Source organism: Chlorocebus sabaeus, chromosome 20 (genome assembly GCF_047675955.1).
Source record: "Chlorocebus sabaeus isolate Y175 chromosome 20, mChlSab1.0.hap1, whole genome shotgun sequence".
In the NCBI taxonomy this organism is placed as follows: domain Eukaryota; kingdom Metazoa; phylum Chordata; class Mammalia; order Primates; family Cercopithecidae; genus Chlorocebus; species Chlorocebus sabaeus.
Genome location: NC_132923.1, coordinates 114961922 through 115066510, shown reverse-complemented (window position 1 = coordinate 115066510; position 104589 = coordinate 114961922). Strand labels below are relative to the sequence as shown.

Here is a 104589-nt window from a genome sequence, read left to right as displayed (position 1 = left end):
CTCATGTTAGAGATGAGAAAACTGAGACTCAGAGAGGTTAAGCCATGTGCCCAAAGTCGCAGAGCTTGGAGATGGCAGAACCAGGATTTAACCCTCTTCTTTCGGAAAGAGGAAGTCTTGTCCTGACATGAGTTTTTCTTCCCGAACCCCTGTTATCAGTTGGCCACTCCACGCCACCTGTGCAGCCACCTGTTGGAGGGAACACTAGGTCCTTCCTTTGGCTGTCACTCCTCCATCTGCAGTGGGTGAGGACTGTGGCCTTGGACCATGGGAGACCTGGAGTTCCACCACCTGTTCTGGGAGTAGGGCCCAAGCAGCCCCCCTGCTCACCTTCTGCCCTATATTAGAGCCCCAGGCTCTGTGTCCTTTTCTTATCATCGCAAAACTCACGATGCTTCGGCTTCTCAGTTCCCTCTTCCTTGTGGCCTTTGGTAAGACCCCAACCTGTGTGTGTGCTCTCTGGGCTGCCCTAGACTAGGAATCCTTGAAATCTACCACTCGCTTTGAGTCCCATGACACCCTACGCCTGGTTCCACAGAAGGGGGTCTCAGCTTGTACCCGGGGGTATGACTACGGGGGCTTTCAGCTTATGATGGAGCAGGAGAGTGGAGGGAGCCGTGGATGGAGAAAGACCATGAAGGGCTGTAGTGGAAGTCCTTGATGGGGGCAGTAAACAAGGTCAAACAGTTAAGAGTTTGGGCTCTGCGGTTGGACGTCTTGGGTTGAATTTCCATTGTTCTACTTACCACTCCAACGCCTCTCACACTCCCACTACCTGGCTCCATATACTATGCTCTGACATTTTCCTCATCTCTCTGCCATATTACATTCCAGCTGAGGGCCACCTCTTCCAAGCAGCCTCCCTTGACTGACAATAATGGTAACAGATAACATGATTGAGTGCTTACTATGCGCCAGGCAGAATGTTTAGGGTTTTTCTTACATTTTCTCATGTAATTTTCACAACAGCCTCATGAGATCAGTATTATCATTATCCCCATTTTACCGACCCTCAGGGAAGTAAAGTAGCTTATCATAGAACAAAAGGCAGAGTTGCACTTAATGTTTTTATTTTTGCTTTTTTTTGTAGAGATGGGGTCTTGCTTTGTTGCCCAGACTGGTCTCAAAATCCTGGCCTCAAGCAATCCTACCACCTTAGCCTCCTGAGTAGCTGAGATTACAGGCAGATGCCACCATACCTGACTACTTTATTTTATTTTACTTTATTTTTCTAGAGATGAGGTCTTGCTATGTTGCCCAGGCTGGTCTCAAATTCCTGGGCTCAAGTGATCCTCCTGCCTCACCCTCTCAAAGCACTAGGATTACAGGTGTGAGCCACCACACACTGCCCAGAGCTGCACTTTGACCCCAGGAAGTCCTTCTTTAAAGCCTCCACTCTGTATGACAATAGCTGTCACTTTTTGAGGGCTCATCGAGGGCCAGGCATTGTTCTAAGTGTATCAACCTCTTCAATCCTCCCTATGAAGGAGGCCACATTTTAATCTCTATCCCTGGACTCCTGGGATTCTGTAAAGCCCTGCTCTAGTTTAAATGTTCACTGTTCATGTGTAGTTACTGAGGTCCAGAGGGCAAAAGAGGCTTGCATGGGGCCACACAGCCCGTTGAAGGCACAACTTGGACTGGGACCCTGACTGGCCTCCTCTTTGCTTTCTGGGACCCTTCAGATGATTGACAGCTCTCCTCTCCCCTCTAGTCTCAGGCTATGGCCAACCCTCCTCTCACCCTTCCAGCCGCGTTGTCAATGGTGAGGATGCGGTCCCCTACAGCTGGCCCTGGCAGGTAAGAGCAATACCAGCTGTCCTCATTCCCACCATGGGCTCTGGACCCTAAGCTCTAATGGTGTGGCATCCAGCCTTGACACCATTGCTCCCTTTGCAATGTCCACTTCAGCTTCCAAAAACCAGGCAGCCCTTGGACCATCTACTTCACAGGGAGGTTTTGCCCACTCCATCTGTAACCCTCACTGGGCTATTTGCAACTCAAAAGTGGAATCGCGGGTGAAGGTAATGCTTAACTCAAGGAGTTGGCACACCGATGGTGGAATTTCAGGCACTGTGTTGAAGAACTGAAATTTTGAGAGACTCATTTCTAGATTCCTAGGATGATACAACAGGGCTATGAGGTCTGAAAGCAATAAGGGAGTAAGGGGTCTTGTAAGGTCAGTGGAGGGAAGCTCAGAAGGCTGGACTTGATGTGCTGCGGTTGTTTAAATTTAATTAAATTAGGCCAGGCACAGTGGCTCACGCCTGTAATCCCAGCTACTCGGGAGGCTGAGGCAGAGGAACTGCTTGAAACCGGGAGGCGGAGGTTGCAGTGAGACGAGATCGTGCCACTGTACTCCAGCCCCAGGCGACAGAGTGAGACTGTCTCAAAAAAATTTTTTTTAAATTAAATTATTATTATTATTGAGACAGAGTTTCACTCTTGTTGCCCAGGCTGAAGTGCAATGGCACGATCTTAGCTCACTGCAACCTCTGCCACCTGGGTTCAAGCAATTCTCCTACCTCAGCCTCCCAAGTAGCTGGCATTACAGGCACGCGCCACCAAGCCAGGCTAATTTTGTATTTTTAGTAGAAACAGGGTTTCAGTATGTTAGCCAGGCCAGTCTGGAACTCCTGACCTCAGGTGATCCACCTGCCTCAGCCTCTCAAAGTGCTGGGATTACAGGTGTGAGTCACTGCACCCAGCTGAAATTTACTTAAATAATGTTAACAATTCAGTTCCTCGGTGCTTGCCATATTTCTTTTCTTTTCTTTTCTTTTTTTTTTTTTTTTTTGAGACAGGATCTTGCTCTGTTGCCCAGGCTGGAGTGCAGTGGTGTGATCTCAGCTCACAGCAGCCTTGATCCCCTAGGTCCAAGCAATCATCCCACCTCAGCCTCCTGTGTAGAGAGGACTACAGGCATGCGCCACCATGTGCAGCTAATTTTTATATATTTTTGTAGAGATGGGGTCTCGCTATGTTGCCCAGGCTTGCCTCGAACTTCTGAGCTCCAGTGATCCTCCCGTCTTGACCTCTCGAAGTGCTGGGATTATAGGCATGAGCCACCATGCTTGTCCTGCTTGCCACATTTCAAATGTTTGATAGTCACATGTGGGCTAGTGGCTACCATATTGGACAGCAAAGATATAGAACATTCCCATGATCGCGGGAAGTTTTATTGGAGAGGGTCAGCAGGCTTGTTCTGCGAAGGGCCAGAGAGTGAATATTTTAGGTTACTTGGATGTTAATGACTTGACTGTGCCATGGTAGCATGAAAGCAGACACAAACAATACAGAAATGAATGTGACTATTTCCAGGACATCTTTATTACAAAAACAGACCAGGAGGCTGATGTGGCCCACGGTCCACAGTTTGCTAACCCTGGTCTAGAGGGAGCTTTTGAAAATCAGAATGTGTAGGAAATGAGAAGAGAGGCAAAGAACTCATCAGGGTGAGCTGTGCTTCAGAAAGCTCAAGAAGCCTTGAAAGATCTGAGGTTCAAAAGAGTCAGGGGGGCTGGGCGTGGTGGCTCCTGCCTGTAATCCCAGCACTTCGGAAAGCTGAGGTGGGCAGATCACCTGAAGTGAGGAACACGAGACCAGCCTGGCCAACATGGTGAAACTCCATGTCTACTAAAAATACAAAATTAGCCGGGCATGATGGCAGGTGCCTGTAATCCCAGCTACTCTGGAGGCTGAGGCAGGAGAATCGCTTGAACCCGGGAGGTGGAGGTTGAAATGAGCTGAGATCGCCACCATTGCACTCTAGACTGGGCAACAAGAGCAAAGCTCAAAAAAAAAAAAAAAAAAAAATGATGGGGTAAGGGGTGTGTGATAGAACAGAGGGCCATCGAGGGCTCTCAGGAGACAGAAGGTAGAGAACGTTGGGGTCCCCAGGGAGGTCATAGTCCTGGTGGAGGGAGGCTTTGGAGAATCAGAATGTGACTCCCACGGAAAAATGATGGGGCCGCCACAGGCAGCTGTGCAGGTCGTGCGCTGCACATTTCAGGTGTGCTCTTGTTTTCTGTGCGAATGGCGCCCTCTAGAGTTGCACAGTGCACAACCTATACAGCCACTGGTGGCAACTCTCGTGGTGGGGACCAGCCCACTCAGGCCCTCTTCCTGGGCCACCAGGTTTCCCTGCAGTATGAGAAAAGTGGAAGCTTCTACCACACCTGCGGTGGCAGCCTCATCGCCCCCGACTGGGTTGTGACTGCGGCCCACTGCATCTCGTGAGTTCTCTACCCTGTCCCTGCCTGTGGCCCAGGCAGCTGGAGAGAGTGGGTGATGATGGGGAAGGAGGGAGGTGAGCCAGTCAGGCCCAGACTGACCTCACCTCCTCCCGCAGGAGCTCCCTGACCTACCAGGTGGTGTTGGGCGACTACAACCTTGCTGTGAAGGAGGGCCCCGAGCAGGTGATCCCCATCAACTCTGAGGACCTCTTTGTGCATCCACTCTGGAACCGCTTGTGTGCGGCCTGTGGGTGAGTGAATGCTCCAGTCTGGAACCCAGAGGCTCCTCTACTCGTCCCTCCATGACCCACAGCCAAGTCTGAGTAGGCTCCAACTCTGAGTAGGGATGCAGGGAGGGGGTGCTGAGTCCAGCAGCCTGTGTCCAGGTCTCACACACTGAGGGTTGAAGCCAGCAGAGTCTTTAAGGACCATCTCTACTAAAAATAATAAACAAAAATTAGCCAGACATGGTGGCGTGCACCTGTAATCCCAGCTACTCAGGAGGCTGAGGCAGGAAAATCACTTGAACCCAGGAGGTGGAGGTTGCAGTGAGCCAAGATCATGCCACTGCACTCCAGTTTGGGCAACAGAGTGAGACTCTGACTCAAAAAATAAAAAATAAAAAAAATTGCTCAGCCTTAAGAACCATTTGGGCCATGTGTAGTGGCTCATGCCTGTAATTCCAGCACTTCAGGCAGTGATAGCGGGAGGATCCCTTGGTCCAGGAGGCTGCAATGAGCTATGATTGTGACACTGCACTCCAGCCTGGGCAACACACCGAGACTGTGTCTCAATAATAATAATGATGATGATGATGATGAAAGAGTGGATTTGGAGGGTAAAGGAGCTGGGGCATCTCAGAGGTAGAATAGCCTGGAGCAACAGCTGGAAGGTAGGACTTGGGCCTGCTGGAGGACCAGGCCCTGTGACTCTTCCCTCTTCCCCAGCAATGACATCGCCCTCATCAAGCTCTCACGCAGCGCCCAGCTGGGAGACGCCGTCCAGCTTGCCTCACTCCCTCCCGCTGGTGACATCCTTCCCAACGAGACACCCTGCTACATCACCGGCTGGGGCCGTCTCTATAGTACGTGCTGACTTCTCTAGCTGGTCACAGGGACGGTGTCAGAAAGACAGGGCTTGGGGGCTGCAGGTTGAAGGTAACACCAAGACCGGACCTTGTACTTTTCTCCCGTTTCTCTCCAGCTGCAGCCTTCTCCTACCAACCTCCAAAACATGAATGTGGTCAGTTGCACATGTTTTGGTGCCTCCTGTGTGCCAGGTGCTGGGGATGTAATTGTGCACAAAGCATGCAGGACCATTTAGCGGGTGGGAGGAGAGTCTTCATCAGGGCGGAAGAGCTGTGCGCCTTGAATGCCCCCTTCCTCTGGGGCTCCTAGCCCTGTGCCCCCAGGCCCCTGACTCGGTGCTTTTTATCCCTGTAGCCAACGGACCACTCCCAGACAAGCTGCAGCAGGCCCTGCTGCCCGTGGTGGACTATGAGCACTGCTCCAAGTGGAACTGGTGGGGTTCCACCGTGAAGAAGACCATGGTGTGTGCTGGTGGGGACATCCGCTCCGGCTGCAACGTGAGTCAGCTCTTACCTGCACGGGGTGGTGCTGCGTGTGCAGGACCTTGGAATGGGGCCAACTGCCTGGAAGGTGGAGGAGGGATCTTGCCTGCTTGCCCCATTCAGCCTCCAGGCCAGGCAGGACTTGGAGGAAGTCAGCGCAGTCCAGACACAGAGCCCAGGCCTGGGAGTCAGGACCCCTGGGTTGCAGTCTCAGCTCACACACTGACACGACTTGTGACAAGTCATTGTCTCTCCCTGGTCCTCAGGCTTCCGCGTCAGCACAGGAGGAGATACTGGTACCATAACCTCTAATGCCAGGTCAACTCTGTGGTTCTGAAGTTATAATTAAACATTAAGAATTCTATCATTGTTCTGGGCACAGTCGCTCATGCCTATCATCCAAGTGCTTTGGGAGGCTGAGGTTGGAGGATTGCTTGAGGCCAGGAGTTTGAGACCAGCCTAGGTAACATAGTGAGATGCCCATCTACAAAAAAGCTTTTTTTATTTTTTTAATTTATTTTTATTTTATTTTATTTTTATTTATTTATTTATTTATTTTTGAGATGGAGTCTCGCTCTGTCGCCCAGGCTGGAGTGCAGTGGCTGGATCTCAGCTCACTGCAAGCTCCGCCTCCCAGGTTTACGCCATTCTCCTGCCTCAGCCTCCCGAGTAGCTGGGACTACAGGCGCCGCCACCTCGCCCGGCTAGTTTTTTGTATTTTTTTTTTAGTAGAGACGGGGTTTCACCGTGTTCGCCAGGATGGTCTTGATCTCCTGACCTTGTGATCCACCCGTCTCGGCCTCCCAAAGTGCTGGGATTACAGGCTTGAGCCACTGCGCCCGGCCCAAAAAAGCTTTTTTTAATTAGTCAGGCATGGTGGCACTTGTCTGTAGTCCCAAATACTTGAGAGGCTAAGGTGGGAGAATTGTTTGAGCCTGGGAGTTCAAGCTTACAGTGGGCTAAGATTTTTGCCACTGCACTCAAGCCTGGGTGACAGAGCAAGACATTGTCTTTTTTTTTTTTTGAGACAGGATCTTGCTCTGTTGCCCAGGCTGGAGTGCAGTGACGCCATCACAGCTCACTTTAGCCTTGCCCTCCTGGGCTCAAGCAATCCTCCCACGTCAGCCTCCCAAGTAGCCAGGAGTACAAATGCACGCCACAATGCCTAGTTAATTTTTAAATTTTTTGTAGAGATGAGGTCTCACCGTGTTGCCCAGGCTGGTCTCTAACTCTTGGGCTCAAGTGATCCTCCTGCCTTGGCCTTCCAAACTGTTGTGTTTACAGACATGAGCCACTGTGCCTGGTCAAGACCTTGTCTGTTAAAGAAAAAAAAAATACTATCAAATACCTTCATTGTATTTTTTTTTTTTTTTTTTTTTTTGAGACGGAGTCTCGCTGTGTCGCCCAGGCTGGAGTGCAGTGGCAGGATCTCAGCTCACTGCAAGCTCCGCCTCCCAGGTTCACGCCATTCTCCTGCCTTAGCCTCCCAAGTAGCTGGGACTACAGGCACCCGCCACCTCACCTGGCTAGTTTTTGTATTTTTTTTTAGTAGAGATGGGGTTTCACCGTGTTTGCCAGGATGGTCTCGATCTCCTGACCTCGTGATCCGCCAGTCTTGGCCTCCCAAAGTGCTGGGATTACAGGCTTGAGCACCGTGCCCAGCCCCCTCATTGTATTATAATTGAGTATGAATTAATAATTAACTATAGTACTGCCAACAAGAACTACGTTTATCGAGTGCTTCTTCTCTACTGGATATCGTGCTAAGATCATGCATCATCTCATGTAACTCCCTAGGCTCTTGGATAGATACTACTATTCCCTATCACAAATGAGTCGGCTGGCTGGGCGCGGTGGCTCACACCCATAATTCCTTTGGGAGGCCAAGGTGGGTGGATCACCTGAAGTCAGGACTTCGAGACCAGCCTGGCCAACATGGTGAAACCCCATCTCTATTAAATATACAAAAATTAGCTGGGTGTGGTGGCAGGTGCCTGTAATCCCAGCTACCTGGGAGGCAGAAGAATCACTTGAACCTGGGAGCCAGGAGATGGAGGTTGCAGTGAGCCAAGATCGCACCACTGCACTCTAGCCTGGACAAAGTGAGACTCCGCCTAAAAAAATAATAAGAAAAAAATGAGCGAGCTGAGGTTTAGAGGGGTCAAGTAATGTCGGAATTTCTTGAAATCCCTAGAGTTCAGAACCAGTTCCATAAACCTCAGACATGACTCAGCCACTCACCCCTCTCTGATGGTTCCAGGGTGACTCTGGAGGACCCCTCAACTGCCCCACAGACGATGGTGGCTGGCAGGTCCACGGTGTGACCAGCTTTGTTTCTTCCTTTGGCTGCAACACCCAAAGGAAGCCCACGGTGTTCACTCGAGTCTCGGCCTTCATCGACTGGATCGAGGAGGTGAGGAGGGCAGGGCGGCCGGGAGGGCTCCGGGGTGGTGGCTCTTCTGAGAGGTGATGGGTGAGAAACGTTGGATCCTGGGGAGGGCCTGAAAGGATCCTAGAAGCTCAGTGGGGAAGGGCCCTTGGGGACATTCCAGAAGAGCTTGGGGATGTTTTCTGATATAGTGTGTCTCCGGGAACTTGATGGCTTCTGAGTGGCGCTTGGAACTACAGCTGAACTTCCTTATTTCAACAAGTATTTATAAAGTATCTCCTCTGGTCTTGTCCTCTCTTGTCAGGGAGGATAGAGAGACAGGCCAGACCAGAGGCTGCCTGCTGGGGGACAGGTGATTACATAAACGATAATGACAAAGTCTGATGAGAGCCAAGAGCGGGGAGTCCAGGCCCCAGGCTTCATCTGAGGATGGGTGATCAGAGAGGATTAATAATGCTTGTGATAACAGTAATAGCTTTAAAAAAAAAAAAAAAAGAAAAGAAAAAAAAAGAGAGTAATAGCTGGGCTCGGTGTACTCATGCCTGTAATCCCAGCACTTTGGGAGGCTGAGGCAGGTGGATCACAAGGTCAGGAGTTCAAGACCAGCCTGGCCAAGATGGTGAAACCCCGTCTCTACTAAAAACATAAAACTTAGGCGGGTGTGGTGGCGGGTGCCTGTAATCCCAGCTGCTTGGGAGGCTGAGGCAGAGAATTTCTTCAACTTGGGAGGCGCAGGTTGCAGTCAGTCGAGATCATACCACTGCACTGCAGCCTGGGTGACAGAGCAAGACTCCGTCTCCAAAACAACAAAAAGTAATAGCTAGCTGGGTGCAGTGATGCCCACCTGTAGTCCCAGCTACTCAGGAGGATCGCTTGAGCCCTGGAGTTCTGGGCTGTAGTATGCTATACCCATTGGGTTCTGCACCAAGTTTGGCATCAATGTGGTGATCTCCTGGGAGTGGGGACCACCAGGTGGCCTAAGGGGGGTGAACTGTCCCAGGTCAGAAACGGAGCAGGTCAAAATTTCCATGCTGATAAGTAGTAGGATCACACCTGTGAATAGCCACTGTACTTCAACCCAAGAGGCGGAGGTTACAGTGAGTTGAGATCGTGCCACTGCACTCCAGCCTGGGCAACACAGCAAGACCCTGTCTCTTAAAAAAAAAAAAAAAAAAAAGTAATGCTTGCTTTGGGAGCACATAAACCAAAATTGGAACAATACAGAGATTAGCATGGCCCCTGCACAAGGATGATATGCAAACTCATGAAGCCTTCCATTAAAAAAACATTTCTGGCCTAGTGCAGTGGTTCATGCTTGTAATCCCAGCACTTTGGGAGGCCGAGGCAGGTGGATCACCTGAGGTCAGGAGTTCAAGACCAGCCTGGCCAACATGGTGAAACCCTGTCTCTACTAAGAATACAAAAAATTAGATGGGTGTGGTGGTGCATGCACGTGGTCCCAGATGCTGAGGAGGCTGAGGCAGGAGAATTGCTTCAACCTGGGAGGCGGAGGTTGCAGTGAGCTGAGATTGTGCCACTGCACTCCAGCCTGGGTGACAGAGCAAGACTCCATCTCAAAAAAAAAGAAAAAAAAAAAGAAAAGAAAAAGAAAAAAAAAATGGTAATAGTGATGATTTATAGACCATAATATCTTGGTTCCCAGACCCATGTTAAAAAAAAAAAATATATATATATATATATATATATATATATATATAAGGCCAGGCACGGCAGCTCACTCCTGTAATCCCAGCACTTTGGTAGGCTGAGGCAGGTGGATCACAAGGTCAGGATTTTGAGACCAGCCTGGCCAATATGGTGAAACCCTGTCTCTACAAAAATACTAAAAAATTGGCCGGGTGTGGTGGTGCATGGCTGTAATCCCAGCTACTAGGGAGGCTGAGGTAGGAGAATTGCTTGAACATGGGAGGCAGAGGTTGCAGTGAGCCGAGACTGCGCCATTGCACTCCAGCCTGGGTGACAAAGCAAGACTCTGTCTCAAAAAAAAAAAAAAAAAAAAAAAAAAAGGCCGGGCACGTTGGCTCATACCTGTAATCCCTCCACTTTGGGAGGCTGAGGTGGGCAGATCATGAGGTCAGGAGATTGAGACCATCCTGGCTAACACGGTGAAACCCTGTCTCTACTAAAAATACAAAAATTAGCCAGGCATGGTGGCGTATGCCTGTAGTCTCAGCTACTTGGGAGGCTGAGGCAGGAGAATGGCATGAACCCAAGAGGTGGAGGTTGCAGTGAGTTGAGATCGTGCCACTGCACTCCAGCCTGGGCAACAGAGTGAGACTCTGTTAAAAAAAAAAAAAAAACCCAAAGTATATATTTTCTGTTTGTATAGATACACACACACACACACACACACACACACACATATATATATATGCACACATACCATCTAAATTTGTGCCAGGCATTGTAGAGAGAACCTTAGTTAACAATTTAATCAAGAACCCCCCCCCATGAGGTAAGTTCTATCATTATCTCTACTACATAGAGGAGGAAACTGAGGCTCAGAGAGGTCAATCCCTCTCCCAGGGTCACACAGCAGGGCTGGAAGTTGAACCTAGTTTCATCTGGCTCCAGAACCTGTGCTCCTAAATTGACTATTCTGTCCATCCCCCCAACTTTTCCAGACCATAGCAAGCCACTAGAACCAAGGCCCAGCTGGCAGTGCTGATCGATCCCACATCCTGAATAAAGAATAAAGATCTCTCAGAACATTCCAAGTTGAATCTTTCTTTGTTGACTCACCTCTTCCCCTCTGGCCTGTTCCTAAAATCTTAGATCTCATATGCAGAGATAGGACCAGGTCCAACCCTTTCAGATGAAGATGAGGAAAAAATGATGCTGGGAGAGAAGGGAGTTGCTTTCCGGTGACCTGACCATCCTGGTTTGCCTGGAACTTCAGGAATTCTTAAGACACTGGACACTTAATGCTAAGACTGGGAAAGTCCCAGGAACACTGGGACAAGTTGGTCGCCTTAGTATATAGTCACACATAAGTCAGTAGCTTTACAATGCAGGCATATAAATGTGGTAAAAATCTGCAGATAGGCTGGGCGCGGTGGCTCAAGCCTGTAATCCCAGCACTTTGGGAGGCTGAGGCGGGCGGATCACGAGGTCAGGAGATGGAGACCATCCTGGCTAACACAGTGAAACCCCGTCTCTACTAAAAATACAAAAAAAAAAAAAAAAAAAAAAAAAATTAGCCGGGCGTGGGCGTGGTGGTGGGAGCCTGCAGTCGCAGCTACTCAGGAGGCTGAGGCAGGAAAATGGCGTGAACCTAGGAGACGGAGCTTGCAGTGAGCCGAGATTGCACCACTGCACTCCAGCCTGGGTGACAGAGCAAGACTCCGTCTCGAAAAAAAAAAAAAAAAAAAAATCTGCAGATAAACAGACCCTGCCAGCCCCTCAGGAGGCTCATGGTAGAGTGGGAAGGACAGTATGTGTTCAGCTTCCATTGATGGGCTGGGGGCTTTGGTTATCCATTCATTCAACAAACACTTATTCCTTGTTTTAGAGGAGGGCTCAGAGGGGTAAGGAGACATGGTTCCTGCCCTGAAGTGGCTCATTATTTAAAGATAACTGAGCTGCATTACTCTGTGTTGATACTGCTATAAAGAACTGCCCGAGACTAGGTAATTTATAAAGGAAAGAAGTTTAATTGACTGACAGTTCAGCATGGCTGGGGAGGCCTCAGGAAACTTACAATCATGGCGGAAGGTGAAGGGAAAGCAAGGGACCTTCTTTACAAAGTGGCAGGAAGGAAATGTGCGGAGCGCAAAGGGGGAAGAGTCCCTTATAAAACCATCAGATCTGGTGAGAACTCACTCACTATCATGTGAATAGCATGGGGGAAACCGCCCTATGATTCAATTACCTTCTCCCTTGACACATGGCAATTATGGGGATTACAATTCAAGATGAGATTTGGGTGGGGACACAAAGCCTAACCATGTCATGAGCATACCAGGGTCATTCATTAAACATGTGGCAAGTTCCGGGCTGGAAAAATAGAGACAAGTCAGGCAACCCTAGGGAGAGCCCTTGCTGCAGCGGGGAGAAGACACACATACAGATACACAGGTACACACAGGTATACACACACAGGTACACACACAGGTACACACAATGCTGCACACGAGCCCAGAGGCCAGCAAACAGTGGAGTTTTGAAAGAAAGAACGCTGGCCAGGTGCAGTAGCTCATGTTTGTAATCCTAGCACTTTGGGAGGCTGAGGCAGGTGGATCACCTGAGGTCACGAGTTTGAAACTCCATCTTAAAAAAGAAAAAAAGAATGCCGTTACACAGACAAAAGCAACATAAAACAAGGGAGTCTGGCTGGCCCTGGTGGTTCATACCTGTAATCCCAGAACTTTGGGAGGCCAGGATGAGTGGATCACTTGAGCCCAGGAGTTTGAGACCAGCCTGGGAAATATGGTAAAACCCCATCTCTACAAAAAATATAAAAATTAGCCAGGTGTGGTGGTGCGTACCTGTAGTCCCAGCTTCTCAGAAGACTGAGGTGGAAGAATCCCTTGAGTCCAAGAGGCAGAGGCTGCAGTGAGCTGAGATTGTGACACTGCACTCCAGCCTGGGCACAGAGTAAGACTCTGTCTCAAAAAAGAAAACACACAAACAAACAAAAAAAGGAATCTCTTTACTCATATTTCTCTTTGAACACCATGAAAGGAAAGATTGTCCCAGCAAGGACACACACAAATGACTTTAATATTAATGGCCCATTTGTAGCCTCCCTTTATACTTTCAGCTATAACTGAAAAAGATGCAACATAGAGAATGATATAACAGAGAATACATATATATTATTTTAATATAGATAATATGGAGAATAATATATACCTATACTCAGGTATCCTCCCTTCAGAATTAACAAATTTCACATTTTGCTTCATATTCTAAAAAATGTATATTACAATCATCCACTAGAAAAAGAGATCTATAATATTTTAGATCCAGCCTGTCGCCCAGGCTGGAGTGCAGTGGCGCAATCTTGGCTCACTGCAATGTCCACCTCCCAGGTTCAAGGAATTCTCCTGCCTCAGCCTTCCGAGTAGCTAGGACTACAGGCACCCACCACCATGCGTGGCTGATTTTTTTTTTTTTTTTTGAGACGGAATCTCGCTCTGTTGCCCAGGCTGGAGTGCAGTGGCATAATCTCAGCTCACTGCAACCTCTGCCTCCTGGGTTCAAGCAATTCTCCTGCCTCAGCCTCCCAAGCAGCTGGGACTACAGGCGCAAGCCACCATGCTCAGCTAATTTTTGTATTTTTAGTAGAGACGGGGTTTCACCATATTGACCAGGCTGGTCTTGAACTCCTGATCTTGTGATCCACCCACCTCAGTCTCCCAAAGTGCTGGGACTACAGGCATGAGCCACTGTGCCCGGCCTGATTTTTGTATTTTAGTAGAGATGAAGTTTCACCATGTTGCTCAGGCTGGTCTCAAACTCCTGACCTCAAGTGATCCACCTGCCTCGGCCTCCCAAAGTGCTGGGATTACAGGTGTGAGCCACTGTGCCTGGCCAAGATCTATAAATTTGGAGAGGAGATTTAATATCTTATAAAGGGTTACAGCCTATACGGTGGCCATGCTGACAGGCTGGGAAGTGTAGCCTCCCGCAGAGACCAGAAACAGGCACTCCAAAGGAGGATGGATTGGAATGGGAGCCTTAAGCTGAAAGAGTTGGCTAAACATACATATTCAACAGGTTATAGAAGGAGCTGTGGGCTGGGTGCGGTGGCTCGTGCCTGTCATCCCAGCATTTTGGGAGGCCGAGGTGGGTGCATCACTTAAGGTCAGGAGTTTGTGACCAGCCTGGCCAACATGGTGAAACCCCATCTCTACTAAAAAATACAAAAATTAGCCGGGTATGGTGGCAGGTGCCTGTAATCCCAGCTACTCAGGAGGCTGAGGCAGAATTGCTTGAACCCAGGAGGCGGATGTTGCAATGAGCTGAGATTGTGCCATTACACTCCAGCCTGGGCGACAAGAGCAAAACTCCATTTCAAAAAAAAAGAAGGAGCTGTAAATATTCACAAAGGGGGTCCTGACACATGTGTACTGAACAAACATGCATGTTACATGTGTCCCATGTTCACTGTGGGGTGGAGACTTAACATTTAAATGCATTACTGCCGGGCATGGTGGCATGTGCCTGTAGTCCCTGCTACTCGGGAGGTGGAGACAGGAGGATAGCTTGAAGCTAGGAGTTCAAGGCTGCAATGCACTATGATCACATCTGTGAATAGCCATTGCACTCCAGCCTGGACAACATAGTGAGACCCCATCTCTTCTTTTAAAGCATGAAAACAAGGCCCTGTACATCAAAAGGTGAAGCAGAAACAGGAAGGCACTCAAGTGCAGCTTCTGTAAGCAAGACAGAACCAGTCCATGGTCCCTGGTCTTCTTATCAGGAGAAAGTTAATGAAATCTGTGTCTTGACCAATCAAAGCTGTAGTTATGGCTGTGAAGCAGGAGCAGGGGGGCTGTTAGTGTCTGGTGGTGGATGAGCTGCAGTTGTTTTAATATTACTTATCTTAAGGCCACTGCTTGTTGAGCTGCTAGAGAAAAGGAAAAATCTCAGGTAGCTGGGAGCGGTGGCTCATGCCTATAATCCCAGCACTTTGGAAGGCCAGAGTAGGATCCCAGCACTTTGGAAGGCCAGGGTAGGAAGAATGCTTGAACCCAGAGGTTTGAGACCAGCTTGGGCAACATGGCAAAACCCCATCTTAGCTGGGGGTGGTGGCACATGCCTGTAGTCCCAGCTACTTGGGAGGTAGAGGTGGGAGGATCACTTGAGCCCGAGAGGTTGAGGCTGCAGTGAGCTGTGACTGCACCACTGTACCACTCCAGCTTGGGTGACAGATTGAGACCTTGTCTCCAAAAAAAAAAAAAAGAAAAAAAAGAGAGAAAGAAAAATCTTGTGGCAGTTAGAACATAGTTTATTTTTTAAGTGTAGGAGTCTTAACCCTTATCTGGCATGACCTCAGATCTTGTTATAATTTGGTATCTTACTGCCACCAAGAGTCTGTTCTGTCAGTTGTATGATCTCTATTTAACATTAGTTTTTTTTGGGGGGGTGGTGGTGGGGGACGGAGTCTCACTCTGTTACCCAGGCTGGAGTGCAATGCTGCGATCTCGGCTCACTGCAACTTCTTCCTCCTGGGTTCAAGTGATTCCCCTGCCTCAGCCTCCGGTGTACCTGGGATTACAGGCATGCGCCACCACAGCTGGCTAATTTCTTATATTTTTAGTAGAGACTGGGTTTTGCCATGTTGTCCAGGCTGGTCTCAAACTGCTGACCTCAGGTATCTGCCCACCTTGGCCTCCCAAAGTGCTGGAATTACAGGCATAAGCCACCACTCCCGGCCTAATTTTTTAACATGAATGCTGGTCAGTTGTGTCTACACCACCAAAAGGAAGTCTAATGAGGTGTGTCTGACATCCCACCCTGTTATGGCTGGGAACTCAAATTTTAAGGTTTCTCTGGGGTCCCCTTGGCGAAGAGGAGGCCCATTCAGTGGTTGAGAGGGCTTAGGGTTTTATTTTCAGTTTCCACAGTTAAGGTGGAAGCCCTTTTTACTCTTCCCAAAAGTCATCACCATGATGAACAGAGGGTTTTTATCCATCAATTACTGCTTTTGCTTTTGGGCACATAATAGGATACCTCTTTCTTGCCCCCCTAAAGTTGGGTTTGGGCCAGGGACAGTGGCTCATACCTATAACCCCAGCACTCTGGGACGCCATGGTGGGAGGATCACTTGAGCCTGGGAGTTCAAGACCAACCTGGGCAACATAGTGAGACCCCGTCCCTACAAAAAGTAAGAAATTAGCCAGGCATGGTGGCACATGCCTGTAGTCCTAGCTACTTGTGAGGCTGGGGTAGGAGGATCGCTTGAACCAAGGACATTGAGGATTGAGTGAGCCATGATAATGCCACTGCACTCCAGCCTGAGTGACAGAGGAAGACTCTGTCTTAAAGAAAATAATAATAATAATACATTTATCAATTTGGCTGGATGTGGTGGCTCATGCCTGTAGTCCCAACACTTTGGGAGGCCAAGGCAGGAGGATCATTTGAGCCCAGGAGTTTGAAACCAGCTTGGGCAACATAATGAGACTTTGTCTCTATTAAAAATACAATAAAATAATTAGCTGGGCATGGTGGCATCTGCCTGTAGTCCCAGCTACCCAGGAGGCTACAGTGGGAGAATTGTTTCAGCCTGGGAAGTTGAGGCTTCAGTGAGGCGTGCTCACACTCTGTACTCCAACCTCGGTGACAGAGTGAGACCCTGTCTGTCTGGGGAAAAAAAAAAAAAGGTTGGATCTGGCCATTAGGCTTGCCAAGGCGAAGTGTTGAGAGACAAAGCAATTTGTCAGGCTCTCGTTTCCTCTGCCATGACATCTGGTTGTTGCTGGTCAGCCTGGTCCCAGAGTGAGATGTGAACTGGAGCCTCTGCTAACCCCTGATGGACATGTAGCCCAACCATGAAATAAACTCTGTTATAAGCCACCAAGACTGGGTGTTGTTTGTCACAGAGGTATGGACCTAACCTATCCTGACTGATAATACGAGTTTAGTGTTTGTCCTTCTACTCTGTGCTATTTTTATCATATATATAAATATCCTAAACCAATATATTGCATTGTTTTGGTTTTAAAAATACATGCACAGCTTCATGCTGTATGGACTGTCCTGCAAATTGCTTCTTTCACTCAATGTTGTGGGGTTTTTTTTTTTTTTTTTGAGATGGAGTCTCATTCTGTCACCCAGGCTGGAATGCAGTGGTGCCATCTGGGCTCACTGCAACCTCCATCTCCCAGGTTGAAGTGATTCTCCTTGCTCAGCCTCCTGAGTAGCTGGTACTAAAGGTGCCCACCACCGTGCCCAGCTTTTATATATATATATATATATATATATATATATATATATACACACACACACACATTTTTTTTTTTTAGTAGAGACAGGGTTTTGCCATGTTGGCCAGACTGGTCTCGAACTCCTGACCTCAAGTGATCTGCCTACTTCAGCCTCCCAAAGTGCTGAGATTACAGGCATGAGCCACCCCGCCTGGTCTTAATGTGTTTTTGAGATCTATCCATGCTGTTTTATATATCTCTAGTTCATTGCCGCTGTTTGTAGCATATCTCATTGCCTAAATTTTTATTATTCTTTATTCCTTGCACATGGATATTTAAAGCAGAGCTATTTTTTTTTGTGATTGCAAACAGTGCTTCAATGGATGTCCTTGGACATGTCTCCTGGTGCACATGTGGGAGAGTTTCCCTAGGGTATATTCCAAGAAATGGACGTGCTGTGCTGACTGGGAGGACATGCTCATTTTCAACTTTACCAATTGCCAAATTGCTCTCCAAAGTGATTGTATCAACAATACTCCTTCAAATGCTCTCTTTTTTTTTCTTTTCCCGTCCACTGCCCCCACACATTACAAACTGGCCCCATTTTTCTCCTAAACCACTTCTGGCATCTCAGCCCTCTACAACTCTCTTCCAACCTTTACCCTCCAGCTCTTTTTGTTTGTTTGTTTGTTTGTTTGTCTGTTTGTTTTTTGAGATGGAGTCTTACTCTGTCTCCTAGGCTAGAGTGCAGTGGTGTGATCACGGCTCACTGCATCCTCCGCCTCCTGGGTTCAAGTGATTCTCCTGCCTCAGCTTCCTGAGTAGCTGGGATTACAGGAGCACGCCACTGTGCCTGGCTAATTTTTTTGTATTTTTAGTAGAGACGGGATTTCATCATATTAGCCAGGCTGGTCTTGAACTCCTGACCTCAGGTGATCTGCCTGCACACTCCAGCTCTTGCAAAGCCTGAGAACTGGTATGGCAAGGACAGAGTGAGAGCAGGGAAGAAATAGAGTCAAGCTGAGCAGAGACTTCTGCATCATGGGGGTGCTGGGAGGTGGGGAGGAAGTTCTGAAACCACACACATTAATCATTGTTATTGAGTCAGACAGTGCCTGGTGACATGTAACTGTCAGGTGTTGCCAAGGCACAGTAGGGTTGCAAAGGCTGAGTGTCCACTTCCTCCCAATAAGTCAGGAAGAACCCTTGGATAATTCTCCAAAATAGTTTCAGAGTAAAGGGCAGTGGGATATGTGTAATTCCATAATGTGGCTGGCCATCGGGCCCCCAAGGGACCTCTACTCATCCTCAGAGGGAGGCTGGGAGCTGTGATGACCCAGTTCTCTCCACACATGGGCAGCAGAGAGTCAGGGAATCTTGCCTAAAACTGCCAACAGTTCAATTTTCCTTTGTTCAAATCTCCAAGTCTTAACAATTCAAGTCTTTTAAAACCCATATAGTCAATAACTTAATTCTTTAAATAATGATTAGAATGTCAAGGCCAATAATTTTTTGCTTTTGATTTCTAAATCACGAAAAGCCAGCAATCCATTTTTCAAGAAGGCACAATGTCAATGCTTCAATTCCCTTTTTTTTTTGAGATGGAGTCTCACTCTGTCACCCAGGCTGGAGTGCAGTGGTGCAATCTCGGTTCACTGCAACCTCCACCTCCCGGGTTCAAGTGATTCTCCTGCCTCAGCTTCCTGAGTAGCTGGGATTACAGGTGCCTGCCACCACGCCTGGCTAATTTTTGTGTTTTTAGTAGAGATGGGGTTTCACCATGTTGGCCAGGCTGGTCTCAAATGCCTGACCTCGTGATCTGCCTGCCTCGGCCTCCCAAAGTGTTGGGATTACAGGCGTGAGCCACTGTGCCCTGCCTTCAATTTCCTCTTTAAAAATGAAAGAGGCTGGGCATTGGGGTTCACACCTGTAATCCCAGTACTTTGGGAGGCTGAGGCAGAAGGATCACTTGAGCTCAGGAGTTTGAGACCATCCTGGGCAACACAGCAAGAACCCATCTTCACTAAAAATTGAAAAATTAGGTGGGTATGGTGGCACATGCCTGTGGTCCAAGCTACTTGGGAGGCTGAGGTGGGAGAATGGCTTGAGCCTGGAAGGCAGAGGTTGCAGTGAGTCTAGATCACTCCACTGCACTCCAGCCTGGGTGACAGAGCCATACTTTGTCCCCGCCCCACTCCCAAGAAAGAAAAAGGATCAAAGCTGGGCGTGGTGGTGAGGACCTATAGTTCCAGCTACTCAGGGGGCTGAAGTGGGAGGATTTCTGGATCCCAGGAATTCAAGTACAGCCCACAGAGCAAGACCCTGCCTCTTTAAAGAAAGAGAAAAGCTGGGGCGGGGGCTCACTGTGGGAGGCCGAGGTGGGCGGATCACGAGGTCAGGAGATGGAAACCATCCTGGCTAACACGGTGAAACCCCGTCTCTACTAAAAATTTAAAAAACTAGCGAAGCGTGGTGGCGGGCGCCGGTAGTCCCAGCTACTTGGGAGGCTGAGGCAGGAGAATGGCATGAACTCGGGAGGCGGAGCTTGCAGTGAGCCGAGATCGTGCCACTGCACTCCAGCCTGGGCGACAAACCGAGACTCCGCCTCAAAAAAAAAGAGAAAGAGGAAAAAAAGGGATCAATTGCAATTCTTGCTTTTTAATTACATACCAACAATTTCATTCTCCCTTTAAAATCATTAAAACGTCAATAATTACATATCAACAATTTCATTCTCATTTTAAAATTATTAAAACGTCAATAATTTATTATTTTAATCTTAAAAGAGTCAGCAATACCATTTTATTTTCCTTTTTCAGAATGTCACTAATGGCCACATTTTAGAAATTTCCACTTTGGGAAATAGATTTTTCAAAAATCACTCACATTCCCACTTACCTTACATAGTGGACCTCATTTCCATGATTCCTTCCACTTCGTTTTCTTTGCATTTAGAAAACCCATCAGCAGTTAGATTCAATGGATGTGGCCCAAGCACCTACTGGTATCCTATGTTGGGTGTAGGGCAGAAGCAGATGACCCTAATTCAGCCAAGCCCACAGTCCAACTAGGAAGCTGCGTCCCTCTGTGTGGGGATCATGACTCGGTTTGGTAGTTTTATAATGGAGGCCAGGCTGATGTGGGGCCCAGGGAGCTGGGGTCACACTGGGATGGAAAGATTGGCACTCTTGAGGCCCTTCACATTCAGATGATTGAGGCACGAAGGAATTCCTATCAAATGTGAATCTGCGCCAGGTACAGAGGCTTGCGCCTATAATCCTAGCAATTTGGGAGGCCGAGGCAGGTGGATCACTTGAGGTCAGGAGTTCGAGACCAGCCTGGCCAACAGGGTGAAACCCTGTCTCTACTAAAAATATAAAAATTATCTGGGTGTAGTGGCACGCACCTGTAGTCTCAGCTACTCAGGAGACTGAGGCAGGAGAATCACTTGAACCCGGGAGGTGGAGGTTGCAGTGTGCCGAGATCATGCCACTGCACTCTAGCCTGGGACACAGAACAAGACTCTGTGTCAAAAAAAAAAAAAAAAAAAAAAGTGAATCTGTCAAACTTTCTTTTGTTAATTAACATCAAAGACATAGTGCTATCCCAGTATTTTGGGAGGCTAACTTAGCTGGGCATGGTGGTGGGTGCCTAAAATCCTAGCTGCTCTGGAGGCTGAGGCAGGAGAATTGCTTGAACCAGGCAGGTGGAGGTTGCAGTGAGCCAAGATGGTGCCACTGCACTCCAACCTGGGCAACAAGAGTGAAACTCTGTCTCAAAGGAAAAAAAAAAAAAAAAAAGACAGTGCTGAGAAATCTCGTTCTCTGTCTGGCCAACATGGTGAAACCCCATCTCTACTAAAATATAAAAATTTGCTGGGCGTGGTGGGCGCCTGTAATCCCAGCTACTCGGGAGGCTGAGGCAGGATAGTTGCTTGAACCCAGGAGGCGGAGGTTGCAGTGAGCCGAGATTGCACCATTGCACTCCAGCCTGGGTGACAAGAGTGAAACTCCACCTAAAAAAAAAAAAAAAAAGAAAAAGAAAAAAGAAATCTCGTTCTCTAAAATCAGAGACTGTCAGAAACTTCGCTGTTTGAAATCACATCAGTGAGAGCAGAACATCCCACGCTGCTTTAGTGGGTCAGAAGAGCCAGGTTTGATACAGAGACACAGCCTGGATTTTCTACCCAGATGCAGAGCTTCAGATAAAGGGTTTTTGGATACAATAGTCTATATTTGTCTTACCTTTGTGGTGTCCAAGGAAACAAGACTCTGAATCTGATTCTCAGCCCACGCCAGATGTTAACCCCTTTACACATTGCCAGCTTTGCTTTAGGCCTATCAACATGGCTTCATTTCAATTTCACCTGAACTCCAGCCTCCCCCAAATCCTATGATAATCCCATTTCTTCCTTTGATGAGACCCTCCACAGTTTCTCTGGTGTGTTGTCTCTCTTGCTACATCAAGCTAATAAGCCTAATTTTGTTAAACTACAACTATATCCCTAGTGGTTTTTATCAGATTGGATTTGTCATAAAATTCAAGCCTTCTCTTTTTTTTTATCTTTTGAGATGGAGTCTCACTCTGTTGCCCAGGGTGGAGTGCAGTGGTATGATCTTGGCTCACTGCAACCTCTGACTCCTGGGTTCAAGTGATTCTTCTGCTTCAGCCTCCCAAGTGGCTGGGGTCACAGGCATGCACCACCACACCCAGCTAATTTTGAACTCTTAGTAGAGATGGGGTTTCACCATATTGCTTAGGCTGATCTCGAACTTCTGACCTCAGGTGATCTACCCATCTCAGCCTTCCAAAGTACTGGGATTACAAGTGTGAGCCACCATGCCCAGACCATTGTTTTTTTTTTTTTTTAATTTTAAATTTTAAATTTTTGTTTTTTTTTAAGACTGAGTTTTGCTCTGTCCTCCCAGGCTGGAGTGCAGTGGCTCAATCACAGTTCACTGCAGCCTCAATCTCCTGGGCTAAAGCGATCCTCCCATTTCAGCCTACCAAGTAGCTGGGACCACAGATGTGCACCATCACACCAGGCTGATTTTTTAAAAATGTCTGTAGAGATGGGTCTCACTATGTTGCCTTGGTTGGTCTCAAACTCCTGGGCCCAAGGGATCCTCCTGCTTTAGCCTCCAAAAGTGTTGGGATTACAGGTGTGAGCCACCACACCCAGCTGCTCTGTTCCTTTACTCACTCATTGATTCATTCTTTCAGGGTTTGTCCAGCCTATGCTCAGCTTTTTTTGTTGTTGTTGTTTGTTTGTTTGAGATGGAGTTTCACTCTTGTTTCCCAGACTGGAGTGCAATGGCGTGGTCTCAGCTCACTGCAACCTCTGCCTCCTGGGTTCAAGCAATTCTCCTGCCTCAGCCTCCTGAGTAGCTGGGATTACAGGTGCCTGCCACCATGCCCAGCTAATTTTTGTATTTTTAGTAGAGACGGGGTTTCGCCATGTTGGCCAGGCTGGTCTCGAACTCCTGACCTCAGGTGATCCGCCTGCCTCAGCCTCCCAAAGTGCTGGGATCATAGGTGTGAGCCACTGCGCGTGGCCCCTATGCTCAGTTTTAAGTACTGGGGACATGGTGGTGACAGGGCAGACAAGGTCCTTGGCTTTGTGGACCCTGCCTCTAGTGGATGAGATAGATAATAAATAGGTAATCACAAAAGCAAAGTAGCAGGCCGGGCGCGGTGGCTCACGCCTGTAATCCCAACACTTTGGGAGGCCAAGACGGGTGGATCACAAGGTCAGGAGATCGAGACCTTCCTGGCTAACACGTTGAAACCCTATTTCTACTAAAAATACAAAAAATTAGCTGGGCGTGGCGGTGGGCGCCTGTAGTACCAGCTACTTGGGAGGCTGAGGCAGGAGAATGGCGTGAACCTGGGAGGTGGAGCTTGCAGTGAGCCGAGATCGCACCACTGCACTCCAGCCTGGGCGACAGAGCGAGACTCCGTCTCAAAAAAAAAAAAAAAAAGCAAAGTAACAGATTATAAAGGGATTGGAAGGGTGCCCAGGGTCGGGGGGATAGAGGAGGTGGGCAGAAAAGGAGACACTACAATTGAACTGGAACCCAGGTGAACAGATCTCAGGAAAGAGCACTGCAAGCAGAGATCAGCAAAAGAGGTGAAGATGAGGCTGGGTGCAGTGGCTCACGCCTGTAATTACAGCACTTTGGGAAGCCGAGGTGGGTGGATGGCTTGGGGTCAGGAGTTGGAGACCAGCCTGGCCAACATGGCAAAACCCTGTCTCTACTAAAAATACAAAAATTAGCTGGACATGGTGGTGCAAGCCTGTAATCTCAGCTACTCAGGAGGCTGAGGCAAGAGAGTCACTTCAACCCAAGAGGTGGAAGTTGCAGTGAGCCTAGATCATGCCACTGCATTCCACCCTGGGTGACAGAATGAGACTCTGTCTCCAAAAAAAAAAAAAAAAAAAAAAAAAAGGCCAGGTGTGGTGGCTCCTGCCTGTAATCCCAGCACTTTGGGAGGCCAAGGCGGGCGGATCACCTGAGGTCAGGAGTTTGAGACCAGCCTGGCCAATATGGCAAAATCCCGTCTCTACTAAAAGTACAAAAAATTAGACGGGCATGGTGGTGGGCGCCTGTAAACCCAGTTACTCCAGAGGCTGAGGCAGGAGAATCGCTTGAATCCGGGAGGTGGAGGTTGCAGTGAGCTGAGATCACACCACTGCACTCCAGCTTGGACAACAAGAGCGAAACTCTGTCTCCAAAAAAAAAAAAAAAAAAAAAAAGATGAGCTTGTCAGATTTGCAAAATAACCAGAAGGCCAGTATTCTTGGAGCAAACTGAGTGAGCGGGAGGGTGGGGAAAGATGAAGCACAAAGGCCGAATTTTACCTGGGATGATAATCTTACACAAGCCTAAATGTATATATTTTCCCATAAATTAATGTACCTATAAAGTTGGAGTTGCTCTGGGACTCAAGTGGCATCCTTCTCCCAACCCCTGCTGTTTTCTGAAGGATTCCTAAGGAACCTTAGAGGTTGGGAGAAAGAGCTGGAAGTCCTTAATCTAGTCCAACCCTCTTATTTTACAGTTAGGGAAACCTAAGCTGAGAGAGGAGGTGGAAACCTGGTTGTAGGAGTGAGTGGGGAAGGGTTCACGGTCATTCTGGTAGGTAGGAGTAGGGCCAGAGCAAGGAGTCCTGGTTTGTGAACCACCAGCCCGCCGTCTAGGAGTTTACAGACCAGCAGTGGCAGTGTAGACAAAGGGCATATCTTCCTTTCCCCAAGGACATTGGCTCTGGAGCAATAACCCAGCAATGGGGGCTTTGGGGTGTCCCTCTTAATTCCGTAGCTCAGCCCATTCGGATATGCCAGCTGGAAAGAAAGAGGGATAAGACAACAGAGTACCTCTCTCTAACAGCTCAATCCCTCCACCGCAGGGTTAAGATCGAGGCTGCAGTGGTTAGCATCTCTGCTTCCTCTAGCCGGCTATGTCATTGAACCTGTGTGATCAGATGCAAACTAGATCAGTATGACTTCAAAGCTTCAGTTCTTTTTCTTTTTTCTCTCTTTTTTTTTTAGATGGAGTCTCGATCCCTCGCCCGGGCTGGAGCACAGTGGCGCAATCTCGGCTCACTGCAACCTCCACCTCCCCGGTTCAAGCAATTCTTCTGTCTGTCTCCCGAGTAGCTGGGACTACAGACGCCTGCCAGCACGCCCGGCTACTTTTTGTATTTTTAGTAAAGACTGGGTTTCACCTTGTTGGTCAGGCTGGTCTCGAACTCCTGACCTCAGGTGATCCACCCTCCTCTGCCTCCCAAAGTGCTGGGATTACAGGCGTGAGCCACTGCGCACGGCTAAAGCTTCAATCTTTTGTTTTGTTTTGTTTTTTGTTTTTGAGACAGAGTCTCGCTCTGCCGCCCAGGCTGGAGTGCAGTGGCGCGATCTCGGCTCACTGTAAAGCTTCAGTTCTTAACCATCAGGCGACAGTGCGTAGTCTGGTAGCAACTGGAAAAGTCCTGCTGAGATTTAGCCTCCCATACACACAGAGTCCCACCCCGGACAGGCTGTATTAACCTCCAACGGCCACATGCCCACTGCTGTTTGCGTACACTGAGGCAGGACCTATAGACTCTATCCACTGACTCATCTGGAATGATTCCGCGGGGCGCCCATGCAAGAACCACTGTCTCCAAACAGCAGCCAGCCACTTCTTTCTCTTGGTTTCCTTCCTTTGAGTGGTGCAAAGGCCCAAGGGTGTAACCTCAGAATGGGGCCCTGACTCAGCTGTGGGCGAGCTCCTAGAGTATCTTAATTTCTGCTTCATTTCTTTCCATTTTGCAGTTGGGCAAACTGCGGCTCAAAAGGACAAAGAACGTCTCCGGAGCAAAAAAGCTGCTTAGAATGTAGCCAAAACTCCACACGGTAAGGACTGAGGACTGTCAATAGACCACCAGGAGTTAAAATCATGAAGCTGCGGAGCACCCCGGAGGCTAGAGAGACCCGGCCCCGCTTCCAACCTATGCTCCTCCTTTTAACTTCCGGGCGGGGGACGATTTCCGGTTCCCGCGCGGCGCTCCAAAGCTCGGGGAGTGGTGGTCTCCTTTTCCCGGAGTTAGTTGTGGGAGTTAGGGTCTTATTCTGATCTTCCCTCGTACCCCGCTCCCCCGTCCTCCGAGGTGGCACTTGCGCAGGTGAACGTTCCCTCTGTCCCCTTCCTTCTCCTTCCTACCCCGCGCACGCTCGCTCGCGGCCACAGTGGCTGCCTGCCCCAGGAGCTGGGAGTCCCTGCCTGTGGGGTAGAAAAATGATTGAAATGTGGGACCTGCGGGCCCCTCGGGCTGACTTGGACCTCACCTCAGCTCTGGAGGTGGACCTCGTCCTGGGGCCCTAGAAGCCCATTTCCGGACCCGGGCTAGGCCTTCGGAGCCCCGGCCGCGTAGTGGGAGGAGTCGGGCTCAGCTCCCCCTACCACAGCCGGGATTATTTTTATCGGTTGAATCATCGCACTCCCTTTTATCCTTGTGGCCTTGGGCAAGTCCCCTCCCTCCGAGCTTCACTTTGCTTATCTGTGAATGGAAATAACAGTGTCTACCCCGTGGGCTATCGGGAGAATCAGTTGTGAGGGAATGCAGTGTGGGGTGTCTGGCCGGCGAATTCCACAAATGGTAGTAGCAGTTGATGTCAGTGGAGGCTCCTGGGGCAGTAATTTATCAGGAATTTAACCTGAACTAAGGATCATACGGAGGAGGATCTATGTGTAACGTTCGGCGCAATGTCAGGAAATAAGGGCGCAGTACACTGGAGTTATTTTATCTTTTTTTGAGCCGGAGTCTCGCTCTGTCGCCCAGGCCAGAGTGCAGTGGCGCGATGTCGTCTCACTGCAACTTCCTCTGCCACATGGGTTCAAGCGATTCTCCTGCCTCAGCCTCCCGAGTAACTGGGATTACAGTTGCTCTTCACCACGCCTGGCTAATTTTTTCCATTTTTAGTAGAGTCGGTTTCACCATGTTGGCCAGGCTGGTCTTGAACTCCTGGCCTCAAGTGACCCACCCGCCTCGGGCTTCCAAAGTGCTGGAATTACAGGCATGAACCACTGCACCTGGCTTGGAGTTATTTTTTCTCACTGGGTTTTTGAGAAAAGAAAATGAGTTTTTAACTGGTGAGGATAAGTGTGTTTGGCAAGTCCTCTTCTGAAGCTGATAGGATTTATAAGCCGGGTAAATGGTGGTGCTGGTTCATCCTTGAGAGCTAGCTTTAAGAATTGGCCCACTGACTGCCAGGCGTGGTGACTCACGCTTGTAATCCCAGCACTTTGGGAGGCCGAGGCCGGTGGATCACCGGAAGTCAGGGGTTCGAGACCATCCTGGCCAACATGGTGAAACCCCATCTCTTCTAAAAACATAAAGATTAGCCTGGTGTGGTGACGGGCTCCTGTAATCCCAGCTACTTGGGAGGCTGAGGCAGAGAATTGGTTGAACCCAGAAGGCGGAAAGGTTGCAGTGAACCGAGACCGTGCCACTGCACTCCAGCCTGGGCCACAGAGCAAGATACTGTCTCAACAAAAATAAAAATAAAAAAGGCCCACTGACAGACTGTTCCTAGAAACCTGAGTTGTAAAGACGTTTGGTGCTAGGAGCTAGAAGAAGTGATAAAAGGGTGTTTTCCTAAGTGGGTTAGGGGTTTTCACTCAGAAAGGTTTTTGGGCAGGAGGGGAAAACCTAAAAAGTTTTCTTCCTCTTGAGTTGTTATAAAAGTAATACATGTGTGTAGTTAGAAACCAATACAGAAAGATATAAAATGAAAAGTGTTCCCCCTTCTACTGTATCTGCCCTTCAGAAGTAAATACAATTGATTTCTTTGATAACCTTCCATGTATTATTTGGATATATCAGGTTTTATTTGCTTGTATGTATGTTTAATTTCCTCAGATGGGGGGGTCATACTACACATCGATCAGGACCTTAGTCATGTTGTAATATTGACAGCTTTAATTGCCAGTACTCATAAAGCCTGCTTCATTTTTTACATGGCGGCGCCACTGAATGGTTGACTGTACGTCAGTCGTTTCCCTGTTGATGGTCACTTAGGTTATTCCCAAGATTTTGCTTTCCCACGGTGTTTCACCTATAACCTTTCTTGTATGAAATATTTTAGTCCCAAGTCACCCCTAAGTGATTCTACTTTTCCCTACTCACCACCCTAGGTTAGTAACAGCTTACTTTGGGGGATGAGCACACCCTATTAACTGAACAAAAACCAAGATAATATGAGAAGAATTGGTGTACTCCCAAGAATATCCAAGCTGCTGGGTCCAGAATCAATTAAAGTCTCCTAAGAAATGGGTCAGGGAACCTTTAGAGAAGGGTGACTAGGTGCTGGGTGCATGGCAGCTAGTCAGCGTTAGTGATTGCTGGCTTCTAGGCAATTGTTGCCCAGGAAACAGATTTGAGAGATTCTCTGAGGTGGGCGGGATTTTAAATGTCAACTCTCCTGCTATGTATTATATGTCAGGAAAGGATTAGTTCTTTGAGGGAACAGAGTATTAAAGGAAATGATGGGCCGGGCACGGTGGCTCACGCCTGTAATCCCAGCACTTTGGGAGGCCGAGGCAGGCGGATCACGAGGTCAGGAGATCGAGACCATCCTGGCTAACATGTTGAAACCTCGTTTCTACTGAAAATACAGAAAAAATTAGCCGGGCGTGGTGGCACGCGTCTGTAGTCCCAGTTAGGAGGCTGAGGCAGGAGAATTCCTTGAACCTGGGAGTCAAGTTGCAGTGAGCCAAGATCGTGCCACTGCACTCCAGCCTGGGCAACAGAGCAAGACTCTGTCTCAAAAAAAAACAACAAAAAAAAGATAACCCTTGAAAAGTGACTGCATCATGGGGCTGTACCCTAATGTGAGAATTAATTTAGTCATTTCTATTATTTGAACTGTCTCTTATTTTAAAGTTAATTAACATAGGATGTGTTTTCCTGTAAATAACTCCTTTTTTGAACTGGGGCCCTAGCCCAAATGAAGCAAAGGCTTTTTTTTCTGGCATTTTACAGGTATTTAATTTGGCCACCCCCTCCCCCTGCTTACTGTAGCTGGTTTGATAATCCTGGAGCGCTCAAATATCCAAAGGGTTGGAATTGTACTCTATTAGCATTTTGACAAGTCCCATACACTGATCAGAGGTGCTTCATTCTTGATCTTAACCTGGGTTCTTTTTTTTGCGGGGGGGTGGGGGGGGCGGTAAGGACTCTGTTGCATAGGCTGGAGCACAGTGGCGTGATCATGGCTCACTGCAGCCTCTACCTCCCAGGCTCAGGTGGTTCTCCCACCTCAGCCTCCCTAGTAGCTGGGACTACAGGCTTGTGCCACCACACCCAGATAATTTTTTTGTTTTTGTATTTTTTGTAGAGACAAGGTTTTGTCATGTTACCCAGGCTGGTCTCGAATTCCTGGGCTCAAGTGATCCACCTTTTTTTTTTTTTTTTTCCTCCCCCGAGGTGGAGTTTTGCTCTTGTTGTCCAGGCTGGAGTGCAGTGGCACGATCTCGGTTCACAGTAACCTCCGCCTCCTGAGTTGAAGCGATTCTCCTGCCTCAGCCTCCCAAGTAGCTGGGATTACAGGGCATGCACCACCATGCTCGGCTAATTTTTGTAATTTTAGTAGAGACAGGGTTTCTCCATGTTGGTCAGGCTGGTCTTGAACTCCTGACCTCAGGTGATCCACCCACCTTAGCCTCCCAAAGTGCTGGGATTATGGGTGTGAGCTACCTCGCCTGGCTTTCTTTTTCTTTTTCTTTCTTTCTTTCTTTTTTTTTTTTTTTAAAGAGATCTCGCTATGTTGCTCAGGCTGGAGTGCAGTGGCTATTCACAGGTGCAATCATACATAGTACACTGCTCCTTTGAAGTACTTTTTAATGTTTGCTATTCTTTAATCATGATGAAAGAGATAGACTAGGGAGGTAGAAAGTCAGTAGATTAGATATTAATGAACTGACCTTATTCTCCTCTTTTGGCACCTCTTCATAAATTGCTTTGTAGACATAGCAAATGGTATATAAAATGGTTGGAAGGGCCGGGCGTGGTGGCTCACGCCTGTAATCCCAGCACTTTGGGAGTCCGAGGCAGGCGGATCACGAGGTCAGGAGTTTGAGACCAGCCTGACCAACCTGTTGAAAGCCTCTCTCTACTAAAAATACAAAATTTAGCCAGGCGTGGTGGCACGTGCCCGTAATCCCAGCCACTCAGGAGGTTGACGCAGGAGAATTGCTTGAACCTGGGAGGTGGAGGTTGCAGTAAGCCGAGATCGTGCCATTGCACTCCAGCCTGAATGACAGGGCAAGACACTGTCTGCAAAAAAGAAAAAAAAACAAAATGGTTGGAAGAAGCAAACACCCATGATTGTAAGCCGTCTCTCAAGCAAATCATGTGCATATGCAATTCTTGTTTCAACATAATGTAAAATACTTCATAGTGAGGGGCAAAATGAATGCACGATTCTCTAGCAAGGCCAGTATTCTTCAGTCGGCTTTGAGAACCTACATTTCTTATTTTGTTAAACCACTGTCATGTTTTCTCAATTGTGTTAATTGATCTACCAAGAAGAAGACAAAAATAGAGTTTCTAGTAGCTTTATTAAGAAACCCTGTTAAGATTGGAAGGCTGATGGAACCTGGGTCTGGACCAGATCCATGAGATCCGAGTGGTTTAACAGCTGTTGTGGTCTGTTTTTGCTGATTCTTACTTTTCTCTTTGTGCCTAGAAGTCTGAAACGTTTTTTTTCTTGGTGTTCCAGAATGGAGACTGAAGTGTACCCAGAGACACAAAGAAATGCAGACGCCCAGAATGATCAAATGAGATCACTACCCAGTGAAACGATGGGCCGAGGAGCCAGAAGTTGTCCTACTACCTGCTTTCCAGGTCCAGATTCCACGGGAGCCTTCTGGGCTCCCACCAGAGAGCCTCAGTGAAGACTCTGTTGAAGACTTTTAAGACCATGCTAGAAAGCCTCCAGAGGTTCAGGAAGTTTGGCGGCTGTGAGGATGCAGCTGGCCCCAGGGATGTCCTCAGGCATCTCCGGGACCTTTCTGGTCGGTGTTTGAGACCTGATATTCACATAAAGAAGCAGATTGTGGGAATGCTGGTGCAGGAGCAATTCCAGGCTGTCCTGCCGGAGGAGCTCAGAGCTGAAGCACAGAGATGTCAGCCTGAAATCAGAATCACTGGCTAAGTCTTGCTGCTTGCTTCTTGCTCAGCCTACATATGAGACGTCAACCTAAGCGTTCTCTTGGATGCAAGATTCAACTCACCTGTGGGAAATCTGAACTTCCACTTTCTTTGAGCTTGTCTTTGACTGGTTGTAATAAGAATCCATCAAAACCCATGTTTGGATCTCTTTTTGGCTGAGGCAGCTTTATTTCCTATGGAGTTTCTCTGTCCTTGTTAGGACAATCAGCCTGCTGCTTTGGGCTTTTCCAAGAGCCTATTTTTCATCTGCTAGATGCCTCTTTTTTTGCACTTTGTGACATGCTTTAATATATTTTTTTTATGTATCCAAAGAGGCAATCAGCTTTAACTTTCAGAATTCGTGAATCTTGGTTTGGTGGCATGAATGAAAGCTTATGTAACCCCACCAGTAACTTATTTGGGGTGCCCTTGAAATATTAAAGTTTGGTCCTCAATAAATATGTCCTGTGGTGATTAATCAGTTAGCGCTTAGTAGTCAGCAATTGGAGACAGGTGAGATAATTATCAGGCGTAGATGAGAGCTAGCGATAAGAACTATGGCTGTGGTGGTGGTTGTGCTGGGAAATAGGAACAGTCCTGGCCTTTGTTTTCAAAGTCAAGATTTAGATTGGACAGAACTGAGAAAGGGGTCAAACAGGGTCATAAGAGGTGAGTAACCTGTACACAGAGCTGTTTGATTGGCTGTTTCACCACGTCCATCACCTTTGTCCTACAGCTTGCCTTTCTGCAAGAAAACTTACCGTAAAGCTCCCTGACACTACTGTGTTTTGCTTTTTCCGCAACAGAGGTCATCATTGTTTTCCTGTGTGTGGAGACCTGTTCTGTGACTGACAGCTGAGATAGAGCAGTAGCTGTGTCTGTGACAGGGAGGGTAAACAGCAGCTGCCTCCCCAGCACAACCGAGTTCAGAGGAAACTGTCTGCCTCTGTGGCCTGGCTCTGGGACTTGTAACTCTGTTCATCTTCTAGCAAACTTGGTGCCACTTCAGAAACAGCTTTTGGTGTAGGGAGTGGTCAGCTGCATGCTGGAACTCTTGTTGATTCTGCTGGGGTTTGTTGAGTACTTCCTGTGCCTCTGCGACTGCTACAGAATGGAAATGTAAAACCCACTTTTAAGGAAGTGTATCATTTTTGAAGAGAGGAAAAAGTATTAAAAATACATTGTTAGAAGTGTTGGAGTCAAACTAGCCTTGCTTTTGGTATCTCGTTTTGAAACAGCACCAAGATAAAAGATTTTGTTTTTAAAAAAATTACAGGGCTGGGTGGGGTGGCTCAAGCCTGTAATCCCAGCACTTTGGGAGGCCGAGACGGGCGGATCACGAGGTCAGGAGATCGAGACCATCCTGGCTAACACGGTGAAACCCCGTCTCTACTAAAAAACACAAAAAACTAGCCAGGCGAGGTGGCGGGCGTCTGTAGTCTCAGCTACTTGGGAAGCTGAGGCAGGAGAATGGCGTGAACCCGGGAGGCGGAGCTTGCAGTGAGCTGAGATCCGGCCACTGCACTCCAGCCTGGGCGACAGAGGGAGACTCTGTCTCAAAAAAAAAAAAAAATTACAGGCTGGATGCGGTGGCTCATGCCTGTAATCCCAGCACTTTGGGAGGCCGAGGCGGGCGGATCACGAGGTCAGGAGATGGAGACCATCCTGGCTAACGTGATGAAACTCCGCCTCTACTAAAATTACAAAACAAATTAGCCCTACTCAGGAGGCTGAGGCAGGAGAATGGCGTGAACCCAGGAGGCGGAGCTTGCAGTGAGCTGAGAACGTACCACAGCATTCTAGCCTGGGCGACAGAGTGAGACTGTCTCAAAAAAAAAAAAATTACAAGCAGAGGAAAGAGGACAGTCAAGGTGTAGAAGTGACATTTTAATGAAATTTTGAAAGAGAAGTATCAGCTCATTACAAGCTCTGCCTCCCAGGTTCATGCCATTCTCCTGCCTCAGCCTCCTGAGTAGCTCACAGGTGCCCACCACCATGCCCGGCTAATTTTTTGTATTTTTAGTAGAGACGGGGTTTCACAGTGTTAGCCAGGAAGGTCTCGATCTCCTGACCTCGTGATCCACCCGCCTCGACCTCCCAAAGTGCTGGGATTACAGCTATGAGCCACCGTGCCTGGCCTAATTTTTGTATTTTTAGTAGAGATGGGATTTCACTATATTGGCCAGGCTAGTCTCGAACTCCTGACCTTGTGATCCACCTGCTTTGGTCTCCCAAAGTACTGGAATTACAGGCGTGAACTACCGTGCCTGGCCCTTCTTTTGCTTTTTAAAAATCTCTATTTTACAATGTAAAATAACTATTTCTTAGATTCATTTGATACAGAAAAAGTGTGAAAAAAAATGGTTCATAATCTCACTGCACAGGTAATTTCTATTGACTTTTTTCTAGGAGCCTGGGTCTCTTAGCTGGGACTACAAGTGTGAGCCATCACACCTGTCCTGCAAGTATTTCTTTTAGCTTTAAAAAATGTCAGTAGAGGCCAGGCACGGTGGCTCATGCCTGTAATACCAGCACTTCGGGGGGCCAAGGCGGGCGGATCAAGAGGTCAGGAGATCGAGACCTTCCTGGCTAACACTGTGAAACCCCGTCTCTACTAAAAATACAAAAAAAATTAGCCAGGCGTGGTGGTGGGCGCCTGTAGTTCGAGCTACTCGGGAGGCTGAGGCAGGAGAATGGTGTGCATCTGGGAGGCGGAGCTTGCAGTGAGCTGAGATCACACCACTGCACTCCAGCCTGGATGACAGAGTGACTCTGTCTCAAAACAAAACAAAATGTCAGTAGAGGCCATGCCTGTAATCCCAGCAATTTGGGAGGCCAGGATGGGATAATCACTTGAGGCCAGGAGTGCAAGACCGGCCTGGGCAACATAGCAAGACCTGTCTCTACAAAAAAAATTTAAAAATTAGCCAGGTGTGGTGGTGTATGCCTGTAGTTCCCAGCTTCTCAGGAGGCTGAGGCGGGAGGATCCTTTGAGCCCAGGAGGTCAAGGCTGCAGTGAGTTGCGATTGTGCCATTGCACTCCAACTCAGGTGGCTGAGTGAGACTCTGTCTCAAAAACAGAATATACATACATAGATTTACATGTTTATATATAAATTGAAATATTTATATATTTTATATAAATTTGTATATTTATATGTGATATATATAAAAATATATATTTGCATATGGATAGAAAAGCCCAGGAGAATAGAAGGGTATAAAAGGAAAACTTAAAGGCCCTCTTCTCATTATTAACAGTTTCTTATGTATCCTTCTAGAAAATACAAATTATATATATGTAAGCAGAAAAGAGATTATGTGAGCAGATACACATATATATTCCTTTAGAATTTACATAAACATATATTATGCATGTTTAGTACATATTTTTTCATTACTCAGTAAGTCTTAGAGGCCTTTTGCTATCAACATTCAGAGATTTACTTTATTGAAAAAATTGGTTGGATGTGGCGGCTCACGCCTGTAATCTCAGCACTTTGGGAGGCCAAGGCAGGCAGATCACTTGAGGCCAGGAGTTTGAGACCAGCCTGGCCAACAAGGTGAAATCCCATCTCCTGAAAATATAAAGATTAGCTGGGCGTGGTTTCGGATGCACGTAATCCCAGCCACTTGGGTGGCAGAGACCCAAGAATCCCTTGAACCTGGGAAGCAGAGGTTGCAGTGAGCTGAGATCACACCACTACACTCCAGCCTGGGCAACAAAGCAAGACTCTGTCTCAGAAAAAAAAAAAAAAAAAAAGGTAAAAAATTTTTTGGCAGCCGTTTGGCTGTACTTAGCCTTTTACTTTCCAGCAATAGGTGTAAGGTAGAGGATTTAGGTATGGACTCAAACCACTGAGGCACAAATGAGGTTTAGAAGTACGTGACAGAGCCAGGTCTCAACTTTCAAGTTCTGAAACCAGCATTGTGTCCCAACAACCCCGTGGTACAGTTCTTTGTTATGGAAGTGAATTTACAGATGAGATTCCTTGTGCCAAAGAAACCCAGTAAGTGGAGAAGCTACAGTTCATCTCTTGTTTCATCTGGCCCTAGCCACATGCCCTTGCCACAGGGTCACACTACCTGAATGTCAAAGAATAGAGCAGCTCTACTGTTTCAAGGGCTCTGTGAGGATTCGGGAATAGAGGAATCCCCCATTTCTATTGCCACACCTCTGAGATGGTGCCTGTGCTTTCTCTAAGCAGCTAGTCCGCACTACCCACAGTTACCACCTGTGTCTGTCATTGTTTCTTGAATCAATCTAGACCTCACTTCTAAAGAACCCTAAAAACTCTGTCCGTGAGTCTCGGGGGAAGGAGGAGGGCAATGTAGAAATACTTCCATATTGTATTTCTAAGATATCTATTTCTCCTTTGTGATTATTTTGACTGCAAGTTTTACAAGATAGTAATTTCATCTAGCTATTGAAAAGTGCTCCTGCGAGATGGCTGCTGGGAAAAAGCAGTGTTAGGACCACAAGGTAATACGAGATCCTTAGCAACTGGCTTGTGCCATGGAAAAACATGTCAGCTGTTGGGCAGCTACTCCCTGAGCAGTGAGTGGGTGCCAGGCCCTGGCTGCCAGAGAGGAGGCCAGCTCCAGCGGGTGTGGGGGCCATGAGGAGTTGACTGTGGTAGTGATGGTGGTGGCTGCAGAATTCAAATGCAGCTGGCCCTCCCAGGAGTGTCGTGTGGTCAGTTTCCCTAGACAGTTTAGTACAACACGCTTGACAATGACTTGACTCTTTCTCTAAGCATTCTCTTTCCACCCACTGCCACGCATGTATTAGACAATTGGACATTTTCCCTTGGCCTGGAATACCCTTCCCTGAATCTTTGCCAGCCTACTTGTATTTGTTCGTTTTCTTTTTTTGAGACAAGATCTCATTCGCGTTACCCAAGCTTGAGTGCAATGGCCTCGACTTCCCAGGTTCAGGTGATCCTCCCACCTCAGCCTCCCAAGTAGCTGGGATTACAGATGTGTGCCATCATGCCCAGCAAATTTTTTGTATTTTTCGTAGAGAAGGAGTTTCAGGCTGTTCTCAGGTTGGTCTGCCATGTTGCCCAGGCTGTTCTCAGACCCCTAGGCTCAAGTGATCTGCCTACCTCGGCCTCCCAAACTGTTCATTCTTTATGATGCAGATTGACACGGTCACCTTCATGAAGCCGCCTTTGATTTCTGCCTTGAACTAGCACTTGAAGCCCTCCTGTGAGCTCCTACAACACTTTAGTTTAGCTTTAGTTCTTGGTACTTGCTCATGCAGCAAACAGATGTTATGTGCGATGCCCCGTTCTAAGCATCACACTGCAGTGCAGCATCTAGTTTGTGTTCCCAGGCAGATTGTGAGCCCCATGAAGAGGGAGACTCTCTCTGTTCTTTGCATTGAACACAGGGCCTGCACCTGGGGGATCCTCAAGGAGCACTTTGACTTTTGTGGGAGACATGGTTGCTCCTTCTTTTTTGTTTTTGAGATGGAATCTCTCTCTGTCACCAAGCTGGAGTGCAATGGCACGATCTCGGCTCACCGCAACCTCTGTCTCCCAGGTTCAAGCGATTCTCCTGCATCAGCCTCCCAAGTAGCTGGGACTACAAGTACGTGCCACCATACCCAGCTAATTTTTAATTTTTGTATTTTTAGTAGAGATGGGGTTTCACCATATTGGCCAGGATGGTCTTGATCTCTTGACCTCGTGATCCACCCGCCTCTGCCCCTCAAAGTGCTGGGATTACAGGCGTGAGCTACTGCGCCCGGCCACGGTTGCTGCTTCTTAAGGTATTTCCTTTTAGCGAACGCAAATACCTACAGTTCATCAGTGACCCCTAGGTGCTATGTTGTGGAGGGAACAAGGAATGAGACTACTAATTCCTGTGGAAGGAGCAGGGATGGAGATAAGAACAAAACAAAACAAAAACTAAAACTACAAAGGGAAGGCTTCACTTCTCTGTTCTGCATCTGACCTTGCAGGAGATGAGGTTAGCTGCCCTTAGTTGGCTCTGCAAAGCTCAGGGGCCTCTTTGGGTGCCTAGCAACAACTTGACTACCCAGAATGGTGATTTTGAAGCTGGGTGTGGTCTCCTGGGCAGGAAGCCACCAACACCGCCAGAGCAGCCAGGGCCTCCCCTTCACTTCCTCTGAGCCAAAACTCCACCTCCAACTGGGGCCAATACTTATTGTTTTGAGCCCTGTCTTAGAAACGCAAATGGACGGTTTCTAGCCACAATAACTTCCACCACTTAGATGTGTGATGTCAGACAAGTCATGCCACCTTTCTGAGCTTCAGCTCCTATACTTGTCTTGGTCCTGGCTTATTCTCAGGCAGGGTTACCCTAGCACAGCACCCCAGGTCTGTAAATACTCAGTAAATGCTACTGTGTCTGAATCTGAATCTGCTTAATTAGGGGAAGATTCAGTGAGTGACCTTTCCTCAGCTATCCCTTGGATCTTGTTCTTTTGACCCTCTCTCTGCAGGTAGCTCCATCTTCTCATGTCAAATTTCTATACATCAAATCCTGTTCTTGGCCAGGCATGGTGATTCACACCTGTAATCCCAACAGTTTGGGAGGCCAAGGCAAGAGGATCGCTTGAGCCCAGGAGTTCGAGGCTAGCTTGGGCAACATAGCGAGATTCCGTTTCTACAAAAAATAATAAAACTAGGTAGGCATGGTGGTGCACACCTGTAGTCCCAGCTACTCAGCAGGGTGAGGTGGGCGGATTCGGTCAGCCCAGGAGGTCGAGGCTTCAGTGAGCCGAGATCGTGCCACTGCACTCCAGCCTGGGTGACAGAGTGAGACGCTGAGTCAAAAGAAAATAAACATAGAAAGGTTGGGCACAGTGGCTCACGCCTGTAATCCCAGCACTTTGGGAGGCCGAGGGGAGTGGATCACCTGAGGTAAGGAGTTTGAGAACAGCCTGGCCAACGTGATGAAACCCTGCCTTTATTAAAAATACAAAAATTAGCTGGGCATGTTGGCGCATGCCTGTAATCCCAACTTCCCTTGAACCCGGGAAGCAGAGATTGCAGTGAGCCCAGATCGCTCACTCGGGAGGCTGAGACAGGAGAATTGCTTGAACCTGGGAGACGGAGGTTGCAGTGAGTTGAGATTGCGCCACTGCACTCCAGCCTGGGTGACAGAATGAGACTCTGTCTCCAAAAAAATAAAAAATAGGCTGGGTACAGTGGCTTACGCCTGTAATCCCAGCACTTTGGGAGGCTGAGATGGTCAGATCATGAGGTCAGGAGTTCAAGACCAGCCTGGCCAACATGGTGAAACCCCATCTCTACTAAAAATACAAAAATTAGTTGGGCATGGTGGCGCGTGCCTGTAATCCCAGCTACTCAGGAGGCTAAGGCAGGAGGATTGCTTGACTGGGACCCAGAAGGCAGAGGTTGCAGTGAACTGAGATCGTGCCACTGCACTCCAGCCTGGGCTACAGAGCGAGACTCCAAATCAAAAAATAAAAAAATAGAAACATAACATAAGAATGTATAATAAATTTCACATATATATAAAACATGCATCCTATAAAGTGTACAAATCTTAATTGTATGGCTTAATGAATTTGTACAAAGTGGGCATACCCTTATTACCACCTTCCAGGTCAAAATGCAGAATATTACAAGCACCTCAGAAGCCTTCCTCATGCCCTCTCCCAATTGTTAACCTCCTGAAATATTATTGCCCTAGTGTTGTCTGTTTCTGAACCAAAGGGAGTCATTAGTGTCTGTCTGCTTGTGTTGAACACTATGTCTATGAGATCATCCATCCCCTGAGCATCCTGCTTTTCCATGCCTGTGTACCTGAACACGCCTGTTCATTCTGCCAGGACACAGCATGCTCTATCCTGGCCCGGCCAGTCTGGGCAGCTCCACCAGACACAAGATCAGACCTTGCTCCTTTGGGAAAACTTCCGTGATCAGCTCTGAGTTTGAATCCCAGCCCTTCCACCTACCAGCTGTATGAATTTGGACAAATATTACTAACCTCTCCATGCCTGACTTTTGCTGATAATTTATATATTTCAGAGCTGTTGTGAATTTTAAGTGAGATAATAACACACTAAATATTTAGAGCAGTGCCTGGAGTGTAGGAAGTGCTTAACAAATGTTAGCTAGAACTATTGTGAATACTCTGCTTTTCCAATTCCTCTACACCTTATATATACCCTGTCCTAGTGATTGTTTTAATTACTACTATTATTATTTTGTGATGGAGTCTCGCTCTGTCGCCCAGGCTGGAGTGCAGTGGCGCAATCTCTGCTCACTGCAACCTCTGCCTCCCAGGTTCAAGTGATTTTCCTGCCTCAGCCTCCTGAGTAGCTGGGACTACAGACGCATGCCACCACACCTGGCTAAATTTTTTTGTATTTTTAGTAGAAATGGGGTTTCACTATGTTGGCCAAGGTGGTCTCGAACCCCTTACCTCAGGTGATCTGCCTGCCTCAGCCTCCCAAAGTGCCGAGATCACAGGCATGAGCCAGCGCACCCACCCAGCCTCGTTTTAATTACTGTTTGTCCCACTGGGAGTCCTTAATTCCTTGAGTAGGGATTGTGTCTTATTGTATTTCTTTAACAGATTTCTATTGAGTATGCACTATATTCTAGCACTGAGGGTACAGTGATGAAGCAAGCCCTCAGATTTACTGGGCTTTACTTGACTTTAATGGGAGGAGACAGATAGTAAGAAAAATAAAAGAGTTGAGACCATTTCAGATAGAGATAAGCACTATGAGGGAAGCAAAACTGTGTGTGATAGTAGGTGGGGGGTACTACTTAAGCTGAGAAGGGGGAGGTCTTCTTGAAGAGGGGGTATTGGAGCAAATTCTTATGGGATGGAAAGGAGCAGGTGTGTACAGATAACCAGGGGGAACAGCAAGAGCAAAGGCTCTGAGCTAGGCAGAATAAACCCAGTGTGTCCGAGGAACAGCAACCAGGGCAGCATGGCTGGGGCCCAGTGAGTGAGTACGTGGTCTTGATGAGATTGGAGAGATGGACAAGGGCCTACAGGATGCGGACGGAGTTGCTCAGTTATTTCTAGACTTTCCTCTTTCCCCTATCCTTTCTCATCCACCCTTGTTCGGTGACCCAGATTATCTTCACCAGAGATGTGTAAGCAAGATGAAGGAGGCAAGCCTGGGCCAGTTAGAGAAAAGGCAAGAAGGAAACAGGTTTGGTGAGTTCCTTCCCTTTCTCTGCCTCCAGGAAGGGTCCAAGTCCCTAGACAAGCGTAATAATATGGGCATAAGTGGAGGAGGGAGGCTGAACAGCTGGAGGGGCTGCAGAGGGAGCAGATAGATCCCTTAGTGGAGGCAGCCCCAGCAGCTGTTCAGCCTCTTGTGATGCAGCAGGTAAACCAGGAACACAGCTGGAGTCCTGGCAGTAGGGTTGGGAGGCTCCTGGAGAGGTCTGGGCCATGACCAGCCAGGGGAATCAGGAAAGCAGGGGTGGGCTGCAGTCTCAGTGATAGGAATTATACAACAACATCAACCTTTCGGCAACAACAGAGACACTTTAATATAATTATTTTTAACTTTAATTAATTTTTATTTATTTTTTTGAGATGGTGGTCTCACTCTGTTGCCCAGGCTCGAGTGCAGTGGTGTGATCTTGGCTCACTGCAGCCTTGACCTCCTGGCTCAAATGATCCTCCCAGCTCAGCCTCCTGAGTAATTGACACTACAGACGCACACCACCGTGCCCGGCTAATTTTTGTATTTTTTTGTAGAGACGAGGGTCTTGCTGTGTTGCCTAGGCTTTAACTTTTTTTTTTTTTTTTTTTTTTTTTGAGACAGTCTCACTCTGTTGCCCAAGCTGGAGTGTGGTGGCATGATCTTGTCTCACGGCAACCTCCATCTCCTGGGTTCAAGTGATTCTCCTGCCTCAATCTCTCAAGTAGCTGAGGTTACAGGCCACACACCACTACACCTGCTAGTTTTTGTATTTTTAGTAGAGATGGGATTTTACCATGTTGGCCAGGCTGGTCTCGAACTCCTGACCTCAAGTGATCTGCCTGCCTCAACCTCCCAAAGTGCTAGGATTATAGGCGTGAGCCACTGCGTCTGGCCCTAACTTTTATTATTTATTTATTTATTTGTTTATTTATTTTGAGACAGAGTCTTGCTCTGTCACCCAGGCTGGAGTGCAATGGCATCATCTAGGCTCACTGTGACCTCCGCCTCCTGGGTTCAAGCCATTCTCCTGCCTCAGCCTTCCAAGTAGCTGGGACTACAGGCATGCATCACCATGCCTGGCTAATTTTTGTATTTTTAGTAGAGATGGGCCATGTTGGCCAGGCTGGTCTTGAACTCCTGATCTCAAGTGATCCACCCGCCTCAGCCTCCCAGAGTGCTATGATTACGGGCGTAAACCACTGTGCCTGGCCTTTTATTTTTTAATGAGCTATTACACATAAGAAAAGCAAATAAAACATGTACCATACAATAAATAATGATAAGGCAAACATCCATGTAATCATCACCCAGGTCATGAAATAGAACACTGCCAACACTGCCCCCCAATACCCCCATCCCTTCCGGATTCTAACCCCCTTTAGAGGCAGCCACTAGCTGGATTTGTATGGTAATCACTTCCTCGGTTTTCTTCGTAGTTTTCGCCTATGAATCACACAGAAAGTCTTAAATTAGAATTTTCTCACACAAATCCCAAGCCTGAAGACCTTGGAGGACAGCCTCTTTAATATAGATCTTCTTTAGTAAATCTTGGCAAGCCCTTGGGGAGATGGTGGTGGATTTGCAGTCTTTTGCGTTTGGCAGAGAATGCAGTATGAGGCTTTTCTCATTCAGCCAAAGTGTTCTAGGGATCTGAAGAGGACTGTGAGGGGCACAGCAATGCATCCAAAACCAAGCCTATCCCTGGGAGCTTGCAGTAGGGTGGAAAAAGCGTGGGTAAACATGATCGCCCAGACAGAGGGCCTGGAGAGGGGCTCGGATAAGTGCTCTGGGGGTTTAGAAGAGCCAGCAATCCCTTTTGGCAGTGGGAGGCAGAGCTGGCTTTGTGTAAGAGGTGGTGTTGTATTCATTCATGCATCATTTATCAAACAATTTTGAGGGAAGGCAGTGTGCCAGGAAATTAGGTAAAAGAATACAAAAAATGGGCCGGGCGCGGTGGCTCAAGCCTGTAATCCCAGCACTTTGGGAGGCCGAGGCGGGCGGATCATGAGGTCAGGAGATTGAGACCATTCTGGCTAACACGATGAAACCCCGTCTCTACTAAAAATGCAGAAAGAAATTAGCCGGGTGTGGTGGCGGGTGCCTGTAGTCCCAGCTACTCCGGAGGCTGAGGCAGGAGAATGGCAAGAACCTGGGAGGCAGAGCTTGCAGTGAGCCGAGATCACGCCACTGCACTCCAGCCTGGGTGACACAGCGAGACTCCGTCCCAAAAAAAAAAAAAGAATACAAAAAATGGATAAGATCTCTGCCTGTTCATGGCCTAATAGTTTAGCATAAATAGATACAAATAATTCCAATATGAGATGCTTTAAATACAAAGTGATACAAGATTGATTGGTTGCCTGGCGTTGTCGGGAGATTTCAAAACTGAGGCCTAGGCTAGTCCTTGAAGGAGAGAAGAGTGGAGTTTGGCAGACAGAGAAGGGAGCCACTGAATCCACAGAGGCACAGAGGTGGGAAAGGACACAAGGTGGTTGGCAAAATGTACGGTTCATGGTGGGAAGGAGAGTGGACTTGACATGTAGGATGGATAAGCAGGAAAGGTGTTTTAGGGAAGGGGATCAGCATGAGCAGTCGCAGAGAAGTAGAAGTCGTGGTTCCTGACTGTATGATACTAAGTATTATACCATCTAGCTGTAGCATAGGTGTGTAGTGGAAGGTGTGATGATTAATTTTATATGTCAACTTGACTGGGCCATGGGGTGGGAAGCAATATTTGGTCAAACATTATTTTCGATGTGTCTGCAAACTTGTTTCTGGATGAGATTAAGATCCGAATCAGGAGACTGAGTAAAACAAATTGCCCTCTCATCCAATCAGTTGAAGGCCAACATAAAACAAAAAGGCTGACCCTCCCATGACTAAGGGAGAATTTTTCTTGCCTTCAGACCTCAGAGAGAAAAATTGGCTCTTCCTTAGTGTTGAGCCTGCTGGCCTTTGGACTGGAACTGAAACATCAGCTCTCCTGGTTCTCAGGCCTTTAGGCTTGGACTGGAGCTACACCATTGGCTCTCCTGGGTCTCCCGCTCAGTGACTCACCCTGCGTATCTTGGGACTTGTCCTCCGTAGTCATGTGAGTGAGCCAATTATAATACATCTCTCATAATAAATCTCTTTCTCTATATATGTATATTATATATAGAGATTATATATTATATATAATATATGATTATATAATTCTATATATAATTTATATATTATACATAGACCATTCTATATATAATTTATATATTATACATAAACCATTCTATATGTATATATAACCATTCTCTATAATATATAGAGAATGGTTTTATTTTTATTATTATTTTGAGATGGAGTCTCCCTCTGCCTCCCAGGCTGGAGTGCAGTGGTTCGATCTCGGCTCCCTGCAACCTCTGCCTCCTGGGTTCAAATGATTCTCCTGCCTCAGCCTCCCAAGTAGCTGAGATTACAAGCATGCATCACAACACCCAGCTAATTTTGTATTTTTAGTAGATACGAGGTTTCACCATGTTGGCCAGGCTGGTCTCAAACTCCTGACCTCAAGTGATCCACCCACCTCGTCCTCCCAAAGTGCTGGGATTACAGGTGTGAGGCACTGCGTGCAACCAGAATGGGTTTTATATGTAATATATAAATAATATATATTACCATTCCATTGGTTCTGTTTCTCTGGAGAACTCTGACTAATACAAAAAGAAAGGGAAATCACTTTGGAAAAGCAAAGATCATAGAGGACACAGAATGTCTGGGTAAAGGTTTAAAATTTTTTTTTTTTTTTGAGATGGAATCTCTCTCTGTCACCCAGGCACTGCAGCCTCTGCCTCCCAAATTCAAGCGATTCTCCTGCCTCAGCCTCCTGAGTAGCTGGGATTACAGGTGTGCACCACCATGCCCAGCTAATTTTTGTATTTTTAGTAGAGATGGTGTTTCACCATGGTGGTCAGGCTGGTCTCAAATTCCTGACCTTGGCCGGGCGCGGTGGCTCAAGCCTGTAATCCCAGCACTTTGGGAGGCCGAGACGGGCGGATCACGAGGTCAGAAGATCGAGACCATCCTGGCTAACACAGTGAAACCCCGTCTCTAATAAAACTACAAAAAAAATAGCCGGGCGAGGTGGCGGGCGCCTGTAGTCCCAGCTACTCGGGAGGCTGAGGCAGGAGAATGGCATGAACCCGGGAGGCGGAGCTTGCAGTGAGCTGAGATCCGGCCACTGCACTCCAGCCTGGGCGACAGAGCAAGACTCCATCTCAAAAAAAAAAAAAAAAAAAAAAAAAAAAAAAATTCCTGACCTTGTGATCCGCCCACCTCAGCCTCCCAAAGTGCTGGGATTACAGGTGTGAGTCACTGCACCCGGCCAAGGTCTTAAATTTTATTCTGAAGACAAAAGAGAAAACACCGAAGGTTTCTGAGTAAGGGAGTGACCTAATCAGAGCCATGATCTGGGAAGATAAATGCTGTGCTTTGTCAAATGAATTAAAGCAGAGATTCTTTTTTTTTGAGATGGAGTCTTGCTCTGTGGCCAGGCTGGAGTGCAATGGCGCCATCTCTACTCACTGAAACCTCCGCCTTCCAGGTTCAAGCAATTTCCCTGCCTCAGCCTCCGGAGTAGCTAGGACTAAAGGCGCATGCCACTACACCTGGCTAATTTTCTGTATTTTAGTAGAGGGGGGGTTTCACCATGTTGGCCACAATGGTCTTCATCTCCTGACCTTGTGTGATCCTACCGCCTTGGCCTCCCAAAGTGCTGGGATTAAGGCATGAGCCACCATGCCCAGCCGAGATTATTTTTATTTATTTATTTATTTGAGACAGGGTCTTGCTTTGTCACCCAGGCTGGAGTGCAGTGTAGTGCAGTGGCATGATCATGGCTCACTGCAGCCTTGATGTCACACGCTCAAGCGACCCTCCCATTTCAGCCTCCCCAAGTAGCTGGGACTACAGGTGCTTGCCACCACACCGTTAATTTTTATATTTCTTGTAGAGACGAGGTCTCAATATGTTGCCGAGGCTGGTCTCAAACTCCTCAGCTCAAGTGATCCTCCCGCTTCAGCCTCCCAAAGTGTTGGGATTATAGGCATGAGCCACCATGCCTGGCCTAAAGCAGATAGCTTGAAGGGAGCCTCTAGAAATTAGATATGAATTTTGTGGGTATAGGATCTGTGATGCAGAAAAGGTTGGGAACTCCTGGATATACAAGGCTGTAGGGGCCAAGAGCAGACATGGGTGCTTAGACTCTGGAGTAGGTGGGAGCTGGTAGATTATTTTGATGGTGCTGAGTAGCTGGAAATTTGAAAATGGAGGTGGGATGCCGGGTGCAGTGGCTCACGCCTGTAATCTCAGCACTTTGGGAGGTTGAGGTGGGTGGATCACCTGAGGTCAGGAGTTTGAGACCAGCCTGGCCACCATGGTGAAACCTCATCTCTACTAAAAATACAAAAATTAGCTGGGCATGGTGGCAGGTGCCTGCAATTCCAGCTACTTGGGAGGCTGAGGCAGGAGAATCACTCAAACCTGGGAGGTGGAGGTTGAAGTGAGCCGAGATTGTGCCATTGCACTCCAGCCTGGGTGACAGAGCGAGACTCTGTCTTAAAAAAAAAAAGAAAAAAGAAAAAGAAAATGGGGGTGGGAATAGGGGTTGGAAGAGGTATAGATTTGGGAGTTATTACCTACAGGGTAGGGACAAGTACCTCATGGGCAGACAAGCAGGGCAGGGGTGGCAGTGATTCATCAAGAGTTTGGCAGTCATAAGTGACAGAAACCTATTCAACCTGGTTCGGGCAGTAGAGGCAATTTATTGCCAATGTTACTGAAGATTGAAGCAAGACTGGATCTGATGGCTCACGCAATGCCACTGAGACTTGGTTTCATGTCTTCATCTCTCAGTTGTTTCCCACTCTGTCTTGGTCTCATTCTCAGGCAGCATCTCTGCTTGCAGTGGGAAGCTGGCTGCCAGCAGTGCCACGATTACATCCTACCCTCAGCAAATAGAGAGATTCACTGAACTGAATAGTTCTGACCAAAGTTCCAGAATTAAATCTCATTGAGTCACATGCCTATTGCTGAAATGACGTGGCAACAGGGCTCTCTATAATGCTGTGATTGGCCAAGCCCGGGTCACGTGTCCGTTCCCACAACTAGAGAGAGTGCCATCTCTAGAGCCACATGGATTGAGAGTTGGGGCAGGGGCTGCTCTAGGAGAAATGGAAGTGCTGTTACCAGAAGGAAGAAGGGACACCGGAATGGTAGCCACCGGGAAGGAGCCGGAGCCCCACAAGCTGTCCTTCCTGTTAATGCGAGGCAGCTATAGCAGTGAGGCAGTTTCAGGGAGGCACTAGGAGGCTGGGGGCTGGGCCGTCAGTGAGGGACATGGTAGATTGGGGTCAAGTAATAGTAACACCATTGTCACTGCTGTTTGGGGCTGTGAAAAGGTCTGGGAGGGTTCTTCTGACAAAAAACCTGACAACATAAAAGACACAGTGCTAAGTAAGTCCTTGTCCTCAGAATAAAGGCAGGAAAAGCTGAACAGTTGGGTGACACCCCATCAAGATATTGCTGCTACTGGAAAGGGCAGACATTGTCTGGGGACATTCATGGGATTGTGAGACAGGATGAAGGAAAGGGCACTGCCAGCTGGACTTATGAAGGGAAGAAACAACCATTTTCCCCTCAAGTTTAAAAAATGAAGCTTATGCGTTTTTACAATAGTGATAAATTTACAATAGCCCAAAACAACCCAAATTCCAACAGTAGCAGTCTGCGTAAATATTGTAATGCCCGGAGAGTAAAATGCAGCCTTTACAAATAATGCTTTATTTGACATGGAAAGATGTTCACAATGTAGTTTTTTTGTTTTGTTTTTGTATTTTTTGTAGAGATGGGTGGGGGCGGGTCTTGCTCTGTTGCCCAGACTGGTCTTGAACTCCTGGGCTCAAGTGATCCACCGGCCTTGGCCCCCCAAAGTGCTGGGATTACAGGTGTGAGCCACGTTAGAGGTAGGACTACAGCTGAAGCTTATCTTCTTTTTTTTTTTGAGATGGAGTCTCACTCTGTCGCCCAGGCTGTGAGTATTAAATTAGCTACTACTACCTGCAAAGCTATTAGCCATACCTGCAGTAAATACTAAAGAATGTAGTTCTTATTCTTGTGTAATTAAAAAGTCTAAAAGAGGGCTGGGTGTGGTGGCTCACACCTGTAATTGCAGCACTTTGGGAGGCCGATGCAGGTGGATCACAAGGTCATGAGTTTGAGACCAGGTTGACCAATATGGTGAAACCCCGTCTCTACTAAAAATACAAAAATTAGCCAGGCATGGTGGCAAGCACCTATAGTTCCAGCCACTTGGGAGGCTGAGGCAGGAGAATCACTTGAATCCCGGAGGCGGAGGTTGCAGTGAGCCGAGATCGAACCACCGCACTTCAGCCTGGGCAACAGAGCGAGACTCCGTCTCAAAAAAAAAAAAAAATCCAAAAGAAAATATGACTGTAAGTCAATACACTGGAATTAAGTGTCTTTGTTGGCCAAATAACTGTGGCAGTAGACAATAAATGAGCTGTTATTAAGATAAGTAATTTAAGCAATTTTTCTCTAACATAGGGAAACATCTAAGAATAAGAGAGGGAAGTTCTCTATTTTCCTGAAGCTTTCATACTAACAGAGAAGACAAATAATAGATACTGCAAAGATAGGATGATTGGAGAATGCAGTGATATGAATTTAGGGGAAGAGGAGGGAGGCAGAGCAAAGAAAGTCCAAGGCCTTGGCCAGACGTAATGGCTCACACCTTGTAATCCAAGCAGTTTGGGAGGCAGAGGCAGGCTGATAGCTTGTGTCCAGGAGTTTGAGACCAGCCTGGGCAATCCAGCAAAACCCTGTGTCTACAAAAAAATACAAAAATTAGCCGGGCATGGTGGCATGTGCCTGTGGTCCCAGCTACTTGGGAGGCTGAGGAGGGAGAATTGCCGGGAGGTCGAGGTTGCAGTGAGCTGAGATCATGCCATTGCACTCCAGCCTGGGTGACAGCAAAAATGTCAAAACAACAACAACAACAACAAAAAAACCCCCAAAAAAACACAAGGCCTGTGGTTGAGGGGAAGGTTGTAACTCTAAAGAAGACCCATGTGGCTACAGCGAGGGACACTGGGTGTAGGTAGAGATAAGAAAAGTGATATTCAGTTCTCACATCACTGCGGACTGAATACAGGCCCAGGGGAAGTGAGAGACCATCCACCCCTGTGATCTGGGGCAAATCACCAGCCCTTTCAGAGAAGCTTCCGTCTTCTCTGCAAAATGGGACGATAATACCTTGCTTCACAAGGCTGCAAGGATCAAAAGAACTGGTAGTGGGCCGGGCATGGTCGTTCACGCTGGTAATCCTAGCACTTTGGGAGGCCGAGGCAGGTAGATCACTTACTTGAGGTCAGGAGTTTGAGACCAGCCTGGGCAAAATGGCGAAACCCTGTGTCAGCTAAACATACAAAAATTAGCCTGGCATGGTGGCAGGTGCCAGTGATCCCAGCTACTCGGGAGGCAGAGGCAGGAGGATCGCTTGAACACAAGAGGTGGAGGTTGCAGTGAGCTGAGATCGTGCACTGCACTCCAGCCTAGGCAGCAGAGTGAGACTCTGTCTCAGAAAAACAAACAAACAAACAAACAACTAAACAAAGAACTGGTAGAGGAAGCGCTTTGCATACTACTGTTCACAGTATTATTACAAATACAACCATTGGGAAAAGATGCGGAGCCTAGCCTCGAACTCAGAGCTACGTTGGCCCGCGCCTGCGCGACAGGCGGGCGGAGCCAGGGCAGTCCAGGCACCGCCTTGATCCGCCCCAGCCTCTTCCCCTTCCCAGTTCCTCCCACTTCCGCGGGCACCCAACTGTGCGTCTCCTGCGCGCTGACGTCAGGTGCGTGCCCCTGTCCGGCAGCCGAGGAGACCCCGCGCAGTGCTGCCAACGCCCCGGTGGAGAAGCTGAGGTGAGTACGGGGCCTGAGGTTCCCCGCGGGAGCGGCCACCCTGCCGTCCCGTCCCCGCCGTCCCCATCCTCTCCCAGTTCTCGGGGATACCCCATCTGCGGGATCTCGGGGGGTTCGGGAGCACCGGTCCTGGGGGAGTGCCAGGCTCGCGCTGCGTCCTTCGGGCGGGCGCGGGTCCGCGTTCTGTGGGGGAGCCGGGGCGGGGTTCGCGGCCGGGGAGGCTGGGGGCGCCCGGCCGCTGAGGGGCGCGTGGCCGGGACTCGGGGCGCGAGCGGCGCCGGGCTGTCACCGGCAGCGGCGGAAGGAACGGGTCACACCCATCCCGGGCGCCCGGGCTCCCTTCCCCCCAGCCCGGCCCCGCGGGCTCCTAAGGGCGGCCGGCGCCTGGGTGCCGGGGGCCTCGGAGCGACTCGCGGGCGCCTGGGCCGGGCCGGGCGCCGGTCCCCGGGGCTCACAGGCTGGGTTCTGTGCCCTGCGCTCCGGCCTGGACTTCCTGCTTCGCCGGGCGCCGTCGCGGACATTTTGCGGCGCGGGGGGAGGGGAGCAGCGTTGCGGCCGCGGCAGGGCGGCGGCGGGAGGGCAACTCGCGGGCTGCCCGCGGCGGTGCCTGTGCGCGCTCCCCTCCGCGCCGGCCGCGTCCTCCTGGCGTGGTGGCCCCGAACCCCGGGCTCCAGGCTGCTCTTCCTGGCGGAGGTCGAGTTCCTAGCATTTCCGTCCGCTTCTCCAGCCCGCTCCCTGCCGATTCAGCTGAAGCTTCCCTTTTGGGGAGTTACCTAACCACCTCCCGAAACCGTCGTTCTGCTGCTTGGTTAATTCCTCTTATGGGGGGAAATTTTCTTTGTTCGTTTGTTTTTCCTCCCCTTTAAGTCCAAGAGAAATGCAGTGTGGAAGATTACGTCATCGCGGTATAAGGAGTGAGGCTTAACTCCTGCAAGTCAGGGACTTAACAAATTCAGACAGCATTTTGCAGCCTTGGTCACCCAGTGGCTTGTCCTGCCTACTTCCCAACGCGTCGTATTCACAGATGATGTTTTGAAGCCTTGTTACTTGTGTTCATGACCGCCTTCAGTGCACCTAAAAGCCAGGAATGTTTAAAATCCCAGCATTAGTTTGTGTAAGGGAATAAAGTGTAAGACAGCACCGTCCACGGCCCCTTGCGTGGACATTAACTTTAAATAGAGGCCCCTTTGACTATACTAGAATAAAGTGGGTTTATTTGTGGGAACACTTTTTCGGTCCAAAATGACTTTCCCAGACTGTTTGACTTCTCCTTTATGAATTATGGCCTGCTGGGAACCTCCCTAAGTTGATTCAGGGGTACTTTTTGTGGCGAAGCTGTGTTGAAAGGAGAATCAGTTTATGCCAGATCTATGCTAGACATTTTAGTTTTGTTATTGAAAACGAGACTTGGATCTTTAAGCAAAAAATTTAATATTTTCATTTTGAGATTACAGTTTTTATTTTTTTTGAGACAAGGTCTCAAAGACGTTACTAAATATAATGGATATTGCACTCCCAGGCTGGAGTGCAATGGCGCGATCTTGGCCCACCACAGCCTCCGCCTCCCGGGGTCAAGTGATCCTCCCACCTCAGCCTCCTGAGTAGCTGGTACTGCAGGCATGTACCCCCATGCCCGGCTAATTTTTGTATTTTTTGTACAGACAGGGTTTCACCATATTGCCCGGGCTGGTCTCGAACTCCTGGGGTCAAGCAGAGATCACAATTTTTGTTCCGTAGAGTGTTTACATCCTAAATTTTATATCCTTCCGCGACTGCAATAGTAACATAGAAAAATGTTAACACTGCAAAGCAAATGAGATCCAATTATGTAATGCATTGTTGTAAAGATAATTCATGTCCGAACAAGTGCTTTCCCGCTGTTTCTCATTTCTGTAGAGAACAGATTGGTAAACACTTAAAAGGAATGTAGGTTCAAGGCAGCTTTCTATAGTGTGTAGGCATTACAGAACATTGGATAAGTGTGGAACTTGGATCTTCTGAAATACATTTGTTAGCCTTGATGTAATATTTTAGGCATATAAAATTGGAACACATCTGCCTTATTATCTTGAACTTTCTGTGTTTAATAACTTTAAATATCAATTTGTATCTTTCCTTTTAGAAAATAACAGTAGTTTGAATTTATAGTTTATACTGAGATGGAGACACGAGATTGGTAATCTACTAAGTATTAAATGAGCTCGTTTTCAGTAATTTCTTCAAGACCAGAAAGGTATCACATCCTCTGTTTACTCTTAAAATGTTTTCATGTTACAACCATTACCTGTTCTTACTAAGCTTAATTTTTTGGGAATCTAAGGCAGATGTTATAGCCTAGAGTAGTATGGGGACTTAAATTAAAAAAAAAAAATTTTTTTTGAGACAGGGTTTTACCCTGTCACCCAGGCTGGAGTGCAGTGGTGTGATCACAGCTCACTGCAGCCTCGGCCTTCCAGCCTCAACTGATCCTCCCACCTCAGCCTCTGCAGTAGCTGGGACTACCGCTGCATGCAACCAGACGCGGCTGATACTTGTATCTTTCGTAGACATGGGGTTTGGTCATATTGTCCAGGCTGATCTGGAATGCCTGAACTCAAGCTGTCTGCCCCTGTTGGCCTCTGAAAGTGCTGGGATATAGGCATGAGCTGCTGTGCCGCTGGCAGACTTTCTTGGAAGTAAAAGACAAGTTGTACTTTTATTTATAGATGTATTTTAAATGCACTTCTCTATTGTTTCAGAGTTTTTTTTTTTTTTTTTTTTTGAGAGGGTGAGGAACACTTAATGAGCACCTTAGGCTACAGGGCTTCCTTTGAAGGGGAGAGAGGGTTAAATATTGCATTAACATATCTTCCATAAACATATCCGTCTATATTAAAATGCTTCATTTGGGAATTTTATGGTAATGCCTTATTCAGTGTTCTTTTCCACATAAATTTCATCATTAGATTGTAAGTTCTGTGAGGGCAGGGCTTTGGCCTGACATGGTCACCCCATTGCTAATGCCTAGAATACTGCCATACAAATAGTAGGTTTTAAGAAATATTTTTCAAGTGAATGAATTTGATGATGTCTGAGGGTTAACGTTTTCCCTAATATTCCATGGGTCTTTGTGCTGTGTTTCCTGAGACAACTTTTGTGCTTGGTCAGCCCATATCTTTATTTGGGCTCATTGAAGTAGTGATTACTAATGTACTTTTGCTTGACTTTTTCCATCTGTTTAGTTCAGTATCTTCTGCAGCTGCACTGTCTGGACAACTTACTGTCACTTAGAAAATCTATGATGACGAGTTCCCTTACTCTCCTAAAAATTATTCACTTAATGTTTGTTTCCTTATCTTCCTTTATTTCTTTGTTTGCAAATAACTTTCGCCACTTGTTCACTACTGTATCAGATTCCTTGTCATGTTATGCTTTGTGTCTTACTAGTTTCTACTTTTAGTTTCTCATCCCTCCAGTCCAAAATATTTTTACTAAAGCAGTTTTCATTACTTGCCATTTCAGCTACCTCTGCTGCTGCTGCTATTTTAAGTCCTGAATATCAAAACTCTTCTGGGACATTGATCTCAAACTGCTTATTCCATGAAGTGAAACCAGGCTTTCTGCCACCAGTATGGTGTCCCTCGCAATTTTAGAAAAATATTTTTTAAATCAAAGATTTGGCATTGGCCATTATACTAAAGTCCAGAACAGTTTCTAATAGAGCAGAAAACTATATTGTTAAGTCATGGTATTCACTAAGCATTGGTGCTCTGTCACCTGAAGAGAAACTCTGATTTAGGCTCTGTTACTTACTGTTCTGTAACGCTTTACCCTTTAACCTTGCATCCTTTTCTGTAAAATTAAGTCATTGCCATTTGCCATTTCAATTCTGCTGTGTGTTCTTAATTGATATATTGCTACTATAGTGATTAAAAGCATAGACCCTGGAACCAGACTGCCTGGGTTCATATCCTGGTTCTGCCACTTATTAGCCATGTGCAGTCTTAGTAACGTCTTTGTGACTCAAGTTTACTTCCTCTAAAATAGGGGTAGCAATAATGCTTACCTCACAGTGCTGCAGTGTTAGGAAGATTGAATTAGTTTATATATGTGAAGTGTTGAGGACTATTCACTGGCACATAGTGAGTGCCGTATAGATTTTTGCTCTTGGCACAACTCTGAGGACCCTTCCCCGCCATCTTTGAGAAGCTGTGTTTCCCTCAAACATAAACATTTTAATAACCATCCTTCTCCCAGACTAATCTGATGAATCCAAAAACATTTCTTTTTTCTTTTTTGAGACGGAGTTTTGCCCTTGTTGCCCAGACTGGAGTGCAATGGTGCGATCTCAGTTTTGCCCTTGTTGCCCAGACTGGAGTGCAATGGTGCGATCTCAGCTCACCGCAACCTCTGCCTCCCAGGTTCAAGCGATTCTCCCTCAGCCTTCTGAGTTTGCAGGCATGCGTCACCACACCCGGCTAATTTTGTATTTTTATAGTAGAGATGGTGTTTGTCCATGTTGGTCAGGCTGGTCTTGAACTCCTGACATCAGGTGATCTGCCCTCCTCGGCCTCCCAAAGTGCTGGGATTACAGGCATGTGCTACCACATCTGGCCCCAAAACATTTCTAAATGAAGTGGGCATTGCTTTACTTTTTTTTTCTTTGAGACAGAGTCTTGATCTGTCACCTGGGCTGGAGTGCAGTGGCGTGATCTTGGCTGACTGTAACCTCTGCCTCCCGGGTTCAAGTGATTCTCCTGCTTCAGCCTGCTGAGTAGCTGGGATTACAGGTGTCCGCCTCCATGCCTGGGTAATTTTTGTATTTTTAGTAGAGGTGGGGGTTTCACCATGTTAGTCAGGCTAGGCTGGTCTTGAACTCCTGACCTCAGATGATCTGCCTGCCTCAGCCTCCCAAAGTGCTGGAATTACAGGCGTGAGCCACTGCACCCGGCCTCCTTTACCTTTTTATCCATTATCTTTACCATTATCGTAGAAGCAAGCGTGTAAGGCCTCAGGTATGCAGTCTAGTCCATGGACCCAGCAGCGTAAGCATCACCTGGGAGCTCATTTGAACTATGAGGATTCATCCCAGTCTTACTGACTCAGAATCATATTTTAATAAGATCCCCACATGATTTTTATGTGTGTATTAAGGCTTGAAGCACCCTCTTCAGGACTGCTAGAGTGATGTCTCAAATTTCAGAAACAATGTGAATGCTTTATTTCATTTTATTTTCCTACGGAAGCATAACCTGGTTTATTTTAGGCAGTGTACCAGAATTTATTGCAAGGATCATAATCTGAAAATGAATCTGAAGCCTATTTAGTTTTTAAAGGAATTGTAGTTTCCTGCCTATTATGTAGATTTGCCTCATGTCTGCTCGTTATCGGGAACTAATACATTGTTTAAAGTTTTTTTTTTGTTTTTTTTTTTTTGAGATGGAGTTTTGCCCTTGTTGCCCAGGTTGGAGTGCAATGGTGCGATCTCCGCTCACCGCAACTTCTGCCTCCCGGGTTCACGCCATTCTCCTGCCTCAGCCTCCCGAGTAGCTGGGATTACAGGCATGTGCCAGCATGCCTGGCTGGTCTTGTATTTTTAGTAGAGCTGGGGTTTCTCCATGTTGGGGGGGTTGCTCCATGCTGGTCAGGCTGGTCTCGAACTCCCGACCTCAGGTGATCCATCCACCTCGGCCTCAGCCTGGGATTACAGGCGTGAGCCACCGTACCCGGCTGAATTATGTATTTTTTAATTTAAAAAATATCTCTTTTTTAGAGATAGAGTCTTGCTCTGTCACCGAGGCTGCAGTGTGTGGTGTGATTATAGCTCACTGTAACCTTGAACTCCTGGGCTCAAAGGATCCTCCAACCTCAGCCTCCCAAGTAGCTGGGATTACAGGCACACACCACCGCACTTGGCTAATTGTAAATATATATATATATATATTTTTTGTGGAGATGGGGACTTCTTATCTTGCCCAGGTTGTTCTTGAACTCCTGGCCTCAAGTGACCTCCCACTTTGGCCTCCCAGAGCTGTGGGATTATAGTTGTGAGCCACGGCACCGGGCCTTAATTTTTTTTTTTTTTTGGAGACAGAATTTTGCTCTTGTTGCCGAGGCTGGAGTGCAATGGCGTAATCTCGGCTCATCGCAACCTCCGCCTCACAGGTTCAAGTGATTCGCCTGCGTCAGCCTCCCTAGTAGCTGGGATTATGGGCGTGTGCCACCACAGCACCAGGCCTTAATTACACGTTTGAACTTAAGCGACATTTTATTGAAAAGTAATTGTTGTGAAGAGTGGTCTAAGCATATGATTAGGATAATTCATATTATGAAAATTTAGGTGAAATACAGACTTGGCATTCAGCTTGTTGAATGTAAAAATGTTTTCTGCTTTCTTTGCTGACATATTTCCAATTTCAAGGGAAAATGTGAAGAACCAAAATCTTTTTCAGCTACCCGCCTGAAAAAATTATTGCTATTTTTCTGTTCTTTTTTATTTGAGACGGAGTCTAAAAATTGCTCTGTTGCCCAGGCTGGAGTGCAGTGGTGGGATCTCGGCTCACCGCAGCCTCGCCTCCCAGGTTCAAGCGATTCTCTTGCCTCAGCCTCCCAAGTAGCTGGGATTACAGGCACACACCACGATGCCTGGCTAATGTTTGTATTTTTAGTAGAGACGGGGTTTCACTATGTTGGACTGGATGATCTTGAATTCCTGACCTCGGGTGATCCGCCTGCCTTGGCCTCCCAAAGTGCTGGGATTACAGACGTGAGCCACCGCTCCCAGCGTGTTGTTACTTTTCAAGGACCAGATTGAATTAATTTTTTGATGTTTCCTTTTTCCTTCTTTAACTATTTGGTGTAGGAGAAATTGACTAGGACTGTCCCTGAGAGCTGGGGGATCAGTGTGTCAGGAACACCTGTGTTTATTACCTGTGTCCATTCTCTGTGTCTTCAGTGGCCATTTGAAACAGTCTACATCCTTTTCAGTTAAAAGATTACCAGTAGGCTGGGTGCGGTGACTCATGCTTGTAATCCCAGCACTTTGGGTGGGTCACCTGAGGTCTGGAGTTCAAGACCAACCTGGCCAACATGGTGAAACCCCGTCTTTACTAAAAATACAAAAAATTAGCTGTTGTGGCATGCGCCTGTAATCCCAGCTACTTGGGAGGCCGAGGCACGAGAATCGCTTGAGCCCAGGAGGCAGAAGCTGCAGTGAGCGGAGATGCACCACTGTTCTCCAGCCTGGACGACAGCTGAGACTCCGTTTCAAAAAATTAAAAAAACAAAAAAACAAAAAAAACAGATTATCGCAATTCGTTACTCCTTTGTGGAAGGAGGAGAGGTGTCTGAAAACAGATCAAATGAGGAACAGATGATGAAACCGGAGGGGGATGGAGGTGGAGTAAACGAATATTGTGTTAATTAGTGTTAAGGAGTATGAGAAAAGAGGATAAATTTAGTAAAGAAAACATAAACAAGATTTCAGCTATGATTCATTTGCTTTGCTGGAAGACAGTTTAGGAGTATTTAATATTTTTAGTTTGTTTTTAAATCTGTATGAAAGCAGATGAAGAGGAGTGGGAAGTGAAAGAATAATGTTACTTGAATAACACTTATCTCTGGTTTCAGGGATTTTCATTACAACTTTACTAGTATTTGTTTCATTAGCTGAATAATATTGGAGAAGAACTCAGTTTTAGATAAATTCTGAAATGGAATTAATACATTCATATTACTTACTTGCCTAAAAAACCTTTTTTTTTTTTTTTTGAGACGGAATCTCGCTCTGTTGCCCGGGCTGGAGTGCAGTGGCCAGATCTCAGCTCACGGCAAGCTCCGCCTCCCGGGTTTATGCCATTCTCCTGCCTCAGCCTCTCGAGTAGCTGGGACTACAGGCATCCGCCACCTCGCCCGGCTAGTTTTTTGTACTTTTTTAGTAGAGATGGGGTTTCACCGTGTTAGCCAGGATGGTCTTGATCTCCTGACCTCGTGATCCGCCCGTCTCAGCCTCCCAAAAAAACCATTTTTATTATAGGGTTTAAGATTAACGAGATTTTAAAATGAGTGATTAGAATTTAAAGTGTGTAAAGTTTGGTTTATCAGATGACTTGAAAGGATAGTTTTATGAATATCAGTGTTTTTTTATTTTGCTATTTTATTTGTGCTGCTTATTTGCTCTATTCATCATAGGGGCAAAGGGAATGTTAGAGATCATCCTAATAGTTGATAAGCTAGTAAAGATGAGGGTAGGGGATAATTTTAGAGTAAGGCCTGTGTGGCTTAGTGTGTTTCAGAATATCTGAAAGATGTTTCCATGGGCTGGGGTGTCAGATAAATTAGGAACCTAGCTGGGCAGAGTGGCTCACGCCTGTAATCCCAACACTTTGGGAGGCCAAGGCAGGCGGATCACCTGAGGTCAGGAATTTGAGACCAGCCTGGCCAACATGATGAAACCCGTCTCTACTAAAAATACAAAAAATTAGCTGGGTGTGGTGGCAGGTGCCTGTAATCCCAGCTACTTGGGAGGCTGAGGCAGGAGAATAGCTTGAACCTGGGAGGTGGAGGTTGCAGTGAGCCGAGATCGCACCACTGTACTTCAGTCTGTGCAACAAGAGCAAAACTCTGTCTCAGGAAAAAAAAAAAAAAAAAAGAAAGAAACCCTTTATTATATCTTCATTGTGGAAATCATAATGTATATAAGTTTATTTTAAAGGGTTAGAGAAGTTAGACTGTCAATCATTTTAACTTGATGTTTCCTTTTTTTTTTTTTTTTTTTTTGAGCTGGAGTCTTGCTCTATTGCCTAGGCTGTAGTGCAGTGGTGTGATCTCGGCTCACTGCAACCTCTGCCTCCCGGGTTCAAGCAATCCTCCTGCCTCAGCCTCCTGAGTAGCTGGGATTACAGGTGCCTGCCACCATGCCTGGCTAAATTTTTGTATTTTTAGTGGAGATGGGATTTTACCATGCTGACCAGGCTGGTCTCAAACTCCTGACCTCAAGTGATCCACCCACTTCGGCCTCCCAAAGTGCTGGAATTGCAGGTGTGAGCCACTGTGCCTGGCCTAACTTGATGTTTCTTAAACTTGTTTGATGGAGTTGCATCCTCCCCATCACCCCCATGGAACACCCTTTTTTTTTTTTTTTTTTTGAGAACGGATTCTTACTCTATCACCCAGGCTGGAGTGCAGTGGCATGATCTCAGCTCACTGCAACCTCTGCCTCCTGGGTTCAAGCGATTCTCCTGCCTCAGCCTCCTGAGTAGCTGGGACTACAGGCATGTGCCACCATACCCAGCTAATTTTTGTATTTTTGGTAGAGACGAGGTTTTACCACGTTGGTCAGGCTGGTCTCAAACTCCTGGCCTCAAGTGATAATGCCTGCCTTGGCCTCCCAAAGTGCTGGGATTACAGGCATGAGCCTCCATGCCCCGCTGTTTGACCCATTTAAAAAATGACTTGTGGTTTGTAAGACAAATTGTCTGAGAATCTGAATGTAGGTACTTCTGCCTCATCAGCTAGAGCAAAGAAAGTCTAAATAATCATTGTTTTGTAGTTGGCATCTCATCTCATAACTTTTAAAAGAAAGGTTCTCAATTTGTCAATGTTTGCTGCCTAGGTAATGTAGTGACTTATGCTGCAAATGTATGCTTGTTTAGAATTTCTGAAATAGGCTGGCATGATTTCATTCTTGTAGACTTACGACTAAATTACTCTGTACTGATTCTGAAAAGATTTGTCTTTTTTTTTGGTGCATGTATTAAGAACATAAGTTGCCTGGTCTTAAGAGTTTTTTTCTGGTTGGGTGTGGTGGCTCATGCCTGTAATCCCAGCACTTTGGGAGGCCGAGGTGGGAGGATTGCTTGAGGCCAGCAGTTTGAGACTAGCCTGGTCAACATAGTGAGACCGTGGCTCTTAAAAAAAAAAAGAGGATTTTTTTCCGAATGTGTCCATTTGTCTGTGGTACGAACCTATCCTTTAATTTTTCAAACCGAAAAACTTCTTTGTAACTTTCTCCTTAAACCCTCCACCTTCAATCTGATGACCTATTCTCTATTTCTATGCTACTACCCCGGCACAGATCCTCCATTTCACTCTTAGATTATTACCCTAGTTTCTTAGCTGAGTTCCTTGACTATCTGTTTGTCTTTGGTAGTCCACCTTGGAATACAGGTACAATATTGATACTCCTAAAACACTGTTCATGGATATGAAAGAAGTGACTGTTCTGCCTAGCTTTTAGAGTCTATATGACTTGGACTCATGGTTTTTTTTGTTTCTTTCTTCCACTTTGCATGCTTCGTTGTGCCTTTTCTCCTGATACTCCCATCTAACTAGAGATTTATTCTCACATTATTCTAGATTACTCTCCCATGTTTACTCTGAAAATCTGTGGCACTTGTAGTTTATAGTGTAGAGTTGTAGCAATCTGAGACTACTACAGTTGTTAGTCTGTTCTGCTTATAACCAGTAAAGTATGCTAGATGATGTATGATGAACTTTCTAGCATAGTATTTGGCACGGAGTAGGCATTTAGTAAATTATTGAAATGTTTTAAAGGCCTTTGAAGGCAAGATTTCTCTTACCCAGGGTAATGCTGTAATAGGCATTTAGATATCTTACTTCGATAACTTTTGTAATAAGTTAATAGAGTTGGTTCTTGGAAGAACAAAATCCTATTTTAACAGATATTTTAGGTCCTAATTTGTGTCTTAATTAGAGAGGGTCTGATAGGTGCTTGGGATCTTGTTTAACTGCACACATACCGGCACAACTACTGTTAAATTTCTTTTGTGCTTTTTCCCCCTTTAGAACAAAAAAGGGTTTAACAGTTGTGTGCTTTTAATAACATTGTACTACCTTGTTGGTAGCCTCCACAACGTTTTTTTTTTTTGAGACAGAGTCTTGCTCTTGTCACCTAGACTGGAATGCAGTGATGCCATCATGGCTCACTGGAACCTCCGCCTCCCGGGTTCAAGTGATTCTCGTGCCTCAGCCTCCCAAGTAGCTGGGATTACAGGTGCGAACCACCACACCGGCTAATTTTTGTATTTTTAGTAGAGATGGGGTTTTGCCATGTTGATCAGGCTGGTCTCGAACTCCTGACCTCGTATGATCTTCCTGCCTCGGCCTCCCAAAGTGCTGGGATTATAGGCTAGAGCCACTGCGCCAGGCCTTGACAATCATTTTTAATATGTTTAACGTTTCATCCTGTGGTGTATTACTACTTAATTTTCTTTTTTTTGTTACATTAACTGTTTTAATGGTATAGCATGTCATTGTTTCTTGATAAAGTATTTTCTTCTTTTTGGATAAATTACCTGAAGTGGAAATACATATGTAGGGCATTAAAAAAAAAACAAAAACAAAAACAAAAAAAAAACCTTGTGTTTTCCTAATATTTTGAGGGAAAATCTTACTGTAATCTTTCTTCCCTTCTAATCAAATACTCTGTGAATGCTCTTTTTTTTAAACTTTTTGAGACAGCATCTCGCTCTGTCACTCAAGCTGGAGTATAATGACGTGATCTTGACTCACCACAGCCTCTGCTTCCTGGGTTCAAGCAGTTCTCCTGTCTCAGCCTCCTGTGTAGCTGGGAGTACAGGTGTGTGTCATCGTGCCTGCTAATTTTTGTATTTTTAGTCAAGTTGGGTTTTGTCATGTTGGCCAGGCTGGTCTGGAACTCCTGACCTCAGGTGATCCGTCCGCCTTGGCTTCCCAAAGTGCTGGGATCACAGGTGTGAGCCACTGTGCCTGGCCTTGTGAGTGCTCTTACTTTGTTTTCAGGGGTGTATGATTGACTTTCACTTGGATGGAGTTTAGAACACAGACTGCTATAGAAGATTGCCTAGAGAAGATTTTTTTTTTTTCTTTTTTTTTTTCTTGAGAGTCTTCGCTCTGTTGCCCAGGCTGGAGTGCAGTGGCGCAAGCTCGGCCTACTGCATCCTCCGCCTCCCGGGTTCAAGCGATTCTCTGGCTTCAGCCTTCTGAGTAGCTGGGATTACAGGCACTTGCCACCACACTTGGCTAATTTTTGTATTTTTAGTAGAGATGGGGTTTCACCATGTTGGTCAGGCTGGTCTCGAAATCCTGACCTCAGGTGATCCACCCACCTAGGCACTCTGGGATTACAGGCGTGGTAGAGAAGATTCTAAATTGCCTGCATGTTTGGATTATTGATAGAGTTCATAGTTGAGTATTAAGTGCTTTTTGCAGAGTGACTGACAACCTGTGATGGTGATACTATTGTCTATTTTACAAAAGAAGAAAGGCTTAAAGAGTTTTAAGTAGCTTGCCCAGATTCACACAAGAATGGGCATCTGAGCTTTAGGGCTGCTTGATTGAAGGTATATCCTCTTCACTGCAACTCTGTAACGAACGGTCTTCCTTGGGCATGTTAGAGACTTGAGAAATACTAGCTGTGTGATTAGGGTATTTTGTCTCTTAAAATAGGGCGAGGTGGGTTACACCCCTTTCTGTGATACTTTGAATCTCTTGGCTACAAATGTGACACTTATTAAATTAAATTGCTCTTTGAGATTGGAGTGAAGGGATTTCTGAAAGGATTGATCAAATTAGCAAATAACCCTGTATAGTAGAAGCAAGGATTTTTCTGAATTCCCTCTTATTCATAGTATTTAGATGCTTTTACTTAACTCTTCTAATCTTTTTAGGGCTGTTTCTGCAAGTTTTAATTTTTAATAAGAATAAGGTGCCATAGTAGGTATTTACTCTCTGTTACTAGTTGCTTTATATACATTACCTCATTTCTCTGTCTTGTGAATTAGATGTCAATTTGTAGACGAGAAAGTTAAGGCATAGAAGTGAAGTAACTTGCCAGGATCGTACACATTGAGGTGGAGTTAAGATTGGAACCCATATTTGCTTGTCTTTAAAAATCTTTTTTTTTTTTCTTTTGGTCAGAGTCTCTGTCAACCAGGCTGGAGTGCAGTGGCATGATCTCAAGTCACTGCCACCTCCTCTTGGGTTCAAGTGATTCTCAAGCTTTAGCCTCCTGAGTAGCTGGGATTGTAGGCATGTGCTACCATGCCTGGCTAATTTTTTGTAGTTTTAGCAGAAACGGGATTTCACCGTGTTGGCCAGGCTTGTCTTGAACTGCTGACCTCAAGTAATTGACCCGCCTTGGCCTCCCAAAGTGCTGGGATTACAGGCCACTGTGCCTGGGCGTGTTTTTCGTATTACTACTTTAGTCAACAAAGTTTTAAAAGACATTTAAGAATTTTATTTTTTCCTGCTTTTAATATATTGTTCAGTATTGTATTGGCTGCATTGGGAGGGGGAATAAAGAAGTATAAGCCTAGGACGGGCGCGGTGGCTCAAGCCTGTAATCCCAGCACTTTGGGAGGCCGAGATGGGCGGATCACGAGGTCAGGAGATCGAGACCATCCTGGCTAACACGGTGAAACCCTGTCTCTACTAAAAAATACAAAAAAAAAAAATAAACTAGCCGGGCGAGGTGGCGGGCGCCTGTAGTCCCAGCTACTCGGGAGGCTGAGGCAGAAGAATGGCGTAAACCCAGGAGGCGGAGCTTGCAGTGAGCTGAGATCCAGCCACTGCACTCCAGCCTGGGCGACAGAGCGAGACTCCATCTCAAAAAAAAAAAAAAAAAAAAAAAGAAGTATAAGCCTAGTCGTTCCCTCAGAGAGCTTAAAATCTGTTAGAGGGGCTGGGTACAGTGAGGTGGTGCATGCTTGTAGTTTCAGCTACTTGGGAGGCTGAGGTGGGAGAATCGCTTGAGCGTAGGAGGCAGAGGTTGTAGTAAGCACAAATTGCACCACTGTCTCCAAAAAAAAAAAAAAAAAATCTGTTAGAATAAACATTAAGCATATGTGACTAAAAATAACATGATTAATTACCTCTGTGATTCATTTATTCAGTGTGTCCTGTGTGACTGGTATTGAGCTGTTTTGTGGGCATACAGCAGTTACTGCCTTTATGGAGATTTCCTTATTTTTAAAAGTCTGTTTCTACTGCCATATAACAGATAAATGAGATAATTATAGATTATGACCTTACAATAAAGGAAATAAGGTAATATGATAAGAGTGTAAGGAGAGAGGGCACTATTGCCCTGGATAATGTGGTCAGGGGAGGGCTTTGGGAGGAGGTGATGATTTGAGCTGAGATCTGGAGAGTGAGAAGCCAAAAGCTTTAAGAGCAGGGGCAGGAGTATTGTTGGTAAAGACTTGAAGGCATGGCCGGGTGCAGTGGCTCACGCCTGTAATTCCAGCACTTTGGGAGGCCGAGGGGGGCAGATCACCTGAGGTTGGGAGTTTGAGACGAGCTTGACCAACATGGAGAAATCCCTTCTCTACTAAAAATACAAAATTAGCCAGGTATGGTGGCACATGCCTTATAATCCCAGCTAGTTGTGAGGCTGAGGCTGGAAAATCGCTTGGACCTGGGAGGCAGAGCTTGTGGTGAGCAGAGATTGGGCCAAAAAAGACCTGAAGGCAGGACAGAGCCTGGCACGTTTGGGGAGGTAAAGAGACCTGTGTATAGAGCATGGAGAGTACAGGGGAACGGAGCATGAGAAGGTTTGAGAGCTAAGAAGGGCCTTGTGGTGGGTTCTGTTTAGTCCGTTTAGGCTTCTTTAACAGTACCATAGACTGAGTAGCTTGTAAATGACAGAATCTTATCACAGTTCAGGATCCTGGGAAGGATGATACTGGGGTGCTGGCGTATTTGATGTTTGGTGAGGTCCTGCTTTGTGGTTCACAGATGGTTGGTTTTTTCTTTTTCTTTTTCTTTTTTTTTTGACAGAGTCTCACTGTGTTGCCCAGGCTGGAGTGCAGTGGTGCTCTCAGCTCACCGCAACCTCCACCTCCCAAGCAAGCGATTCTCCTGCCTCAGCCTCCAGAGTAGCTGGGGTTACAGGCGTACGCCACCGGCTGGTTTTTGTATTTTTAGTAGAGGCAGGGTTTTACCATGTGGGCCAGGCTGGTCTTGAACTCCTGACCTCAGATGATCCGCCCGCCTCGGCCTTTCAAAGTGCTGGGATTACAGGTCTGAGCCACTGCGCCCAGACCAGTTTGTTCCTTTTTGCTGTGTCCTCTTGCATGGTGCAAGGGGTGGGGGAGCTCTCTGAGGTCTCTCATAAGGCCCCTAATCCCATTTGGGGATGAAGGGACTCTGCCCTCTTGACCTAATCACCTCCCAACAGTCTCACCTTCTGACAACATCACACTGATGATCAGGTGTCAGCTTATGAATTTTGGGACACAGACATTCTGATCATAGCAGGAAGTCAGGTGGTTGGGGCAGTTTTGATACCTGGACTAGTTAGGAAAGGTCTCAGAGAAGGAGGGGTTTTGTAGTGGAAGGGTAGCTTGAAAATAGGGTAAGTTGTAAGGCCAGGCACCCAAGATTTGGCTGAGATGAGCGGATCCCTTGAGCCCAGGAAGGTTGAAGCTGCAGTGAGCCATGATTGAGCCACTCCACTCTGGCCTAGGTGACAGAGTGAGACCCTGTCTCAAAAAAAAAAAAAAAAAAAAAAAAAAAAAAAAAAAAAAAAAAAAAAATTCTTTAGGAAACCTGTATATTTGAAGATCAAGGGCTAAAAATTCACTCAGTACCATTTAGCAGAGGATGTATAACATCCATTACACATCCGTTTTAAAAACAGCATGTTTCTAAAATTATACATGTCTTTACAAATAAACGTTACAGTATTAATAACTATAGAGGCACCATTAGGACTAGTTACAAAACATGCTGCTAACTTTCTCAAGGCGTCTCTGAGCCATCTCTTAAGGTGTCTATTTTGATCCTGGGACTTTTAAGAACATTTTCTTTGCTTTAATTAGTTGTAGGTCTCCATTTTCATTGTCTTCATCATTGGCTTGACCTCCCTTTTTGGCAAACATTTTTCCTGTTGTCCCCACCAAGGTCTCATTTTCTAGCCATTTCTTCTAGCCACTTCTTCTTCTGACACATAAAATTCCACTGTTCCATCTTCAATATCTGCTTTGTTCTTAGTATTCATCTGAAGCATTAATTTCTCAACCTCAGGAGTAAATCTGATGAATGACATTCCTTCCATAGAAATGATCTTCACATAACAAGAGATGCTCCTCTTCTGTTAGGAAATTCTTTACTTTTATTAAGCTCTAGCAAATCTGAGTACCAGTGCTCTTAACTAATTTTATTTTCTTCCTCTTCTAGTCATTTCTTAGTTTTTGAGTCCAGTCCTCTTTGCATGAACTTCATGTGCAGCAGGTTCTTGGAGAACTTGGTCTTGTGCTCTGGTGCCATGCTGGCTTCAGCTTGTGCTGTGTTCTGGCTACCTGCTGTTTCTTAGTTAAGAGACTAGAATGAGAAAGTTACATGTAAGGATGTCAGTTGATAGTGTTATTGAAGGACCATGATGCTTGTTTATTGTTTGTGTACCCCACTGGAATTGTTGCTCCACGAGGGCGTGAACTTCGTTATGCGAATTGTGGGGTATGCCTACATATAGGACAAAGCTTGGCACATGGTAGGTGCTTAGTAAAGGCTTGTTGAATGAATGAGTAAATCTACAAGTCTTGAATATTTTGAGGAAAAATTTTATTGTAATCTCTATTTTATTTTATTTTTTTTTGAGACGAAGTCTCACTCTGTCCCCAGGCTGGAGTGCAGTGACACTATCACGGCTCACTGCAACCTCTGCCTTCTGGGTTCAAGCATTTCTGCCTCACCCTCCCAAATAGCTGGGACTACAGGTGAGCACCTTCACACCTGGAAAATTTTTGTATTTGTGGTAGAGACCAGGTTTCGCCATGTTGGCCAGGTTGGTATTGAACGCCTCACCTGATCCGCCCGCCTCAGCCTCCCAAAGTGCTGGGATTACGGGTGTGAGCCACCACTTCTGGCCGAGACAGGGTCTTCCTCTCTTACCCAGGCTGGAGTGCAGTAGTATGACTAGAGCTCACTGTAGCCTTGACCTTCCCGGCTCAGTTATCTCTCACCTCAGCCTCCCCAGTAGCTGGGACTGCAGGCACATGCCACCACTATTTTTGTTGTTGTTGTTGTTGTATTTTTTGTAGAGATGGGGTTTTGCCATGTTGCCCAAACTGGTGACTTCCTGGGCTCAAGTGATCCTCCTGCCTTGGCCTCCCAAAATGTTGGGATTACAGGCGTGAGCTGCCACACCTAGCCTTGGTAGAACTTTTTTTTTATTTTTTTATTTTGAGATAACGTCTCTCTGTGTTGCCCAGGCTGGAGTGCAGTGGCATAATCTTGCCTTACTTGAAACCTCCATCTCCTGGGCTCAGGTGATCCTCAACCTCCCAAGTAGCTGGGACCAGAGGCGCATGCCACCGTGCCCAGCTAATTTTTGTATTTTTGGTAGAGATGCAGTTTTGCCATGTTGCCTAGGTTGGTCTCAAACTCCTGGCCTCAAGCAATCCACGTGCCTTGGCCCCTCTAAAAGTGCTGGGTTATAGGCGTGAGCCTTGTGCCCAGCCTCTGGGTAGGATTGTCTAAGCAATGTTGTATTCTTAGTTGAACATGTAAGAGGTAAAGTAGAGATTCCTCTTCAAAGACTCCCCCCCCCCGATCTAATTCAAAATAAACAGTAACTTCTCTTAAAAGCAAAATTTATTCAAAGACCTGTGCTAACATTCTTAAATATCTGCTAGCCGTAATAAATAAGTCAGTGTACTTTATGTTCTTAGCTCCCATAATTTAGCCTAAATATTTGCCCTGGCATGCTTATACTGGTCCAAGCAAGCATCAGGTCATAGCCTGTTCCTCTTCCTTATTGGAAGGTGTTTTTGCCTTTCTCAGCATTCCACAAGTTACTTCCTCCTTCCTTTGTTCTCCTCTGCCTCTTTTTTTTTTTTTTTTTTTTTGGGATGAGTCTCCATCTGTCACCCAGGCTGGAGTGCAGTGGCACGATCTTGGCTCACTACAAGCTCCACCTCCCAGTTTCACGCCATTCTCCTGCCTCAGGCCCCTGGGTAGCTGGGACTACAGGCGCCCGCCACCATGCCCGGCTAATTTTTTTGTATTTTTAGTAGAGACGGGGTTTCACCATGTTAGCCAGGGTGGTCTTGATCTCCTGACCTCATGATCCGCCTGCCTCAGCCTCCCAAAGTGCTGGGATTACAGGCGTGAGCCACTGTGCCTGGCTGCCTTTGCCTCTTTTTAAAAGTTGTAAGTTGCTAGCCTGTCAGGACAAATACAAAATGTGAGGTCCCGTTCCAGCCAATAAAAACCGGACACAGCAGTAGGATAGATGCATCAGGTTATAAATGACCCTATCTCCTTTGCTTGGTATACCTTCATGGCAAAACTGCTGGCAAGTGTACCCTTTCTGCAGAAGATATAAATGGCCTTGCTGAGAAAATTAAATTTATGTTCAAATGCTATGTCTTTACGGCACCGAGGAATAAGCATTTCTATTTTTTTTTTTTTTTGAGATGGAGTCTCTCTCTGTCTCCCAGGCTGCAGTACAGTGAAGCGATCTCGGTTCACTGCAAGCTCTGCCTCCCGGGTTCACCCTCTTCTTCTGCCTCAGCCTCCCAAGTAGCTGGGACTACAGGCACCCGCTACCATGCCTGGCTAATTTTTTGTATTTTTAGTAGAGATGGGGCTTCACCGTGTTAGCCAGGATGGTCTCGATCTCCTGACCTTGTGCTCCACCCGCCTCGGCCTCCCAAAGTGCTGGGATTACAGGTGTGAGCCATCGCGCCTGGCCGGAACAAGCATTTCTAACAAACATATAAGGCCAGCTGTATGCTTTTTGTTACATATCTTCTGTGATATAGAAGCAAACAAGAAAGTTTTGAAAACAAGACAGTTGTTAGCACACCTGCATACATGTGAATGCATGGAATACATTCCTGTGGTTTGAGTACTTTTGGTTGCCTAAAAATCACATGCATGGGCAGATGTTTAAAAAATTGTACATTAAATATGCTACTATAACTTACAACAGAAGATTATATAAGCTGCATTTTCCAAAGTGGCTGAATTTGACAGGAGAGACAACTAGTTCTGATTTTATTCTGTTTAATCCCACAACCAGACTAGTCCTTCTGTTGAACTGATAAGGAAGATTGTGAAATTGAGTCATTCTCTTGATTTCTGTAGTGCCTCTTCTTTTTTGTATCCTAAGTATGAAAATGGGTTACTTCAGGGGCAAATGTATTTCACATGAAGACAACTTTACTTTTAGTGTGCTTTGGATTAGAGTGAATGTGGTGTCAGAAAAAGAAAATTCAGTTCTGATACTAACAGTTTACTAACAGTTTTATTCTGATACTCCCACCCCACAGTTTAAGGGCTCAGTCTTGCAAGACCGCCCTCACTTCAGGCAGCAGCTACTATGCAGTGCCTAGGCTACCTACACCTCTGCCCGGTAGACTACGAATTTTGGGATTCCCATGGCCCTCCTTAGGTTTGATTATTAGGTAGAATGACTCACAGAACTCAGGAAGACATTTTGCTTACCTTTATGCCTTTGTCGTAAAGGATACAACTCACGAACAGCCAAATGGAAGAGATATATAGGGCATGGTTGTGGGTGGGGAGGGCTTCAAGTGTTGCCCTCCCAGGACCTGTTTTCCCCTCACCTTGAAATGTTCACAGACCTGGAAGCGCTCCAAATCTCCTGTTCTGGAGTTTTCATAGAGCTCAGTTTCCAGCCCTCCTCCCCTCTCTGGAGGTTGTGCATGGGGCTGAAAGTTACATCCCTCTAGTCACTTTGTCTTTCTGGTGACCAGCCCCATCCTGAGGATTCCTCGCATGCCTTCCACTGCCACCGTCACTTTGTTAACATAAATTCAGGTGTGAATTTGTTATGAAAAACAAAAGTCACTCATCACTCAGGAAATTCCTAGGGATTTTAGGAGCTCTCTGCTAGGAACTGGGGACAGATACTAAATATTGCCACAGTGTATTACCAAAAATCTGGCTTGCCTTTTATTCACAGTTAGTATTAATCTTGACATAGTTTTATAAGGGGTGTAATCTGATTGAGAACATAAGTTTTTTGTAAAACTTATTAGCAAGTATTTAATCTCAGATCTTAAGATTGCTGTATGTGCCTAGAATGAACGGGCACGGGAAAATAGGGCATTTGTAGCTGGGAGTCTCCCCTTCCTCCATAAAGATCGTTTGCTCGGGGATTGTCTGGTGGAGTTTAGATGGCAGCCAGCCAATCATAATGATACCATAGAGAGGGTTCCATAGCCTTTTAAAAGCTATAGCGCATGGACTTAAAATTTCAGGCACTGTAGCTCTGAGGTTCTCAAAGGATATTAGGATTCCCCTAGTGTTAAGAACCTAGAAGAGGGCCAGTTGTGGTGGCTCGCGCCTATAATCCCAGCACTTGGGAGGCCAAGGCGGGTGGATCACCTGAGGTCAGGATTTCGAGACCAGCCTGGCCAACATGGCGAAACCCAGTCTCTACTAAAAAAAAGTACAAAAATTAGCCACACGTGGTGGCGCATGCCTGTAGTCCCAGCTACTTGGGAGGCTAAGGCAGTAGAATTGCTTGAACCCAGGAGGCGGAGGTTGCAGTGAGCTGAGATCGCGCCATTGCACTCCAGCCTGGGTGACAGAGCAAGACTCTTGTCTCCAAAAGAAAAAAAGAAAAGAGAAAAATAAAAAACCTGGAAGATACGGGTATTGGAGGAGTAGATGACAGGAAGGAAAGAAGGAAGATATACCTTATTTCACAATTTTATTTCCTTATGATTGGCAGAATCATTTTAAAAAAGATTTGAGACAGGGTCTTGCTCTGTCACCCAGGCTGGAGGGCAGTGGCACAGTCATAGCCAACTGCAGCCTTGGACTCAAGCAATCCTCCCACCTCAGCTTCCCTGATAACTGGGACTACAGGTGTGTGCCACTTCACCCAGCTAATTTTTTATTTTTGTAGAGATGGGGTCTCACTCTGTTTCCCAGGCTGGTCCCACACTCCTGGGTTCAAGCAGTCTCCCCACCTTGTCTTCCCAAAGTGCTGGGATTAGAGGTGTGAGCCACCATACCTGACCCTACAAAATCATTTTTTATGCTGTAAGTTGCCCAACTCCAATTCTAAGTTGTGGTACATATGAACTTCACTGTTAAAAAGAGGTAGGATTCAGTTATTGGTGCAAAATAACTTTTCTTTCTTTGTTTTTTTCTTTGTTTTTGTTTTTGGTTTTTTTTTTTTTTTTTTTTTTTTTTTTTTTTTTTTTTTTTTGAGACCATTCTGTCGCCCAGGCTGGAGTGCAATGGCGCTATCTTGGCTCACTGCAGTGCACCTCCACCTGCCGAGTTGAAGCGATTCTCCTGCCTCAGGCTTCTGAGTAGCCGGGACTACAGGCGTGTGCCACCACGCCCAGCTAGTTTTTTGTATTTTTAGTAGAGATGGGGTTTCACGGTGTTGGCTGGAATGGTCTCCATCTCCTGACTTTGTGATCTGCCTGCCTCGGCCTCCCAGAGTGCTGGGATTACAGGTGTGAGGCACTGCGCTCGGCGCAGAATAAATTTTCTGGTTAGCAGAATGGTAATTGTTTCTATGTGGCCTCTTTTCTGCCATAGAGGTTTGACATTATTTCAATAGGAAATTAACGTAGGGTATATGAACATGTCTGGCCTATATATATTGCAAAACCCAAAGTCTCTCCCATGATTGCTCCCTTTACCCACCCCAATTTGTGGAGTATCTGGTGACATTTAAAAAAAAAAAAAAATAAATAAATAAATAGAGGCCAGGTCTTACTATGTTGCCCAGGCTGGTCTTGAGCTCCTGAGCTCAAGTGATCTTCCCACTTTGGCCTCCGAAAGTGCAAAGATTATAGGTGAGCCACTGTGCTGTTTAATATGTGTGTTAAAGGGCAAAACTACAACAAATTTAAATCTCCCTTGGCTTTATTACGATTTTAGAATTCGGCAATGCTTCATTCCACAAAACAGAGTAAGTGTTCGAAGGAACTGAGCACAAGAGGTTGGCTTAATAGACAGAAGAGCTGAGAAAAGGGGAAGCAAAGAACAAAGGGCCTATTAGTTGTTTCAAAGCTACCTTTCTTGTAAGGCAGGGACAGGGAGAAGATAGAACAATAGAAAAATAACTGATTAGTTAATATCAGGTTACTTCAGGCTGCTTTTTTTGTGTAAGGATTAAAGCAGAGGGAACTTCATTATCATTCCAATTGAAGATTGAAAGTGGCCTGTTTGGAAAACTGGCTGTCATCTCTCCTGTTTCTCAGAAGGCCAGGTAACAACTAAATTTAAGTTTAGTGATGTGAAACTTTAGCATGAGTGACTCCATTTTGATTTTTAGTCTGGTCACTTGGGGCCTAGTGCAGGAGATTAGTCTACTACGGTAGCCTCCTATAGTTTTATTTAACACATGAAACAATTATTAATACATGCCAAATGCTTTGCAGAATAGTCTTAATTAGAACTTGACTCTGAAATGACCATCTTTGTAATGGTAACTCTACATTTGACTACATTTGTACTGAGAACAATTAGTATAATTGTCCCTTGATATCACAGGGGATTGATTCCAGAGCTCTCCAAGGATACAGCAATCCTGGAACGCTCAAGTTTCTTATATAAAATGTCATAGTACAGTTAGCCGTCTGTATCTTTGGGTTCTGCATCTGTGTAGATGGAAGGCTGACTGTACTGTAATTATCTTGGAGATAAAAGGTGTTACGAGTTTCTAAGAAGTTTGCGAATTGTTGCTGTTTTAAAATTCCTTATATTGACTTAAAGGTACCATTAGTTGTTGAAGACTAATAATTAACATTTACTAAGCATGTACTGTATGCCAAGCACTGTTGCAAGTTCTTTACATGTATTATCTTAGTTTACCTTATGAGAAAGGTAGTACTGTTTTCATTTTTAGAGAAGGGGAAACCAAGCTACACAGAGGATGAATAACACAGAGGTTGAATAGCTAGAGTGTGGTTGGTAGAGCCACTTTGACTCCAGAACCCAGGCTTAACAGGGGACTCACAACCAACCAGTTTGTAACAAATTGCTGAGCAGTCAGGTTGAGAAGTCTAAGAAGTGGAAGATTTGTAGATAAATAGAAAGGGGAAGAGAAAGGCTTATCTTACTCCCTTCTCCCAATGAAATTCAGTAGTTATGTGCAGGGTGAAAAACAGGAAATGAGCTTGGCCCCTGTTTTTTGCTTCCTCTTTATTTTTGCTTTCCTCTTTGCATTGCTGGTAACTCATGGATATATACTCATCACTCCAGTAGCACTGATTATATTGGTTTTGATTAATGTCACTTCTCAGTGTAGTGTAATGTAATGTTTAGTAAGAGCAGGGACTTGAGGTTGGGCACTGTGGCTCACACCTATAATCCTAGCACTTTGGAGGGCCCAGGCAGTTGGATTAGTTGAGGTCAGGAGTTCAAGACCAGCCTGGCCAACATGGTGAAACCCTGTCTCTATTAAAAATACAAAAATTATCCAGTTGTGGTGGCGGGCGCCTGTAATCCCAGCTGCCCTGGAGGCTGAGGCAGGAGAATCGCTTGAACCAGGGAGGCAGAGATTCCAGTGAGCAGAGATCACGCCACTGCACTCCAGCCTGGGCCATAGAGTGAGACTCTTGTCTCTCTCTCTCTCTCACTGCCCTCCAGCTTGGGCCATAAAATGAGAGTCTCTCTCTCTCTGTCACTCTCACACACACACACACACACACACACACACACACACACACGCGCGCACGCGCAAAAACAAAACAAAAAAACAAGCAGGGACTTGAGAGTCAGACTGCTTGGGTTTAAATTACAGTTCTACCACTTACTGGCTGAATAGCCTTGGCTTGCTTACTTGCTGAGCTTCACTCTTCTTGCTTGTAAAATAGGGATAATATAGCACATCATAGGCTTTTTGGGAGGATGAAATGTGTGAATATGTGTAACATGTTTTGAACAGTACATGGCACTTAGTAAATGCTGTGTAAGTGTTTGCTGCTTACTATTATTTGAGAGTGCTTTTAGAGTTAACCAGTAGTTGATCTTAGGGATCAGGGTTGTTAACCTTTAATGCTGTATTAGTATGGGTGCTTCTTAGTGCATAAAAAGGAAAGGAGAAGGAAAAAAGAGATATAAAAGGAGGTTGAATAAAGAAAGATAAATATGGCTGGCTGCAGTGGCTCATGCATGTAATCCCAGCACTTTGGGACTTTGGGAGGCCAAGGTGAGTGGATTGCTTGAGCCAAGGAATTCAAGACCAGCCTGGGTAACAGTGAGACCCCATCTCTTAAAAAAACCCAAACCAAAACCAGTACAAAACAAAAACCCAGCCAGGCATGGTGGCATGTGTCTGTGGTTCCAGCTACTTGGGAGGCCAAGGTGGGAGGATTGCTTGAGTCTGGGAGGTGGAGGTTGCAGTGAGCTGAGGTTGTGCCATTGCACTCCAGCTTAGGGTATGGGAGTAAAACCCTGTTTAAAAAAAGAAAAATATACTGCAGATAATTTTGATGAGGAATGGGAGAGTGTGTATTTCCTGTAGGTTACTCACACTAGTGTAATTTCGTGTTCTTCTGTTTCGTGATTTTTGCATCCTTTCAACAACTTGCAGTGTGCCAGTCTAGAAGTGCTCAGTGCTAGAAGTATAGTGGTGCTTGAGGTACTATAGGTTCATTTACAGAGATGTTAATAGGCATTTATAAATTGTCATGATTAATTGTTGTGAATGGTGCTATAGGAGCATGGTGGCATCTGACCAAGAGTTAGGTGGTTCTGTATTTTTATGTTTAATTAAACCCTTTTAGGATTATAATTTAAATTAATTTACATATAAATCTTAAAATTTAGGTATATATAGGTATATATTAGGTATATATTGGTATTTCTTTTTATTCTTTCAGAAAACTGTTAAAGTATTTCATTGAATCTAAGATTCCAATTTCATAGAAGTCAAAATGTGGGGGAAAAATGGCTGACAATGATTGTAAGAGACTCAATAAAGATACATTCTGACTTTAGAGATGTTTAAATGAAAAAAAGCTTCTCAAATTAATGACTCTTTGGTACTTGTAATTGATAGCTTCTTAAAATTGAGGAGGACTCGAATAAGAGAAGCTGTAGTATCTGTTTATAAGTCAGTATGCTTTAGAGCAATCTGACTTTTCATTATAAAAATGTAGGTTTTGGACTAGGCATTCTGGTGCTAAAACAGCTGCTGAGGCCAGCAATCACCCTGTTCTTCGTTCAGTTCCTCACGTTACTCATATAATTCGTGTGAGGCTCTGCTGCTTGTTGGTCAGAGCCTGAGTAAGGCTGAGTAAGGCTGGATGATGAACCATTCTTTAAAGCGGTGGCCTTTGTATTGCAGTCTAGTTCACATACATGCATACATACAGGTGTGTGTGCATGTGTAACCGAAGAAAAGCTTTCACAAAATAATATTTAGTACAGTATGTGGAATTTTCTCTGATACAGCCTCTTCTTTTTCATTATAAAAATAAATTTGCTGTTTATCACACCAGTTGGGACCTTCTAAAATAACACAGGAAGTTGAAACAGCCAGGGATCAGAAACTTAGAAATGAACCTTATTATTGTAACTTATAGCAAGTCATTGTTTCTCTTACTGGGTTCTTTTAGCCATAATAATTGTGCTAGTTCTTTTCTTGATCTGAGTGCCTTAACCTGTTGCTAAGTGAGGAAAAAAAAAATAAATATATAAGCATAAATAAACAAATGTCTTTAATCTTTTTGCAGGTCAACGTCAGATTTGAAATATTTAAGGTGGATACAAAACTATTTCAGCAATGCAGACAATTAAGTGTGTTGTTGTGGGCGATGGTGCTGTTGGTAAAACATGTCTCCTGATATCCTACACAACAAACAAATTTCCATCGGAATATGTACCAACTGTAAGTATAAAGGCTTCTTTCTGTTAGTAAAATGTAAAATTTGATACCCTTTTGAAAATTCTTTCTCTGTGTGTACTGAATTTTTTTCTGTTTTCTGCCTTTGTTTCCTGTTTTTAAAGATCTTGACTTCTCATGGGTAAATTATATACACTTTAAAATTAAACAGCTGAAAAATCAGTGGAAAGTCAGAAGGGGTGACACAAGGGTTTACAAGAAGTGCTGGGAGGCAAAACTCCAGTAGACAAGATTCTAACGAGTGGTGATCTCAATTTGGTGAAGTATGCCCTACATCTTGGAATGAGGTGACTTTTTTTTTTTTGGATATTTTGGCCAGTTATTGAACAGTACTTGGAGGTCTCCTGGGATACCATTTGGGGTCCTGTAACTTGAGAGAAAGTTGTATGTGTCTCCACTTTTCTTGTGGAACTATTCTCTTAGCAGTAATGGAGCTCCAAACTGGTTGTTAGGGGCAGAGAAGAGAAGACCTGTTATGTTATGAGAATACCAACAGAAACCTTTGGGGGTCACCCCCCACAACCGTTTGTTTTTTTTTTTTTTTTTGGTTTTTTTTTTTTTTTTGGAGACGGAGTCTCTGTCGCCCCTTCTATCTGGAGTGCAGTAGTGCGATCTTGGCTTGCTGCACCCTCCGCTTCCTGGGTTCAGGCGATTCTCCTGCCTCAGCCTTCTGAGTAGCTGGGATTACAGGTGCCCACCACCACGCCCAGCTAATTTTTGTATTTTTAGTAGAAACAGGGTTTCACCATGTTGGCCAGGCTGGTCTAGAACTCCTGACCTCAAATGATCCACCCGCCTCGACCTCCCAAAGTGCTGGGATTACAGGCGTGAACCACCATGCCCCACCCCACAGCTGTTTTTTAAATCAACTCTTTGGAATGGGAGAAGGAAGGTGGGAATAACAAAAATATTGAAGTGAGAGAGAGAGAGACAAGAGTTCGAGTAACACTCATTTGTGAAAGGTAGTGAGACGCTGTCTCAAAAATAAGTAAAGTTGTTTATTTTGAAGGGGGGAGAATTTGAAGGTATTATTAAACACTAAAATCACATTGATATTTTGAATTGACCCATTTGGAGACAAGATAAATGGAAGACGTTGTGAGGTTCAGTGGACTTACAGGGGACGTTTAGAGGTACATGAATCTTGTTTCAGAGTGAGGACAGCTATCAGAGTTTTTCTGTTTTAGTTTCCATTGAAGTTATTTAACTTGTAAACATAATTTCTGAGTCTTTTATGACTTTGATCTTCTGGTGGTGTATTTTAAGTGGGCTTGTGGGTTTTTTATATGTATGTTTGTGTGTACATCTCTGGAAAAGTGATAGGGTGGAAGGAAGAGTAGTAGAATAAAATTTTAAATGAGCCGATTTAGGTAAATGAATGGACCATGAGGCACAAATAATGTTCTCATGGTACCTGTTGAAGTTAATATGGAAATGGATTTGGTGTAAAATGCATTTTAGTTCCCATCTATAAATTGGAGCTTGCCGTTTCTAGAGTAATAGAAATTCAGAGTTGGATGGGACAATACATATTGTCTTATCCATCTCTTACGGATGAGAGTACTCAGGCCCAATTTAGGGATGAGACTTAGAAGTCTGACTTTAATTACTTAGTGTAATTATACTAGGGAAAGTAGACTTTGGAATGGAAGCCAGCTTTTCTGATTCTTAGTCTGGTTTTGGATATGAACAATCCAGTAAAGGAGGGTTGTTTTTGAGTCTCTTAAGTGCGATTTAAGAAAGTTATGTGTTTGGTTTGAGAGCTTAATCACGTTCATTCGATTACTTTGTTCTTGTTTTTAAGAACGGACTTTCCTTTGTCATCTCCCTCAGGCCCTTGCTTCTCTTCTTCTTTACATTTAAATAAGCTCTTGAGCAATCTGTTAAAACATAAATCAGAACATCAGAGTAGGTACCCAAAGGTTAAGTAGGGCTGGTCTTAAAATGTGGCATTCTTCTCCTAGTTGGAAAGCTTTGCTTTTCTTTTTATATATATCATTTAATTTTTGAATTTTTATTGTAAATTGACAGATTATAGTTGTATATGAAAGCATTGCTTTTCTATTGTAAGTTAATTCTAAAGACTCCAGAATTTGTGTTGGGTCTTTTCCCATTTAGCGTTGTTAAACCTCCCATTTTCACAAATAACTTAGTACAGCCAATATTAGCGTATGCTGTACTGAATTTGATAAGGGTTTTATGGTCTATTTACATACTAAGCATCTTGTTACAGAAGATGTCTCACGTCATGCAGTTTGTGCCCAATAACGTGAATTCTACTCATAAAATTCCCAGCTGGCCAGTCGCAGTGGCTCACACCTGTAATGCCAGGACTTTGGGAGGCTGAGGCAGGTGGATCATGAGGTCAGGAATTTGAGACCAGCCTGGCCAACATAGTGAAACCCCGTCTCTAAAATTTTCTCTAAAAATACAAAAATTAGCTGGGTGTGGTGGCATGCACCTGTAGTCCCAGCTACTCAGGAGGCTTAGATGGAGAATCGCTTGATCCCGGGAGGCAGAGGTTGCAGTGAGCTGAGACCATGCCATTGCACTCCAGCCTGGGTGACTCAGTGAGACTCTGTCTCAAAAAAAAAAAAAAAAAAAAAAAAATTCCCAGCAAATAATCTGTCAGCCTTTTCTTGGACACTTTGAGTACTTTGAGGGAACCGTTATTTCTCTCAAATGGGCTTGTTTGTAACAAGGCTTATCTTTTCTAGGACTCTGAAAGGAAGAAAGGTCATGGATCTAGGAGATTTTATTTCTAGGTGAAAAGAAAATGGTCTATGAAGAAATAATTTCTTAGGAATCAGATTGAATGTTGAGGTAGACCACTGTCTCAAAAGTTTCAGACTTGAATAGGTTCATTTTGTGTAGCTAGAGGACTCTGCTCCTGTGACACCTCTAAGCCTTCTCTGGCTCTTTATCCAGGCTGCTGTGGTAGAGCAGAAATCTCAGAACACATCCTTTGTCTTTTTCCAGGAACCATTTAGCTCACACAGGGTACTTGGTTGGCAAGATTGGTTATATAAGGATGATGAATGGACTAAGGGACGATTAAGTCTTAGCAAGGAAACACTGCCTTAGCTTAAGAGTTGTTCTGTCCCGTTTTAGCTCTCTCCTTGCACACTAACAGTGTTGTATTTTTTTGTTTTTAGGTTTTTGACAACTATGCAGTCACAGTTATGATTGGTGGAGAACCATATACTCTTGGACTTTTTGATACTGCAGGTGAAAACTTAATGTCTTTTATACTGTTTTGATTTTTAACAGTTGCTAGTTGTCTGTCTCTTGTGGACATTTTGAGAAACTAGCACATGAGCAGAGTACGTGCCTTTTGTTATTAGTTAGCAGGATTGAATATAATGATCGTCGATGCTTGACCAAGAAGCAGTCCCAGACCTGGATTGGCAAATAGGAGTTTGGAGTACCCTGGGTGAACAGTGTAGTAGATGAAGTAGAGTGAGACTAGAGTGCATTATACAAGCTCCAAACTGAACTAAAATCCTGATGTGTGCACCTTGCAGAGAATTGGGGACTGTATTAGTGGTTGGGGAGGGACTAAGGGAATGAATTCATAGGAATCATGCCCACTGATTCTCTCCCTTCACCCCTACCTGCTCCGTTTTAAAGCCTAGAGTTTACTAAATATGCCTAAGGTTGTAAGGTCGTAAGCCATTTATAGTATTATCACTCTCTGATATCTGAAGGCGTATTCAATTTATGTGTCTAATAACATGTTTAGTTTCTTACGATAGCTTATTTATTTTAAACTGTATCTGAAAATAATTTGAGAGTGAACTGTTACCTGCTCACAGTATTGACATTTGTCAACTATCCAAATTGTAAGAACAAATTACTTTCTTCCTCAAATGTACCTAATTCCTCAGTGCTATTTCTTGTTTTCAAGAGTGGCTGCACATCTTAATTTCTGACTTTTCTCTATGTGCCGTCTTATTATCAGCTCAGTTTGCCAGAGGAAAGTCTCAGAAAGATGTTCTTTAGAATATCTTTAGAATGTAGGCATTCTAAACTTTCTGCTTTGTTTGAGTTACTCTTTGTTACTGTTTCCAAGCTAACTTGTTGCTCTCATGGAATCTGTTGTACTGTGTACCATGAGGAACTATTTGGATTTAATTGAGAACATGAAATGGAGAGACAATAAAGTTTAGAGAAAATTTTAATACATTAAAATTATAAAAGTAATTGTATATTAAACTTGGAAAATAGAGAAAACAGTGACCCATAATCTCTTGATAAATGAGGAATTTTCTTCTGTGTTCATTTGTGTCCAAAGGCACAGAGAAAAGTTTTTTTTGTTGTTGTTGAGACCGAGTTTTGCTCTTGTTGCCCAGGCTGGAGTGCAGTGGTGTAATCTCGGCTCACCGCAACCTCAACCTCCTGTGATTCTTCTGCCTCACCCTCCCGAGTAGCTGGGATTACAGGCGTGCGCCACCACACCCGGCTAATTTTTTTGTATTTTAGGAGAGATGGGGTTTCTCCATGTTGGTCAGGCTGGTCTCGAACTTCTGACCTCAGGTGATCCGCCCGCCTCAGTCTCCCAAAGTGCTGGGATTACAGGTGTGAATCACCATGCCTGGTGAGAAAATATAATTTATGGCTACTTGTGGTTGAAAATTAATATTTTCAGATTTCAAAGTTTATTTTTTGTAAGCCTTTACATTTTCTGGTGAGTACTTTTTAAAGCTTTATTGATGTGTAGCACAATAAAAATCAATTTAAGGCCAAGTATGGTAGCTGACACCTGTAATCACAGCACTTTGGGAGGCTGAGACAGGCAGTTCACCTGAGGTCAGGAGTTTGAGACCAGCCTGGCCAGTATGGTGTAACCCCATCTCTACTAAAAATACAAAAATTAGCCGAATGTAGTGGTGTATGCCTGTTAAGTCCCAGCTACTTGGGAAGCTGAGACAGGAGAATTGCTTGAACCCAAGGGGGCGGAGGTTGCAGTGAGCCGAGATTCTGCCACTGCCCTCCAGCCTGGGTGACAGAGTGAGACTCCATCTTTAAAAAAAAAAAGAAAATCGTTTTAAGTGTTTGGTGTGATGCATTTTGCTGACCCTGTACCATAATAACATGTGTAACATTTTTATCACCCCTCAAATTTTCCATGGTGAGTCCTTTTACCATTGAATGGTCTTGGCACCCTTATCAAAAATTATTTGACCAGATATGTGAGTGTTTATTTCTGGGTTCCCTTTTGCCGTCAGCCCTGTCCCTTGACCTGGTTCCGGGCAACCACTGATCTGCTTTCTTTGTTTCCACTGTTTTGCTTTTCTAGGGTTTCATATAAATGGAACCATACAATATGTAGTCTTTTGTGTTTGACTGTTTTTACTTAGCATAATGTTTGTGAGAGTTGTCCGTGTTGTGTGTATTGGTAGTTGTTTATTTTGATTGCTGAGTGATACTCTGTTCTACGAATATATCACAATTTTGTTTATCCATTAACAAGTTGATGGATGTTTGGGTTTCGGTTTTAATACTGGTGCTATGAATTGCTTCCATGTCTGAGCTCTTTTGAATAATGTTGCTATCAACATGGGTATACAAATACCTTGTTGAGATATACAAGTACCTTGTTGAGACCCTGCTTGCAGTTCTTTAGGGGTATATACCCAGAAGTGGAATTGTTGGATCATGTGGTAATTCTGTTTTTAATTTTTTTGAGGAACCTCTATATTGTTTTCCACACTGGCTGTCCTATTTTATATTCCTACCAGTAGTACGTGGGGGCTTGATATAGTCACATTCTTCTCTTTGATACTTATTTTCTGTTTTTTTTTTTTTTTTTGTAGCCATCCTAATTAGTGTGAGGTGGTATCTATTTGTGGTTTTGATTTGCATTTCCTTAATGATTAGTGATATTGAACATCTTATGGCCATATATCTTCTTTGGAGAAAGGTCTGTTTAATCAAATTTTTTGCCCATTTTTGAATTGGGATTTTTTTTTTTTTTTTTTTTTTGGTTAAGTTTTAGGAGTTCTCTGTAGATTCTAGGTATTAATCTCCTATCACATATACGATTTGCAAATATTTTTTCCTATTTTGTGGGTTGCGTTTTTATTCTGTTGATACTATCTTCTGATGTGTAAAATTTTTACAATTTCACGAAGTTTTTCTATTTTTTGGTTGGTTTGGTGTGATATCCAAACAGATTATTGCCAAGTCCAGCTGAATCTTTTGCCCTGTGTTTTCTGGGAGTTTTAAAGTTTTAGGTCTAACATTTAGACCTTTTATCCATTTTGAGTTAATTTTTGTATACAGTGTTAGGTAAGATTCCATCTTTGTCTTTTGCATGTGAATATGTCATTTTCTCAGCACCATCAGAGTCCTTTTACCACTGAATGGTCTTGGCACCCTTATCAAAAATTATTTGACCTAGGCTAGGCATGGTGGCTCACACCTGTAATCCTAGCACTTTGGGAGGCAGAGGTGGGCAGATCACCTGAGGTCAGAAGTTTAAGACCAGCCTGGCCAACATGGTGAAACCCCATCTCTACTAAGAATACAAAAATTGGCCTGGCGTAGTGGTGTGTGCCTGTAGTCCCAGCTACTCAGGAGGCAGAGACAGGAGAATCTCTTGAACTGGGGAGGCGGAGGTTGTAGTGAGCCGAGATTGTGCCACTGCACTCCAGCATGGGTGATAAGAGAGAGTGAGACTCTGTCTAAAAAAGAAAAAAAAAATTATTTGCCCATATATGTAAGGGTTTATTTCTGGGTTCTCTAGTCTATTCCACTGTCTTATATATCTCCCTATGCCAATACCACACTGTTTTGATTGTTGTAGCCTTGTACTAAGTTTTGAGATCAGGATGTGGGAGTCCTTCAGCTTTATTCTTCTTTTTCAAGATTGTTTTGGCTATTTGGGATCCCTTGCTGGGATTTTGATAGGGATTGCATTGAATCTGTAGGTTGCTTTGGATAATGTTGACATGTCAACAATATTAAGTCTTCCAATTCATGAACGTGGGATGTGTTTCCATTTATTTGTCTTCTTTAATTTCTTTCAGCAGTTTTGAAATTTTTGTTGTCCAAGTCTTTTGCCTCTGATTAAGTTAATTCCAAGTATTTTTATTTTTTTGAGTATCCATTAATTCTTGCTAAATTCTTGCTAAATTTTTTTTCTAGGCTTTATCAGTTTCAGATACTGGTCTTACATACACGCATTAACTAAATATGTGAACCTGTGTTTGTAGTCACGATGGGCAGTGGGTTTTGTCATCTGGGTTTCACTGAGATGACACAGTGAAATTTAGATGATTTCACTGTAATTGTTTCTTTACCGTATCTGAGATGGAGTCTCGCTCTGTTGCCCAGACTGGAGTACCGTGACGCCATCTTGGCTCACTGCAACCTCCGCCTTCTGGATTCACGCAATTCTTCTGCCTCAGCCTCCCAAGTAGCTGGGATTACAGACGTGCAGCATCACACCCAGCTAATTTTTATATTTTTAGTAGAGATGGGGCTTCACCCTGTTGGCCAGGCTGGTCTCGAACTCCTGACCTAGGGTGATCAGCCTGTCTTGGCCTCCCAGAGTGCTGGGATTACAAGGATTGATTTTTAACCATTTCTGTAGCAAGAGTTTATTATTACATTTATTACTGGGTTTCTAATGGACCCCAAGATTGAACACTGCAAACTAGTAGTAAAAGCAAATAACATAATAGTAAATTCATTGCTGTTCTGAGTGCTTGAAGTTTGTAGAATTAGCTGATTGAGAATATTGCTTACATATTATATTATAAAGCCATACATTTTATTAGATAAGTAAGTTGCTTTTTGAGTAATGACTAGCATACTTGTAACGCTTTGAGGACATCAAGATTCAGTTGCTGAATTCTCTCCAATATTTTTCCTTTTTCTAGGGCAAGAGGATTATGACAGATTACGACCGCTGAGTTATCCACAAACAGATGTATTTCTAGTCTGTTTTTCAGTGGTCTCTCCATCTTCATTTGAAAATGTGAAAGAAAAGGTAAGCTGATCAGGTATTCTTGCCCTAAGAAGGTCATCTCAGAATTTCTACTGACCTGTTATAAATAGCATTAGAGGCTTGTTGAATAACAAAGGTGTATTTTAAAATACCTTTTTGTAGTGGGTGCCTGAGATAACTCACCACTGTCCAAAGACTCCTTTCTTGCTTGTTGGGACTCAAATTGATCTCAGAGATGACCCCTCTACTATTGAGAAACTTGCCAAGAACAAACAGAAGCCTATCACTCCAGAGACTGCTGAAAAGCTGGCCCGTGACCTGAAGGCTGTCAAGTATGTGGAGTGTTCTGCACTTACACAGGTAAGGATGACATGAAACCGCTTGCATATTTATGGTCAAGTCATTTATTAGAGCATTAGGATATAGGAGTTTAACAGTGATCAGCAGTGCTCAAAGATGCCCAGCAAGAATATGAACAGCTTCATATTGTATATTCTTTTGTTGAAGGCCTCTGCGTTTTTTGGAGAACATTATTACTAAACTCCTTGTGTTGGTAAGGTCTCGTGTTGTACTGAATGATTTGTAGTGGTCAGGGTTGTGTGAAAACAAAAATCTTACAGGAAAGGTTCAGATAAGCACAGACTTGCAAGAGTGGATATGAATGATTTTTTTTTTTCTAGGCACTTAAATTTTCATCTAAATATGTCTGATCTTTTCTTGCCAATTCAGACAATTGATATTATACTGTTTCTTGGGCAGTTCAACCAGGATAGGGAATTAGTCATAATAATTGAGACTTTCATGTCAAAGAAGGCAGCCATGGCTGTTTCTGCCACAGTTCTCAAGTATGCTTTATATAGTGTCTGTATTCCTAGGTTTTTGGAAGTATTCCTTCCTCATGCATTCTGACCATTTTTGAGTGATGTAATTGGAACTCCTTTTGTAGTTTGATGGGAAACTCAGATTTTGAAGATAGGGAGCAGTGTTAGGGTATTTGGAAGGGACTTGTAACTGATGCGTATGGTTTAAACTTTTTCACCTTCATGATATCGCTGATTCCGTCCTTTGAGTACTGTTCTGGAGGCAAAGGAAAAAATTATGGAAATAATTAGCACAAAAGTCTTACATTCTACTGGTACTGGTGCTTTGAACTTTGAACGGTGAGCAGATATGCCTAATAGGGCAAGATTGAAGGGTGGAGATTTCTAATAATTATATTAAACTCATTATATTTATGGTTACGTTTTCAGGTGATTGTTCATTTTTATTGTGTTTCTAAAAAACACTTGGATTCTTAACTACACGTATACTAGGGTAAATGGCATATATGATTACTTATTACATATGCACTAGGTATTTAGTTTATAGGGCCTAGTGCATAATTTAATAATCAGTTTAGTACTTGGTTGGATATTTAAAGACAAAACTTTTATGCTTAACTGGGATATTCCCAGAATAACTTCGAGGCCTAATATCAGATGATTTAAATGTAATCTTCTAATCCTAGTTTTTAAAGGCAGTTTAGTGCTATTATAAAAGCAGTTATTTAGAAGTTTAGAAGATTTTATATCTTCCCATGCACAGCGCTGTTTTGAGAGTTTAAAGAAATGCCTGGTGCTTCTCTCTGTGTTTTAGTAACATTCCCAGAAAAGTATGCCTGTGTGTGTATATTGGGGGAGACAGGGAAGGTCATGTGTGAAACACTGATGTCCATGTTAGACACTCATTCTGTGTGCTTCTGATGCATACCTCTGTTCTCTAGATATGGGTTGCTTTGAGGGAAGACACATAGGCCCTCTGGATTCACTTTTAGGTTACTCGTGATGCTTTAGATAATTGGATGCTTTTAATGTAAGATTTTTACAGTATCAGCAGATGTATACAGTAAATCAGTTTGTAGAGAGTATGAAGTTTAAAAGGTCTTAGCAGGTACATTTTTCTTACCAGAGTTTGAAGTATGGAGAAGTCAAAAGAGGGGAAGTTAGAAAATGGGGTCTGTGGTTGTGTTTGGGAGCTAGAACTTTTAGGCTTACAGATTCTGTTTGTTGATTCCTCTAAAACTAAAATCGTAATATAAACAGATGGTGGTCAAGCAAAGATTAGTTTTGTTTCATAGAGCATTTGTTGATCTTTGTCTACTGTAAGCAAGAAAGGAATTCCTTCTTGTTAAGGGATACACTCCAGTTTCTAATGGTCCTCCTCTTTTTTTTTTTTCTTATAAAGTATATTTCCCTTTCTTTTTTTTTTTTTTTTTTTTTTTTTTTTGTATATTTCCCTTTCTGTACTCCTTCCTTCCTTTTATATTTGACTGCCAGAGTTGGTTCCTAGATGTGTAGAAAGAATTGCAGAGGAATTTAAGTTTTTATATGGCATTTCTACTTTGTAAATGATGTAGAAAGAAGAAAGCTTTTTAACTTTTGCTGCTTTTAAAGAATTTACTGCTGTTTTTGATTTATTTTGTATCTAACGTGATGTGTGGGTATCAGTCCTGTGGGATGTCATGGATGGGGACGGGGTGGAGGTGGGCACACTTGGGGTGGTCTGGGGTTGGCACTTACAGTTGGAGCTGTGTTCTGGGACTTCTAGGACATACTTACTTGGGATCAAACTGATCAAACTAAAGAACATGTGAAACAACCTTGGGTGGTAAACTTGTGGCTTCAGATTTAGGTGAGTTTAGGTGAGTCTGTAGACCTGGGTCCTAAGTACCACCACTGCTGAGTCACACTGTCATGTTGGAGTTTCTGGCTGAGGTGTAAGTGTATTTCTGTATCTTAATCCCATAAGATCTGAGAATATTCTTTGTTTTCACTCCATGCTTTATGCTCTGATACCTATGCAGACATCTTAAAGCACTGGACTGCTTGCTAAAACTCATTCTAGGATCCCATTCTTTGTTTTCTTATGACTTGGGTGGTGGTTACTTGCTCTAATAACATTGCTGAATAACTGAAGTGTATGCTGTTTCTAGAGTCTGTTCTAGTTGGTACTGTTGCACAATTAACACTTTTAAAATGTCTGAACCTTTCTGTTCTGGAAAACCAGTTTACTCTGAAATCTTGATTAATCCCATTCAGATACGTCATTGAACCTAGAAACACGTAGCATGCCTGTTAGTCTGCTATTTGTGTCCTTCAGTTATTCAGGGGCTGAATTCACATAAGCCTGAAAGTGTAATAGATTTATTTCCAAAATGTGTTAGAAGTCAACATGTTGCATTTTAATAAAAATTGCTTTCCTGCTCAGTTAACCTTGCTTGAGTTGAAGTTTTTGGTCATTTGTCTACTCTCCCAATAATGGGCTTAAGATCAACATTCTAGCATTTTTCTTAAGGCACATTGCTTCTGTGAATTCAGCTCATTTAATCCGGACTGCTGTTGTACCTGCTAGTCTTTCTAATCCTCTAACCTGGCTGCTATTCTCTCTCCTCCCCTCTGTCTTGTAGAGAGGTCTGAAGAATGTGTTTGATGAGGCTATCCTAGCTGCCCTCGAGCCTCCGGAAACTCAACCCAAAAGGAAGTGCTGTATATTCTAAACTGTTTTCTCCTTCCCTTCTTTGCTGCTGCTTCCTGTCCCACTACTGTAGAAAGATCGTTTAAAAACAAAGGAATAAAACCATCCTGTTTGAAAGCCTCTGCGTCTTTTTACTCACCACCTTAGAGCAACCTCTGTATTAGTTTTTGATCAAGAATGCAATATCTTATAGAAATTTTTTGTGATCAGTAGTCAAGTTGGACTTGTTTTAACTTTCTGCTGCTTGAGTTGCCTGATGCTCAGAGCTTTTTGGTTTGGATTACCATTGCAAAAGGGAACTTGGTCTGGCATTAAGAGTGTCCTCTTGGAGAAAATAACAAGAGTTTAACACTTCTAGATCTTAGTTCTAGATGGAGAAAGGAACACAAACATCATTTTACTCTTATGATCAATTGTTAATTGTAATTGCATGACAAACCTTATGGAAAAAGGGTGACCTTCTAGTAGAGTGTAACGGGGAAGGGAGGATTCTTTTCTGGTTTTCCTTTGTGCAGTGAAACTTTGTGTTGCTGTTGCTTTGGCTGTCTGTGCTGTAGTGGAGTATTTGTCAGTCTGGGGTGGGGAAGATATTGATGTATCTGCTACTGCTTTATGAGTTCATTTGTTACGTTATCTTTTAAGAATAGCATCCATTTAAACAGTTGACTTACAGTTTGTTAATGTTGAGATGTAAAGCTGCCACCTTTATATTTTCCTGCTTCTGATTTTATTGTGAGGGAAATATACAATTGTGGTTACCTTCAAATTTTGAAATTAAAAATATACAACTGTTTGTATAAATGCCTGATGAAGCTTTATTCCTGTTGCACTGACTGGCTCTAATTTTACGTATGTATCAGGTACCCACATTTTTGCTCCCTTGAATCTCCTTGACTCTTAACTGGTGGGATAAAGGGAGTTCAAAGTGACTATCTTTGCAGCTACCATAATCTCTCTCTCTTTGCCTGTGCCTTCCATAGAATAAGGATGCCACTGACCCGTGCCCGTCCTCTCAGTCCTGTTTCATATCCAGCTGTTTCATTTGAATGCAGAGCTGCTTCCCTTGTTTTTATGTAAAATGTTTTAGCAGCACATTACAAAACTCATATTGAATGAGCAAATGACACATGTGCTTGTTTGCTTCTTGTGACATACATTGGTCTGCACAAAGTTTTCTCAAAGGACCACTGTCTCACTCATGAATATCTGCTCCTCTGCTCCTGAATTGCTGAGTCCTTCCAGTGCCTTGGACAAGTCTTGGTGAAGTGAGATTATTGTGTTGAGATTCAGGGTTGTTTTTAATGTTTCTTTCTTTGCCAACTCTTGGGGGTTTGAATGTTTTAAATTTGAACTCCAACTTTATTATACTGAAAATCAGACCGCCCATTTTTTCTTTCTACCCCTTTTCAGAAAGGCCTAAAGAATGTATTTGACGAAGCAATATTGGCTGCCCTGGAGCCTCCAGAACCGAAGAAGAGCCGCAGGTGTGTGCTGCTATGAACATCTCTCCAGAGCCCTTTCTGCACAGCTGGTGTCGGCATCATACTAAAAGCAATGTTTAAATCAAACTAAAGATTAAAAATTAAAATTCGTTTTTGCAATAATGACAAATGCCCTGCACCTACCCACATGCACTCGTGTGAGACAAGGCCCATAGGTATGGCCCCCCCTTTCCCCTCCCAATACTAGTTAATTTTGAGTAATTGTGTATTGTCAGAAAAGTGATTAGTACTAGTTTTTGTTTTGTTGTTTCAAAAAAAAAAAAAAAAAGTTTTTTTTTGTTTTTTTGTTTTTTTTTTTTTGGTTTAAAAGCAAGGCATGCTTGTGGATGACTGTAACAGACTAATTGGAATTGTTGAAGCTGCTCCCTGGTTCCACTCTGGAGACATCTGGGACATCTTAGTGTTTTTTTTTTTTTTTTTTTTCCTCCTCTTTTTTTTGGGGGGAGTGTGTGTGGGGTTTGTTTTTTAGTCTTGTTTTTTTAATTCATTAACCAGTGGATAGCCCTTAAGGGGAGGAGGACGGATTGATTCCACATTCCACTTCCTAGATCTAGTTTAGAAAACATGTTCCCCATCTGGTGCTCTTAGGAAGGAGTATAGTAAATGCCTCATTTAATAACATACTCCTTTTTGAAAGTTGCCTTTTCTCTCCACCCTTGAGTAGATCCAGTATTTGATGAAACTCATGAAAGTGGGTGGAGCCTGTCTTGCCCCTCCTCTTTTCTAGGACGCACTATATGTGACTGTGACTTTCAAGGACATTTGTTTGCCATTCACTGTTTTTTTTGGGAAGTTGATTTCTAACTTCTTTCACTGATAAATGAAGAAAAGTATTGCACCTTTGAAATGCACCAAATGAATTGAGTTTGTAATTAAAAAAATTTTTTTCCCTCTCAGTCATTGTCTTATATGCTTAGCGTAGATTTGCAGCTCAGTAGTATATGGTGTTCCTAGAATGCAGCTGAAGACCTGGTATGTAGAGGAAATACGAGGGGTGGTGCTAGAAGACAGACATCTGTGGAATGATTCACATCCTCTCAAGTTAGGAGGATGGAGGCCTGCTTCATTAAGAAGCTGGGGGTAGGGTGGGGGTGGGGAGAACACTTAACAACATGGGGACCAGTCAGGGGAATCCCCTTATTTCTGTTTTGCATATGAGGAACCCTAGAGCAGCCAGGTGAGGCTCTCTAGTTTAATAAAAATCATGGAAAGAGTCTTAATAAAGACTCTTAATAAGTGCTAATAGGGATTTTATCAGCTTATTTTGGTTGCAGTTTCCAATTTTTAAAAATGTTGAGGTAATCTTTCCCACCTTCCCAATCCTAATTCTTGTAGATTCATTAGTGTTGAACCAATGCTTTCTCATGTCTCAATTCTTTGTATATGCATTCTTTTCAGATGTATTAAACAAACAAAAACCCTTCACAAGCCAGCCTGAGGGTTGTTATTTTCCCTCCGTCTCTTACTTTTCAGATACATAGGAGTGGGAACTTGACTCTTAATAACATCAATTTCTAACAAACTTTGAGATAAAATTTTAAAGCTTTATTATTTTTATTTTATTTTCTGGCATTTAGTTTGAGATAATATTTGGCCCTCTATATGTTCAGGTTTGTGCTTTCTCCCCTACGTTTGACACTTCCCTTAAATACCAAGTAGGTCCATAGTAATTCTTAGTGAAGCAGTGTTCAGGAAGCTCACTGCTCATGGTGGAAGGAAATGTTAGTGTACCTTTAATCCATAGATCATTGGAAAGCAGCTCATTTCCCAAGTTTTCTGTATCATTGGTTCTCAAACTTGGCTGCTTACTGGAGTGCGCTTGAACAATGTGATTTTTAAGTTTTCCAGGCTTTCTAAAATGTAGCCAAGTTTGGGAACCAGCACACCTAGGTGGTTATCTCAAACTACTTCTATCAGAATACAGATTGTGTGCTGTGAATCTGAATATGGGATACATTTTCTTTAGGTAGCAAGAAAGGTTTATTTACCTTTAGGACATTATACTGATCTGCTTGAGAATCTTAGAAACTAAGAACCCTTAAAATCAGTTAAGGTTGATACACTGTGGTGTCATTTTGATAGTTCTCTGCATGGAGTCATGTTTGGCATGATTTGCATACTGTGCTAGAATTAAGCTGGGTTGGTTGAGAATGGGTTAGGAGGAGACAGATGTAGCTTTAACAGTTCTAACCAACAAATGCATCTTATTTATTCCTTGTTGACCATACTAGGGAGAGATACCTGGATCATGTGATAACTCTGGAAAGCAGAGACATATGTATCCTTAGTGTAGTCAGGGACATATAGGTCCTTAACTATTGCTATATCTTTGTCCTAAAGCAATGCTTGACATGATATGGCTCTAGAAATAGTCATTGGATGGGTGTATTATTTTATAAATTAGTAAGTGAAATAAAGCAGGTCGAACAGTTGTGTCAGTGAATTACCCATGTATCAGAAGAACAAGGATGACAAGGGGATTGATTGAAGCTAATGTTTTCTTAAATATTTTCAAATTGATTTCTGCATGTCAGAAGAACTTGGGTAGCAAATGGATGCATTAGGTTTTCCATTTAAATATTGTTTTCTATTTGACTTAACAAACTTGTTTATAGTCGTGACTTAGAAGGTGAGTGATATTCTTCAGGGAGTATGATTTAGAGGCTGGAAAGGGTTATAGGAAAGTCCTTACAGGCTTAGTTTGTGTCCGAATTTACAGCATTTAATACAATGTTAATATATTATTGCTATTTGTAAGTGTTTTACTGAACATCTTAGAAATAGGTCTTATAGTTTGTTAAAGTGATGTTCTTCAAGCTGGACTTCATGCCACAAGGGGAGTGTATTCTAAGGGGGAAGAAAAGGATTGTGGTTTGAAAGAACAATTGTAATATTTCCTTCATTCTGAGGTGTATTTTTCTCACATTTTCGTATTGTAATCAGGATACCTCTTAACATTGGTGTACATTTAATGTAGTAGTACTTTTTCTCCTTTTGTCCTACAAGTTGTCACTAAATTTGTGCTATCATAATTGTTACCTTCATAGAATGCATAAAATAGTGGTACTTCTTTTACGTCATTGTTAGGTTTGGACTATTTTCCTTTTTCCATTTGTGAGGTTAATTAGTGGTTATTTTGGTGCTGGGTGCTAAGAAACTCAGAATACAAGGGCCCTGCTCAAGAAGGATTGAAACTTAGTCCCTGCTGGGTACAAATTTAGAAATTTGTTATATAACTGCGGGGGGAAGGGACAACATTTCACCAGGAAGTAGCAACTCCATTATCTTTCAGGAAGGGCTCATGGTTAGGGCATCTCTGAATGATTATTGGAGGGAAGTGGCTTTATATCACACTTGTTTTCTGTAAGTCTTACTCTGTATCCACCCAAGTTCAGAGCATGGAGATTTAATTACATGGCCCAATCATGTTTTCTTTCCAGGGCTGCTGGAATACTTTATTTTTATTTTTTAAGTGAGACGGAGTCTCGCTCTGTCGCCCAGGCTGGAGTGCAGTGGCGTGATCTTGGCTCACTGCAAGCTCTGCCCGCTGGATTCATGCCGTTCTCCTGCCTCAGCCTCCCCAGTAGCTGGGACTACAGGTGCGTGACACCATGCCTGGCTAATTTTTTGTATTTTTAGTAGAGACGGAGTTTCATCATGTTAGCCACGATGGTCTCAATCTCCTGGCCTTGTGATCTGCCCGCCGGCCTCCCAAAGTCCTGGGATTACAGGTGTGAATCACTGTGCCTGACCAGAATGAATACTTTTAATTACTACTTCGAGTCTTTTTTCTAAGTGCCTCAAACAGTTAAAAAAAAAAAAAAATTCCTTATTTTATTCACTTGCCAGAATAATGTTGCATTTAACCATGCCAACAGTAGCTTATTAAAACAGCATTTATTTTTCTCATTCAAGAGTCAGCTGAACTTGTCTCTAGCCTTCAGATTGGGCTCAGGTGGGCTTTGTGTTTGTCATTCTGGAGCCTAGTTCCAGAGAGCAGTGGCTGCTTGAGTGTGGACTTGCTTGTGGTGGGCCAAAGAGGGGCAAGGGAAAGCGCATGTACACTTACTCGTATTCCATTGCCCAGAGATGGCATATAGCCAGTCAGTCCTAAGTCAGTTCTATTTGTTTATCTTTTTTTAATTTTAATTTTTTTTTTTTTTTTTTTTTTGAGACAAGAGTCTTGCTCTGTCGCCCGGGCTGGAGTGCAGTGGCGCCATCTCAGTTCACTGTTCACACCAGTTCAAGCTATGCCTCCTGGGTTCACGCCATTCTCCTGCCTCAGCCTCCCAAGTAGCTGGGACTACAGGTGCCCGCCACAATGCCCTGGCTAATTTTTTGTATTTTTAATAGAGACTGGGTTTCAAGACAGGTCTCAAAACTCCTGACCTCCTGATCCGCTCTCCTAGGCCTCCCAAAGTGCTGGGATTATAGGCATGAGCCACTGCGCCCGGCCTATTCATTCATTCTTATAGTCAAGTAGTAAATTCAACAAATAGGTTTTTTAAAGCAATTAAGGCACTGAGGATATACAGAGAGTAAAATAGATGTCTCCTAACTTCTACTTGGAATTTTCTTTCCCTTACAATTTTGATAGCTGCTTTCTCTTGAATAACTATGTCATCTCTTTCTACTTTGCATTGCTCTCAAGAGAGTAATGTAAAAGTTTTATCTGTGCATGCATATCCATGACGCACATTCATTTGTCATTATTTATCAAAAACCTGTTCCCTTCCCTGGCACTGGAGACATTGGAGAATGACAGTCTCAAGCAGTGCAGAGATGTAAGCAGGCAGAGGTAAGGACTTTGGTCTCAATGGCCTACATGGTGCTCCATCCACTGACTGTATTCTGTGTGCCTGCGTTGTGGTGTGGGTGGTCAGTTGGAACCCTGATGGGTATCTGGGCCACTGCCCAGGCCACATACAACCTTTGTGCAAAGGCCCTTCCAAAGACACTTTGTGAATGACTTGTAATAATTTAGTGATTTTATTTTTTGAAGAACAAGGCATTTGGTTGCTACCTGCTAAAACTGTTAGAGTAAATACACAGATTTATTTTTGCAGTGCACAACTTGGACAGTTCATACACCATGTTGTATTGACATGATTGTTATTCTACGTTGTATTTATTTAGATAGTGGGATTTAAAATAGGCTAAGATGGACAACTGGGTGGGGAACAATTTTGTAATCCTTTTTAGTTCATAGTTCTTATGTCACAATCACATAATTGAGACTAGCTAATTTAAATCCCTGCATCTTGCACATGGTGAGGAAAGGTGAGGACATTTAAATGACTTTTTCCTGTCACTACACAGCTGTATGGTAGCAGAGCTGGATGTGAAACCTGCATTCCTGGCCTTTCGTTTTGTGGTACTTACAGTGCTGTGTTAGGTCCAGTTTACCTCTTAAATCTGTATTCTTTTTTTTTTTTTGAGACTGGATCTTACTCTGTTGCCCAGGACTGCAATCTCTGCCTCCTGATTTCAGGCAGTTCTCATGCCTCAGCCTCCCAAATAGCTGGGACTACAGGCATGAGCTACCATGCCTGGCTAATTTTTGTATTTTTAGTAGAGATGGGGTTTCACCGTGTTGGCCAGGCTGGTCTTGAACTCCTGACCTCAAGTAATCCGCCCGCCTCGGCCTCCCGAAGTGCTGGGATTACAGATGTGAGCCACCGCGCCCGCCCTGAAATGTGTATTCTTAAGTCCCCCTGTCAAAGTCAAGTACTGCCTTCTTGCGGCTCTACCTAGTTTCTCTTAGAATCTCTGTATACGTCTTGTTTTGCTGCCATCAGGTAATTTGTGCATTAGAACTAACTTGTGACAGAACAGTTACACTTCTGTGAAGTTAGACACTTGCCTCTTAGAAGCATATCCAATGAGTCATTAAAGCCCTGCGTTGTAGAAAAATGTGAAGTATATCTATATAAAGGAGTACAGTGGGAGGTTTAAAAGCACATTGCTGATTAGTGGGGTCAAGATGGGAGGAAAGCCCTGATTTTAATGTAGTGTCATAGTCTCATAGGTGATTTCCCCAAAAGCAAATAAATGCTCGATGGATTTTGGGTTCACCATGCATTCTTTCTCTGAAGTAGAAGTGACAGATTTTTGGCTGGGCGCGGTGGCTCAAGCCTGTAATCCCAGCACTTTGGGAGGCCGAGATGGGTGGATCACAAGGTCAGGAGATGGAGACCATCCTGGCTAACACAGTGAAACCCCGTCTCTACTAAAAAATACAAAAAACTAGCCAGGCGAGGTGGCGGGCGCCTGTAGTCCCAGCTACTCAGGAGGCTGAGGCAGGAGAATGGCTTAAACCCGGAAGGTGGAGCTTGCAGTGTGCTGAGATCGGCCACTGCACTCCAGTCTGGGTGACAGAGCGAGACTCCGTCTCAAAAAAAAAAAAAGAAGTGACAGATTTTCAAGGCAAAGATAAGCATAGCATTTTCTTAACGCTATTAAAATAGAGCACAGCATCATAACCGTTCTGTTTGCTCTGATGTATCCCGCAGAGCAGTACTTTTCTTGGTGTGAACTGTGGGCCATTTATCTCAAGTCATCAGGATTCCTGGACCCTGTAGGATTTACTCTCAATCTTTAGGGGTAGAGACTAGGCGCCTACATTTTGAACAAGCATCTTTTTATTTTGATGAAGTTTGCATTATTGCTCCTAACAACGTGCCCTTTGGCAGGTAGCTTCCACGTTTCTGGCCTCTATCTGTAAAATTGCATACTTATTGTTGAGGTTTTAAATGCAGTTCAGGTTCCTGGTTGGTCAACAATTAGATGGGAAGGCTAAAAAAAAATGCTCCTGAGATTCTGAATCTGTAAGTTTGTGATGGGACCTGAGAATCAATCTAATTTCTAAAAGAGTCCCAGATAGAACTTTGATTAGCTATGTTTAGGGACCAGTGCACACCTTGGTGATAGAACCTTTTTGAAACTTTCAAAAGTTAAAAGGGTTCTGTGTAATGTTACCTAAGAAGCTTATTTTTAAAAAAGGAAAACAGTGCTTAGGGCCATATTGTTTTGAAATAGGATCTGAGCACTATTTAAATTTTCATAAAAAATTATTTTTTGGAGGCATCATTTCTTTAAAGCCCATCAGACTAATGCGCTAGTGGTTTGAAACCCATGACATGAGATGATTTCTTGAGGATTTATGTCAAACATGAATTTTAGAGTATTTCTGGGCTATAGGTCATTACAACTTATTTATTTTTTGGAGACAGGGTCTTACTCTGTCACCCAGGCTGAGTGCAGCGTTGTGGTCTTGGGTCACTGCATCCTTGACCTCCCCAGCTCAAACGATCCTCCCACCTCAGCCTCCCAAGTAGAAGGTACTACAGGTGTGTGATGCCATGCCTGGCTACTTTTTGTGTTTTTTTGTAGAGATGGGGTTTTGCCATGTTACCCAGGCTGGTCTCGAACTCCTGAGCTGGTCCACCCACCTCGGCCTCCCAAAGTGCTGGATTACATGAGCCACCGTGCCCGGCCAGGTGTGGATTTCTGAGTGGAGGGAATGTGAACAAAGGAGGGCCCAGGCATGTTTGCAGAGTGGCTGGGGGCTCTGTTTCACCACCGTATAGGGACAGGTGCAGTAGGAAGAACGGTAGCCTCAAGGCCCCCGTAAGTAAATTAGTGCATTAAGGAAGGAATATTAATCACATCCAGGAGGGCTCTGCCCTAACTGCTAAGGATCACAAAAGAAATGGGGACATACTCTGGCGAAATAACAGCTTTGTTAATTGAACTCTTACTGTGTGCTTTGCACTGTGTTAAGCACATGGTGTTATCACACTTGGTACTCAACAACAGCTCTGAGGTTGATAGTACAGGTATCTTCTTTTTATGGAGTAGGACTCTGAGACATCATCATTGCTTGGTGTCTGTAGCCAGAGTTGGAGATCGTATCTGTCTGATTTTGGAACCTGTGTGCTTATTCATTACATATCTTATGTGGAAATAAAATGTATGTGACTAATTACAAAGCTGGAAATTGTAGTTCAAGCATCATATAGTGCATAGGGCAAGCAAAGCAGCATAAAAGGCTTCATCTGTAAGGGTAGGTTTGTTGGGTAGGAACTTTTTGCAGGAGGTGACTTTAGGATTGGTTGTAGCATGAGAGAATGACATCTTCCTTTAGAGGATCTAAAGGTGTAACTTTAGAGGATTGTAGGGTTCCTTTGCCCATTGTGTCATTTGGTCCTTTTAAAAATTTGAGTGTTTATTCTGTACATGACTCTCTTTCAAGCCCTTGTGTGAATTAACTCGGTCTTCTCAGCAATCCCCCGTTTTTTCATATGTGGAAACTGAGGCATGTTATGATACAAAACTTGTCCAAGAATTCAGAGCTAGTAAGTGAGGGAGCTGGGATTTGAATTTAAGTAGTCTGTCTCTAGAGTCTGCTCAGTTGACCTTTTTTTTTTTTTTTTTTTTTTTAAAATTATAGTAGGCCTGTGAGTTGGGAAGAGCAGGGTTTGTTTGGTGAGAAAGTTCCTCCTTAGTGAATACCCAAGGTCTGAGGAGGGCTAGGAGCCAGCTCTGCAACCTGGCTCTCTTCTTTCATTAGCTTGACCCAAGCATAGGGAGATGACTGGGGCTCTGGCTACGTCTTCGCAAATGGTCAGGGATCCTCATGCAGCTTTTGAGTTTAAGTAGTAAACTCCTAAACTTCAAATCATGTTTGTGTTAGTGATTTCACTTGACCTCAGTTACAACTCTGTAAAAGAGGCAGGGATGGATGATGTCATTTGTCAAATGGCAAAACTGAGGCGAAACCACTTGGCATTGTTGGTGTTGTGCAAAGTACATGCATAGGCTTTGGATTTGAGTTTGGCTCTGCCACTAACTTGATCTGTGTCTTCAGGCAAGTAACTTAAATGCTCTGAGTGTTGCATTCTCTGTGAATGGAAATAGCTGTACTTTGCCCAAGAGTTGTGAGAACTACATGAATTGCTATATGTGGGGCTCTTACCACAGTGCCTGGCAAGTAGAAGGTACTCATCTGTGAATGGGGTAGATAGCAGCTGTCATCATCACTGTCATCATTTTGGCTCACATCAAATCAGAACCAGAAAACCCTGTTGACTTCTGGGTCTGAGGCTGCTGTATCAGTGAGGGACTTCCTCCTCATACTCATTGCCAGGAGTAGGGTAAGGCTTTTAATTTCACCTCTGACCAACTCTGATAGGGCTGGAAACGTGTATGGAGTTCCAGACCCACTATGGGGCCCCAGTGCCAACTTCTTAGCCCTCCTTTGTAAGGTTTGCATTAGTCTGATGGGAGAGGAATTTTTTTGTCTTGATTCTGAAGCTATTAAAGAAATGCTCCTTTTTCTCCGTAACTTGAGGATTTCACAGTTGTATTGGAATTATTGGTGTTAAGCAGTTAGATCCATCCCTTGGCAGCTTGTGAAGGGTGGGCGGGCACCTGTGAATTCTTCACTGGCTTCGTGTAAGAATGACTTTAGTGGAGGGTGCTGAGTTTGTGATTATCTCCTCTGCTGCTAGAAAACTCTGTGAACCCTGGTACATACAGCATGATGAATCAAGTCACGTTTTTGCTCCTAGCTTGCATTATGGTGTTTGATATTATGTCTTCATTTCTCCCATGGTAGTAATAACACTGTTGGAAAGAGCTCTCATTTGGGAGTTGAAGACCTAGGTTCTAATTGAGGTATCAGAGTTTCCTTGGGCAAGTTGCTATACCTTTTTGGGCCTTGGTTTCTTCATCTCAATAAAATGAGTTTCTGTTCCTTTTTGGTTTGTGTCTTTTTTTCAGTAGTCTTTTTGGTTTGTGTCGTCTTTTTCCTAAACAAAAGCTTATATAGAGCCCCACTATAGAAACGGAAAAGGTGTATGAAACAGAGTTGCTGTAGTCAAGGCAGGCCCAGCAGTTTTGCTCTTCCCATTGCCTCCTTGTCACAGAGATAAACTTTGTGCAGCCCTTAGTAACCTCTAAGGTATTGCCAAGGGATTTGAACACTACCAGTGCAGGATCGTTTCTATAGCCTCTTATGTTTCAGGATTTTTTGCTAGCAGGTAGTTAACAAAAATCTATAAAACCTGTATACTAAATATACAAGTAGACGAGTGAGTCTTTAAGAATTTTGATTATGGCCGGGCGCAGTGGCTCAAGCCTGTAATCCCAGCACTTTGGGAGGCCAAGATGGGCGGATCACGAGGTCAGGAGATAGAGACCATCCTGGCTAACATGGTGAAACCCCGTCTCTACTAAAAAATACAAAAAACTAGCCGGGCGAGGTGGCAGGCGCCTGTAGTCCCAGCTACTCGGGAGGCTGAGGCAGGAGAATGGTGTAAACCTGGGAGGCGGAGCTTGCAGTGAGCTGAGATCCGGCCACTGCACTCTAGCCTGGGCGACAGAGCGAGACTCCGTCTCAAAAAAAAAAAAAAAAAAAAAAAAAAAATTTGTGATTATTATCCATATAGGGCTCATCTTTGATGAGTCTAGATTTTTACTGATATAGTTGAGAGATTCTAAGTTTGGTTCAGTCTGTAGTGTTTTTAAAAAATATGTATAGCAGTAACCAGTAAAGACTGAGTTGGTTTTTGTTTATAGGATAAATATGGCTACTGCTGCTTTTTTTTTTTTTTTTTTGAGATGAAGTTATACTCTTGTTGCCCAGGCTGGAGTGTAATGGCATGATCTCGGCTCACCGCAACCTCCACCTCCCGGGTTCAAGCAGTTCTCCTGCCTCAGCCTCCTGAGTAGCTGGGATTACAGGCATGTGCCACCACGCCCATCTAATTTCTTGGTATTTTTGGTAGAGATGGGGGCTTCTCCATGTTGGTCAGGCTGGTCTCGAACTCCCAACCTCAGATGATCCTCCTGCCTTGACCTCACAAAGTGCTGGGATTACAGGCGTGAGCCACTGGGCCTGGCCAAATATGGCTTCTTAAACAGCCACAGACAGCATATTTTTCTACCTTATGGATCACTTCCTTTTGGGAGTACCAGTAGGATCCAAGCATAAATATAGCTCAGTGGTAAAATTAGCTTCCTTTATACAGACTTAACTGTCTCCCTTCTTGTAAGTATCCTGGCATTCTTCATTACAGTTTATGTAAAATAGCATATTTCCTGTTGTTCTTGTTTCAGGAATCATTCTAGTGCCAGTTCTATGTAGAACCTTTTGATTTTAAAGAGAAAAGCAGTATTAAATAGTAGGAAAAGCACATATATTTTGGAGTAGAAGGACTTAACTTTGAATCTGGCTCTGTTAATGACCAGCTGTGTTTGGGCAAACTGCTTTAGTGTTTGAGTCTTGATTTACACATCTGTAAAATCGAGCCAATTATGCCTGCTTACCTTTTGCAGAATTGTCATTAGGATTTAGGGATAAGGTACTCTCCTCCAATAAGCACTCAGGCAAAAGGATAGACAAAGCTTTGTATGATAGGGAGTTCTCATAGAAGAACAGCCAATTTTATAATGTTAGTGGGTACAAAATGGTAATTCGTCACTGTGATTTACTTTTGTTTAGGCATTTATTCATTTCAGGAATGCTTGTCTATATCTTGTCTGTTTTGTAGGAGGCAGTATAGAGTAGTATTAAAAACGTGGACTCTAGAGCCAGACTGCCTGGTTTTGAATCTTGGGTTCACTGTTTACTGACTGTGTGATACTGGGTGAGATATTTAACTTGGATGTTTTTCTTGTGAGGATAGTAGCAATACCACCTCACGGGGTTTCGTGAGGATTAGACAAGTTCATGTGCGTAAATTGCTTAGTACAGTGTTTGGTTATTTTTGTTAGCTGTTGTATGATTATCTTGAGGGAAGCTTGCTGCTTAGAGATCTTGAGACTTACAGAGCTAGCGCACATTGCACATATGTTTGAATTGAGCATTTCATGTAGTCTGTGTTGAATAGTTCAGATGGGTAGGAATGTAGTTCAAATAACCTGTCAAGCAATCCCAGCAGTATTTTCTTTCTGGGTAAGACCCCAGCTAGTGTTGAAATGTGGTGAGACCTGTGTTTCCTCCCTGAAAATAACGACCAAGATTTTACATTTGCATAGTGTGTCACATTCTTTCAGTTTATCCCCACAGTCTGTGAGGTGAGTAGGCCAAGGGTGGTAATTAATTACATTTTAAAATAAGGGTATGGTTGCTGGGAAGGAAAACAATTTGCTTAGAGTTGCACAGCTGTTTGGTGACTAAACTCCAGGCCTCTGTTTTTAGGCCGGTGTTCTTTTATGCCAGCCTGATCCTGCTTTCTTCTGATAGAGGTTCTAAGGAATTGTTACCACGTAGTAAGCAGTGATCTATGAATCATGACCTTGGGGTTGAGAGTTGTAACCAGTGCCTTTTTAGCTCATAGAGCTCTTGGAGGAGCTAATGGTGCTTCCCCATGGGGTCAGTGGTGGGGTCTGATGCACCTTTGGGAATAATAGTAATAAAAGGAAGAAACAAAGTGTGATTTGCCTGATTGAGGGTGACTAGAAGTGACTTTGGGAACACATCTAATTGTCAGTAGACTTATTTTGCCACATTCAGTCACTGCCTATAGTGATTTACAGCCATATTTCTTAACAAGCAACATTTTTCTTTGGTATGCCTTAGTGGTATACCTGGTATAGATCTAAAGGAACTGTACCTTTCCCTACATAACACTAGCAATGCAGTTCATTCATTTGTCCATAAATTCGTTTATTTAACAAACATCTGCTTAGTACCTGTATTAGTGTGTTCTCAACGCTCCTTATAAAGACATACCAAAGACTGGGTAATTTATAAAGGAAAAGAGGTTTAATTGATTCACAGTTCAGCATGGCTGGGGAGGCCTCAGGAAACTTACAGTCATGGCGGAAGGGGAAGCAAACACGTCCTTCTTCACGTGGCGGCAGGAGAGAGAAGTGCAGAGCAAAGTTGGGGGTGGGATGGAGGAAACCCCTTATAAAACCATCAGATCTTGTGAGAACTCATTATCACAAGAACAGCTTGGAGGTAACCACCCTCGTGATTCAGTTACCTCCCTCCAAGTCCCTCCCATGAGACGTGGGGATATGGGGATTATGGGAGCTATAATTCAAGATGAGATTTGGGTGGGGACACAGCCAAACCAAATCAGTAACACTCATGATGCAGCAGGATGACTAAGACAAAATTCTTACACTGGTGGAACTTACATTCTCGTAGGGGGAGGCAGACAGATGATTAAAATGTGTATGTCAGAGATGGTGTTAAGTGCTGTAGAGAAAAAGTAGGGGACTCCACAGTCCCGTCAGGTCTGATTACTTACACTTCTGGGATTTAAAAAATGAGATCCTTGAAAGTCTTAAAAGACTATAAGGAAATAAAACTCCTTCTCAAAATCTGGGTTTTGTATATATCATAGAACCGTAAGTATTTTAAAGAACTAGAAGATTCAGATTATGTTTGTTTATTCTCTGATTTTAGTTGCTTTGAGGATATTATAGTCTTACTTGGTTCAAGTTAATTGAACTTGGTTCAGGCCAAGTTATCAGCGATGGGAATGATAATGATAGGTGAGTCTCTCAGCTTTAAAAAGACTGTGGGAAGGACTTTTAGAGGTTACTTAGACCAGCCCTCTCAGTTTTGGCAGGGTGAGGTGAGTGTAACAGCGTTATTGAGATATAATTCCTGTACCAAACAATTCACTTATTTAAAGTGTACAAGTCAGTGGTTTTTAGTTTATTCACAAAGTTGTGCAACTGTCACCTGACAAATTTTAGAACTTTCTCTTTCCTTCAAAAACTCTGTACCCTTTAGCTATCATCCCCTGAAACTTTCTGTCCCATCTGCCCAGCCCTAAACAACTGCTGAACCACTTCCTGTCACTGTAGATTTGCCCATTATGGATAGTTCGTATAATTATAATATGTAGTCTTTTTTAACCAACTGTTTCACTTAGCATGTTTCAAGGTTCATCCGTATGGTAGCATGTGTCATTACTTCATTCCTTTTTATGGCTGAATAGTATTCCATTGTATGGAGATACCACATTTGGCTTATTCATTCCATCAAATGATGGACACGTGAGTTATTTCCACCTTAGGTTACAATGAACATTGTGTACACATTTTTACATGGTCTCTTAGTTTTCAGATGAAGCAAATGGAGTGGGGTGATTTGCCCAGTTCCCAGTGTAGTGTCCAATGCATTGTGGGGCTAGAGGAGGCAGTGGTGCCATCTACTTGACCAAGATCGTAGCTAGCCGTGAGGAGCTTGGAGCATGTAGGGATTTCTGGAAGAATTGAAATTATGTTTATTTTCGGGGCCTTCTGTTCCTTCAGGAGGAGTGATACAACAGCATGAGGATGGACTTTGTTGTCATATTTTCTACTGAGCCTCTGTAACCCTGGACAAGTGACTTCTATAAGCCTTGGCTTTCTCGTTTGAAAAATGGAATTAATAACGTACCTTGCACTGTTGTGAAGACTAGCAATAATATAGGTAAAGCACTCACCAGTATACCTAGCTGTCTAAGTGGTATCATCATTTAGGAAGTTACTGGAAGGACCAAGGAAAATGACTGTGAGGTGGGCCTGTAATGATCCAGAGCAGCCACTAGATGGCAGAGAAACAGCAAGAAAAGAGCCGCTGGTTGTGCACCTGGAACTTAGCAAGGTTTCTTAAGCTTCTTTCTAATTGTCCGTGAGAGGAGAGTACAGGCTCCCACATTGCTGGGAAAAGAGCCCACTGCCCACAGAATGTCATCACCCCATACCTGCAGCCTGTGCAGATACAGAAACATTACTGCACTCCAAAGCTGATGATCTTGCTTCTCATTTCTTAAAATAATTGCTGCCAATTCCCTAGACCCCAGTGTGCTTGATGGTCATGAAATTACCTTTCAGTTAACCTTCAGCCAAGTATCAGTCTTCATTCTCCTTGTTTGTTTTATTTTTATTTTATTTTAAATTGGGTCGTGAGTCAAGCCTTGGTGTAGATTCTGTTGCTGGGGAACTTGCAGACCCAGATATCCTCTGTTTTAGACAGATACATTCCATCCCTACAAGCAGAATTAAACTTAGACTGTCAGGAAATAGTGAAATGACTGTGTGTGGGATGGTGCTTGGAGAAAATTGGTCGATTTTAGGGTTGTTTAGGTTGTTTGAAATAGGTACAAGCAGAGAACTTTTGAGGGCAACCATTGGGACTGTTATACCAGATGACCTCTCCCTTCTTAGAGTTCTGAGTCTATGTCGCCAGAATGGGTAAGTCAGTGGAAGGTTCACCTTTTCCCTGGGCCATTTAGGAGGACTTCCTGCTCTTGGTTTCTCTCGGTCCCCTTTTGCTGCCAAGGAGGGCAGTTGTGTTTCTAATGGAGTTGAGTCTGCCTGGTTTGTAGAGGCCAGTGAATTGAGGATAGAAAAAGCTGATGAGTTAGGGGCAAATTGGTGGGCTGGAAGTAGCCTTGAAAAAGATGATGTGGTCCAGCAATGAATGTCTGACTTAGGAAGACAATAAACCTCTAGTCCTGAGGCCCTGCAACCAGACTGAGAGGGTCGTGGGCAGGCCTGAAACTTAGAAGTATATGACTGAGGTCAGTTCCTGGGCCTCAGCAGGTCTGGTTCTTGTTCATTGGGAACCAAGTGGCTCTGGTCTGACACTATCTGATTTTCTTAATGTCTCTACTCTCTTAACCTGTGGTTGAGCCTCCCTGTCTAGCATGCTGTTGAGCACATAGTTCAGTTGTATGAACAGAAGAAAGGTAGAAAAGAGAGGAGTCAGGAATGCAAAAGAAGGCAACAGGGAAAAAGCTTGCACGGGTCGTAATACATTCTATTTATAAGGCTGCTGAAAAAATGCTTTCATGTTCATCTTCATAAAAGACTGTGAGGCAAGTAAAACAGGTGTTTATTTTACAAATGAGAAAACTGGCTTAGAGTTGAGTTTCTACAAGATTTTACAGATTGAACTGGAGTCTTTTGGTTCTGAATCCAGTGTTCCCTCTACTCAAACACCTTACTTTTGTGTGGGTGGTGCCTCTTCTCCCTTTTCTGTGGTTAAGAAGGCTAGAACTGGCCTTCTATTCATTCATAAAGTGGGTAAGAGTCATCCTTGGAAGTATGTAGGGATTTCATCCTTAGCACCTCTCAGGTCCATGTTTCCCTCCATGAAGCCACATACCCTTGGGACAGGCTGTTGCTCAGATTGAGGTAGAAGTGACTTAGGGAAACTGGCCTGGCAGCGGCTGCTTTGGGTTCCAGATTAAGGAATCTGGGTTTTGCTTCCATCATACAAATTTTTCCCTTCATGTGTTAAAGGGAGTCCTCCTGCCCTTTTTGGGGTTGAAAAATTAGAAGGAGGAACTTTCTTCGTTTTTTTTTCTTTTGAGACAGAGTGTTGCACTGTAGCCTGGGCTGGAGTGCAATGACACGATCTCAGCTCACTGCAGCCTCTGCCTCCTGGGTTCACGCGATTCTCCTGCCTCATCCTCCTGAGTAACTGGGATTACAGGTGCATACCACCACACCCAGCTGATTTTTTGTGTTTTTAGTAGAGACGGGGTTTCACTATGTTGGCCAGACTGGTCTCGAACTCCTGACCTTGTGATCTGCCCACTTTGGCCTCCCAAAGTGCTGGGATTACAGGCGTGAGCCACCACGCCCGGCCAAGAAGGAACATTTTTTTCAAAAGCAGTTTTCAGGTTACCACAGAAGTTACAGGTTTTGGGATAAAATGAATCTAGGTTTCAAACCTTTTTGTGCCATCAAATAGCTGTGGCTTTGGAGAAATCTATTAACCTCTAAGCTTTAGTTTCTTTATCCCTAAAATTATTGCCGTGTCGTAGGGCTGGTGAGAATTAGGGATGTGTGCACGAGAATGGCATGTAGTGAGTGTCTTTACGTTCTAGCTGTTAATGTCTCT

General features: G+C 44.5%; 3 protein-coding genes, 1 long non-coding RNA gene and 2 pseudogenes across 5 annotated transcripts; 5 read left to right on the top strand and 1 right to left on the bottom strand.

The window, feature by feature from the left end:
• The first annotated feature begins 391 nt into the window (after positions 1 to 391).
• Positions 392 to 9756, top strand: CELA3B (chymotrypsin like elastase 3B). Its single transcript, XM_007980121.3, has 7 exons — positions 392 to 431; positions 1715 to 1800; positions 4138 to 4235; positions 4352 to 4486; positions 5183 to 5319; positions 5678 to 5820; positions 8066 to 9756. The coding sequence occupies exons 1-7, from the start codon at positions 392 to 394 to the stop codon at positions 8273 to 8275; spliced, it is 849 nt and encodes a 282-aa protein (XP_007978312.1). The 3' UTR covers positions 8276 to 9756.
• On the top strand, positions 9379 to 9478 carry LOC119626292 (U6 spliceosomal RNA; annotated as a pseudogene).
• Positions 9757 to 25505: 15749 nt separating the features above from the next.
• On the top strand, positions 25506 to 31242 carry LOC103225425 (uncharacterized). Its single transcript, XR_494468.3, has 2 exons — positions 25506 to 25755; positions 30353 to 31242. It is a non-coding gene; the product is annotated as an uncharacterized lncRNA (long non-coding RNA).
• An 8482-nt stretch (positions 31243 to 39724) lies between these two features.
• Positions 39725 to 51152, top strand: LOC140709322 (uncharacterized). The gene is made up of 4 exons (XM_073008021.1): positions 39725 to 39738; positions 39874 to 39957; positions 48808 to 49624; positions 51054 to 51152. The coding sequence occupies exons 1-4, from the start codon at positions 39725 to 39727 to the stop codon at positions 51069 to 51071; spliced, it is 933 nt and encodes a 310-aa protein (XP_072864122.1). The 3' UTR covers positions 51072 to 51152.
• On the top strand, positions 48808 to 88624 carry CDC42 (cell division cycle 42). 2 transcript variants are annotated; one of them, XM_007980118.3, is made up of 6 exons: positions 48808 to 48931; positions 74590 to 74744; positions 77915 to 77987; positions 82646 to 82755; positions 82876 to 83073; positions 87637 to 88624. In XM_007980118.3, exons 2-6 carry the CDS (start codon positions 74640 to 74642, stop codon positions 87724 to 87726), a joined length of 576 nt encoding a protein of 191 aa, XP_007978309.1. In that variant the 5' UTR covers positions 48808 to 48931; positions 74590 to 74639; the 3' UTR covers positions 87727 to 88624. The 2 variants fall into 2 exon arrangements, with proteins under 2 accessions (XP_007978309.1, XP_007978310.1); XM_007980119.3 differs by lacking the exon at positions 48808 to 48931 and adding an exon at positions 51057 to 51164.
• Positions 64684 to 65179, bottom strand: LOC103225422 (M-phase phosphoprotein 6 pseudogene; annotated as a pseudogene).
• Positions 88625 to 104589: the final 15965 nt, after the last annotated feature.

Bases quoted from the DNA above. Each gene is read 5' to 3' on its own strand.
- CDC42 (XM_007980118.3), top strand. From the start codon at position 74,640: ATGCAGACAATTAAGTGTGTTGTTGTGGGCGATGGTGCTGTTGGTAAA. The intron at 74,745-77,914 runs GTAAGTATAAAG...TTTTGTTTTTAG, and splicing joins CATCGGAATATGTACCAACT to GTTTTTGACAACTATGCAGT. The intron at 77,988-82,645 runs GTGAAAACTTAA...TCCTTTTTCTAG, and splicing joins TGGACTTTTTGATACTGCAG to GGCAAGAGGATTATGACAGA.
- CELA3B (XM_007980121.3), top strand. From the start codon at position 392: ATGCTTCGGCTTCTCAGTTCCCTCTTCCTTGTGGCCTTTG. The intron at 1,801-4,137 runs GTAAGAGCAATA...CTGGGCCACCAG, and splicing joins CCTACAGCTGGCCCTGGCAG to GTTTCCCTGCAGTATGAGAA. The intron at 5,320-5,677 runs GTACGTGCTGAC...TTATCCCTGTAG, and splicing joins CGGCTGGGGCCGTCTCTATA to CCAACGGACCACTCCCAGAC.
- LOC140709322 (XM_073008021.1), top strand. The intron at 39,958-48,807 runs GTGAGTTCCTTC...TCCCCTTCCCAG, and splicing joins GCAAGAAGGAAACAGGTTTG to TTCCTCCCACTTCCGCGGGC.